We start from the raw sequence: 102,037 nt of genomic DNA, 5'->3' as shown, positions 1-102,037 counted from the left end.
ATACAGTTTTGTGATACAACATGTCAGAAAAGAAGTGTAGTTGTGCTCCCTTTTGGTGACTTTATTTCCCCTCTCCTTTTCTTATTCGTAGTGAAATCTGTAAATGCCCTTTGAATGTAGGACACAGGAAACAGTCTGATGAACAATCTCATTTAAAGGCTAACATAAGCTGTTTCATGTGAGTGCTTCTCTTTCTGAGCTCTATATTTGAGATTGTGAATTAATACCCTTACCATTAAATGATTAATATCATTTAAAGGCTAACATAAGCTGTTTCCTGTGAGTGCTTCTCTTTCTGAGCTCTATATTTGAGATTGTGAATTAATACCATTACCTGAATTAGCATTTGTCATCCCCTATTTTTAGGAATCCCAAGACAAAATGAGGGGTAAATTAGTATTGACTGTATTTGCAAATTAAATGCAATCTGGCTTTAAAAAAGAAAAATCACAGCAGTTGCATACTGTGTTTATTTATACAGTCAGAGTGCCTAATAACAAACAAAGCTTGGATTCTGCTTTGAGATAGTCCACTGTAAGTGTTAATTCTGCCTCTAAAGTCTGGGAAGCAACTTCAGATTCCTACCAGTGCAGAGAAGAGCAGTGTAGAAGAGTCTGGCTTTTGGTGAATGGTAGATTTCATTACAACAGTGTTTATTTCACTGTCTGAATACTCCAAAATGAAAATTTATTGCCAATATGATTTTATTAGTACGTCTGGGCTGTTGATTAAAAGATAAAATTGTTTGAAGATGTTTTTATTTAGCAAAACAGTCTTGGGACTGTAAGAAACACAGGACATCCATTTTCAGATTGTTGCATGCTGGATCTGAATCCCAAGATCATTATAGATTGTATTTCAGCATTAATTCACATCCAAGTGCTGCTTGCCTCAGGACAAATTGAACCTAGGAAAAGATAAGCACTTGGATGTATTTGGTGAAACTTAGGTACAAATAGATTCAAAATTATCCTGAAAACTACCACTCAACATGCTGCTTACTTCCTCATGCATAATTCCATATGTGCCGTATTTTTTGTATTAGTTGTGTATTAGTGTTACGGAAGTCCCTGGATGTTGAGTTGACCTCATGGACTTTTATTGTTAAATTTAAAAGTTGAACTTGGAGCAAAAGCTGGTTCTCAAGTTCCCAGTCTATATTAAGTGCCCATTCTGGAGTCTACACATATGCTTGCTGTTGTACACATATTCTTTCACCCTATGAATCTGAATTTTTATATATATTGGCACATTCAGCAGGAGGGATGGAGAGTCTCTCATCTCCCATGACAGCACAGGATGGTAAAAGAAAGAGCTTCCTGGGAGGTGGAAATGGAGTCTGAAAATGCAACTGCACTCCTGCGGTGCATTTAAATAATCAGACTACATTACATAAAAGAGCAGTACCTTCTGCTCACAAAAGAGTTATCCCTGTTTGGTACTGTGGAAGAAATAACAGTACTTATTTTCAGGGTCATAGCTGTGGCTCTCCAGATAAGGCAAGTACTTTACTGAAGCTTGAGTAAGCTGACCAAATGCTGGGATTTTAGAAACACTTTTCTATTTACCATCTGCTAAGGGCACACACTCAACACTGTGACTTCAGACAAATCCCTGTTCAGCTTATTGAATAACTTGAACCATCTTCAGGGACTTTCAGCTGTCTCCAAGCACTGTAAAGGGGGCATTAGGTTTTCTCTCTTCTGCAGTTATCAGACTGCACAGCCACTTTGTCAGAGCTACTGTTGATTTTTCAGATTATTTAATAACTTCTGTAAGCTCACCTCTGCTCCACAGCCACCGTCTGTCTCACAGCTCTCTATCATCCTCACCCTTTGGGGTTTACCAATAGTAAAGCTGTCCCCAGCCTTAGTCAGAGTAGTCCAAATCCACAAGGGTTAGGAACCTCAGAACTATCCAAGCCAAGGACTGCACAGCCAGGTCATTTTCTCTACCTCTGCTGGCAGCTACAACAGCTGTAAAATGTTGCTCAGACATTGGGCTGTATACCTGCTTGGCACCTGCTGTCACAAGTGATATGGTAAAAACTGAGAGTTTCTGTTTGAGGAAGCAGTTATTGAAGAGCACTTTATTCCACTGGCATGCCTACTGCTGGGACAACTTGGTTTTCCCTTGCTCCAAATAAAACACATTCATGTTTGAGATAATTTCTCACATTGCTTGCAGCCTCTTGGTACTAGATGAGCTGGTCCAGTGAAAATAACCACTTTGCTTTCTTCTCTTGTATACAGACAGGATAGGGCAGCACTATAGACATGAAAATAGGCACATCAGCATTATGAAGAAGAAATTACTTCTGTAGTCACCCTGCAATTATGCAGGAAATTCTCATCAAGTTATATGAAGAGCTCTAATACCCCTCTATATCAGAAGAGAAAGTCTCTTGTTTATGTCATAATGTTTCCCCTGTAAGCTCCAACAGCATCCTGAAGGCTTCTGAGCAATTCTGAATTCCTATATTATGGAATTCATATATTATGTTTTAAGTTAACAGCATGTATTCAGTGTATATGGCTGGTTAGCATGGATTAAAGCACACATTATAAGAGATGCTGTCATGCTAAGTGTCTGCATTTTACTGGTTATAACCATTGTGTACTTAGACAAGAATATTTTTGCATAAAAGTCAATCCAGGAAGTTCAAATTTTACATCTAAAATGAGATTTAATGAACCAATAATATTTCTTTAGGTTTGTTTTGATTGCATAATACAGACAACTGTGTCCCTCTCAAAAAATAACTCCTCTGAATCTTACTTTGCTTAGAACAGTAGTAAAAGGAAAAATCATTACAAAGGACATAGCAGCAGAGGGATTTTCCAATTAAAGGTCAGTATGTGAAATTTGCATGGTTACAACATGAATTCTTAGTGGTTTTGATGACTCAGCTGCAATATGGATTCACCTAAGGCAAAGAGTCATATTCCATCATCAGCATCACTCTTGATCAAACGAACCAAACAAAATACCCTACAGTATTTGAGTATACCTTTGCTGAAGTATCATGTAATAGCTGTGATTTTAAAGTGTATTCCAATATATTATTTTCCTTTTCATGTGGGCAAGTTTTTAGCCTTCAGAGACATTTATGTATTGAAAACATCTTTTATGTGGGAACTGTGGCAACTAGTGAAGGAGATTGCTCTCTGCTTTGCTCTAAATTCAGCCGATCCTTAGAGCAAAGTTGACATCAAGTAAGTGGGAATTGGCAATGGTCTGATTACAATTTTAAAAACCCCTGTGAGCTGTTCCTAGCCGTTTCCTTTCTAGTAATGATTTTGAAATGCAAATACACCAAAGAACACTAGGATTTTCCTAGAACAAAATTGCTCCTTGGTGCAGAGCTCTAACCTTGGCCATTTCCTTCCCATACTGCCTCCCAAGTATGATTGAGGCACTGATCTTTGGTGAGCATTGTAACCTCATTTAGCAGCCTCAAGAGGATGGTGCTAAAAGACAGTTTAGCTTAGGGAATGCTCACACCACCCTGGAGACCAAGCCATTCCCAAGTGCCAAGAAATCAGCAAAAGACAGCAAAGTAATAGTTACTTATATAGCCTTTAAATCCAACACTGAGAAAAGCTTGGCTAGCCCCAGGAGTCAAGGCTTTACCTTCAGAAGACTGTGGCAAGTTGGGGACTAAGTAATCATTCCTGAAGGACAGAAACTTCCTGGATGCACTTTTCATCTGCCTGATAGTGTGTAATTCCCACACACACCTGCTACTGACAAAGCTTCATTAGCAACACCCTGTGAAAAACAAACTGGTGCTGCTAGAGATAAGCACGGAAAAGCTCCCGTGCTAGGTCATTCCCTAGTATATCAATCAATAATATTTCTGTGGAAGCTAGAAGGAAGTGAGGGCTGTGACAAAAGACCAGAGCCATAACAATTTCCTCTATCGGTAGCATACATTCATATCCGGGCTGGGCTGCTTTCTCACAGCTGAAGGTGGCTCCACAAGGAGTGATCATCCCTCCTCCCAGCAGTGCTGCAAGTGACTGGAAGAGCAGCATTTACCTGAACTCTGGAAGCAGTCAAACCTCTTGGCATTCTTATTATGGGCAGGTCATCGAGTGCTGGTAATGGCACTGGAGCATGAATCACCTCTGTTTTGCAGAGTCTAGTGCTAACAAACTGCATTCAGCATGTGTGTCTCTTCCCTTTGGCAAAAATGGTTGATTGGCTGGGCTGGGGATTTGTTCACATCTGTGGGGAGGAAAAGGGAGATCAGGATGCTTCCCCTACAGCTTTGGTAGCAAAAAGAGGGAATAATGAAGGGAGAGAGGCCACTGAGGAGGAAAGGGGCATCAAAAGGAAACGAAACTGGTAAGAGGCAAAGGACAGAGAGATGACAATTACTGAAGTAGTGACAGTTCTGGAAAGGGAGCCCTGTGTTAGAATTTGGATTTGCAACTTTGATTAAACTTTCTTAGAGCTTGGAGGTGCTTTTAATGTCAAGCTTTTCCTGATATGGATGAAACAAAAAACTTTTAAAAGTAGAACACCAGAATAAAGCCTGCACCGCTTTGTCTCCAGGGGGTCTCCAAAGAAGCCCCTCTCCTTCCTTACACGGTGTGCCTGTGCCAGGATGTAAAGAAACAGGCAAATGGCTCAGTGAAATATGCACCAGGGTCACTGCTGGCCTCACAAAAAATGAAGTGAGTCCAGAGTGAGGTGTGAGCCCCTTCCAACCCTGCTTTCTCCTTTCCATTTCATTCCTTATATTTCCTGAGTAAAAGATACCTAGGACATTTCAAAAGTAGCAGCTAGAAATGACCCATAATTACCAAGCTAATAAAACTGGTGGGTCTATCAAGCTGCATAAGGAGCAGCCTACAGTTTGCTATGTCTGTACACTGGAAAAATCAGACTGAAGTGACAGTTGATATTCCTCTCGTCACTGTGTTTCTTATAACTACTGTTTCCATGGCAAATGTACAGATTTGGCTTTCTACAATCACACTCTTTTACCACTTTTCCTGTAAATATATATTTAATTGGAAAATAGATTTCTTTCCCCACCCTGAGCAGCTGAGTCTGGAGTGAGAGTCACAGCTCCTTTGAAGGACAGTGAGAAGCCATTTGCTTTTTTTTAAGCAGAAGGGACGTTGTGCAAAATACGCAAAGACCAAGTCTTAATGGATACAATCCAGATAAAAATCCGCTATAAAAAGTCTGCATGTGATTTCCTAAGATCACAGTTCTGCTCATGATATTTTGTTTTTCTGCACGTTGCTCATCTGAGGCATCAATGGGTTGACTTAATTTTCATAATTTTATATACAGAATTGCTGTTTCTGTTTTCCAGCACTGAGGCCCCAGTGTTGCAACTGGTAGCTCACAGACAGCTATGACGTCCTTCTGTTACACATCAGCTATGGCCTGGTGTCAAACTCTGCCTGGGGCATTTGAACAGGCTTGGTGGGATAGAAACCTAAAAGGGAAGGTAACAATACAGCTGTAGACATTTCAGTATACATAAATTTACATCTAAGTTTATCCATAACACTGTCTCCTAATTATTGCTGTTGTGGTTGAAATTTGTCCAGGTTTAGTTGGATACATGACTAGAGATTGTTGCTGTTTATAGCATTAATGTATGAATTGCACAGGAATAAATGTGTCAGTCTCTAGTTTTTGTAGTGAGCTTTGGTTTGATAGTGATGTCCTAGTTCAGTAGGGAAAGAAACTTCTCTTTGTCTAGTGTTTCCCAGCTGGCATCTCTGTGGCTGGAAGTGTATTGGGTCAGAATATGGTAGTGTCTTAATTTAATTCAAATGTGACTCAGGGGTAGTTTGAGTTCCAGAACTGAACCAGTTAGCTGCACATTGCAGGAGGATCTGTAAAAGCGGCACTTTCTAAAGTAGAGCAGTCCTGTGGCAGAGAGATGTTTTGTCTAGCTGTCTAGCTCTGTAAGCAGAGTTTTGTATGAATTGCCTTGGTAGAAGAGCTGAAGATGCTGAATACCTATACAAGAGATTAATCTGATTTGCAATGACTGGCTGCAGCCAATTTCCAACTCTACTTTTGATTTAACCTGCTCAGTTTCTTTTATAGAATTTGCTTTATCATGTTGTTCTCCCTTCTATTTATAAAGATACTTGGGGATCTATATTCCTTAAGATTTGGCTTTTGAAGGTAGGGTAAATTTTCTCCAGATGTGTCCAGTGACATCATGTTTTAATTTTCCAGTTAGAAAATGGTGTACAACCATGGGGAAAGTAATGTATTTGTCAGAAAAGATATTCCAAACTGGCTGAAATTTACTCTTCATTGTAGCCTTTGACACAAGACTTTCAGAAATATCCTTTCCACCCAGACTTGAAACCTCACATTCTGCTACTGTGTGGATTGCTACTATATGGGGCCATGCTTTGTTTTCCTGGAAACCTTGATAATATGTGAAATGTATCCATATTGAAGGCTTCTCCAAATCCTCTGATCTTGCAACAGAAGGATGCTGTTCCAAGCTCTAGGAGCGAGCCTACTGCTATTTACAGCTTTCCCCATCATATGGAAAATAGATTTGAGAGACTTTTTGCTGGCCCATGTAATTAATTCTATTCCTAGAAAATTAGTTAGCAGTCTTGACATGCCTTGGGAGAAAAACAAAAGGAGGGCAACAAAAACCTCTCTGTGTAATCTCCAATTTGAACAAGTGTAGATTTTTTGTAGTGACTAATTTTTCCCTTGGAACCAAAACGCAAAGGAGGGTTGACTAATGTGCTATGCAATGGTTGCTGCAGCTGGGAGTTTAGAGTTGGACTGGAGCCTGAAGGAGCCTAATTTAGAAAATAATGAGCTTTGGGAGTGAGTACTAAATCTAAATATATGTGTGTTTGCTCATGTATAGTAGCCATGACACAGTAAGTGCTTGGATTTGACACGAGTGCTTAGATTTGAAAGGTCTCTCTTTCTTAGCTGTATCAGTATGAGGAAAACTGGAGGTTAAGAGAGGGTCAAAGGAGGTAACAGCAAGCAGTAATGGCCACCAGCAACTGATTTCAAATGGAAGAGCTGGAAAACCTTGTGCCTAGTGTATAAGCATGATTTCTTATTTCTCACACTGGGTTCTTTGTTTTGTTCACATTTTGGATTAAATCCCCAGGAGCATGCCAGTAAATCTACAGAAGAGGTTTATTTCTAAAAAAAAAAAATCTTATTTCATCAAAATGTTTGGGGGTTTGCTGCAGTTAGAAAATCCCCAAATTAATAAAGTGTGTTTTTCATCACCATGCCAGTCACCAGTGGTGAAAAGATGAAAGGGAAGTAAAAGCAAGAGAAACAAATTGAATAACTGAGAAAAAGCTTTCAAAATAAAAATCCCACACAAAACAAAACTAAGAAATAATGAATGTAAAATTGCTCCACTTTGTAAGATAAGGATTTTAAATTTAAAGCTTTCTGTGAAACCCTTTTCATCTCTTCTGTCAGCTCTGCTACAGAGCTAGAATGGTGATGCATTGAACCTGATATGTTTTATCATGTGTAGCTGAAAGGTAGGACCTGCTACCAGCTCTTTTAGCAACTGAAGAATGGGAGACCACAGTATGACACCTAGCACATCGTTCCTGCAGGAGATACAGCAGTATGGGTCTGTCTGATCTATTTTCTGGAGTGCTTTTAAATGCATATGAAAAAAATCAGGCAATCTCCCTGAGCCTTGCCAGGAAGGCACTGAGATTTGCTCAAGCTCTCTACATAATATCCAGACACTGAAAAAGAACAGGGAAATACATTTTCCAAGCACCAAACAACTGCACCGTTCAAACTTGGTACAGGAGAAGCAAGGGGGCTTTTTGAACATAACCTCTTGGAGTGTCCAACATGACCCCATTTCGGACCGGAGCACTGAAAGGATTCAGAGTGAGCCAGGCCTGATGTTTCCTTCAAGATTAAACCTTGATCCACCATTTCCTTTTCTAGAGAGAACAGGAAACATCTATTATGGAAAGCCCTGGGGTTTCATTGGAAGTCACATTGGGCCATAAGCACCAGTATCTTTCAGAGACCTAGAAACAACAGAGCAGCCACTAATTCAACCAGCTGCTTCTTGGCCTGGGATGGGGGTGACCTAGACTTCATATATCGTCTTGCAGTGAATATCCCAGGTGAGAACAGCCCTGTAACTTTCCTACATTATTATAAGATCTTCCAATCTATTTTTAATAAAGAGAGAAATCCTGTCCTGCTCTTTAAACATCTGCAGAATTTCTTTCTCCAGCCAATCCTACTGCATGTGCAAGTGTCTTGCCAATCCTGGAGAATGCTGGAGCCCTGAGCCCTTTCGGAGACTGACTATTTCTATCACCTCTACCTCTTTTTTTCCATTCAGAGGTAGTGGGGAGAGGTAGTTGCTTTCTCAAATTGTACCAAAAAGCATTTGTGGAAGGTCTGGATTTGTTTTGGTTTCCTTGAAGCTTTGTTTTAACTTGTTTCATTGTAACAGTAATTAGCTAATAACCAGGTAACCATTACTGAAGGTTTTTTAGTGTTTGCTTAGCTTTGTACAATTGTGTGACATAACACTTATTTTTATCTGTACTTAACACATAGCAATAGCAAGCAGTTATTATGAGTAGAATGAATTATCTGTGAATAGATAGCAGGAGCTTTAAGGCTCAGGCAAAGGATCCATGATTGGATCAGCACTGGTCAATTGTTATAAATAGGTTATAAAGAGGTTATCAAAGGAAAACAACCTTGGCAGCTGGGTTAAACCAGTTCTACTGGTAAGGAAAGAGAAAAAAGAATTAATGTATAACGTATGTTGAACACACAAATGTGGCTGTAAAGTAGTGTCACAGACCAAGGAAGAGAGAGCAGAGTCTAGGTGCTGTTACCAAACATAAAAATGACCCCCAGCTACATGTCGTGGGTTGAGAAGGAATAATCAACATCCCATTCCTCCCAGAGAGGAGATGATGACTGTGCTGTAACTCTGTGCCCACAGCCAGAAGCCATCACCCTTCATACCCAGAGGGGCAGTGTAAGGGTGAGCACAATACCAGACACAGGGGCAGGCTCTGGATAGTTTGTATATATGTAATTTTTAATTGTATTTCATCTGAACTGTGTAAGTATCTTTGCAACTGCAATAAAAATAGTTATTTCATTAAATGGCCTAGAGTTTAATTAAACTAAAAATAATTTTTTGGTTTTGCATATAAGGTGTGTTCCCCTTTTTGCTCATGTACTTTGAGTATAATGATGGAGAATTCAGGCAGTCTAGTCTTTAATATGGATGCAACAAGCCGGTGACACAGTGCAGAGCAGAGTCTGTACTGTTAGTAGCAGACTGGAGGTAGCAGGGAAAAAAGCACTGGTGTGTGTTGCAGTCTAGCACAAGTCTTGCCAGTAACTGGGACTGTTAACCAGGGGTGTTTCCAACTACTGGAGGGGGTAGTTTCATGGTTTAATTTATTGTAGGAGTACTCACTGTCACTGACATGCATTGCTGGTGGAAACGTAGCAGAACAGGGCAGGCCAGGCTGTGCCCAGCTTCCTGGGAAGCTACATGGTTCTATAAAATGGGTTGTGTTGTGGTCTGCTGGGAAATCCAGGCTTGACAAATTTGAGGCGCAGTAAAATGTGATGATGGCTTACTCCTGGCTTTGCAAACTGCTTGAACTGAGCAGTGCATTTTACTGTCTTGTGGCAGGTCAGGGCCTAAGATGCTTACTTATGATTCTGTGCGAGCTATGCTCACCCTCTCCAATAATAAAATTTTCCCTGTGAGCCCTGTTTCAATTTCTACATGTTCTCTGTTGGTTTGCCACTGTCAGCTACATTTGATGAGCTTCAGTCCATCCTAATTGATAAATCTCTGAGACAGAGGGGCAGAAAAGATAGCTGAACTTTGGGATGGTAGCTGTTGCTGTGCAACAATATATGCATATCTAAAGCAGCAGGCTACAGCCTTCCTAAAGCCACCCAGGTAGTCATTGTAGGCTATATAAAAGAATATGGGAACACCTGACTGAAGGTGCATCATGATGTTGAGTAACCCAGAGTGGCAGGCATGTAATAAATGTAGTTAATACACAGAATCTGTGTATACTCCCTTTAGTGTGCCCCAGAATTCAGCCTCACTATTGTCCAGATCAGGTGCAGGGTGGCAGTGCACCACAGCTAACCTAGCTTGAGTAATGGGTCTCCTTCTTAGGGCCACTAGCAAACTGGTGGAGAGGCTGGGAGGTGGCTAGGGACTCATAATTTGACCAGGTTATCCTTCATTTTTTTTTTTTTTCCCCCCAATTTGTATAGTGAACTTTATTGGGTAAAAGAGGAATGAACCATCTCTTCACTCAAGGAAAATAAGTAGGGGAAGCCTCAGAAGTACAAGCTGCTTCATTGTAGTAGTATGTGTCCAAGGGATTTTTGAACTCTTACCCTTTATAACATATAGAAAGCCATTAAAAATTGAAGTGTGGTTGTTCTTGCAGGACTGGATGAAGAACAGGTATATTGTAGATGTGGATGTGAGTGAAGTAGTCATTAAACAAATTTCTATATAAAATAAATTACAGTGATTGGTGGCAGGCTTGTGTTAACATTACTTACATTACTCATTTAATTTCATCAGGTAGAATTGTTCTGTTCAAAATTGCTTGTTTCTAAAGCATCCAGGTCATAGCAGCTCCCTCTCCTTTAATCCTCATCTGTTTAACCTGGGCTGCGGTCAGTCTCCTATGTGCACAATAAATGGGACATTTGGCTTAGAGCACTGATAATGTTAGTGCAATAATATGCCTTCAGATTGCTCTGGCTCAAATTGTATATTCAGTGTAAAGAAAACCTTACTTCCTCTCAATGCATAATTTCTCCTTCAGTTTTCAGTTTCTTACAGAGGGAACACTATTTCAATACTGTTTCAGAGAGATTTTAACTTTTTCTCCCCTTAAAATTATCATTGTATCATTATATTTTGATTTCCTAACTTTAAAGTCCATACCTCCCCTTTTGAATTTCAGCTGATATCGGTGGCATCAAGACGAGCTGTGAGATAGCATATTGTTTTAAACACATTTCAAAAAGAGATGATAAAATCAAACTTTACTAACATATTTCTTATGGTTCTTAAGTTGTTTATCTGCTCTTATGCCCTTTTCTCTATATTGCAATCACTAGGCTCTGTTGTGGTTTGAGCCCAGAGGACAACTGAGCACCACGCAGCTGCTCACTCACCCCTTCTTCCTCAGGAATGGGAAGGAGAAAATAAAACAAAAGGCTTAGGAATTGAGATAAAGACAGAGAGGGATGACTCATCCATTATGGTCACGGGCAAAGGACAGACTCATTAGGGGAAGAAAAAGAACATCAATTTAATTCAAACACCACCACCACCACCACTTAACAAACAGAGTAGGGCAGTAGAAGTATAATCACATCTTAAAAGCACCTTGACCCCACCCCTCCCTTCTTCCTGGGCTCATCTTTGCTCCTGATTTTCTCTACCTCCTCCTTACCAGCAGTGCAGGGTGAGGGTAGGGGATGGGGTTGTGGTCAGTCTCTCACACATTATCGTTACCACTCTTTCTTCCCCAGGTGGAGGACTCCTCACATGCTTTCCCTGTTCCAGTGTGGGGTCACTCTCATGGGATATAGTCCTCCACAAACCTTCTCTTATATGAGTCCTTCCCACAGTCTGTAACTCCTCCTGAACTGCTCCGGTGTGGGTTCCTCCCATGTGTCACAGTCCTCCCAGTGCCAAACTACAACAGTGGGGGCTTCCAACAGTCCCAGCCTTTTTTGGGAGCAGCCACTTGCTTGGGGCCCTCCACAGTCTACAGGTCAGCATCTGCTCCACTGGTGACCTCCATGGGCTGTAAGGGGACAGTCTGCCCTCTCACCACAGACTGTGGGGACATCTCTGCTCTGGCAGACCTCCCCCCCTTCCTCCTCTTCGTTTCTTCCATTGACCTCATGTTCACACAGGTGTCTCCCTCACAACTCCCACTCCTTTTTCCCAGGTTGCTCTTCTTAAATACATTATCCCAGAGGCGCAGCCACCATTGCTAATTGGCTCGGCCAGTGGGGAAGCCATCATCTCTGATGGGACAATACTCATCATGAAAGTGAGAATACATCCTGCATACAACTTTTAGACAGTAAAAGTAGTTAAATGGAGAAACCATTTGCAGAGAAAATAAGGAATATGCAGCTGAGCCTCTGTATTTCTCAGAGTCCCTAGGGCACAAAATGGCCTTATCTGCCCTGAGCAGCTTCACCTTGGCCCACTGAGCACTTGTGCCCAGCCCTAAGCCCAGTCCCCTGAGGGGGTGACCCAGGCCACCCTTGTCCCTTTGCGCTGTTCTGGTTGTCCCTGGGCTGGCAGGAGCCCATTGCTGCCACCAGCCCTATCCTGTCTGTCAGCAAGGTCCCTGTCCATGATGGAGCCACCCTGCACCCTGCCCCATCCCTGTTGTGTGGGGCTGCCCCCATCTCTCCAACTCCCTCATGATGAGCTCAGGCAAGGTTTTGGGTCCTGGGACCAAGCTTAAATAGGACTCCTAGGCCCTTGCCCAGAGGGCATGGCATGGGGACCGCAAATTAAGTTACTCAGCGCAGTTCAGGCTAATGGTGCCCTTAGGGCCATGATGCTATTCTCATTAGCTATGCAAATGTTCATACAGCTTCTTTATGATACCCTGAGATTCAAAATGTTTGTTCATTTAAATATCATACCCTGCTCAGAAAGAGCTTTGTTGCAGAGAAGCAGCTGTGCCATGTACACCCTTGTAAATCTGGAGATAATACAAAGCTCAGATATTGTACTGAAATCCTGCAGTGAAGATGGTGACAGTCTGAGCATGCACAAAGAAAATGACATATTTTAGCATGGAGCTTTGACCCAAGTGCCAATGGCACAGGCTGTCTAAACTGTAATGCAGGTTTTGAGACTTTTTTCATCAGCTATTGTGATTAGAGATTTCAGGACAGCCTATATATGACAGAGGAAGGAAACTTTGGGAGCCAGAGATGCTTGAGAGAACAGAGTTTCCTGAGAGAGAAACGCATTTAGCATTCATGGTAGAAACATCAGAATAACATTAAGCAATAGAACAGCAGGATCCTGTTGCTGTATTCCTTTGTAATAAAATCCCATCTGTATAAGTCCACAAAGAGAGACTTATTCTTTCTAGCTGAGAATCTGGTGAAGATCAAATGTGATTTTCTCAACAACATGTCTGCACAGGCACGTGTGGAAAGACCTGAGTCTGCTGGAGAGCATGAGATGAGTCTGGTAGACTGTATAGCAAAACTCAACTCTGCTAAAAGGCTCAGTGTGACATACAGCTTTCAGATCTAAGCATGCAATGGAAACATAAGGGCCCTCTCTAGCCAAGCATATTCTATGTTTGCAGGCTCATCTAGGGTAAAAGTTAGCTTGTCTATGTTGCTGAGGCTTGTATGAAACTGTTAGTGATTCTCATTTACAGGGTAGATTAAGATTTCAGCTTGCTTGCCTCTTGCCTGTTAGTCTTGCTAAGCTTTGTCTTAGTGTCATGGTTTAACCTCGATGAGCAGCTCGTCACCACACAACTACTCACTCAAGGAAAGCAAACCAAGGAATTAATTCACTAGTTCCCATCCGTAAGCGGGTGTTCAGCCATCTCCAGGAAAGCTGTGCTCCATCACACATAATGGGTACCTGGGAAGACAAATGCTGTAACTGCAAACGTCCCCCCTTCTTCCTTCTTTCCCCCAGCTTTTATTGCTGAGCACGACATCATATGGTCAGGGATATCTCTCGTCAGGTGCAGTCAGCTGTCCTGTCTGTGTGCTCCCCCAACTTCTTGTGCACCCCCAGCCTACTCACTGATGGAGCAGTCTGAAGAGCAGAAAAGGCCTTGACACTGTTCAAGCACCTCTCATCAATAACTAAAATAGTCCTGTGTTAACAACACTGCTTTGGTCACAAATCCAAAACACAGCACTATACAAGCTACTGTGAAGAAATTTAACTCTATCCCAGACAAACCAGTACACTTAAGTTATGGTTGAATTATCTTTCATTCTTGTTTGCAATCTTCTAGACTTCCTTCCAAACACGTGAACTGCTGTTAACATTAGAAGCTCTGTTCTACGTCTGTTTATCAGTCTCTAAGGTCTGAGATGCTCTGCTGTGTCACTACCTCTTCTATCCTCTATTAAACTTTGTGGGTTTCGACATTGTCTCTCTCTTTTTAATGTACAAGACACATAGGGGGGACATGATGTCATTATGTTGTGGTTGAAGAAGTGGTTCAATAACTTCAGCAGACTCATCAACTGTTTTCTCCAAAAGATTAACATGTTCCTGTGTTTGACCTTCTGCTATGTTCTTTCCAGTTTTTAGGTATTGAAGCCTCTAGTCAGCCAAAATGCATCGAGTTCAATGAGGATTAGGCTTAGGTGAAAATTTCTGCTGGTTCCTTCTTCTGTTACCTTAACAACCAGTATGTATACCTCACAAGTAACATTTTCTTCTGAAGTGCCTCCCTCTTCACATACATTTCCATTCTGAATATTCACTGAAAAATGATACTGAAAATCAAATATTACACAAAATCTGTATGTGCCTGTGTTCCCACGAGAATTCAAAATGTCAGAGATCGAGCATCAAGCAGCTCTCCTGCCAGGTTGTTTTTTTGAATTTATCCCCATCAAAAAGGGAAATCTATTCAACACCAAAAACAAGATTACAAAATGGATGAGATCAATGTGAGGTTCTCCATTTCCTCCAACAATCTTTGGATAAGGGTAGACAAATGTGTTTAAAAAATAATTCCCCTGAGAAGCAGCCAGTAACCAAAACAGAATTAATAACTGATCCTCAATTTCTTCCTGAGAAAAAAGTTCTTCCATGTTCTACATTAACAGCTCTGGGAATGGTAGTTTTCAGTGGAGGACTGCAGATTTTTTAGATTTAGAAAAAAAAAAAAAAAAAAAAAGCTTCACAATTCAGTTAAAGCTATAAGATTCTCAGTGATTCTACATGTAAAAGTGCCACCACATATATATTAGCATGTAGTCCACAATATACTTCAGTATGGTAAAGCTTAAAAACTGTTACATTCTAAGAAGTTTTGTCTGGTAATCTGCCTGTATGAAACAATTTCTCTATATGGGAACACTGGTAGTTCAGATTTCTCAATTCAGGAGTGCACATCAGCATGTTTTTTAAATTGAAAGCATGCACAGGAGCAAGCCAGACATCATGTACGATTAATGCTCAGTTTGTTAACAAGAGACCTGATGCTACTGGCAATATTCTATACATTTTCTGTGGAAGGCTGTCTCTATGACTTTTAAACTGTTGTAATGTTACATCTTCATAAAATGACCAAAGCAGGGTTATGAAAGAATGACAGGAATTGATAAAGGAACTGGTAAAGCTAACAGAGAAGCCCTGAAGAAGCAACACTGTAATTAAAACAAGGAAATAGTGAGGTGAGCGCAAGGGATGACACCATAAAACCATCAAGCAGGGAAATACCAAGATAAGCTCCCAGGAACAAAACCTGCTAATTGAACTAAGAAGACAACTACTTGAACTATGAGTGAGCTTTCCTCAGTAACATAGTAAAAACACACCCTCGAGTAGGAAAAAGCCCCGTGTCAATAAAAGCCCCTCCCTCACTGAAGGTGCGCAGTTAAAAAAGCGGGTACTGTGGCTTTAAATGGAGCCGAGGCCTGTTGTTAACTAGAGGAGCAAAGTGATAAAAACTAACAGATGGTCATTATATTAAAGGTGCATTTGTGTAGTTTGAAGTGTATAAAAACATTAGTTGCCTGTGTAGCTAGCTTTATGGAATTAGCACCCAGCACCGGCCTCTGTGTAGATATGGATTAAACAAGTATCTCTGTGGTTTTTGGCTCATTGCACACTGGGTAAAACAACCCAGATTTTGGGACAACAGTAATACCAAGTTTAAACCCTATCATGAATGCACTTTGAGGACGTAACTAACTCATATTACACTTGTGAGTTTTTCATCCTTCAGTATGGTGTGCAAATTTTCTGTGTTAGTAATCCTTTTCTGACAAATCAACCCCCCTAAGTCATCACATTAAAATGTCTTGCAATGACATTATACTTTTAAGAGTTATGTTTCAAACTGGTTAAGGCCTCAATCAAACACAGGACTTAACCTTTCCTGAAGTACATGTTTAAACATCAAGTCATAAAACAATGAATTCATCTATTTGAAATGTGTCAGCAAGGTTTAAAGTGGGGGAAAAACCCAAACCAAAACAAAACCCAAAACATTTCCTATTTTATTTTATATGGTTACTATTTAATTTTATTTTGTCAGCAGGATAAATCACTCTCCTTAAAATTCCAAGGAAATTTTACCTGGCAAGTGCTTGATGACAGCCAGCTGCTTCTGGCAAACCCTTGGCTAAATTTTCAGTGCTTACTATAAAATAGGTGACTGCACTTGCAGTTCTTGCCCTGATTATCTGTTCTGATGAAAACAGGTGGGTAGATTAGACAGACAATCGGGTTTCTTGCTTTCTGCTCTCTCCACTTGCCTCAATCTTGTTAAGTCTCTGATTTGCTCATGGGTTGGAGTTTCTAGTTTCATGTCCAGAGCTGATCACACTCACCTCAGTCACTACCCCAAGTGAGAAAAAACGGAGAATCAGAGCAATTTATATAATCGGTTATAAGCTCTGCTTCCAGCTCATATCTATCCCAACTTCTTTTGCTCTTCCTCCTCTGTTCTTAGAATTTTCTTCAGGTCTACACCTGCAAGAGAGTACATTCAGATTTTTGTCTTCGACATCATTTCCATAAATTCGTATTGGGATGTCATCTGTGCCAGGATATCTGCTTAAAGATTGTATAGTTCAGGTATGCACCTGTACCCCTTGCTGCTTGTTGAGTAGAACTCTTAAATGTTTCTGAGCATCTTGCAATAAGAAAACAGATTAACAAAAGAAAGATTCTCAACCTCCTCCCATTTTGCTGAATACAACAACTGATACAACACTAAGAGTACCAGAATTCCTGTATCATCACTGTGAATCTCAGTTTACTGGTTTTAAGATTAATTGGAATGTGTTATTACACAATATTTGAAGCTAGCAATACCAATCATCTTTAAAACCAACCCCTATTTACTCTCTTAAGAGTGGTAAAATTGACTTAGACATAGAAGAAGTGGTAGTATTGTTGCAGAATTATAATACAATAGTTGTGGGGTTTTAAATATTGGAAATTCCCCATTAAAGGTGTACTGATTTTATCATACAATGTAAGAACAATATCTTTTACCATCCAAATCCCACATTTTCAACATCAAAAGAGACATTCTCTAACTGATATAAAATGAACCTTTGTTCATTCTGTAGTTGTGCACATTTGTACAACTCAGAAGAAAATAAAAGTGAGTTGTACCAAATGCATTGATGGATCCATTGTTTCATTGCTGGACAATGATGTTCAAAATTGGTTTTGGCAATATGACAATAAATTTTTCCTTTTATTCATGATTGTATTAGGGGGAGATTCATCTCAGTGCAGTTACATTACTGTTCTAGATCAGACCAGGAGAAGTCTTTTGAAGCAGACCTTCCATTCTGTCTGACTTACTGGTTTGCATCAGAGTTCAGTCTCAGAGTATTCAAACTTTTCCTTTTGCATGAAAATAAATTGAAAGCTGTGCTCATTCCACTCGTGGGTAGTCTGTCCATGGGGCCAAATGAGAACATCTAGAACACTTTGTTCCAAACATGTTCTAGATATTCTAGATGTTCCAATATAGAACATCTTTACTCCAAATACGTATATTGTGGACACCATGTGCTAGCAGCATTTATTTGTACAGATCTTTCCTTACAATAGATCTTCTAGAAGGCAGAAAGAAATTGCAACCTCTTTTGGGGAGCTACTGAGTGTTAAGGAGTGAAGGTCCTGTGGCAGGGCCATACAGCACCACCTGCAGCCAGAAGCCCACGGCTCACACAGCCTGTGGAGTTGCACTGGAGAGCAGAGAGCAGCCCACTGGCCTCAGACGGGGCTGAAGAACTTCCCAAGGACCTATGGGGAACATGTAGGACTTGCTCACTGCAACTCTGAAAGGCAACAAGTGAATCTGAAGGCAAGGTTGGAAGCAAGAGTTGCTGCCAGGACATGTCAATCAGGGAGCAAGTTGGGTATAAACTATTTCTATTTTCAGTTGGGCTAATTGGTTGGGCTAATCTAATTGGGCTTCATTAGTAAATTAGGTTTATTTGCCTAGATTTTACTGAGATCATACCTGCCTTTTTGGACATTTTGATCTTCTTTATGGAGATTCTTTTGGGAAAGGCACAAGGCAGATCCACCTCAAAGCTTTGGCTGACACAGCATCTCATACGAGGCCATGTGTAAAGTTAGTTCTGTGGTTGCTGCAAAGAACCAGTCTTCCACAGAGCTGGACTAGAGGATAGCCCCAATCAGACAGGTAAAGTCAAGTAAAGATCACTGAAGTCAAAAGCAGGTGGGGATGGTTTTCAGTAACTATACACTAGATGTGTCAAAACTGCAAAATTAGAACATTGTGTTGAGAAGGTGCTGGATGGGAGAAATATAGCTTACTTGTGGAAAATGTTAAAGACACTGGAAATACTGTTCTCAGACTGAGGTTGCTTAATTGAGGAGAATCACGGACTCCGGCAACTCTATAAGAATCAGAAATCAAAATCCCTTTATTGCCAATACAAGTGTGTTTATAAATCTTCCTAGCAACTGATCACACATAAACAGAAGGCTTGATTGGTTACACACATTCTTCACACACTGTTCACACGCCTAAGACTAACATTTGATTGGTTATTACCCCCTGTCCATAATACACCCGACAATTCATTGGCTACAAGTTAGTTACTGCTATCCCAAAGCCTGTTGGTTAATTAAATCTTACAAGCCCAAACACAACGTTCTATACACTTTTAGCTCAAGGTAGAAAACTTTCCACTGTTTAAGAAATGACCAGATGTTTCCCATCAACCATAGCCTGGCATATTTTCTTCAGGCAGATCTCAGCATCCATATCTTGGTTTTCTACATTCCCGCTTGCTACTTCCAAGGCTTCTGGCCGACGAAGGTCAAGATGTTCTCATCACTCACCAGCTGTACAGCTCTCTCAGTTCTTCCTCCTCTTTTCGCATCCCTTCTGTGATGCAGCCAAAGTCTTGCTCTTGTCTGACGTGGCCATTGTCCTCCAAAAACGATCCCACACTTAATGAAGTGTCAAGGTCTCATTTTCTCATTGATGCTGTGAGTACTTCACTGCACAGATGACCCTCACAGAGAAAATGCTGTATTATTCACAATAGACAAAAGTAGCAGTAACAGTCTTCTAAAATCACTTAATGGAAATATAATACCATTTCTTCAAGGTGTTCATCGCACTTATTTTAAGTGAAGAACATTAAAGTTCATTTAGGAAGCTGACCATTCAGTTTAAAAGTATGTCATCAGACGCATTTCAAATTGAAGCACGAGTTTGCTGATGATGGGGAATGCCTTCCCTCAGCAGAGCATTCAAGCTAGTCATAGAATAGTGAAAGCTCCATTTGGGCCATGAATAACAAGTGGAAATTCTTTACAGTTCTGATTTAGGCCTATTTCAAGTAGTTCTGAAAGAGTTTAATATTTGGAGGGAGCTTCATAAATACCTAGTAAGATGGTTATGAGGATGCTGGCAGTAGATAGTACTGATGAGTATCTGCCACAGGTACAAAGAATTTACTGCTTGCTTATACATTAGCAGTAAATAATTATTAATGATTGATTGAAACATTAAAGCCACATTAACCCTTTATAAGCCATTTATATACAAAAGCTTAACATAGACTTTAGCCAAAACATCTAAACTGTTACCTGTGAGAATGCCCTGATTAGGGATAATAGCAGTTAGCTTCTGCTGCTCCCAACCAGTACAGCATTGTGCACAAAAGGATGCACCAAGTTCAATGCATCTAGATATAGATATTTTTGAGCAATGGCATAACCAGGAATCTTTTGATTGTGCAGCAAATCAGATCAGTCTCTTTCAGAGAAGCTTGAAAGTGCAGCAACAAAGACAGCATCTTGTGGTGTGTTAGCCACAGGTTGAACACCTGTGGACCTTGGCTGCAAAGAGCAGAAAAGATTACAGCGAAAGCTGAGGAGGAGCAATCCACTACATATTCTAAGTTCACTGCTAAAAATGCTACAGGAGGGATGCTAAACTCTCATCTCAAAGGGCAGTTGGTACCTAGGCAGGCAGTGATCTGTGATTATCGGTTACAGTGAATGGTTCACTTGTTTCATTCTCACTACTCATTCTCACATCCTTCGTCTGTGCCTTATTTCCCTGTTTGTATCCTGTCATAAAACCAAGATAATAAGCTCTTTTGAGCAAAGAATATTGTCTGACCATGGCTGTAAAACTTCAAGCACAATGGAGCATTCATCAGCAGTTATGAGTGCTAGTAAGAAGTGAATGAAAAATATATCGATAGGGAAAACAAATTTAACTTCAAAAAGATTTTTAATATGTCCTGTAGATTAGGACCATGAAGCGTGGATAAATTCCTGAGACACTGATTCTGCACAAGTTCTGCATCTGTGTTTCAAACCACAAGAGGAAATCTGTATTTTGGCCTAGGGAAAAAATGTAGATGCCCAGTATGAAAAAAGACCAGTCTTTTAGAATGTTTTTCCTGAAGATATAGGGAACTGACTACTTGTTTTAGCAGGAGATTCAGATGTTTCAGGCTGATTCATTTGGATTTCCTACACAGAGCAAATAGGAAGGGAGTGATTACTGAGTGATTTGAGCCACAACACTGGGTATTGAATCTGCCTTCAGGACAGTACGAAGCCTTAACTATGTAAATGAAAAAACCTATTTAGATAAACTAAAACAGTAGCTCTGGTTTAGGAGACAACTGATTTGGGGCCATTACAAGTAACCACGCTGCAAATCTGCCTCTTCTTTAGCTGCTTTGGGTGACTGACTTCACACACCCAAGCATTAAAATCTGAATATCTCTCAGTCTGACAGTGAGTCGTGTTAGAGACACTGATGGTACAAACATCCTGGAAAGGAAGCTCTCCTACAGCTGGAACTTATGAACTTTCATCCTAGTAGAGGTAGGATGTGATTGCTCTAACTCTGACCTTGCTGGTTTGGGGCGTTTAAAACGATTTGATCATCTGGCAGCTTGTAGGCTTTGACAAATACAATCTTTTTTTCAGTATTCCCTCAATAAACTGCTGGAAAGATAATTTTCCTAGCACGTTGCTTCCACCATATCACTTCTCTTTTCGCATGTCCTCACTGTCCCTTCTTTTCCCTAGGTAGCACATCTCAAGGCCCCCTGTGGCCTGTCCTTACCTAACTGATCCTTACCTGTCTGCTGCCAGCATGCCAGTTCTTGCCTTCCTTCTGCCAGGTGCCTGTGCCATCTGACCATTAATGATTGATTGAAAACGTTTCATGCCCTTTCCCCCCATCAATCTTCATGCATGAAAAGTCATTGTCCAGGAAGCTCTACTTATCCCCGTGACAACTTGCAATTCCTTTCTGGACAAACCCCTCATTGAGATACCTACCCAAATTTGACTTGAGTTTGACTATGGCCTTTCATTGTGACTACTGCCACCACATTTGCTGTTTTGTCCTCCCTTTGTTCATTATCTAACTTGCCCCATACTTAAGTGATCTTTTGAGACTTTTTCTCCTGCCTCCTGGGCATCACTGCAAAAGTGATTGCTTCAAACTGCTTGTGAATTGAAACAAATTGGAGAGCCTAACAGAAATTAAATCTTTATAAGGGTTTGTTTTTTTTTTTTTTCAAGATCTGAGCTTGAGGCTGTAACTGGAATTGTGATTTAAATTAAATTAAATTTAAAGGTACATTTATTTTGTGCATGAATATGAGGAAAAATAAGCTTTTCTTTTTCTACTGATTGTCTACATTGCCCAAGTCTGAGTATACTACCACTTCTGAAACAGCTCCCTGCAGTCACTCTGTGCCCTGCTTAGTGCTGCATATAAATAAATCTTAATAGCCCGGGTGTTGTCTTAAAATTAAGTATTTTAAATCAAGACAAGTACATAAATGTTTTGTGGTAATAAAAACATAGACAAGAAGGTACAGGCCTGTGGGTTGAAGATTGCACTAAGACAGGATTCCAATAAGTGATTCCATGTAATAAATAATAGAGCCAAAGAAACCAGAACAGGTAATAACTTGCCTATACAAAGATATTTCCTTTGTTCTTCTTGGTTCCCCCAAATCAATCTCCGGTTTAATGTCAGCATGAATGGGAGTTGAGTGGGACCTGTAGTTGGTGTTACTAAAAAAGCACTGGCAAGTGATGACTGTGTCATGAGTTTCGGGTGATTGGGATGGCATCAGCAAACGGTACCTAAGGGACCTATTTGGCTGAGAAGCTTGCATGTGGGTACCAGAGAAATGAGAAGAGAATGATGTGTTACCTTTTCCAGAGAAGAATTCAGGTTTCCCCTATAGGTTAATATGGCAAAACATAATAGAGCAAACTATATAGTCTTTATGTACTTGTTCTGTATATCATTGCTTATATGTATATATTTTGCACATGCTGAATGTTCATAAAGAGAGTCTCCTTTTTGTGTGGCAAATGTTGGTGAACATTAGTTACATAGAACTTTTGTTTATTAAATGTATCAGATAACAGACTTCTAGCAATAAAGCAAACTTGTTCACAAGCAATATGAAACCCAAAAATTTCTGTGTGAAGATGCTGTCATGTGTTTGGATTGCTCACATGCTTATCACCTCTGGATTATTAATACCTCTGATGACAAAAGTGTGATCTGAGTGAAAACTGACAATTTTCTTCTGTGTGGTGTCTACTTTCCCTTAGAAATTGTAGAAAGAAGACAGTTTGATAGAGTGAAGTATGCTCCTGTCTGGTTTTTGGATTTGTTTAAACAGTTTGCTGGTGACTAACTTTAGTATCTAATTAAAGCTGCAGCCTTCCTGGTGTATCTCTTGAGAAATGCTGCCATCCAGGTAATTAATGTGCTGTGCCTGCACTGGCTGAGATACCTGTATTTGCAGCAGGCTTCTTTAGAGCATGCAGTCTTATCATTGACCTTGGAGACATCTGGTGCTGGCCTCTCACTCAGACAGGATCTGGGACCAGGCAGGTGTCAGATCTGGCCCTGCGTGACGACTCCCACTTTTCCAGCAGTAGCATTTTCAGTTATATGAGATACTGCTAACATGTTGGATCACATGTGAGGAAGATGATTCTTTCTTTCAGTTACAATCAACCCATCGGTGCTGTGTAACAGGTAACATCTTAAAGAACAATCAACACTGATTTGCCAGGCACCCTTAGGTGAGCCTCATCTGATCTGTTGGGTGTCTCTGAGTAGAAACATGCTGCCAGATGGCCTCCTTGGCTCTTAAGCTGCTGCTTCCCAGAGTGCACCTTTGTTTAAGGTCCCAGGTGCAACAGAGTTGCTTTGCCCTTCAGCACCAAACTTCCAGTCCAGATAAATTTATTAATTTATGAAATGTTATCATTGCCTATGAAAGATGTGATGTCTCTGTAACTTCAGCCTTGATTGCAAGTGCAGGAGGTGAAGGTCTGGCAGGTTTTGCCTGCCACAGAGGTGGCACAAACCTGTGAGACCCTTCTTTTTCTTGTTTAGAGTCACGTCAAGATTAGCGTAGCTGGGTTGATAGGTACCAGGTCAGGGACATACATCAACCTTCTTTAAATATATGTATAAATACACACATGTGTGTATATACCTCCAACATGGTATTTGGCACATATGTCTGTCTCAAAACATTTTTAATATATATATCTTTTAAATATTCTCATATACATACACAAAATCACCCAAAATAGCTGAGCTATGCCTGAGTAGCTTTTGGGGAGAAATCTAATGTTTCACCTGTGCTAAAATGTTCTTGTGAACTTTTCTTTTGAGAATGTTTATATTGTTCATGTTTGGAAGGAGAAATTTGAGGTTTAGCAACCTCAGTTGAGATATACAAGTGTTGGTGTTTGTTGGGGTTCTTTTTGTTTTTTGTTTTTGTTTTTTTTTGTTGTTGTTGGGTTTGTTTTTGTTTTTGTTTTTTTCTTTTTTATATGCTTTCAGTTCCAGCCGAATTTGTTCAAATGTTAAGACTTAGGGAAGAAACCTCTCCTTCTTTCATAGTCTCCACCTGTGCACCTTTTCTTGGTTTAGGTCTTTGATGCATCCACCTGCACTGGGCATGTTCTGGCCTGAAGCTGAACATGGCTTGGCCTGTAGATTGCAGATACACGATGGTACATGCTGTGCTGTGTGCACCTGAGCTGAGAGCAGGGAGGACTAGACCGCTTTTCTGATCTGACTATCTCAAACACAAGGGCTGGAAATACAGAGAAATTAGATTTCTGAAAAAGAACCTGATGCTAGAGAGGAGCAGATAGATCAGAGGAGAAGCAACAAGAATAAAGGCTCGAGCTAAGTCTGGTCATGGAGGCCTATCTCAGTGAAATGTTCTGTCCATGATCTGCTTTTGATCTGAGATGAAGGACTCTTTATGCACAAGACATTGAGAATGTCGCTCTGAATTTCAAACAAGCCGACCTGCTTCAGCAGTATTTGTGTCCCTTGCCAATGGTTGCATGGCATGACAGGGGACATCAAGTGACCCAGTCCATAGTCAGCACCCACGTATATCTGCAGTGGAATAATCAATGTTACCTGTGAATAGCCTGCCCTAAGACAACTTCCCTTCATAATGCAGCTTTTCAGCTTTTCAAAGGTACGTTTCTTCCGAGTAACATCACCTATAAATTCTGTGGTGACACAGAGAGCCTGTGTGAGTCACTCTTTGAATAAACAGGGGAAAGCTTTCAATTTAGTATGTAATGTTCGAGGGAAACACCTTTCCAGTGTTTCCACTGAAGAGTTTTACATTTGTATTTTTTAACCTAAAGACAGTAAATTCTGACCAGTTTTACTCTGCAACATTGTTCAGTTGTCAATAATTGTGCTTTTCATAGTGATAAAGTAGATTTACTTTATCACTAGCAACTAAACCAGTAAGTTAGCCAGCAACACAAGACAGATTGAAGGAGTTTTTATTACTACTTATTTGATTTTTGCTCTACATGCTCACGCAAAGTAAACAGTGTCATTAAATAAAGATTTGTTTTAAATGAAATCTGTGGGCAATGTGCTTGCTACTATCCTTTCTTCAGACAGGAAAGTCTTCAGGGAGGAACTTACTGTGATACTAATAGTACAGAGGAGACAATCTAAAAAAAAAAAAAACACTCCACTGTTACAGACAATGTGGTTTAAATAGGAATTACCTTGGAGCTGCACTGCTAATTCCCTAACATATTTAATTCTTTTTCCTACTTAAGTCCCATCCATTTTTAGAATGAAGACTTTCTTGTGTCAGCGTTCATACTCTATTTTTTTTTTTCCTTCTGTGACTCTTACCTTCTGATTTAGAATTTAACAGCTGCCTATTTTGAATATTACAGCTGAAATTTTAAGCTTTATGTCTGCTGTGGTAACTGATCCCTCTTGCCTTTACCTCTCTCTTTCTAGCTGCATGATTTTATTAACTGACAAGCTGTTACTTTGTTTAAGAGCAGAACATGATGCCTCCCTCAGATAAACACAAGGCAAAAAAGAACCCTTGGAAAAGCTAGGAGTTGCAAACATCTGAGCTCTTCTTTGTAAAGGATTCAGAAATAGAGCCATAAATACACAAGGATATTTATTATACTAGATTCTTTGTTATTGCTAACATAATTAAATAAAAATAAGTCTATCCAGATTTATATCAACATAATAAAAAGCAACATTTCATGCTCATAGTCATTTGCATGCTAGAGAAAAAAAGAAAAAAGGCTTCTTTAAATCTGGAAAATAATACTTACATAAGGAGTGCAATATTTGCTTTAATTCCAATTTGGGGTCTAAGTTTACTGGCCTTGGTAGTAGAGAATGACTGAAGAAGTGGCTTTCAATGAGCCACTTAGTGCATAAATAATACCTGAATATATACATTTCTAGGCCAGTTAACAACATGTGGAAAGAATATGATTTTGATTCACTTTGATTTACTGTCTGAATCTATACCTATTTGCCTCTCCCCCAAACTGGGAGGAAATAGAAATACTACATCTAGTTCTTGCACTACTAAGTATGAATGTGCTGCACAGGAAGAATGAGATGAGGCACCTAATGTAATTTAATTTCTGGGCTCCTTTTTTTAAGGTTTTTCTTGAGGGCAGAATTATAAGGGAATGATGTGTATTCTCAGTCTACACTTTCTTACACAAAGAAATAAAATATATTGCCAAATTCTTGGTAGATTAAAACTAGTAGTGGAATTGTCCTGGGTTTGAGTGAGTGGTGGGGTTTTTTGGTGGCAGGGGAGGGGGCTATCGGGGTGGCCCCCTGTGAGAAACTTCTCGAAGCTCCCCCAGCACCACGTCAGCTCCAGCTCTGCTCGAAAACTGAGCCCATCAGCTGCGCCTCTGCGATAACGTATTTAAGAAGGGACGTGGTGACGGGCAGTGGGACTTGTGAGGAGGAGTCGCTGCAGCTGCGTGAACACCAAGGTCAGTGGGGGAACGGAGGAAGAAAGGAGGGGGGAGGTGTGCCGGAGCAGAGACCCCCCTGTATCCTGTGGGGAGACGGCAGGGCGGCCCCCCCCTGCCACCCATGAAGATCTATGGTGGAGCAGACACTGATTTATGGCCTGTGTTTTTCACCTGGTTGATCAAGGTGCTGTGCTCAAAGAAGGCTGGGGTCTTGTGGGAAAAGGCAGCCCCGCTGCTGTAATTCAGTGCTGGGAGGATTGCAGCATGCGGGGGAGTCCCACGCCGGAGCAGCTCGGGAAGGGCTGCAGCCGTGGGAGGGAATCCAGTCGGAGGAAGTTAGTGGAGGACTGTGTCCTGTGAGAGGGGGACTATGATGGAGCAGGGGAAGAAGTTCCAGAAGCTCCCCCCACCGAAGATGGAAGCAGCGGCAGCACTGACTGCACCCCCCATTCCCTGCCCCTGCGCCACTGGGGGAGGAGGTAGAGATATCGGGAGCAGAGCTGAGCCCGGGAAGAAGGGAGGGGTGGGGGGAAGGTGTTCTCAAGATGTGGCAATGCTTCTCACTGTCCTACTCTGTTACGTGTTGTTGTGTCTGTAATAAATGTATGATCTTTTTTTTTCTTCCCCTAACAAGTCTGCCTTTTGCTCGTGACCATAAAGGGTGATTTTTTTCCCCATCCCAGCCCTATCTTGAACCCCAAGCCTGGCTCTCGGTCCCTTCTCATTGCCAGAAGAGAAGGGGGAGAGAGCGGCTGCATGTTGTTTGGCTGCTGACCAGGCTCAAACCATGACAGGAGTGAACCAGAAGAAAGTTTACCAAACAGTATAGAAATATGAAGGCTTATGAAGAAACATGAGAAAAGGAAAACGCTGCACTATGTATTCAGAATTAAAACAAAACCAGGGATGCATTAGCTGTCTGCACGGGATGATAATTGAAAGATTTTCATTGCAGCTCACAAACTTGTATCTCATCTATACCATGTTCTGTTTCTCCTTTTGGAGTGCAATAAAAACCAAACCACTTCTGTAGGTCTTGCAGCATTTCATGCAACACATGAACTGATGTAGTGAAGCTGAAAGTCCATCTGTTCTAACGCCTTGTCTCCTACTGGTCTTGGCTTTTCATGCCTAGATTCTGCTACCAAAATAGACAAGTTTGATAGCTTTTGCTTCCTGGGGAAAAAGTGACTTCTAGGTATCAGATTAAGACTTGAGTAGCAGTGGCCATGGAGTTCATGGTGGGGAATGCATAGAGGTGTAGGGGTCAGACAAATCTGGCAGGAGTGAGGAGGGTCTTCTCATAGCGTCCCTGATTTGGGATGAAATTTTTTTTTTGCGTGTGCAAGAGGGTTAAGACTCAAATTACAGCTGCAAGAGCATCACCTCCCACACCTAAAAAGGAGCTGGGATCATGGATCTTGTGAGATCAGTCATGCTGAACTCCGGTTGCTCAGGGCTAAAGATTTGGAAGTAGAAGAAAAAGTAATTAGATGCTTGTGGAGGTTTTCTAAGGCTTTGGTGAAGTGAAAGGTGAAGTGAAGCACAGGTGTACTGCAGTCACCATCAACAGCTTCCTTACACTTCTTCTAAGACGGGGTGCTCCAGCCTTCTGTGCGAGTCGGGGCGGGGGGAGTCACAGGGGGACCCAGGCGCTTGGTCTCGCTTTCACTCTTGCTCCTCTCTCGTTCCGCGGCGCTGGAACGAACGCTCCCGCTTCCTCACACCTCCCGCCGCGCTCCCACGGAGGACGCGAGAGGGTGGGCGCAGGATGCCGGGGGGGGGGTGGGCGCAGCCCCTCCGCGCTCAGCCCCCGCAGAGGGTGGGCCGGGGGAAGGCGGGGGAGCGCAGTGAGAGCCTCCCCGCCCCTCTCCGCTCCTCCCTCCCCTCTCCCCGTCGCGGCGCATCCTCTCTCCACCCCTCGCCCTTGCCTCTCCCTCACACTCGCCGCCTGCGGGGCTGCCGTCGGGGGTGGTGCCAGCAGACCCCCCCCCCCCCCCCCACCTCGGGGATGTGCTGAGCAGGGGGCAGCCTCCCCTCCGGTTCCACCTCCCCGTTCCCCCCACGCACCACCCCACGCCTGCTCGGAACGGGTCGGTCGCCGGTGGCGGAGGAGCCCGGCGGTAAGTGGCGGGGCAGGGCGGGGCAGGAGCCGTGTCCGGTAACCGCTGCGCTGCGGGCGGCGGCCCCCGGGGCGCTCCGGGCCCGGGGAGGGAGCGGCGCGGCGTGGCGCGGCGTGGCGCGGCGTGGCGTGGCGCGGCTGAGCGGCTCCGCGGCGGTGCTGCCGCGGGCTGGGCTCTCGGTGGCTGCGTAGCCGTAGGGGTGCAGGCGTGCGTATGTATCTATACATGCACGTAGAATTATCGACGTATATCAAATGTCTAAAATATTATCTATCCGTGTTTTCTGTTGAACGTCCTCTTGTGGGCACGGGGGAGGGCGGGACAAGCCGGGCGCCGTGTCAGCTGGAGCCCGTGGGTGCCCATACGGTCGGGTCGCCCTGCCCTCCTCGGTAGATGCCTCTCTCTATACACGTATGTGCGTGTGTGTGTGTGTATATATATATATATATATACACACACACATAGGGTCGCGTCGCCCTGCCCTCTCTCTCCCTCCCTCTGCAGGTGCCTGTGTATTATCTGATCTATGTCCGCGCCACCCGCCCGCGGTCCCCAGGTGCCACCGCACCTGGTCGCGCCGCTGCCCCCCCGCCCAGGGGCGGGTGGGGACGGGCCTGGGGACCCCCCGCGGCGGAGGACCCGGCTCTGTGTGTATCAGGGCCCCCCAGCCCCAGGGTGACAGGTACCGTAGGCAGTTTGGCTGGAGCACAGATACTGCCTCTCTTCGCACGCTTGTCACGAGTTAGTAGAAAGCTGCGGCAGCCCAGATGCCTTCCTAGACATCCGTTCCTCCTACTCAGCCTCCGGCAGAGAAAAGAAAATAACGAGCAGTGCTTCTTTCTGTGTGGGTTCAGGAAGAGAAAGGACTATCGATAACGTATTTGTTGAAAGGATACTGGCTTCTTGGTTTTAATTGCTATTATAGTAGTTTTAGTGTAGTGCTGGGTTGTATAGCTGCCACAAAACTCACTTGGTAGCTTTAGTGCAGTGCTTTTAAAATCCTGCATTCTTGCGTTTGCCTTTTAGTAAAATCTTTTCTCAGTCCTGATACGTGCAATGAACCCATTTGGGAAAACTCAATTTCCAGAGGAGTGACGTGAACTGCACAGAAAATGCTGGACTACTGGAAAAGCAGCATTTTCTATTTGTTCCAGTCCTCCTGGGTTGTAATGGCAGTTTCTTATAACAAGTGAATGTTTGTCATTTAGGACGGTTTGGGGTTTTTGTTGTTTGGTTTGGTTTGTTTGGTTGTTTTGGTTTTTTTTTTTTTTTTTGTTGTTTAAGTTGATAGTGTTTCTTTAGGTTGGATTTTTCCTTTGGATGAGAGGTAGAGTATCATCAAATCACAAGGGCTAAATCTTGGAATCAGCACATGGAGGAAACAGTGCCTTGGTAGGTAAGGAAGGGACTTGTCATATCAATGAATCCATCTTCCAACCAGAACTGCGTTACCGGCAACCTCCCTGCAGGATTCTGTGGAAACAGGATCCCCAAGCTTTGCTTGGATCGAGGGAACTGCTCTGGCAGTGCTGTTTGATTTATGATGTACAGCAGCATGTGAGAAAATGTAAAGGTGATTCACGTAATCATACTCCTGTTCTTTCTATATGAAATACTGAGAGCAGCCTCATGTAGAGAAGGGTGTTTGTGTATTGCTAATAGAGATGAGGATGAAAGCTACATATTATGGAGGTATAAATACTATAATTTTTAAGTAACTGTGATCACGTTTGGTTTGAATAAAAATTTCTTCCCTTTCTGGGATAAAAAGCTGAAAAAAATCTTACTGAAAGTGTACTTTCTTTTTTCCTCTAGAGCTGTGTGAAGGAATTCTTCAACCATGGATGTGTTCATGAAAGGACTTTCCAAGGCAAAGGAGGGAGTCGTAGCAGCAGCAGAAAAAACCAAGCAGGGTGTGGCGGAGGCAGCAGGAAAGACGAAAGAGGGTGTCCTCTATGTGGGTAGGTGGGCAACAGATACACTGCTGGTCAGTGTACCCTGACATTCACAGCTAGATCCTCATCAGACCTATTCTTCTGCAAAAAAAATATGTAATCGCTTGTAGGAGACCACTACAAGACAAGAGGAGAGTTGTGCCTTCCTGAGCTCCAGTCCTTTGAAGCCGAATGTTGGTTCGGTTCCTATGTCACTGCGTTGTGCTGGCTGTGTGTTCCTGCCCTGTGGAGCCACATCTGTAATGCCAGACTGAACGAGGTCGTGTCGTAGGAGGTGCCTTACTGTACAGGTCACTAGCTGGCGTTCTATCAAAGATGTTTGCTAAGTTAAGGCTGAAGGGGTAGCTGGTACAGTAAAAATAATTTAAGAAAAAAATATGTAAAATCTGAAGTGGAAAGTAGCTGCATAGCATCCCATAGAACACGTGTTTTAAGAGAAGAAACTTGAGAGGTTGATTCAGGAACTGAGCATAAGCCATGCTGACTGCTTGGCATGACAGCAGTAATGTTTTATATGGCAGAGTGTCACCTCCTCATCTCTTGCAATTAACTTCATGTTCTGTACTTCCTATTGCATATCCATAGCAGATATTTTCAATGACTTCTCAAGGAAGAGCCACTACAGTTAATGAGGTAGTGCAGGTAGACCCCAAGGTAGCAAAGCAGTTAAGTGACTTATCTAGGCCACACAAGTCTTGCACAGAGACAGGCATAAAATTATTTTCAAATCCCAGATGAGTACTTTGATTGCATGATTATTCTCTTCACTCAGCAAGTATCGGTCTTTAGAGGACTATCTTGCAAATGCTGCCATGAGAAATTCACAGGAAAATAATATTCCAAGACCATATGAATAAGTGGCCATTAAAAAAAAAATTATGTATCTATTTCTCCTATTTGTCAAATAAAGTTTGTATATAAAAGAATGGAGGGAAAAGATACTCTTTTCTGTAGGTCCTTCCGTTTTTGATGATTTTTGTAGCAGGTCAGTTCTGTAATGGATGCTGCACGTGCTTAGGGTGATGTGCACAGATATCAAAGAGAACTTAAACAGAGCTGAAAACCAGAGGCATTTCTTTTAAATGGGAGCACTGAGGTCTCTGTAATTCCAGTGTCTTTTCAGGATTCCCTTTGCCCTTGCAGGCTAGTGCCAGTCTGTAACGAATTATTTCTGCTCCAGATAGTTTGGACTACTCATTTGGAATACACTTCTCTCCTGCTGAGCCATAGCAAAGCTCGGTGCTCTTGCCAACAGAGATGGCAGTCATTTTGAAAACTAATTGTAAGATGAGTCTATTTTAAAATGAGCATCTGCTCATTTTCTATATCAAAATAGATGTTCTTTCACTGTACATTGTGCTTGATTGGAGTTATTTTTCAGGGGTAGAGCTTTTTTTTTTTTTTTTTTAATATTGTTTTGTCGTAGTTCCTGACCATGCTTTTGGGGCCATTGATTTCTTTGTATTGGAAACCTGCATTGTGTGCTGAATTAATATTTGTGTTTGACCTGTTCTCTGGACCATAATAATATTTGAACCTAGTTCTGCTCCCAAAGACAACAGATTTCCTATTGTCTTTGGAGATGCTTTTGCTGAGGTTGAACTTTCGAGCTCAGGCTTGCCATTTATTTCAAGAATAAAATACTGAGGACAGCAGAGCCCTGAGCCATGATAGGGACCCATGCATATGACTGTAGTAATGGTGAAGAATCCTTCCCACAGCAGATGCCTGATTTTCAGGAGGAGAGAGCTATACGTAGAGTTTCAGTCATGCAAGTAAAAAAGCTTGTGGTTGGAAGCTGTCTCCAGGAGCTCTGGCAGCTCATGTGCCTGCCCATACCCACTTCCAGCAAGCCACAGCTTCCCCAGCTGAACTTTTACCAGGATCAAGTAGGGTAAGGGGGGAAACGAGGAGCTGGGTATGTCTCTGCCTACTTCCCAAGCCCACAGCAGGGGTGGCTTTTCTCTCCAGCAGCGTTAGCAGAGGCTGGTGTGACAATTTCATGGTTCTGTAGGCTGATAGCGGTTGCAATGCAAAAGGTGGTGAAACCTTTTTAATGAGCAGAGGAGAGGAGCAGCACACTGCATTAGAGTTCCTGAAGGTTTCTGCCTCCCTGTCTCTATAGTTGGGTTTTCAGATACGAGGTTTCACAGCCAGATTATTCTGTGAAAGCTGCCTGACATCTTGCAAAAAAGAACCTAACGACATTGGGCTGAGAGGAACCTGTTAATCGTTTTCGGTTTCAGCAGTCAGCTCCATAACATTCAGCCTTTCATCGCTGCTGGAAAATTTACAAGATGCAAAGTCTTTGGTCCGCATCCCCTAGGTGACACGATCTCTCACTGAAATCAGTGGAATTTAAGTAAATATGGAAAAGATCTGGACCTTTCTGTCGAGGCTGCTGTTAGCTGTTATCTGAAAGACTGTAACATAATTCTAACTGGTAAGAGTTCTAATAACAAAACCTGCTGCTTGGGATGAAATATGGTTGTTGTAACCTTTTTTTTTTTTTTTTTTTTTTCTCACAAGAAAAATTCCCTTTGGCACGGGTGAAAAATTTAGAGCACTGAGGGATAGTGGCATATTGGAGGATTAACGGAAGGGTTTTTTCCCTCTCCATACTGAAGTCTGTTCTTTTTTCTTCAGTCCACTGTCTTTGTCCTGTTTTTTAATACCCAAGATACTGTTCAATACAGTCTATAGTGTGTTTCTATGCTTTCAGGTGTTTTTTTTCCCTAAATTCATCTACTGATGTACTTCATCATTGTCCAGCTAAAATCAGTGGCTCTGTCCTGACTCATAAAAGCACAGCATCAGGACCTTTCTTGATGTCAAACAATGGCCTGATCATTGATTAGAAAGGAGGACTGAGGCTCAGCAGTCCTGTGCTGCATCGTGTATGATGTAAATTTAAAACTGGGTCTTTGTATCCTTCAAGAGTTGTTGGTCTGAAGCAGTGAGGAAATGAGTGGCAGTATATACCCCCACTCTCTTTAAAACCAGGAACCGAGGGTAAGAAGGATGCTCTGGCATGCTCTTAGTGATCTACTGCTCAAAAGCTCATCTGAGCTCTCTGTGTGCTACCAGGGAGCTGAAGTTTTTGCTCAGTTGACTCTTGAGTGTTCAGTGCTCAGGAATGGAAGTTTCCAGTCTGATCATTTTTGATGTGTTATATCCTAGCAGGACAAAGGAGTAGTTTATCAGGAGTAGGGTGGCTAGTGGATTAGTTGTTTACTATTCCCTGTGCTTAGCTGGCACATGGCCTTAGAGTAGAACAGTGCAGTCATGACCCATTTGGCAAGGCTATCCAAATTCCTCTGTTGCACTCTCTTTTTATAAGGTTTCTTGTTTTTCTTTGGTAGTAGAAAAGCCAGGGGAGTAGTCATGGGAGTCAAAGTCCATTTGGTGAAATAGTGGGCTTCAGCACTTGGGAGCAAATGTTTTCCATAGATGATGATTTCTGCTTCCACTAATTAGGGCTTATGTTTTCTTGTTTTTAACCAGTTCTGGTTGCATCACCTAGGTAGTGTCCTTGATCTTTGTATTATCCCTACTCTGATTCCTCTGTTGCCCGTGTTATGCAGGGTACAATGGGCGAGATTATTGATGTTTTGGGTATTCCAGAATGAAGGACAGCTAGTTGCTCTCAGAAACAATGTGGATGACCAGCTTTCCTTCATTGAGAGCCAGAAGTCATCCTACTGAATTCAACTGTTGTTGTTTGTAGGCCTGTTCTGGCAGATTCTAATGTACTTCTGGATCCTGTTGTAGCTGTGATTGCAGAAACAGCTACTTCCATGCAAGTGTGCAGTAATGGGGCAAATAATATTGAGCTCTAACATATGCTATAGGGTCTGGGCCAGTGCTTTGCTGGTTGTTTGCCAGTGAATGGATTTGGCTATACATATCTCTGTTCTGTATGGGTCTACGAGCCAAGCTTTCATTAAAGAAAAGTCTGTCTTCCACTAACAGGAAGAAACTAGCGTTTCTGTATTAGTTGTGGTTATTCACCTTTCCACAGTCGATATACATTAATTCAGTTGCTCTTTATTGATGGTTTTGCCCTTTTCCTTATATTGAATTTCTCTTTAATTAATTATAATAATCTTAGAAAATATTGTATGCAACTATATGTAATCTATATATTCATCTCTCTTTATCATCCATCTAGTCTTGACAAGTACTTAAGAATATGTATTTTCAATCTAATATTGTTCTTTGTTTAGGTTCCAGGACCAAGGAAGGAGTTGTTCATGGTGTCACAACAGGTAAGACAATTATCTCTCAATTTCAACTGTTTCCCTACATTTGATTGACCAACCATTTAGTTGTTAAAAATTCTATGTTTTTTTTTGAGTGCACTCCAATTTATGAATGATAGAAAAATACAAAAAATTGAGAGGCAGAAAGCAACATTCATTTTGCCAGAATGTATACACTGTTTTACAATCAAATATGTAAATGCAATATAGTTGTTTCTATGTGAGGACAGTGTTTTGGGGGTTGTTCTGAATCAAAGTCAAGGTGTGCTGGTATGATCCATGAGACTAATGAAACCAGTTTCCTAAATATAAGGAAATAGCTTGCTTTTGTAGAAATGAAGGGTCCCTGTGTTGTTTGTTTATTGCCAAAGGTGAAATACTCTGTGCTGGAAAGTTATAAACTAGTTGGCATAATAAAGTGAAGTGTCATTTTTTTTTTTTTTTTGTAGTTTGACCTATAGAAACAGAAAGCCTGACTTGGGTGCCCAGGTTTGTCTCCTTGTGATCTGAGAAGGCAGAACAGTGGGAACTGGAGGAGAGTTGTGGAAGGCAAAGTAGGGAGGGACTTGGACATATGTCAGGAGGACTTTAATCTACTGATTTAGGAGCTCATAGTAGGACAAGACTGATACTAGTGGAAGAGACAGGAATTACTTCAACAAACGAAGGAGGGGAAATAACGTAGAGGGAGCCTCCTTCATTTGGTAGGGATGGTGAGAGCTAGTTAGAAAGGAAAAACCACATGCAGTGTTTGCAGTTAAGGCCAATGAGGTCAGCAACATGTTGTGCTTAAGTCTTTTAGTCTATCCACAGTGAAGCTGGCATGCAGAATGGAGTTTCACCTCCACAGTCGCTAACTCAGCGCTGCCGTACAGTCGCTCCTGTTGCCTGCAGCCCGTGTGATTACACCCAAGCCACCGTTAGGTGTAACTACTGCGTGAGGACTGCAGTGTGAGGAGTGGTGATGGGGGTTACGCGTGGGCCCACGCAGGCAGGGAAGGACCGCAGCTCGACTGGGCACGTTCCCCACGCGGCTTCCCCCCACCTGGGCTTCAGGCTGTGTGCGGGGATGCTCCCCGAGATGCAGGGCAGCTGTGGGGGGTGCGGCCTGGTGTCCGAGCTGCAGGAGAAGGTGGGCAGGCTGAGTTCTGTCTGAGGAGGAGATTGACCCACGGAGCTGGGCTCTGCCATCTCTGGTGCATGCAAGCCAGCTCAGTGTGGCTGCTACGGAGGCAGGTCCAGGATCTGTTTTGTGCGAGGAGGAAGGCAGTGTTGTGGGAAATAAGGAGGGGTGGAGTCAGGTTCCTGCACAGAGCTGGAAGAGGAACCCTCTCAGCTACCTTTATAGAATAGGTGCAAGGCTCCGGGTATGGTAGACAATAACACACAATAAGATAGAGGAGGAACCTGTGTAAACACCCTCACCAAGGGCACCTCAACCAACCTGTCACAGCAAGACCTGCATTAAGACCAGCGCCAGGAAGAAACAACGGTGAGTTATGGTCATTGGTGACTCCCTCCTGAGCAGAACAGAGGCACCCATTGGCAGACCAGACCCTTTTTTCAGGGAAGTTTGCTGCCTCTCTGGGGACCCAATTGTGGATGTCACCAGGTGACTGATGAGCTTAATACAACCTTCAGACTGTTAACCTCTCCTGATTTTTCATGTGGGTACTAATGATGTTGCAACCAGAAGTGCAACGTTGATCATAAGAGATTTCAGAGCCCTGGGAAGACTGCTAAATGATTGAGGAGCACAGGCAGTGTTTTCCTCAGTCCTCCCAGTAACAGGGAGAGATTTTGGAAGAAACAGGCATGCCCAAGACATCAATACCTGACTCCAGGACTGGTGCCTCTGCCTGAACTTTGGCTTTTGTAATCATGGAAGAGTCTTTGAAACACAAGGTATGATAGGGCCTGATGGGATCCACCTGTGTCTTTGCTAGTAAGGTGGCAGGACTGATTGAGAGGGCTTTAAACTGGTGCATCTGGGGCTTCAGAGAATTCCATGTGAGCTTAATACCTGAGTATCACCTGTGCTCTTACTGGTTCTTCATCCCAGCCTGAGGTCTGTTTCCCACAACACACAGAGAGTGCAGTTTCAGATGATGTGTTCTTGCTGCAACCACAGTCGCACTGCCACTGCACTGTGGACATGCTCTATCACTCCCTCTGTTCCTAAAAGATTCTTGTGACTCATCAGTGTGTCCCACTGGAGCTGGTTGGGTAGGAAGATAGGAGGGAAATGGTTTATGGGAAAGAAACAAATTTCAGAGTTTTGTTAAACTGATTTGAATTTGTCACAGTTAAGAGGGTTTCAGAATGATTTTTAGAACTGCCTAATCTCTCAGTAGCAACAGCACTTTCAAACTTTGAAGTTAATGCTGGGCATGTGTATTCACAGCATTTCTACACTGAAAAAAAGAGTAAATTTGCATTTTCAATTGATTTGCAGGGATCATTTTAGGTGTGAACTGAAACCAGTAACCAATAATTTGTAGCAAATGGCAAAATGAATGGAAGTCTTTGATCTCTACAGAGTGCAGAAAAAAGCCTCAGCTGACCATGGTGCATTGAATAGAATGTGTAATTTTCTGATGTAGAATATGGGACTTCTGGAGATGTGAAGAAAATGCATAGTCAAGAAATTTAAGGTGTTTTTCCCCTAGGAAATTAGAAATCAAGTAAGTAAGGGAGTAGGAAAAGACTTCTTAATTCTTGTTCTGTGTACAGCCACTGTATCTTTCACCTGTGCTCACATAAGCCGGTGCAAAGGATAAACAACTGCAGGTAAACTTAACTTGGCAATACTTAGTATCACAACCCAAATAAATGATTGAGAAGTCAGTCAAGGCTATTGTTAGTAACAAAACTGAACAGAACACCTGTGATATTCCATCAGAGTTTAGCCTCAGGCTAAATGTGCATGTTCTTGTTACGAGGTTTGAAATCTCTGCATGGTAGACTTCAATTAAGAGAAATTTTCAGAGGGATCATTACTATAACCAGTAGAGGATTGCAGTAAAATGAGATTTGAGGCACGTCTATCTAGTATCATCATGCATGCGGTAACAGAAACTGGCAGCACTAGCAAGCAAGTTAATAGAGGTGATGTTCACCAAGCTGGGCTGTGGTATAATAAAAGTCAAGGGTGTTTGCACATGCGTGAAACTTGTTGAAGCACTGGGACTGTGTAGTAGGCTAGCTTGGTGGGGAGCTTCTTTCCCTCCTCCTAACAGAAACAGTTGATCTCGAATGCTGCGAGTATCCATCTTTATCTGATTGCAGTATGTGTAGTGAGACAGGAAATTTTAAGTAGATGAATATAATTTTTGACAGATTTGAAAATATACATTAACTTTTGTTCTGGAAGATACGAAATGAACTACAAAGCCAAACATAAGGAGAGCACAGCTGTTACGTGCTGCACCTACGAATAGAAACTTCAAAAAAGTTACTTCAAATTTTACACAAAACAGCAGTCGTTCCTCATCCACTGTAGGAAATGGGTGACACGGTATGAAACACCCAAAGCTTGGAAATAGTGGGTTCTGTGCCGCAGTTAGCTTCCTTCTGGCCTATTAAACTATTTGAAAGGAGTTTGGCCATTGAATGAAAATGGAAAATACATTGAGGACATGCAGGTTGGAATGTGGCAAAATCCAAAGAGCACAATTACTAAAATTAAATGGTATGGGCTTGGTAGTGTAAGAACAGAGGAACTGTTTGGGCTTATATTTTTAAAATAAAAAAATAAAAAGTGTTACAAGTCTAGGAAAAATTGTTCTGACAAGCAGAGAAGGTAGGTAAAACCAGATTTGTAGAGATGCTATGAGATATAATATGAAGACACTGAGAAATTATAGTGAAGTTGCCTTAGAGATCAAATCAATTTAATTCAGTACTATTAAAGTTGATGTGACAAAACTGCCTTTCAGAGTACTTGCAGAGACCTACTTGTCTCATTTCATAGGGCTCAGAGTTTGCCAGTTCTGGTGGTCTTATGATGCACCAGGGTGTTAATATCATGTGAAACCTGAGGTGAAATAGGACATTTTGTTACGTGAATAAAAATGATTTAAGAGGTTGGAGACAGTCAAATGCAAACTAGAAACACAGATCAAAATGGGGGTGTGTTCACAGTTGTGCAGTCAGTCCTTTCTTACTCCTCGAGTTTCAAGGTCTTGCTAGTTTTGATAATTTTGCACAGTTTGTGGTTTAAAACCCTGTGCTGGTAAAGGGACTGGGAGCAGACACCTCAAAGTGCAGAACAACTAAAAATGCTTTTCAGTTGCTTTCCAAACTCAGAAATACTAGACTGAGATGTTTCTTGCTTGAAACAAAGTATGACCTGCTTGCACCAGGTTTAGTGGCATCAAGACACTGCAAAATGAGGATACCAAGCTATAATTCACAGGAATACGGTGAGCGTGTTATTTGTCATCACCTTTTCTCAGAACTTCTGAAGATGAAGAATCTTTGCTTGTTGGTTTTATGGAGTGTTAGCTCATGTGTCTGACTTGCCTGCCTAATTAACATGTCTACTGGCCTTTGACTGTAAATGCATAATTCATCCATCTTGCTTCTCTCCCAGGGATACGTGTCCAGAAATGTATGGTATCAAAGATGAAATATTTACATTCCATCTCCTGACAGCCACAGCAAAGCACTGGTTTGTACAAAAGATCAGGGCCAAAAAGCCCTTGATACTTTACCCACGTCTCCGTTTCCTGAAATGGAGTCAGGACACAATATCAACAGTTTTGAACTGTAGTCAAGTGTTTTGCTTAAATCTTTTATCACATCATTCTTGTTTGTCTTAACTTTCTCAGCCATTGATATTCCTGTTTTAACTCCATCAGGTATCTTACAGTAAATTGTGTGAATTAAAGATCCCCCAATGTATTTATGGCTTCTTTGTAAATGAATTCTTCGAGTACCTAGGGCAACCTTATTCAAAAGTATATTGGTGCAGTAAGAGTAATTTCAGTAATTCAGAGAAATCTTGTGGTTTTCATCTACTTTTATTGTTCAAAATTGAAAGCAGCTAGTTCTCGTTTTGAATTGCTCTGAAGGTTTCACATTGGTATCATGTGTTACCCAGTTGTCTATAACAAGTAGGGAAAAGAAAGCTTCAGTGCTAAGAATTTTTGCACAGTGCTATAGTTAGTATTAGATCTTCAATTTCAAAGTTAGCCTTGGCTTGTTCATTGTACGCAACCCCAGGATCATTTACTGGAATGGACAGTGTCTGCATAGGTGGACAGAAGTAATCAGACCATAGCATGGCAGAGCTCTGCAGAAGCTTACTTTTTCTCAGCACTGTGGTGCAAAGCAGACATCAGCTTTACAAAGACTTAGTAGTTTAAGATCATTAAACAAACTGGTATTCAGATTAATTTAATTAGTTGGTATCAACCCTCTGCATTCTGAACTGATTTATTTGTGCACACTTAATGCTTTTCCCTTGTTACTATTTAGTGTAAGCAATTAACTATATGAGAGTGGAAACCTATTTTCTTTTTATTTCTCTTGTTGCTAGGGTTCCAGAGCTGAAGGGTCACCAAGCTGGGGCATATTTACAGAGTTACTCTGGTAATAGGGACTTTGATGGTGTTTAGACATTCCTTAAACAGGAAGGAAGACTCTTTCGCCTGCCAGTATGAGTACTTTTGCAAATCTGTGCTATGTGTATAGTTTGCTGGATTTATCGTCATGGCTCTGATTTCTGAAGCAGTGTATGAGAGATCTTTCATGCTACCTCCTGCGTCAGCTTTCTTAAGCTATGTCTGAAATAGAAGCAATCTTAAATATGCTACTTTTGTTACTACTTTTATCAGGTATCTTGTGCCAGTAACAGCGTTAGCAGCCTGATTCTTTGCTTTTTTGTTTTGTTTGCATGTACCAAGCCTTTCCTTGGGTAGTGTGTTTCTGAGAGGAGAAAATAAAGCTTCAGACAGAGCTTTCTCTTCTCAGAACACTCTAATACTGGGCACAGCGACTGCTGGATAGTTGCTCTTGGCAGATGGTCATACGTGCCATGACAACATAGTCTGAGAAATGTGGTTTTAATAGTGGCATCAGGAATTGTGTGTTCTATATTGCAGCATCCACAGTGCACCCAATTTCACTGTCTTTCTTCATATTTTGCTTTTGAGGTCCAGTTTTTTTAAGGTCTTGAGATAATGAAACTAATTATGACTTGACAATGAACAGAGTAAAATAAAAAGGAATACTGAAACTTACTGAAGACACCACTTACTTTAAGGTGTTTTTTTGCAAGATGCTACTTTTTTTTTACATAGCTCTGAGATTTCTTCTTCTCATTCTAAGTAATATGAAAATGTTAACAAGTTTCGGTCTCATACTGTTATTCAGTTTGTTTCTGAAAGACTCTGTGCACAATCAGATCTTAATATTTTTTGGAAGATACAGTGTGTTACTAGGACACAAACCTTAAGAAACCTGTTTGCAAGAACTACTGAAAAACTTTCTATGTAGACTTCCATATGTAGAATTCAGAGCTTTTGTAGTCTATAGCTGATAATAATCAAATAGAGGATCTTAAGAGATGTTTTTCCTGCACTTGCTAATATTATGTCAAACCTGCCCTGAGGTCAACATTTCCTTTTCAGCAAAACTCAGGTTTTTGGTTGTGTTGTTGTTTTGGTTTTTTTTTTTTTTTTTTTATTTTTATTTTTTTTTTTTTCTGCAAAAAGCATGACAATAAAGTACTGGATGAGTACAATGACATTTCTTGTGAATTTGTATCTTATTAGCATGTATAGGTTGAAAGATCTTTGGAACAGACTGCTTTTCTGTTTCTACTTTCAGACAATGTATAGTCCACTATTGTCCTACTTTATAATGAAAGCTTCTGGTTTTGGTCATAGTAGAGATAATAATCAATCGGTTACTAATTTTTCACTTTAAGTTAGTTAGCATGAGTGCTAAATGATTTTTGATCAGCAGATATTTATTATTTGGGTCTTTAACAACAATTAGGAAGAAGCTGGAATGGTAACCAATGTGCCTGATGTGTAATTTTTATTAATGTCAGTCATGGCAATCTATGCTGTGTGTCCTGTGATATGGGCAGCTGATATGCTATGTAAGGGATTAAACAGATCTAATTAACCATAGAAAGTCTTCTCTTCATATGTTCTTCCCTAAAACATCTCTAAAAGGATGGCCAATCTGCCAGGCAGAATCCATCCCATGCTCATAAAGGGTGCAAAAAGAGCTATGAATATGCTTTATGGATGAGATGGCATTTGGGCTGAAGGAACCTATATGATTAGTTAGAACTACTACTGGATGTTTTTGAAGAACAGTCCCTTGTTTAGATGAGTAAATGTGTTTTTTTCAGAAAATCTGGCCACATAACTTTAAGGCATGAAGTCATCCCATCTCTTAGAGTGGTTTCACTGTAGTGGAAGCTGCTGTCAGAAGGAGCCCGTGGGGATGAATGAGCAGAAAGAATCCAGTAATATTCTGAAAGGTAGAATGGCAACCGCTGATGTATATGTAGGCTAAATGAGTTGTTGTTTCCTTGGGGCTTGGAAGTTAGCTATTAATCCAGTTTGCTTTGGCATCTTTGACATTCAGTCTTTTTGTAGATTAGTATGTTATGGATGGATGCATCAGCAGTAGCGCAAAAAATCTCAGAGAACCAGATAAAAGGCTGTATTAGAAATTCTGAGCAACAGTAGCTCTGGTATATTTAAAAAAATAAAAGAACAATTAATGGCTTTCGAATTTAATGCAAACAATATTGTCTTCCTTGCCCTGTAACATGCAGGAAGTGTTTGGTGGACTAATTGGAATGCAATTCCAAACTGGGATATATTGAATGCAATTATTATACATTACACAGTGAGCTGGGCATAATAAGGGCCCGTAAGTAATAACTTTTCTTCCCTAAAGTACAACTAGATATGAATGAAAATGTCAAATGTCTTTCACATGAAAGAAATTATGGTGCAAATAAGGCTTATTTTTACCTCTGCTGCTCCAGTGTTACCAGATGGATAGTCTCATTTCTTAAGATCCACTTGGGGTACACAAAGTGTAATGGCCTTATGGCTGTACATGATGTTGGGCTGTCAGTGATAGATTCTCTGAAGAACTTACAGCTCCCAGAGCCATAATGTGGTTTTCCGTCTTCTGCTTTTCAGTGGCTGAGAAAACCAAAGAGCAAGTGTCTAATGTTGGGGGAGCTGTGGTGACAGGAGTGACGGCGGTGGCCCAGAAGACAGTGGAAGGAGCAGGAAACATTGCTGCAGCCACTGGCTTGGTGAAGAAGGATCAGTTGGCCAAACAGGTTTGTTTATTTACAGTCTTTTCCAGATGAAGAAGTGAATGATGAGTGGCTTCTCTGAACCGAAGAGCAAAGGGAGTGTTTTCTTTTGTGTCTGTCAGTGGTAGGAGTGCAGGATGATTTGTGTTGCGCTAAACAAATGATCAGCAAAGAAAATATCTGCTGTTTACAGCTTGTATTTTGAGTGACCTGCAGGAGTTTGGAACTAGCGTAGGATTGGGCATCTAGCTCACTCTCCTGAAAAGTCTTAACAAATTTGCATCACTGTTTAAAGTGTGATCTAGTGGTGATTCTGAACTCAGCAGCCTCTAGTGGGGCCAGGAGCTGTAGGATTGCTGTACAGTTGAAGGAGAAGATAACTCTTTTTCCAAATAACTCAGGATTGAAAGGCAACCCGCTAGAGCTGAACAGTCAAACAGGAAATCTCAGGTTTAACAGCACAGTTTGTAACTGCAGATGAAGAGCAGAAGGGATCAGGTACCAGTCCACTGACTGGTTAGCTACATTGCATCTACAGTCAAGATCTAGCTGGAGACTCACCATCTTCCATGAATACAGTGGCATGAACTCAAAAACACCTCCAAATTGTTCTGCCTTCATCAGATTAAATTTGCTTTACCTCATCCTATGATACACCCTGTAGATATTTTTATTCTGGCACCAAGGTGAACATTAAGTATTTGTGCAATACCAAGAGTTACTGTACTTTTGTTGCTGGTACACTGCAGTCAGTCTTCCGCTTACACTAGGTGAAAAGTGACCCCCAATAGCTAGTGGGAATGATGTTTTCCAAAATGTGTATAGTGCTGTTCAGACACAAAAACAACCTGGAAGAAACAAATACCTCCTCTTGTACTGTTTTCTGTATGAACATTTAAGTGTTAGGAAAAAATGGGATTATGAACAATATTGGTATTTGCACAAAAATATGGGTGTTGTATGGATTTAGCATGAAGAAGTTCTATGGTGTATCTGATTTCTAGTTAGTGTCCAGAAGAGCTGTTAAAATTGAATCCTTAAAACCTTTTGTTTATCCTTATCTGTTATTGAAGTATATTCCTGTCTATCTGACAAATCCTATTGGTGCTTTAGTTTCGGGGGAAAAAAGGGGGATTACATTGTGGTAGGCATTCACTCCACAGTAGTAGATTGGTCTTGAAAACATCTCACAAGTGGTTTTGTTCTCTTTCAAAGCAGTTTTCCTGGGGGGCTTTTTAGTCCTTTTTTGTTCAGCTATAAGTAAAATGTTGCTTTTGATGTGGCCATGGTCCATTGTAAAAGCCATATTGAAGATTCACAAAATCGAGTATCTGATAAACTGCCAGGGGATACACAAATATGGCATGGCCACAGTAGCCCCTAGTTTCTGCTAGAGCTCTTTCGTAGTATTACAGAGAGTATTCTTTTCTGTTTGTAGCGCTTCAAGCTCAGTGTCATAAGGATCATCTTTGTTGTAGTATGCAATTACCTACTTTAGTATTGACCATACCTACTATTTTTTTTTTATCTTAATATTAATAGATACATATAGATCCTTATAAAGTGTGAAGCAAATCTCTGCTGACTTCCATTTAATTCTGTTCTGTATATTGTAAAGCTTTAATAAGAATCGTGATGGCTGTAACAGCATAAAATCACATCTGTGACATTAAAGAACATCCATAATGTACATGCATACTATTCCATAGCCCTATAAATAGCATCATTATTCTGAACTGGTGCTTTGTTCTTTAGATATGCAAAACCATTCATTTGATTCTTGAAACTGTTATTTTTAGACTGAGATTCTCAGTCATCCATGCAGTATGGCCACCTAGCTGATTAGTATCTGTGGCTCCTAGAAGACTGCTCTGTCTCGACTGTCTCTTACTGGTTTTGCATAGGATGAGTAGCCATTTCAAAAATGTTAGCATCAGAATTGAATCATGTAAAGGTAGTCTAAAACCTAATACATTTGCATTCCTGTGCAGTTCAGAGGCATATGAGGTAGATTTTTTTTTTTTTTTTTTCCTTGGATTTTCTGGGTAAACTGACAGTTGGATGGGGACCAGGGGACGCAGGTCACTTGTGGGAAACGGGGTGAGTCTTTCTGAAATACGAAAAGGTGCCAACCGGGTACAATCAAAATATCAATGCAACTTTGTTTTATCTCTGTATGGTTCTGTCTCTTAAGGCCATGATATCTCTAGTGTTATCTAAACTGGGAATAGGAGTCCATGACTTGCAAATTCATTCCCTGAGCTTCAGCATGGGTAGCCAGTGGCTTTGGCAGGCTATTCTTTCTATGGACATCTATATGGACAGTTGTTCTAAAGCAAAGGGCTATGTATCCCATGTGCAAGATGAAGACTTACCTTGCTTACACAGTGTAAGCAAGTCATGGGATTTGACAGGGAATTGCAAATGAAGCATATTCATTGAAAGTGGATATAAGGATGATTGCAGGCTGTTTTTCCACAGAAGTCTAAAAAGCATTAGCCACTAATCTGTTATTTTAGTTGGCTTCTAAACTTGTGACAAATTATTTCTTGCAGTTCACATGGACCCACATAATCGAGTCCAAATCTTCCAACTGAACATAGCAAACAGTGATCTCCTGAGGCCCCTTCCAACCTGCACTATCCTGTGAACTGCTATAAGCTCAACCTCCATGCAGCTGGAGGAGTTTGCTTATTTGCCATCAACTGCAGGATCTGGGACCATGAAATAAATATAGAATCGTAGAATATCTCAAGTTGGAAGAGACCCATAAGGGTCATTGAGTCCAACTCCCTTCTCCTTGCTGGGATCAGCTGCTTCCAGGCATGTGTCTGGAAGCCCATCTAAACTAATAGTCATTGCTAGGATCTGCTACTAGTGATGTGCTCTCCTGTGTGACAGCCTGCAATCTGGCGCGGTGACTGGCATTATTCTTGTGCCCCGATGGAAGTCTGGTTTTGACTTTCAGCTAAGTGAAAGCAGTCATAGTGTTTCTTTACCTACAGTATTTATACAAAGGAAATACTAAGCAGATAATCGGTAAAATGCTTTCTTGATGTCTGCTCAAGGTTACCTAGTGCAGCCTTTAAGACTGGCGTGCTTTGGACCATGAAGCACAGGTTTAACTATCCAACTGAAGCCAGGCTGGAGGGCTGCTGTCACACCATGCTGTCACCTACCCACCTGGCAGCCCATGTAAGCAGGCAGTGCAGAGTGACAGCTGAGACTAGTGAGTGTCAGGGCAGACTTGACAGCACCCATCTGAGGGCTGCCTGGGGGATTTATGCTTTGGCAGAAACTCACTGCTCAGCACAGCAAGGGACGTGCCTGTTAGTAGGCTAGAATCAATTATAAAAGGGTTAATTATAAAATGCAAGTAGCATTTTAATAAATGACAAAACAATTCTTAAGATTATATAGATTCCAAAAGTTCTTTCATGCATTGCCAGCATGCGTCTACTCAGAAATGATTTCTAATGCGCATTAGCATTTAGCATACAGCATATTAAAAATGGATTAACTCTTTAAAAACTATTTGTAATTTTACTAGTTTGTAATTAGAGCCTAATTTTAAAACCTGCTCATAATAATACTGTTATTTATAATCACTGGGACTCTTCCTGGAAGCAGAAAAGAAGTTGCTTCTCTTTTTCATGCTTTTTTTGTCTCTGTTAAGAGAAAATGATAAGCTGGCTGTGACATCAGAAAAATCATAAGTACTGGGTTATTGTTGTGGTTTAAACCTGGCCGGCAGCCAAACACCACGCAGCTGCTCGCTTACCCTCCTCCATCTGGGAGATGGGGAAGGAAATCAGAGAGGTAAAGGGAGACTCATAGGTTAAGATAAAAACAGTTTAATAATTGTAATAAAATAAAACAAGAACAATAATAGAAAGTACAAATGGGTAACGCACAACGCGACTGCTCACCACCCACCGACTGATGCCCAGCCCGTTCCCGTCTGGCCATCCCGGAATACCAAGATCCCGCAATTGCAATCCCAGAAGCGAGGGAGACCCCCCTCCTTCCCGGCTGCCCCTCCCTTATACACTGAGCACGACGCTACCTGATGTGGAATATTTCACCGGCCAGGCTGGGGCAGGTGCTCTGGCCGTGCTCCCTCCCAGCTCCTTGTGCACCTGCGCACGGGCAGGACAGGGGGAGGTGGGGAGTCCTTGATCTCTTAGCAACAACTGAAAACATCAGTGTATTATCAGCACTCTTCTCATACCAAATCCCATCCTGAGTCCAAAACACCGCACTATTCTAGCTACTGAGAAGAAAAATGAGCTCTGTCCCAGCCAAAACCAGGACAGTTATACAGATAAAACATTTGTTTTAAGTTTATTTTGTGTCTGTGCATGTTTTATTTCTGTGTACAGTGTGAGTGTGCTTCTAAATTAAACAATTTTTTTTTTTTTAAAATAAGATTAATGATAATTGTGTTTACTGTATAAATGAACATGCTTTTTCCTAAGTTAAGCTGTGAAATCTTTTGAATATTCTATTTTCAGCTCAGCATGAACGTATAGAGCCAGATAGTATGGAAGGGTACAAGCTAGTGAATATCCAGTGTATAATACTGCCTGAGAACAAAATATGGATAACAAAGTTTATTATTTTCAGACAGGTAAATAACTAATTGAAGTTTTAAACCTCACTAAATCCATGTCATTTGGTTCTCTAGCATCTCAAGTGTAAATCGCTATGTAAATTCTATGATTTCTATTGTGAATAGTTTTACTTATATTGTTCTAGTACCAAAATCCCCAGTCAAGATGAAATATCAAGGTACTTTGAATCCCATGCAATGTTACAGTTAGGCCAATTGTGTGCTGTAGATCTTGCTAATGTAAACAGAGTAACAGACCTTGTCCTTACCATGTTTGGGTTCTATACGGATTGTGTTTGGTGTCTACATGTGCTAAATCCTTTTTCTTTCTAGAGTGTCTCTTAATTTAACATGTTTACAGCAAATGGCACTGTAAACACAAGTAATTACAGTAGCAGATAACATGGATAGATAACATACTTACAGAGCAGGTAATGTAACTCATTGGTTTCATCATCAAGCTTTCAGAGAAAAAGATTTTTAAGTGGGAAGACTGTCAATTCAGGCATTAGGCATTTTTTTCCCATAGAAAATATTATTTAACTAAAAGCCCTTGCTAATTGCATTTAATATGAAAATTAATATCAAGGAATGAAAGTGATGGCAAATTTGCTGTATCTGCTTCCCCTTCTCCCAGCCTGTATTTCCTGGGACTCCTTAGAATTTGAACACTATCCTAGCATAAACATTCAATGCAGCATACCACACAAGTGTAGAGTATTTCTTGTCTTATCATTTTCTTGGCCAGAATAACTAGTCTTACGAACAACCTAATTCTTCCATGGACCATTATACATTGCTTAGAGCCAATGTGAATCTGCTTTGGGGAATCACCGTAATCAAATACACTTATATGTAGGAGCCTTTTTCATCCTTTTTACAGGGAAGCTCCATGAGACATTGTGTGCTGCTGAGAATAAAGACATGGTGAAACACCTTTTAATTTTGATGAGAGCAACTCAGTTTTGATTAAGACACCAACCATCACAGTGTACTCCAGCCAGCTATTATTTGTTCATTTGGGCAATCTTACCAGGAGAAGGGGTGCAAACCCTGTAAGTGCCTCTGAAAATTTGTCTCTCAGTGGCAGAATGGAGGTTTCTTTTCTGCTTTATTAAACAACCATTTTTGAAAGATGAGGTATTGGTTGCATTTCAAAAATTTCTGTTTTGTCCTGTTGCAAACTAAGATTCCTGAGTGTTCCCAAAGAAGTTTTAATTACCACCTGTAGGGTTTTTTGTGGTTTGTTTTTTTTTTGTGTTTTTTTTTTTTTTTAAAAAAAAAGCTTAATACGAAATCTTTAGGTTCTGCACTTTACATTTTGAATTTTAGAAATGCAGAGATTGGTTTAGAAATCCTTCTATATGAATTTTATACAGAAAGAACCAGAAACTTAGGATTGACATTTGACTTTTACTGAAGTTATCTTGGATAGCAGACCCCAAAGTTTAAATGTCCAACATTAAAGTCTCCATCACTGTTTTAGTAGTCCCCTTGCTACCTGCATACAATATAAATGCTTTGCTTAGTTCTTGAAAAAGCTGAAACAGGCTTTTTCTCATTTTGTCTCTTTTTGAGATGTATTTTGCATAATTTATTTCCTACTGTGCCGTAATACTGACATGCCACATGGAAAATTCTTGAAACTTTTCATGTACTTTTTTGTAAAGAAGGTTCCAGAAATAGGTCTAATCATGGCAAAATCTGGGTTTGGGTGGAACCATGCATTTTGATAGAATATGAGTATCTCTTAGTTTTCTTTATGCTCAGTATACTCTAAAGGATGCTTGGCTCATTAAAGGATCATCATTCCCCGTCTTCTTTCCAGTCTGTGAGTCAGTTAATCTTGAAAAGCTTAGCTCAGAAACACAAAGGAAAAGCTACGGAACAGAGATATCCATTTTCCTTCTTCAGAAAGGGAGGTAGGGAGGTTTTCCACCTTTCCATTAAATTTTATACTATTACCCAGCTCATGTCCCAGAAGGCTAACAGACCCCATCAAAAAACAGGACAATAAGCACAAGTTATATGAGACTTAAACTGCTGTTGTTTTGTTGTGATAAGCAGATTTATTAATCTCCCATAGAGATGGGAGGAAAAAGTCAAGCCTTGAATTAAGCAAAGAAATTTCAATAAGATTTTGGTGTGACAAATGCAGAAATAGCCTCTACCCGATTAACTTCTGGAGTTGATACTTTCCTGTAGACACTATAGAGCAAGCAGGCTGCAGGTGTGCAGCAACATTTAATTGCCCTCCTCAACTACTTCTTGCCATTTATGGCTCTAATATAAGGTCACAGTAGAGAATGGATAATTTTATGATTAAAGATATGTAATCTAGATCCCTAGCAAGCCTGCCAAGCAGCTGGAGGTCTAACCCTCTACACCTGAGCCAGACAGTGCCAGTTCTGTCGCGTGGTGCGATGCAGAGGGGTGGGATTTTGATTGTTCAGGGTGAGCCTGACCATGGTTCTGATGTGACACTCTTGGTCTGTAGGAGCAATTACAGCAGTGGTTTGGAAAGTTTGCATACTGTGGTTTCTGGTAGGATAAGTAGCAGACAGTAAAGCTTCCTCAAGGAAGCCAAAGTGTTTTAGATGATGTATAAGAGAATGTCTGCTCAGGTAGTCATGTCTAAACATCAGTCAGACAATTCTTGCTTTCAAATTTCTATTTAAATCATAACACATGAAGAGCACATAGTTTGAGATAGGTTTTACTTTTTCCCTTACTGTTTTATTTCTTGATCTATGAATAATCTGTGAGTGACTGTTGCAAAACTGAGAGAAAATTTAGCAGCAATTAACAGTATTTCCTTCTTTAATGTATGTAGATGGATTGAGAGTGAAAGAATGAGGAGGGAGATTCCCCATTAGAGGTTGCACATTGCTCAGGAGCTGAATCACAGAAGACCTCTCTTAAGAGAAAGTATTTGTTACCTGTTTCTTTGAATTCATGAAGGGAGCTGGGCTGTCAGTGAACTGACATATCTCTTTGATTGTAGCGTAGTTGAACTGATTTATTTTGATAGGGCCTTTCTTGATGGTCTTAGAACTAACAATGGTTTATTGTATTAAAACATCTGTAACAAATCAATTCTGTAAAGCTAATCCATGTTCTTGAGACAGGAAACTCTGATTTATTATAAAAAGGTGCCCATAGGTAGGCAATATTAAGGTTTTGAATCTGCTTTACGTACACAATCAAATCTTGCCCTCATGACAGTGCACCTATTTTTTGGATGGGAAAGCTCAGGAGTCATCTAGGTTGTACAGAGATATGAATGTCATTAGACTAGTGAAATTGCATTACGAGCCTGTATGAATGCTCTGTATTGGAATGCAAGTGGCTTTGATTCAGGGATTTGTAATTTGTTTCCAAAATAAATTCACCAATTAGAGTTGAGGCCACTTAATGTAGTTTTATTAATACAGTTCTGTTTTCGTTTGCTGTTTCCATATGGGCAAGGCCCACATATGTAACTTAGTAGATGTTGGTACTGCATAATGGCACTGTAAAGAACAGTACAGAGTTATTGAAGCAGATTCTAATATTTACAAACAATTTTATTTGGTGAAATATGCTAACGATGCCCACAGAAAACAGTTTGATAAATAGGAGGGCTCCAGAAGTCACAAAGCCAGAAAGGTAATCTCATGTTCTTCTACCTTTCTTTTGCTTTATGATAAGATCTTACCTGTCGCTTTCTTCTCAGCAGATACGTTCTGGTAGCACTTCTGGACATGAGTAGCTTGATTTTATTTCACTCTGAACATCACTGTTTGAAATATTTAAAATTAGGCTGGGCAAGATAGAGATGAATATGCTCAGAAAATAATAATACTCAAGAAAAAAAACAGATGGTGAAAGATGCATGACTCCTGATAGGAGTGCATGAGTTTCTCTGTTTGTTGAAGAGAATGTTGAAGTGCTGAGAGGATTTTGAATTGAAACCTGTGCTTGGCATCCCTGGTTAGCAGAGAAAATGCCTTTCCTGCTGCGGAGCATGTTGTCACTACTTTTCCTCAGAGAGCAAAATAGCAGTATTTAAAGGAAGACCATGTTCTCTGTGTCAAAGCATTTCTGTGCATTGGCATCTGTGACTGAAGCAGAACTTCAGTTGAGTCACAAGGGAAGAAAACTTGTGCAGTATTACCTAAATATGCTGGAGGTTATTGCTCTTCATTAATTCAGGAACAAATATGAGTTTAATGTAAAGGTCTTGTGAGTTTTTCTGGCTTCCTAATGGCTTTCATGCTGTGAGATAACATTTTAGTGCAGACTGATGTTCCAGGTCTACCTGCTGGTAGACTTCACTACTTCTGATCATAATGTATTCCTAATTACCTGTGGAGGGATTAAGTTGAGGAGCTTTTGGGTGGCATCACATTGCTCTTTGTTTCTATCAATTGCTTAACCACAGATTTAGCTTTGCCCCTGGGGAAATAAAGTACCCCCATCCTTAACTGAACGTGCCTCTTTCCCTTGATCTCCAAGAGCAATTGTTCACTAGCTGATAGAAGGGTGAACACATTCTCCATTAGAAATTGTTCCTATGTTGTGATAATGAGGTAATATTTGTAATATCTACAAATAGCAGAACACAATTTTTCATTTCTCTCTTTAACTTGTGATGCTCCTCATCCTTTTACCAGGAGAGTGACTTTTGCATTTACTATAAGGATTTGCTTGTCTGCAGTCTATGCTCTTTTTCCTCCCTCCTTGTGTTCTTTACTTCAGCCTCCCTTCCACCTCCTGTACCCTCCATCTCAGATTTTCTTTCAAACTAACCTAATGTGCCCCTGTAGCATGTTCCAAGCTGCTGTGTCTGTCTCTCCTGTGTATGTATGGCCATTGCATTATTCAAGTCTCTCAGGCTAACGTTGGACCACTTCTTTTTCACAGTGTCCCAGTCTTTCCTATGCATCCATCTGTGGGGTTTCATGCAGAAATGTTTTTTTTTTTTCCCTACTCTAAATAGTTGCCAGTCCCATGTTAAATATTCAGGAAGGTGCTGCTTGCTGAGAGGAATATGTTTAAGTTCGTTTGGGGATGATTCATATTCATGCCAACTATTCCTGTTCTTGCCCGCTGTTGCGTGAAAGATTCGGCTGTTTCAGATGGGAAATGGTTTTATGTAACCCGTGATAGTTGGGCAAATGTAATAGTGGCATTTTTGTACAACTTAAGGTACAGGTTTTATAAGCTTGCAAACACTATTGGGTAATAATGGACTCCTTAGCATCTTCTGCCATGTTTCAGTATTCCTTTCCTCTGCTGGCCAAGATGAAGTGTGTAAGCCTTGGAAGGTAAGGAGCTTAAATGCTATTCATTCAGTGCCTATCTGGAAGTCATTACCTTCAGAGGGTTTGTGATAACTGGTGCCATTTGCTGATACTGTAAAAGCCAACTACTGCAGCTGGCGGGGTTTTTTAGCTAGCAATGAAAGTTTATGGTGCTGAAGTGACATTTTGGCAAAGCACTGCAATGTGTGTTTATGTCTGCCAGTGTCTATTCAGCAAAGAACTGCAGTGGGATGCTTAATAGGTGTGAGTGGCAAACTGAGGTCCTGGATTGATGTGGTGATGAGGGTTGTATAAACTTCAAAACTATTCAGGACTGAAGTATGGAGGAAATAGATTAATCTGTATTTTCAGATTATCAATCCAATATCACCTCCTAAAAACCAGAAACAAATAAACCACACCTGTAGGTTAAGAGGAAAGGGAGGAAGAAAGAGGGCAGAATGCTTTTATTAGGATTACCTAATTACTGGCAGTGCTGTTATTGCTATTAGTAGAAAGACAGATTTTATGAGGATTAGTGGTAACCAGCAAATACTAGTGGCATATGATATATGTCATTTTGGTGGCTATTTTTGACCACTGATGGAACTTCCTAAAGAATCTATGGGTTAATAGATAAAACCTTGTACTTAGCCTGTGGATGTCTGAGACTTCTTCAATGCTGCTAGCGCATAACGAAAGAGATGACCCATCTTTTCTACAGTAAACTGTCATTAAACTGTCAGGCTCTCACCTGCTTTCAGCTGTGTTAGATCTGTCCCTTAGAGAAAGTTAAGTGGCCTGTGTAAGGATTATTGGTAATAATTTTTCAGTTTTTAAGTAATTGTCTCTAAGGAAGTGTTTCAGAAGTTTCTGTGATATATATGGAGACTGGAATTCATTACTGGAGAAAGCTACATTGAATGTCTCAGAAATACATCTGAAAATTTAGATTGCAAACACTTCTTGCCAGTGTCTTGTCTAATGCAAAGTATTCCCTGTGAGGAAACTGGAGGTGTAAGCTGCTAAAGCTGCCCTCTAAAAAACGTGCTTTTTGCAAGAGTGAAGCAGGCAGAGAAGCCGACTCTGAAATGTATTGGACATATTGATTGCCCTCCAATCTTTTGGTGTTAGCTTTCAGAACTGTTTACTTGTGCTTTGTTAGCACATGCCCAGGAAGTTTGCCAGGCTTGGGTCAGAAAAGTCAAAATGAAGCTCAAGATGGGGAGGCAGAGCAAATAAAGAACTCTTTTGCCCTGCTTAGTAGGCTCGCTGCAAACAGAAAGAGGAGCAGTCAGTAATTTTGCTTCCTTCAGAAGCACATGAAAAAGGATTTGTGCCTTTGAAGCTGCTTAATCCCTCTGTCCCACCTCCCACCCTATCCTGTGTGGAAGGGGCATCACCTAGAGCTGTTGATAGCCTGCCAGTATTATGTCAGCCACACACATTTCTTCTCTGGGGCTGTGGGACAAAGCAAACAGTCTGGGCTTCTTTTGGCCAGCCTTTGCTATACCTTTTTGTTGTGAAATGCAATCCTTTCTTCATGTGCTATTATATGTAATGAAAATATGTGGATTTTTTTCCTTACTAATTCCTTGTGATGGTTTTAGGGCCCAAAGGGTGCACTGTGGTCTAAATTGGCATGCGTTGCCCTGGAGTGGTATGAAAAATTCAATTAGGGTGTCAGGGTGAGTGTCACTCATGAGAAATGGGTCCTTACCCATAGAGACAGTATTTCCAACAGGGAGTGTCCATTCAAGCTGAAGAAGGGAAGATGCCACTGGTTGAAACAAGCTATCACATCTAAGGAAAATTACTTTTACAGCTAGAAATGTAAAATATGGTTGCAGAAGGAAATTACAAGGGCAACTGAGCTAGGGTAGAGAACACTTTTAAGACTTGGTGCTTCTCTTAATTTTGTGTGAGCCTTTAGGAAGGAGGCTGGAAGCTGTAAAACCTGGTTAGCAGTTCTAGTATTGAGAACTAAGAGCTTCTGATTGCTTCTAATGTGAAGTATTTATAATTAATTAAGTTAATAATTTATAATCAGTTAATATTTAAAAGGTGTTGAAATGTGTAGTTTAATTCTAAGTATGTATGCAGTCACTGGCCAGTTTGGTAGAGTTGATATCCGTGATGCAGTTTACAAATTGTAATGTGCACATGAAACACTTAGGCTTTGCTTAATGAATATACTTATGGCAATTAAAAATAATAACATTACACTATGGCATCAAACGCTTCAGTTCATTACTTAACCTGCAGCATATTTTAGCCATGTAAGAATTGCACTCTAAGATGCTTGTTTAACCCCTGTCTGACTTAGCTAATGCTTTGTGTAGTTGATCTGAACAAATGCTTCTTTTCAGCATCGGTTTTAATGGGTGGGTTGCTTTTAATTTTGTGTATGCGATATTTCATCTTACAAATCCCTCAAGATATAACTGACAGAGTTCAGATAGACATACTGTATGCAAATGATTTTGTAGAGAAAGATCAGAGATCAAACAGAGCTGGAGCCTGAATTAATTCCCCTCTCTGGAGAAAATTATTCTAACAGGTCAAGAGAAAAGTCGCTGGAAAGGTAATGTAAATATGAATGTGTTTCACACAGATCCTCAGATGGAAGACAGATTTCCTTCCTCCTCCTCATCCCTACTGTGGTTTTAGAAATTTGTCTGAAGTGCATTTGCAGTGTTTGATGGTGCTGGACCAATGCATTTAGCAGCTAAACACTCTTCTTTGTCCACAGCATGGAGACAGGCTGTGTACTGCCCCATTATGAGCATATATTTGCTTAGCAGAAATTGAAAGGACGAGGGCAGGTGGGATTAGTGATATCTGTTGTGATAGCGTGGCACAGGGTTGTCAGGCCAACAGGTGGAAGACGGAAACTTCTGCTAGGAGCTTTGTTTATGTAAGTTGTTTCCTCTTGTTAGCATGAAATTTATAAAGCAGCTTCTTGAAATGTGGATGAATTTTTTCAAACATCATTATTTCCAATACATGTCATGTATTTACCTTTTAAAAAAATATGTAACAGCTATTCTAGTAGCTTTGAAGGAGGAGCTGACCTGCTGTCTAAACCAGAGTAGTGAACTTGCTTTTCACGGTCATCAGCATAATGTTTCCTTCATAGCCTATTTTTGGAAGGGGTGGTGTGCTCATCATTCACAGGAAAGGTAACAGATTTAGCAGTGCTTCTTTCCACCTCCTACACACCATCTATGCATCTATGAGATGGGGCTTTTAAGTCTTCATTCTCTCTGCGGATTTTTCCCTGAGCTTCATTTCAGATGTATGCTTTGTAACGCGACTGGTTGGGCTGCTGTAAATGCCTGCTGTTGTCCAAACTGAGAAATAGGGGAGGCTGGGAGAAGTAATGAAACCAGTTTAAAAAGCAAAGTTTAGGCCTTGCTTTGGAATCTATTTGGAGTGATATGAATGCCTTGATGACATTTAAGATGAGGGTAGCAGATTTGTTCATTCATCTTTTCCTGTCTTCTTTGACCCTTAGCTCAGTTTTATGTCTCTAGATTTTGTGTGGTACCTAATGGGAAGGAATGCAACTAAACAAACTTGTGCTGGCCTCCTGAAGGAGAACCATGCTCTTCGAAATAAAATGGATGAGAGTAGCTGGCCACGGTGTCATCTCCAAGTTAGTGTGTTTTACAGACTGTTAAGGGCATTCAGTTACTTCAAGTTTTGTCTGTGCATCTTGGATTCAAAGTTGACCTGAGAAAAAGGTAGCTGTTCTGAGCAGGACAGATGGTACTAAACCCAACCTGGCAGTGTTCATTGACAAAATGCTGTTGAAGGCTGCTGACACACCTTGTTTCTGCTGGTAAATCTTGTTAGCCTGGTAGTGTATTCTTTGTGCTAATTGTTATAAAAGCCAAGTACGTAACTGTGTTACTTCAGATGGATTGGAGGGTTAGTTGACAGGTACGGTTTTCTCTTCAATGCTGTCACTGCTTCTCTCTGTAGCTCTGAAATTTGTGCTGCCACTATATCATTTCCATGATGTTTTTTATCATTTGCAGGAAGAAATCAGAAGGAAAACTGCCCTTATGTCAGGTGTTTTGTGTCAAGTTTGCAGGCTGTAATGTTCATTCCATGTCAGGTTCTGTTTCTGTTTTAGAAATCCTGCAAAAATTTGCCAAAGACTGATCATAGCTGTGGAAGCTCTGCCAAAGGCTCTCTTCGATTTCAGGAGGAAGATTAGGACAGAGGATTAGGACCTGGTTTGAGTTGTCTGTGGAATGATAATGTTCTATGTCTTTAGGTTTTTAAACACTTGAATTGGTTTTTTAACACTTTTTTTTTTTTTTTTTTCTTGAGAGAAAGAAAGCAAACTCTTCCTTTGTTTTGAAAGTACCTAAATCATTTAGGTGAATGTGAGCAAGTCTGCTCAACAGCATTCGTAGTCATACACTTCCTAGTAACTCTGCCACTCCTTAGCCATTTTAGCCTGTGGTAAGGGAAGAGTTACTACCAGTCTATCATTTGGGGGAAGACGAGGCAGAAGGCAAGTAGTTTTAAATCTAGAAGCATGCATTGCTGTTCTAGGACATGCAGGAACAGGTTTCTCTCACCTAGTATTGATACCTCCTCTGAAGTCCGCTGAGGCTTTTCCTCTGCATCCTCTAGTTAGCAAAAGTGTATTTTGTGGAGATGGAGCAAATGGTGGGGATGAGTTGGGTTTGGGAAAGATGAAAAGACTGGGTAGAGGAGATCTGATGGTCAGGGAAGATGGGGGTGAGAGGGAAGAGTGCCTGTGCATGAGAGAAGGTAGCTTTTTTTACTCCCCTAACATTCAAGCATCGTGAAGCAACCTCCTAATCCTGTTTCCTTGGGCTATGGGATACTAGCATAGAAGTCTCTGCTTCTGGGCTGCTGGGAGCAGGGAAGAAAAATGGCTCAGACTGTGATACGGGTTGTGCAGAGGATTCCTCTTTTCTCTTACACCCAGTTGCTCATTTTCTGCTAGCAAAATAGTGACTCTGAAGTCCAGCTGCCCCAGAACTTGAATATTCAGCTTGATGTTCACCAAAAAGGCAAAACATTGGTCATGAACATTAATCCTATGGGAGGAAGAGATTACATTTCAGATTCTTTTTTTATAATCACTCTGCATCAGTGCTAATGCTGATCCCATTGATGATTGCCAGGAGACTTATTTGGAGCAGAACTTGATCAGTGCTGACTGCTTCTGAGTATCACATCTGAACACTGAAAATGAGTTTTTGCATGTTCTGACTGTTGAAAAAAGCAGGGCTTTTGAGTGATTGTTTTTCAGGGACACAGATCCAGCTAAGATTTACATTTATCTGAAAGGACTTGTACAGTGTCCATCATGTCATGTCCTCTTCTACTGCTTTCCTGTCCCACCCTTCAATGCCTGAAGCATATTTTTAGCTGTGTGCAGAACATCACATCAGCCTGTGTTGCTAGATCCTGTACTGCTGACATGTCACTAGCTTACTTAATTAGTACGTCTTACCTCAAGGAGAAAGAAAGTGTTATCTTAGGTTCAACTGAGTTAGATTCTGAGGATCTGGTATTTGCATGGGTTTGTACGTATGAAGGAAGGAGAAAAGTAAATTTAAAAGATTAATGAGTTTAAGAAAAATTTACAGCTATATGCTTTGTAAGTGATTATTAATTATACAAGTTTTAAAAAATCTGAATATCTTTTAAAATTTTCAGTGAGTTAAAATCTGTTCATACTGAGCCTTAGGTCAGTCTCTCTTGCAAACACTCATGTGTCCTGTGGAGGAGAACTATGCTTTTGGTTTGCATAGTGTTTGACCAGCTATTTCATCAGTCTAGTGTAACTTCATATTGTGCCATTATGTTCCTTGCTCCATTGTCACGATCTCTGTAGCCATCCTGAGGAAGTAAAGATGACAACCTTGCATTGGCAGACACTGGGCTGCCTTTCACTGGGATGGCAAGGGGAATGACTGTCTGTCATTGGGCACAGTGCTGACACTCAAAGGAAACGCTAACAATTTCAACAAAGTGTAAAGAATTTCCTTCTAAATGTTATCTCTCTTCTTACCCGTTCAACTGTTCCAGCAGCGTTTGTTGTGTGTGTACCACAGTTGTAACCACTTCCTGCCCCTGACCTCCCACGTAGACTAGTAGATCAGAACTGGATTGATGTTTTCCTGCTTTTCTTGCAAATCATCAACGTACAACTCCAACTAGGCTTTTTATTACCCTAATGTTCAGTTTCAGTTATTTAAATGTATCAAAGGCTACCTTGCTTGCCCAGGTGTAAACAGGTACATGATTTTTATCCAGAGTGGCTATGCAGGAGAAACTGAAGATGTAGTTTGGCTAAAAACTTCTTTATTAAAATATAGTGATGGTCCAAGAGAAGTAAGATCTCAGATTGACTTCTGGGCTTTTCTTTACATTTAGCTGAGCATATCTGGCATTCAGGGAGAAAAATGCAACTGTCATAGCATTTACTAAAGATTCTTTAGAAGGAGAGAAACCTGAAATAATTTTTAATTTTTGTTTTGACATGAGCTGTCCACTGCTTGCAAAAATCACTTCAACGCAGCTGTTAAAATCATGACTGTGTTTCAAGCTACTGTATGTAGTATATTAATGAAGAGCTTCTGTGTTACAGTATCTCATCTGTTATGTCCCTTATTGTAAGACTGTCACATAATTTCAGATTGTGATATTTGAGATGCATTGGATTTTTTGGGGTTTAAGTCTTTTCTGACAGGGAGAAAGGAATTTGCCTGGCTCTTCCCCAGATACTGTGGCCTGTCTTTCGAAACACACAACTGTCTGTTGATCACTGGCTGTCTTTGTTAGAAGGACACACTGCACTTTGAGAAAGTGTCATTCTGCATGTGGCACCGTTTGGGAGTGATTTGAGACGTGGAGGCAAAGATGTGCAGAAATGCTGTTTACTGTTGCATCAGAGAAGCTATCTTCCTCACAGTGAGGCATTGCATGAAGTTTCCTCCCTTGTTTCAGAGCAAGTAACTAACAGAAGTTCAGAAGGTCTGCTAGTAGGATCCAAGCTATGCAAGGTTAGGAGTGAGGTATCCTGACCAAGAAGGTCCTCTTCTGGCTGATGAATTGAACTGTGTCTCTCAAGAAGCGTGGCCTGCTTCAGTCCCAGAATCAAAGGACAGGACACCAGAGGCCAACACTTTCTTGTTCTGTGGACTAGAATTGGGAAGACACACACTTGTAAGTGTTTTTTTTTTTTTTGTGAGAAAGAATTGTTCACTGAAAAAAACATGCTCATGCTTCAGTGCATGCTTCTCATGATCGTCTTTGTCTAGGAGTGCCCAAGAGGTTTAATTGCTTTAATACATTTAATGTTAAAACTAGAAGTGCATCGAGGGTAAGACTTCTCTATTCTTCAGCCACTCAGTAGTGCTTTGGTGAGCAGGTAAACTGAACTGTGGTCACTGGGGCTGCTCAAGAAGTAAGGAAGAGTTTCAGCGTTTGACAGGTGTTTGCAGGAAAAACAAGCAGAAGTGAATGGGCATATTGATAATATAAAATAATCTAAACTACATACACAGGTATGTATATAACTGATGAAGTGGAACTAGAGTATTTAGCAATGATAGTACATTGTTTTGTAGTTGTGCTGATTAAAAGTATGCTTTCTCAGTCATGTCTCTAAGTAGACTGGCTACAGAGAGCGCACAGTTCCATTAAGCAAAGTCAGTCCTTGGGATATTTCCATAAGGAGTTTTTACCAGTTTTTTTGAACTCTCTGTTCAGAACAGTTGTGACTCATTTCTGCTTAGCTTTTACTGTTGGAACAATGCATGCTGCAGTGTTCAAATTTTTGTTAATAATCTCAACCATCATCTGGTAAAGTTGGATATGAGAAATTATAGTAATTTTCCTTGACAAACAAAAAAATCTGAGGGTTTTGCCACCAGACATTATTGAATAATGATCAGAAAAAAAGTCTCTGGAGGGTAGAAATAAATGGGATGTGTAATTTTTCTGGCTTTAAAATGTGATGTGAAAATATTTTGTTCTTTGTTCTTTCTATTGTTCTCACATAGCATCTTGAGTGTCGTCCTCCCTACTTTACTGTGGGAGTCGGCATTAGTCATCTGGGCAAGTGTTCCATTCCAGAGGCATCAAGCAATAGGTTGATGTCTATGGAATGAGTTGAATCCACATAGTACAGAGCAGCAAGTAACATTATATTCTTACCATGCAAGAACAGTGTTGGAGCCTGTTAAATTCATCCCTTGATCCTATTTGATATGTGTCTTTGGCTGCATGAAGGGCTATTTTGAGCCTGTCAACTGTCAGTTCTATCTGGTACCATTGTTTCTTTGATCGACCTCCTATGCCTTGTAAATTGGCAAGATTTTAAAGAAACTAGAATTTATTAGGAACAAGAGGATAAGGCTGGTACAGTGTCAGCTGAACAAAGGTGGCAATTGAGTTTTCTTACTTCTTTTGATAGTAAATTTTTACCTCAGTTTTCACAGCCACCTCAGCATGGACTTGACACTCTTTGAGGGTGAGTTCAGCAAGGAAGGATGGGGCAAGACAGGAAGGGAAGATATTGTCAGTCAAACCTACTCAACAGAAAAACTTGTGTTCCATTTACTTGGTGTTTGCTTTCTATTCTGCTTTCTAGTCAGGATTGTTCTGGTCTTTGAGTACTTAATTATGCCAGATAAACAGTTTTGTTTTTTGAGACTGTGGAGTCTGAACATCTGAGAATCTGAGATAATTTGGTGCATGGCCAGATTTCTTACAGAATACTCTATTCCACTTCTTGATCATCAGTACTAATATAATTGTGATATTAGTAAAAAGATTAAGAAGTACAAAATCCAGGGAGCAGGATGTTCTTGTCAGAGTGAAACTGTTTGGTTCTTCATCTGTGAATATACAAAATAATGTTCGATCAAACATTGCACAGAAGTGCTTCACAATAAAAGAGTAGCACAGATATGAGTTGCCCTGTTGGACAGATCGTCCAAACTGCTATGTGTGTGTTTTCTGAAGTACTATTGTATCAATATGCATTTAGTCTATTGTATGTACCCTGGCCAGTGGTGACATATACTGCCTTTTAACTTATTTGCCCTTACAAAAGACCTATTTCCTAGTTGGTTTGCAGACTTTTAAACTCAGTATTAAATAATAATAATAATTTAGAACTATCCTGTATTTTTTTTTTCTTTTCCCCTGCTTTCCCATCCTCCTTCCTCCTTTCCCAGCCCAAGCAGTTTGAGTCTTCACTTCCATACTGTCTGGAATACAGTAAGCTATTAGAGTCGTCTTCATGCTGCCAGAGAAGCAGGCAATTACTGCAAGGTGATGGGAGTTTTTAATCTGATACCAGATAGCGTGATCACAAGTTTGGTGAGCTTTGGGTTCTCCAGCAGTTATTTTATGAGGACAGAATGGTAGAACACCCTATATTCTAGTCTTTGTCCTTCCTGTCCATCACTGGAAGGAAAGGGTTTTAGGCAGAGATTGAATAAAGAGAAGTTTTTTGCTCCTGTGGAGTCTGGATTCTTTGAAAATTCTTCAGTTTTATTACTGGTGGAGATCAAGGATGGAGACACGTTTACAACATGAAGACACTCCAGAAGAATAGACCTGCAGCTGTTAAAATGTCAGCGAAATGTGTGTGAAATTTTGCACCAAAGTAATTACACTTTTAATTTCAGAGGAAGAATTTTGCCTTGCTTATTTTTGCTGTACTTTCTAGTTCATACTAATTCTTTCATCCCTGTGATTTAAGTGTTATCTTAGTACTTGGGCTGTATTTGAAGTGTTTCTTGCCAGAACACATATGCAGTAGTATGAGATACGATAGCAGTACTATTCTATGCAAGTTTTTCTCGACAACATCTTTCTTCTGTGTCACATTATTTAGACAGGATTGGCTCAAGTACCACCTATAAATGTCTATTTGTTTGAGAAAAGAGATGGGAAACTGAATTAAGTGTTCAGTGCCAGTTAGTGTTTAAAGATGTAGTTAAAAAGTATGTATTCAGACAGCCTGAACTGGCAACACTGAGCTCACATGTGACTTGTTTTACTCAGTCCAGACATGATAGATATAGATGCTGCAGAAACAACTGGATTTGCATGGTCTTACCCCATTTTAGAAGATTGTGAGCACTGTGAGTCCTAGTCAGTCTCTCAGCATTGACTGCATAAGCTTTGAGACCAATCCTTCTGGAGAGTGAATCCTTCTGAGGAGGAGGATGCCTTGTGCCTTAATGGGTCACACCGAGGGGACAATGCACACAGGCCAGTGGTGGCCTGAAGCTAATGTGTTGATATTTCTCTTTCTGTACCTCTAATTGTGGACCAGACCCACCAAAACCACATTGCCCAGCCACAAGGGATTCTCTTCAAAGCACCCACAGTGCTTCCCTCAAACCCAGTATGAACTTGAGTAAAAGCTTGTAAGTAGAACATGACACAGTTTTTAGTAATCTTTGGGTGAAAAGTCCTGTGCTGTTGTCTGAAGTCACACTGTATCCTGAAGAGTGTAATTTGAATGGATTGAGGAATACAGTTCTCCAGTCTTTGTAGTTGTACTGCTTTTTTGCTTTGTGAGTTATTTTGTATTTTAGCCAAGAAAAAAATGCAACAGAAATGTAGCTCACTAGAATAAGATCCTCAAACATTTAAACTGACAAAAATCATTAGTCCTTACACTTTGAAAAGCATGTGGATTATTTCAAAGAACTTAAAAGCCAAATGTCACTTTTCATCTTCAGAACAGATGCTTCTAGTCTGTTGGAAATGCAAGGCAGGAAGCTTGGATTTCTCTTGCTGTTTGGGAGGCAGAAGAACACAAGTGACGTTAATTAGTCCAGTTAGTAATGTTGATATCGGAACCTGAAGTGGCCAGTTGTCTGACAAATGTAGACATGTATGTAAGCATAGATTCACTGCTTCAGTATCCATTTAGGCACCTACAGGTGGCGTTGAGATGGCTTACTAGAACATCCCCTGGGGCTTTACAAGCAACTATTTACACTGGCTAAAATTTGCCAGCACTCCTAAAGCATTTTAGAAACAGTGCTGTTCAACAGTTTTGAACACTGAAAAAAATCTTGATGCCATCTGTCTAGTCAGGCACAGCCCAATACTGATGAATTGCTGTCCTCTTAAACTAATTAAAATATTGCTCAGGTGATGACTGTTTGTCTTCAGCTTTTTAACAATTGAGTTTCTTGCAGTAACAGGAAAACAAAGTTTGGTAGCAGTAACTTTGAACAACATTTCAGTTTAAAAGCTTCTAATACAAAAGCAAGAGGGGAGTCTTTCAGACCACTGTGAAGTTCAAACGTGAGGTTGAGTTGTTCAGACTCAGAGCTGCATCTTTTGGCATTGCTCCTTCAGAGTGTTCAGCATTGGGCCAGATTTGCAATGTAGATATAAATTGTTCATTGTGCTTCTTGAAATAATAACCAACACTGAAATGTTTGAGTTTTCTTATGGTGTTAATATTTTTGTGAATTTTGGAAGGAAAAAAAATGGGGTTTGGCCTTCTACACTGTCTGCTGAATTAAAAGGAAATGTTTAGTAAGTTCTGTTTGAGTCAGACCAGACTCAAATAGCTGTGGAACGTAACATATGTTTCCAAAACCTTATTTGTTTCTCGGGTCCAAAATGTCTAAAAATGAATGTATAAGAATATTAGCTGTAGTTTGTCTGTCTGGAAACTATTCTACGTAGCTGCTGTTGGGGGCTTGTTGGTTGGTTGGTTGGTTGGTTGGTTGGTTTTGTTGTTTTGTTGTTGTTGTTGTTTTAGTTTGTTTGTTTGTTTGTTTGTTTTTCTGGAAAGAACCAGTTCTGAGTGAAGGTATATATAATTTGGGATGTGATAGCAGGCTGAGAAATCCCTCTGTCTAGAATGATGTTTTATAACATGAGATGTGTTTCATACTCAGCAGTCAACACCGTCCTGTTGCTATAGAAGAGCAAATGATTTAACTCCTGATTATAAACACACAAATATTTCCTGGGAATGAGAGCAGTAAGCATTCAGTATTAAGGACAGAAATAATTTTCCTCATCAGAGGGAAAAGGGGAGAATTTTGAAACAAAAACAGAAAAAAAAAAAAAGAGGGATGGGTGTCCTGTAAGTTCTCAACCACCCAGCAAGGGTATTTTTCTTACTTGGTGGTGGCACTGTTTGTGATTTCAGTTGCCATTAGCTTGAGTAAACATTGATCTTACAGTAAAAAACTTAGAAAAGTGCTTAAGGACATTTATCTACAGGGTTACTCACTCTCAAGTGAATGAATAGTATGAATATTTACAGAGATATTCACCCTCAAGGAGATATGCTAAGTATCAGGAAAAATAACAGCCAAAGCAGTCCCTACCTTCTTGAGAACTTGCCTCCAACATATTGGAATCAATCATATAGTGGAGATAACTGTAAATGCCATAAGGCTGTTAGTCATCATATCTCTTTTTTCGTATCCACAGTGGACAGAAATGGCCTTTGATAGATTCTGAGTTCTTGTACTTTTCCTTCCACGCATGTAAGCGATTTTGAACATACTGCTTTATATAAGGGTCTTTTATATAAGTCCCTGGCCACTTCCTTTTTTCCCTTCCTGGTGCCTACTGACTGAGAGAAAACTTTTCCATCTCTAAGGAGTCACATTGATTTCCTAGGGGCATGAGTAGTGGCTAAAACAACTATCCATCCTCCCTCACCTTGGAAATTAGCATTAGGTGTTTTAGTCCCTTTGCTTATAAATGCATCAGATATAAGAACGTAAGAAGAGCTATAAATGGTATGGCATGGGACTCACACCTTGAAGATGGAGGACACGTGTGGCATGGTCTCACTCCACAATATTCTCCCCTTGCCAGCAGGATTTTGCAGTGAGGGACTTCCTAACTCGGAGGTGCCAACAGGCTGTATGAATGATGCTGTGTTTCTCCGTGATACCTCTCAACTTGTCCAACAGTTATTTGAATACGTGTAATCCTCTGCAGCCACAATGTCCTACAGAAAGGTTTTGATCTTGTCACTGGTGATTGTATTTGATGTCCTTTAGTTTTCATCTGAGGAGACTGCTGACCTGTCATTCCTTATCATCTCTGTGCTGTTTAGCAGGTAAAGGTCAAGTTGATAATAAAAAAAATAGCAAATCTGAGCTCTTTCAGTTGCTCTTCATCCTGATATTTTTTGATGTTAAGTGGGTTTCTGGTTTTGTTTGCACTTCCTGAAAAGTATTTACATTGTAATAAAATGGGAGAGAGGGGGAAATCCTATCTTTTTATGTAACTTATTCAGTAGGGCTGTGTTTTTGTTGTCATAGACAGGTTGATTCTAAGAAACTGGGAGGAGGGGGAAGACAATCTATCCATCTTGGTCCTAGTAACTATCTTTTTTGTACAGTACATTCTCTCATGCTTATTTCAAAACTTTGTTATGTAGAAATCTCAGCTGTTCTGTCCACAAATGATGTGTGAAGAGATTTCAATTTCCATGAATTCTCCCATTATTCAAAATTATTTGGCCGTTCCAACCTATTGATTGCTCTGTCTGTTATTTGCGATTTGTTACTTGTACTCTGCATTTGGTCACTGATTGTGCATAATGTTCCTGCTCTTGGACAGAAAGTCTTCCAAGTTCACAAAGCCTTTCTGAAGAGACTGTGCAAATACCCTGGCAAATACATTACTGCGTGCATATTTGCAGTGTCTTTTCATATGTATGATAATAAAATGTACATAAAAGGAATGGTGAATGCAATTGAAATGGTTATAAGAGTTGTGTTTGTATTTTGGGATGGGTTAGTATTAGTGCAGCTTCTCCAGGATACTTTTTAAAATAGGCGTAAAGACACTGTCTTCAAATTTCTCTTTCCTATGCGTCATTGAGATAGAAATTTGTAATGGCTATTTCTGCATGATAAACCTTAAATTGTTTTATACTTTATTTAAAAAAAAAAAAAAAAAAAAAATCTGTAAGTGAAAATACCACTTAGTCCAAGACAAATTGCATGCAACTGCTACTGTCTCAGGAATGCTCCGGTGCAGTAATTTGGACATCTGCTTATTTTAAAAAAATGTTAAGACTAAGCAGTGTGTCTCTGTGGAGACCATCATCACAGCTGATGTAGGAAATTTTGGTGGGAAGGGGAATCTTCCATTATGGGTATGTATGGACATGAGCTGGATGCTTCTTTTGCAGCAAGACTTACTGAGATAGATAATTGTGCTCACCTTTAAAATGTTGTCATTAGGCTTCAGACTTAACAGCCAAAAGCGAAGGGGAGAAGTGGCATCTCTGAGCTGTCATTTGGGTCTTTGCTGTTGTGGGCACACTTGTGTGTAGCAGTTACACTTGGCTCATTTTTACAAGTTTTCCTGCTAGAAATAGTTTTGGTTTGTTTTTTTGTTTTGTTTTTTTGAAGTGAAACTTTAAGCTCGTGAACAAATACATATATGGCTTCTGGGATAAAATCTGGAGACTTTGTGCTTGAGATTCAGTTTCTAGTTTTTTGTGTTACTGTTCTGCTGCCAGTATTCAGAATTCCTTCCACTTCATTACCACTTCTAAATCTGTGACTAGTACAGTGTCTTTTCTGTCACAGATCTTTAAGGAAGATGTTTTAAAAAAAATTCCTTTAGTAATTGATGAGGTACCTTCCTTCAAACTGAAACACTGTCATTTAATGATGTTCTTTCTTTTCAGCCTTTCAGTTTTAATTCACAAGGCCTTTTTAAAATTAAAATAAATATGAATTAATTTTTAATTAAGATTTTGAGGTACAACACCAGCTGCTTCATTAAAATCTAACTATATTAATTCTACTGTGCCCCCTTAATCCACTAATTTTGCAATTCTGTACAAAAGAAGCGATTTTGTCAGACAAGATTTGCTCTTGTGTTCTGTTGCTTGTGATTCTATTTCCCTCCAAGCCCAGGATTTTCAGCTGTGTGTAATGTTGGCCTACATCTCTGACCAGTGCAGTCAGTGGGATACTTACTGATCTCTTCTGTGAGAGCAGCTTTAGGACCTGTGTGGTGTGGTTCTCAAATCCCTACCCTAGATGTTTAATTTTTTGTCCATGAAGTGCCAGAGTACGATGCGACTGTTTGTGATTGTCATTTGACTTTCACTGATACTTATTTTAGAGTACCTAAGGATCTGGTCATGTATTTGCTAGAAAATTTGGAAGGAAGGTAACTAGACATTCAAAAAACCCATGGTATTTCACTTCTGGGTGGGTTTTTTTATTATTTTTTTGTTTGGTTTTTTTTTGGTTTGTTTTTTTATTTTCTTTGTTTGTTTTGTTTGTTTTTTTTGTTTTGTTTTTTTGTTGTTGTTGTTTTTTGGTTTTTGTGTTTTTTTTTTTTTTAGTTTGTTTATGTAGGTTTGTTCTGGTTATTTTACTCCCTCCTCTGAAGCACCTGGAGGGAAGATTGCCTTCAAAAATGTCTCTAAGGCTATGGAAGAGGAGAAGCAGTGTTTGTGTGAGAAAGTGGAAAAACATACCTATTTTACCTTTTTAATAATGCATTTCTCTTCCATCAGCCTCTACTCTTTGTGTAATGGGAGCTTATCCTTGGCAGTGGAGGAAGCAGTTCAGTGAAGCTTTATTTGCAGATAACGCTACAATTTTGACTATTTCCAAGTAAAGGAAACTTAAATTGCTTTTTAAAGAACACCAACTAATTACTTTGTTTTCTTCTGAGCATCAACAAAATAAGTGATGTCATTTTAGCATTAAAAATTAGGACGCTATGCAAGGTAATTGTTGTGTGACCATACTTAGGATTCTAACTTTGTAGCCTATACGGATGTTGCTCATCAAGTACAAGGACATACAGGATGTACCAGTTAGGTCAGTCTGTTCTTTAAACCATCAGCAATGATTTAGTAAAAACTTCTAGTGAGGAACCATGGTCCTTTGAAGAGGAAGAGCGTTCTGAAATATGGAAACTCATTAAGATTGTTTACCTTAAATTTTAGAGTAGTCAGCTTATTTAGTGATTAGAGTGTCCTTTGGAGGAACTATCCTCATTGTGATAGTAAAAATCATGTCCACTGCTCTAAAGACCCCTGCCTGATTAAAGACCCTCACCCCTTGAGCTTGCGCAGAAAAAGTAAAACACACTGTAACTTTTGATTGAGATGAGGCCTGTTGTTAACCAATGAGGGATAAAGTGGTAAGAAACTAACCAGTGGTCATTTGAATAAATGTGTATTTGTGCAGTCTGAAGTATATAAATACCCCGAAGTTCTTTTGTGTGGTGTGGTAGCTTTGTGGAATTACCACCTAGCACCCATCTTTGTGCAAATATGAAATAAACTGATATCTTGGCTCTGTGTGTAAGATTGGCTTCTTGCACACCAGGTGACAAGGGACAGCAATGGCAGGGTGTCTAATTAGAGATTAATCAGAAGTGCCCTAAAATAGGTATTTCTAAAGAGCCTCCAGTTGGGCTTCTCAGTATTACTAATTCTGAACCACTCTTAAATGAACACAGACTTGGCCAAAAAGTCCAACAACAAAAATTCCTCAAGCCAGTGATTAAAACCCCCCGCACTCCACCCAAATGCGTGCCATAAATAAGTGACATACTCCTACCATGACAAAATTAGTTGAGGAGAAAAAAGGCTTATGGTAAAACTCTTAAATGTCATCTTTGTTAGCATGGTGCATGTAGGAGCATTTTCTAAAAAGGAGGATTCAGTACTATATGAATAGATGAGTACAGTATGTTAAGACTTGTGAATAACATAGTAAATCTCAGAGTCTTGCATTATGCAGTATGTTGTTGGGAATGCTATTTCTTGCTGTTTAATTTGCAAGACATACTGTTCCACCAACTACAATGCAGCAGTGAAGTTATTGCTCCTTTGGTGAAGAGGAAATGAAAAAAGGTCATTGGTTTAATTTGTTTGAGCCTCTGAGAAAGACACAATTCTGCTGTGTTCAAAAAAAATGTGGTACAGAGTTGCCAGAGAATCTGGGTACTTCAAGTGCGTAACCATGCAAGTACACTTTAGGACAGGTCAGACAGAAGCTTTTTTTCCCTATGGTCGCAGTGAGAGAACATTGCGACAGCATCTCCCCCTCTGCACCCCTGTGCTCTGCCAGGTGGTTGCAGACACCCAGCCTATAGACTGCTTTAGGGAAGAAGGAAGAGGTGGGGAAAAACAATCCCCTCTGTGTTAACAAAGCCAGGTACCCGTCCTCGGGAGGGATGGACTCCTCAAGCATCTTGCCAGCCACCACAGTTCTCAGAAGGCCTCAAACAGTAAATCATGTGACAATGGGGGGAGATGGCTTTTGGTGGAGACCACAGAAGTGGCGTGCCTGGTATTACCCTAGCTCAGAAGTGGGGAGTTGGAAACTACCATGGGCTGTTAGCTTTTAGTCAAAAAGAATGTTCCTTTAGGTAGGATAATCTTTGTAGCCAGACCCCTCCAATCTTAAATACTGATAATTTTACCACCACAGAGTGACTGAGAGAAAGCACAGAGAATTTAAAAATATGAGATGTTTCCAAAGGCTGTATCTGTAGTCACTGAAACAAAAGGAATGGTCTCTATTTGAGAAGTTCGGGAGATGTGTTGTTCACTGTGTTGGCTTCATAATTTCTCTGTACCTTTGCTGAGAGTTCAGCATCTTTCATGTGTCAATTAACTTGTTTCCCCTTAAAATACATTTTGATACATAATTCTGCAAGGAAGTAGTTTTACTATGGCTTTCAATGATTTCTTTGAACATGAGGAAGGCTAAAGATTCTGACTAAAAAAGAAATAAAAGACAAACTGAGAGTTAGAACGTGGATAGCAGAAAATGAAAAGTGTCTACGATGTGTGTCAGACTTTTCTGTGAACAGCCTAGTGACTTATGCTTTCTGCTGGAAATTGATGGAGAAATCACTGCACCGCTAAAATCTGGGATTACATGTTCTGCAAGTATAACCCTGCTGTGAACAACCTGAACTTGGCATCAGCTACCTGGTGAAGCCTTGTCCTAGATCTTTGCTTTGGTGGCCTGCCTCCCAAATTTCCCAAGGAGGAGCTTGCAAATGGCAGGTGATATGCTTAGCTACACTTTGAGGACTCAACCTCAGATTTTCCTACAGCAAGAAAAAATAAACCCACTTAGCCCTTTGAGCAGAAGAGAAGCCGGTACTGTTGCATGCTCTCCACTTTTTTTTTTTTTTTTTTCAAGTGCAATGAACAGAGGTGCCAGGGATTACAGAAAAAAATGACAGTTAGTGTACTTCCTTCAGTGAGAACCTGAAGATAAGTAATTGGTGGGCTATATTTCTGTGTTTGAAAGATCAGCATGGGGGCTGAAAGAATATCGGAGTTTTTAACCTACATTAAATAATGAGGCAATGCAGACAAAACTTCTATACATAAACTGTGGCTAAGGTAATGATGGGAGCAGTGTATGCTGGGGAAGCAATATGCATTATTCTAAAGAAGGACAGCATGTGAAAATAAATAAAAAACATTAGTTTAACAGGTAAAAAGATAAAAACAGAGGCAGCATATAAAGTGATCAGCAAAGATCCAGCAAGGTGTCCAATGTGGAGAATGTGGCTGAAGAACAGTTTAAGGCTTCCTTTTTCCCAGCAACAACTGATGTTTTGGGGAGGGAAGGAAAAAAAAAGAAAAGAGGAATAATCATCCTGAACAGCATTATTTGGGTGATACACAAACTTTCATATGGCTCCCACTGAAAACCTGTCTAAATGAGGAAAAATTTTTTTTTTTCTCTACATAAGATTTGTGTCCCTTTTCCCTGGCGAGGTCTGGGAGTGTGCTGTGTATGTGAAGCACACGCAGGTAGGCTTTCTTCATAGAAGACAAAGGAGTTCAAAGGACAGTTATTCATAGAATGGAACTGGGGAAGATGGAAGATGTGAAGGCTTTGTCAAGGCATCTTTAGCTGAAATGTAGTTATGAAGCTGGGGATTCTGGGGATGTAATCATTAACAATTAGATGTTTTGCCCTTGGAAACAAGCAGTCAGAGAAAGTTCCCACAAGGCATGGTAACCTTCCTGGTGGCGGACAAGCATGTAGTCAAGAGAAGCTCCACAAAAATATGGGAAGTGACATTTGCAGTTGGTGACCCCACAGTGAAGTCTGTACATCCTCCCAGGATGTCAAGAGAAAATCAGAGATTAATATATTATATTGTACTGAAAAAATAAACAATTTCCATGAATTGTTATTCTGGTGGAAATAGGGACAGTGACATCAAGTTAGGGATTAGTGTAGGAAGCAGGGAAGAAAATTCAAGGTTGGATGGATCAAGTGAAGCTTTTTCCAGGTTCTTCTGGTACCAGTTTTAAATGAAATGGCTGATACTGTACACAAGCTGCTTCTATAATGAAGAGGATGGCTGAAAAAACTTGCATGAAAGTAAGATCCCTTAAGGGCACATTTCTAGGTAAAATTAATTTTTAACTCTTGAGCTTAAAATGCCTGAGGTGCAATTTGAGCTGCTTTGAAATTTGGATCTGTGGACAGAGGCTGTTGGAGAAGTAGGAGGAATGTTTCTGCTCTGTCATGAACCTCCTGTCACTTCGCATTGAATGACTGAAGATCTTATAAACCTACCCTACCGTAGAGACTGTAGTATGTATCTGTCTTGTCTATGTAAGATATAAGACCTTGGCATGCTGTTGTGGTAAGCAAGTTGAAGACTTTCGCAGAGGTGAACATCAGCACGGTGTTTAGTAAAGCATTCAGAACACTGAAATTCATGTATGTGGTTGTCAGATTATATAGGTTGTGTTTGATCTCACTTTAACTCCATGACAGACCTTGAGCACCACTCTTCCCAAAAGTCATTCCTGTGCAAGACAGGTTAAAACTGTATATTTTGTGTTGAATGGTCTATTTGCCAGAAGGTGATTAGCTGAAGATGGAGTCCCCCAGTAACAGGGACTCATGGTAACATCGTTATTAGCATAATGGTAACGCTAGGAAAAAAAAAAAAATAAAAATTGAAGCATTACATGGAAGTGATGGGAAGAGAGCTTGAATGTAAGAAGGTGCCTGAAGCTGTCTTATTAGCTTTGGAGTTATTTTCTCTATTTCCTTCTTGGTTTTGAGTAGTTGAGGGATCCGTTTCCTCACTTAGCTCCCATTTCCCATCAGAAAATCTAGAGGAACAGAACAATCCAAAACAAGGACTTAATAGTTTCACCAAAGCTACCGTGCAACATTTCCTTTCCTAACACCATGGATGTTGGATTAGTACTGATAGCTTTTGCTGGTTCATTCCTTTCTCATACTGATTTTACACAGTAAGATCTTGAGAGTGTATCCCTTGCTATCTACACATTTTGTTTACATGTGTTCTGTTCTTTGTTTTTATATCAAATTCTTAGATGCCAAATAATACAAATAGGATTGTTTTCCATATTTAAATATATAATTGTCTTAAAAAAGGAAAAGAAAAATAAATCTACACTACTAATTTGAATAACACTGTAGATGTGTGAATGCCGGGATAAATGTCTTCCAAAAAAAAGTACTTTTTTTGAGGTTGATAGCTTAGGAGAAAAGAAGGATACTCTTCCTCTTCATACATGTGTTGCTGGGAAATGGCTGTATAGGATCCCTGATTATTCCCACTTTCCAGGCAAGAACAGGGCACCTGGGTTGACCTCTGGTCTCAGAAGAAGTCACTACAAAGAGACAGGACCATAGTTTTTTGCCTGTGGCAGTGACTCATTCTCTTTTTTTTTTTTTTTCCTTCAGTTCTTCTGTAGATACTTGCTAGTGGTTTGTGAACTCTGCTTACATGGTTACTCTTAAAAATCACTTCCTCTGCTCCTCCTCACTGTCCACCTACCTATCCTCTTCCTCCTAGAACCAGGGATGAGATTTCCCCATGGTTCACCACAGGGTGCTTGAAGGCTCGGGTATGGGGAGAAGGGTGCTGCCACTGGATCTGTCTATGTTTGCCGCAGGACGGCTTCCTGAAGAGATGATGGCTTCCAGTATCACTGCTGTTTCCTAACTACTTTTATCTGCGCTTTTTGTGGCCATTTTGGGTAATGGTAGAGGAGTCCACGCGATGCAGATAAGATGTGATAAGGCTGACAGCCACATATTTTTATTATAATTTCTAATCATCCAAGAGTGTAAGCCTAAGAGACAACTGACAGCTCTAGTCCTGAAAAACTTGCAACCACAAAGCTCCATCCAAAACTGAGTGGGCTTTTGGAAACAATACCATTGACTTTGGATCTGGGCCTTTTGCTTAATGCCAAGCACATTAGCCTTATGTGGGTTTGATCAGGTAAAATGTAAACTTGAAAAAGTGCCAATATAATAGATGCTCATTTTCTTCTTAGAAAGCTATTGCAGTGTGGGAGCTCATTAAATTAGCTCGAAGACACCTTCTGAACATTTGTTGGTAAGTGCTGTTAGTGGCAGCTGTTGAATGCTGTCCAGGTGGTCATTTGATCTGATTTCTAGTAACTTAAAAAGATAGATTCCTGCATGTGTCAGACGTGTCAGCTCTCCTCCTAACAGCTGTACTGGCCGTGCAGCCACATATCAAACAATCAGATCATCTCATGGTCTCTCCTCTTTCTTCTCATTCTTAAAATTAATGGTTAAAAAGTAAACAGAATTTAAATGATTGACTTAGTTGATCTGTACTGACAGGCATATAAATAAAAATCTGGCCTGATTTTCAGAAAGGACTGACTAAAAAGGATATTCTTTGAGAAACAGGTTTCTAAAATCTGTCTTGTTTTGAATATCCAAGTACCCTCTGATAATTTATCCAAAAGAATTCCTTACAGGCAGTTACAAATTCTTGTCTTCTCTAGCAGAGTTACCTGTAGTGGATAAATTATAATGATATAATTGTCTAACGTTTAGGCAATTCTGCTTTACTGTACACTTAAATTATATTGCAAAACATAATGTACCTCATAACATTTCAGATTTTCCATTTCCCATATATTTCACACATTTTGCCTATGTTTTCTTAATCTAGTGTAATATAATTAGGATCTTCTGGGTTTGGTGCTGTAAGTTTTGACATATCAAATAAATGTTTTAGTATTAATTTTAATACTGCTGTTCTATCAATTTCTTCGTTTCATACTGTGAAGAAACATGGCTCAGCCCACATGGCACCCAGGAAACCTCTGTGCACAAAACCGACTAATAAGAATGACAAAAAAAAAAAAAGTTGATACTTGGAATATAGGCTGAGGCTTGCAGCTGTACAGTAAGAGTGCACAAAATTCATTAAGTAGTTAATGAGCTCAGTAGTTTTAAATGCGAGGGTGGAATGGCTTTGTTTTATTGAAGTTGGAGTCTTGGCAGTGAAGGAGGGAGGGAGATGACTTCATAAGAAACACTTAAATGTTCTGAAATCCCGGTTTTCTCCTGGTTCAGATGAGGGAAAAAACCTGGAACAGTTGTAAGGAAATTACTAACTGAACTATTTAATATTGGAAAATACAGAAAGGAAAAGATATGCAACTCTGAAAATTGCTTCCCACAAATCACACTGCAAGGAACTGGTGTTCCTGTAAAGGACTGTGTGTGTACTTGGGTTCATTCTTCTGTGTGAGTACGTGAACTCAAGTGTGTGTATGCAAAAATCCTGAGCAGGATTAGGACATTGGACTACTGTTAAAATAAGTTGAGCTGGTGGGTATTGTTAGTTTAATCTTTCTTGTGGAAACCCTAGTGCTTGGGCTGAGCAAGGGTTGTGGGGAGGGTTGATGTTCCTTCAAGCCTGCTTGTACCAGCCATCCAGGATTGTGAATATTTCTTCCTTAACACATATGGCATCAAAGTAGCTTCTAACCTGAGGGCAAGTGCTCTGTTTTCTGGCTGTGATAGATGTTGGTGGTGATACAGGCCTTATACGAGTCAGATATTAGTCACGGAGAATTCTGCGAAGATGCAGGCTGTAACTTAGCGTGCAGAGAATGGAGTGGGTTTCCGTAGCACAGCCTCTACTTTCCAGCTCAAACAGGTGACCAGGGTGACGAAGTTAAAGACTTTGGATCCTGTTAAAGGCCAAGGCTGGGTCTGAGGTTTTGGTTGGCACCTATGCCAGGGATGCAGCGGGGAGAGGGCAGGGGGTACTGTGTGTGGTTCCCAGGTGGCCCCTACGCCTAAAGGGACTCAAATCACTGAGGTGTGCCAAGTCAGATGAACGTCAGCTGCCAGCTGAGGATGTGCTGGTACTTCTCTGGTACCTACGGTGCTTGTCGTGAGCTGCACCCTGATGTCAGCGGGCAGTGGCCGTGACATACTTTCTGTTTCAGAATAGCAGAAACCTTTCTCACTTTGCATAAAAATAAAAACTGTGCGAAGCAGCTGAGTAGCATGTAATCCTGGTAGTGTAAAGTTGGCAGGAGAGGCAGAGCTTTCACTCTTGGATGCCAGCGGAGGCTGTGCTTGGATGAGGAGGGAATGAGAGTTATGACTGATGTGCAGTGCAGTGTTTGAGCTATGCCAATGTAAAAATGGGGCTTGCAACAGGAGTTTTCAAATACTCCGCAGTCATAGTTAAAACCAGATTTTTGAGAAATTCATTATGCTACCCTCAGTCTTAAGTATGGTTATCCCTTTGGTATTCCTGTGGAAGCTGAGCTACTGTGAAAAATAGAAAATAGTCCCTGGAGTATACTTAACATCATAATAAATTTTACTAGTCTAAATCTGTCTAAATACTTTAAACTTGCTTTTCTGAGCTTCTGGATTACACTAGTTTTCTCAGGCATCAGGTGGATTGGATTTGTTTTTCATTTATTTTAAATAAAATGTGATTGTGTAATTTTGATTATGGGAGCTGAGAGCATAAGAAAAGCACCCAGTATCATGAGGAGAGTGACTAATGTTGGCAGCAGTGGTAATGCTGATAGACATTAGAAGATAAAGGAGAGCAGATGGCGTTTCATGATTTTTTGAGTATTTTGCTTATGTTGGTATCTCTAATGTGGTCATTTGAAGAACATTACCTGAATTTTAACCTTTTCCTTCTCTCACGTAAAAAAAAAAAAAAAATTAGAATAATCATAATTTTTTCAAAGCAGAGACTTGAGTTATGGTCACATCAGGTAATGTCACAACATGGTAGCTAATGTGTTTTTGCATGCATACAAAGATTTGTTTGTGCTTGGAAGGCACTGCTTTATATCAGCAGTAAGCATTTTATTTTCAACTTTTCCCTCCAAAACTTCTCAAATAAAACAGAAATTGTAAGCAAACATGGCATGCCCTTGACTTGAAAACGATGGCAAGCCTCTGGGATTATTTGGCTTTGTAGCAGTGCAAAGCTCATCACTCCATGCTAAAGGTGAACGTCAAGAACCAGTCTGGGGAAACAGATAAGTTCTCCAGGGGAGGGGGTGGGAACTGGTTCCTGCTGTGCAGTTTGTAAAGAGCAGGCATCAAAGGGTGTTTTTTGCTTGTGAACTTCACAGACTTTGAAATAGGCTCTTTCGCATCAGTCATGTGGCACTGGGAGAAAACAACTAACTACACAGTCTACTAATCGATGGGAAAGGAAGGAAATGTTGTCGGAGAAGTGCTGGTAGATCTGTCTGCAACCTGGCAAATGCAGAGTTAAATCTGTCACTGAATGCATGGAAAGCTTGAACAGATTCTGTGTGTACCAAGAGAGGTTATGATAGATGTCTGAGGAAAGATTATATTTAGAAGGCAGACAGATACTGGTATAGCTCTCTGATGAACTTCATCCCAAATGTCAACACAGCTTTTATAGTAAAAAAACAAAAAGCAAAAAGCAACAACAAAAAAAACAATAACAAACAAAAAATTTAGTTTAGAAGTTTTTCAGGGTACAATATATTGGTAGAACAACTGCATTGTGAGAGTTGGTGCTGGTATAGACATATCAATATGACAGATGGGTTTCATGCCAGTATGTACAACTAATCCAGCAAAACTTTCCAATTGAAACTCAGTCTGGGATTTCTGCAGTGTGAGCTCACTCAGCATTTTGGCAAGCTCAGCAGCTAGAGTTAATTACTTTGTTAAACTTACATGTAGAAAGACAATTTTGAATTTGCAATTGGTTAAATATTGGCTGTTGAGCAATGTCAGATTCCTGTGACTAAAGCAAAGAAATAAATGTATTGTGAAAGGGGATAAAAAATTGTTTTATTTGAACTAGAAAGCTCCTTTAATATTTTGATAAGTACTCTTACCATGATGGAACAGTTAAACACCTACTAGATACTTTACTGAGATTTCAAGTCTCAGGTTCAGTTAAAATGTAGAATTGAAATGGTGGATCAGCAGCATCAACGTTCCCCAAGCTAGAGTGCTGAGTGTTACTGCAGGTCTGGTTGGTACTGCATTTTGGTAGTCTTCAACTACCAGGCCAGCATGCTGGAGGAGGTGCACTGACAGCCATCCAGCAGCAGTCGTAGGGCTTGGAGCAGGGTAGGTGGTCCTTTGGGGGTGTGGAGGAGAGAAGCTTCATCACTTCCAAAGGTCTAGCCCCTCGGGCCAAGACGTCTTCCCATGTAATGGCAGGGGACCATTCATTGCAACAGGTCAGTGCTGACTGGCCTTGGAGGACTGCTCTTACCCAAGGTGAAAAGCCCGGTGAGATGGGGACGGTGAGGTCCTCGCTGAGGGGCCACCCGCCAGAGGAGCTGTGACTTTGGGGGGCAGGCAACAGATGGCTGCTGGGTTTGTGGTTTGTGATCCTAAAGTGTAAAAAAAAAAAAAAAAAAAAAAACAAAAACCAATGAACAACAAAAATCAAAAGCAGAAGGGAAAACAAAATCTATTTCAGGCAGAAAAGCAAAGCTGCCTGAGACGTGAGCTCCACTGGGCTGGGAGTTTTGTCAGCTGTGGGCTACCCCCTTGCTGCAATGAGCTCAGGTCTCAGGCTGTTGTCTGGCAGCAAAATGTATCACTCATATGTAGCATGTATAAAATCGGTTGTTTTCTGTGCTCTAGCCGCATCTGTGCCAGAAATGTATTTACTTAGGCAGGCAAGAGTAGGAATGAATTCTTCCTTTAGGCTAGCCATAGACACTTGTCGTGTGGAAGGAAATTAAGAGTGGTGTTTCCAAGACACAGCGGCTAGGGAATTACCCACTTAGCCTGGTACATCCAGTCTTAGAGGTGTTATGTTTTGTGGGTTCAGTCTGGCAGCAGCAGCCAGGGAAGAAGCTTTCCTCTTACTTTGTAGAGAGAGCTATACGTGATCATCTGTGCCTTTGGCTTGGCTGAAGCAGACCACTTGAGCTGAAGTTAACCAACTCTGGAAATCAGTGGCCCAAGACACAAACACGCTTTTGCAGTTGATGTCTGGGTTACTTTGTTGATTTTTAAATGATAATAATAATAACAACTATAATTATTATATATTGTTATAATAATTATTATTTTTATCTATTCAGAAGGTCATTTTTTTCCATTTTTCTTGCCTATCTCACCACAGGGAAATATTCCTGAAATTAAACATCATTGCTAGTTGCTCGTTGCAGAGTGACAACTGAGTTACCAAATCAGTTGGTGCTGTAAAGCTTTCAGATAAAGCTGCAAACATTCTGCCTTGACTGTCTGAAGGAAGCAACATGAGTGAGTATTAATGGAAGTCAGAAATATCTGAGAAAATCTTTGTGGTTCAAGAAAATCTTTCTGCAAGGTTTTGGACCAGATGCTCAATAACACCTATTTTTCCCTGGCCCACTGTTATCAAATCTGCATCCCTCCCAAACAGGTATATATTACTGTAGTATTTTCTTTTCCTCTGAGTTTATACTCTGAAACTTCTCAGACAAGCATTAGCACTTTAGAAGCTCAGTTTTATAATCTGGAAGTAGAAATTGCTCACCAGGTTTAAAACAAAAGAAAATACAACCAGTTAAAACTGTCTTAATGAATAGCAATTATGATGGGTGTGACACGAGAAGATCAAAATAAGGAATTGTTACTAGGCCACACAAGCCCAAATCCTAATATCCAAATAGCTGTTTCAGCTGTGGTTGCTGAGAAGAGAGAGACTAGATTTCCACATGATGATTATTTTTCAGAGAGTAAAGCCCAGGAAGTGATGAACGGCTGCAGTATGAGCCCTCACAGATGGACAAAATGAGCACGTTTCCTCTCCTAGGATCACTCTCATCATTAAACTTCTATTACTTTAAGTTACTTTTCCTTCAGCATTGGAGAGGTCCATCAGCTTTATAATATTAAGAAAATATTTATCATTTTTTTCATGGACCTCTGCATATTCATTAATGTGAACTTTGTTTTTTATGTTAATTGTATTCCTGGGGGTTTGTCTAATTTTCCATTGATAAGTTCACTGTATAAACTAGCTAATAAATTTAATTTTGCTTTGTGTACAACCAAACCTCCATCAGTTGCTCCGGAGCAGCTTCTGTCTTTCAGAAGAACAAGTGAGATCATTCAGAAGAACCCAGTCCCTACCAAAATTATCTGCCTTCACAAAGTTACGCCTATTCAGGGCTGTCTCAGCTTTTTAACATTTAGGTACTGGGAGAATTCAGGTGACACTGTGACTGTATGATTGACCAGTCTTTCTCTGAAATTGTATAAGCGGTTTATGTTCCAGTTAATTAAATCTTACATCTGAGTGTTTGGTTAGAACTTCATAAAAGCCTCTCCAAAAAGATTTGTAGCCTTAATGAGTTTTGCTTTTAGAGTTGCAATGATTTGGGGTAAATTACAGTCTTGGTAGATAAGCGATCTATCATGGTAGATAAGTGATTGGAGTCTAAAGTCAGCGCAACAGCTCTGATAGACACCTCCTGAATATGTGATTCTAGATACCTGACAAATACGTATTTTAAGGAGGTGATATGTCAGGGAGTGATACAGCCTTGATACATCACACATCTATCAAGTTTCTTGTGCTACTGTGTGTGAGCTCTAATCTCTATATGAAACGGTACACTTACCAGTGTAAGAAGTTACAAAGGAGAGTTATTTTGTTAGTCTCCGTGATAAAGCCTCTTGAGTTGTCTGCATGATTGACAGCAGTTTTGAAGTTGTATCAGAGAACAAATTGATGGGCTAACCGATGGGTGGACATAAATTTACATCAGTCATATGTTGTTAGTTTTTGCAGTGCACTTTGCCGTGGTGTTTATTTGTGTGAAACCTGTTTTAATCTAGAGTATGAGGCTAAGTTACTTTGCAGTTATCATTAATAAAAAAAGTTCATTTGTCAAATGGAATAAAATCAAGTTGTTACAGAAATAATTAAGACACAGTTAATTGAAACTGAAAGGGATGTAAAGAAGGAGCTGTGAATCTAATGTATTGGTGGCTGAGATGCGGGAGAAAGTGGCAATAGCCCATCAAAAGTCAACGCTCCTCCCCAGAACCTGCAGCTCTTTTCAGTGGCTTTCTCATTCTCATAAAATATACAGTGCCTTTGCAGAATATTTTGAGGGAGATTTCTTTTCTTCCCCTGAAGAAGAAATCAATTTGCAGTACAATGCATTCATTATTTACTGTAGGTTTTTCATACTGTTGAACAAGCTAGTCAGTGCTTTTCTTTCAGGAAAGTTAAGCCGAGCTGTGGTACAGGACTAATTCTCTGTACAAGCATATCACTAAGACTGCACCAACGATGAGTGTCTGGTCACCCATGCAATTTAACAATCACCTTTTGAAGGCGATATTTTGGCTGGTAACAAATATCCAAGAGTTATTCAATGCTGGGCTGAAAGAAGTTTAAAAAAAAAAAATTATTCTGACGATAAAGTATTTTTTGAGAAGTTACAAAGGCATTGCTGAAGTGCAAGGCCTGACCCACAAACCCCTGTCCTGTGTTTATAATGCTGGAGCTGGCATGCCTAAGGTGATCAATGAGAAATCTGAACTAGTGCTTTACGATGTAGATGAGTCATTAATATACCAGACATGCTAACAAGCATGGGAGACAGTTTCTGTGGAAGAGCCATCTCTCCTTAGGCGAGCCTGGGCAACAAGGTGGGTTACATCTCAGTGCTCCCAGGTATTTAATTTCAGCTCATTGGTTAGAGACACATATCCTCATAGTGTGTGATCGATATTACAATGAAAAACAATCATCTGCACTTCAATGAGATTAATATGTTCAAGTGCTTTAGGCTACTGGTGCCTGCAGGACTGGCATCCTACACCTTTGAAGACAGTAGTGTTAATTCTCCATTCAATGAGTTGAGCATGTCTCCAGCCACTATTCACAAGGCACTTAGCTTGGAAGGGGGACACAGTAATTAAAATTTATGTCATGGACGCCCCCAAGATCTACATAGGTTCTGTGCATACAGATTGTGTAGTTTGTGGGGTTCACAATCCCATCTTCTGTCTGTTTATATTAATTCTGTCATCTTATTTCATTAAAGTTTAAGAGATAGATCAGTTCTTAACTTGAGGAATTTTTTTTGCTGGGCAAATGGTGATACATTGTATTCACATGAAGGAATTAGTATTCGATTTGAAGCCAGTTAATCATGGAAGATAAAAAAAAATCCTTTTTTCCTGACTGCTAAATACTTAACAGGCTGCTGAATGATCAAAGGTCCCTTTTAGGATTTTAAAATGACAAGATAAAAATGAGTTTAAATTCTCTAACATTTGCATTTGTGACAGCAAGAATATGAGAAGCAATGTCAAATGCTTGAAGTCTTCCCACTTGCGCACTGATCACTGAGTCATTGTACTGATACAAGCCAATTTAGAATACTTCACCCCTGCTATAAACGTTGGTCCTCACTCAGTTGGGAAATGGGAGCATCACCCACACAACACAAAGCACTGGAGAGGTTTTCTTTTGCATAGGGTAATCAGCAGCAGTATAAAAAAAAATAACTTCAGTGCCAAAGGGGTTCTGTTTCTGCAGTAAGTAGTCGTTGGGGCAGTATTGTCTCCCATTCGCTTTGACTTAGATAAATCTTGGTTTCCACAGGGCTATTGGAACACGTATTAGGAACACACTTTGCTTGAATACTGTCCCTTTATATGTGAATCTTAATGATTCTATTTGCATTGAGGGTACAGTAGAAGAGCTGTCTTGTCACTGATTTAATTTGGGAAATTACAGATGGATAAATGCTGAGTCTGTCTATCTTGCTGGATAAAAATGGTTTGCATCAGATTTCAAAGGCATCATACCTTCTCACATTAAGTAGTTTGTTCTTTGGCACTTGAAACACTTTGGATTTCTGAAATTAGTTCCTGATTCACTACAGTGTTATTTTAGTATTAAACCTATGTAAAAGCCTGGACTTCCATGGAACTAACTACTTGCTTAAGCGTATGCTTGAAAATCTTTTGCTGAATCAGGGCTTATATGAATTTAAATGTGTAAAAATAATTCAAGTTCAAGTGGCTCATCTTTTAAGCTTTCATTAGTAATGTTATTTTAAGGTCCTCTTATCAAATTGCATACATATGGTATACATTTGTTGCCGTTGACGCAAAGAATGTGTTGAGTTACTTTACTGCAAGAATCCATTCAGAAAAAATGCTTCTGAGTATTTGCAGTACTAGCTATTATTCTGTAAATAGTTTTTTGAGGATGCTAGGTGGTCCAAGGCATATCCTGGCCAAAGTGTCTCATGTTTAGGTAAATATAGCCCACAAAGCATCCACACTATTACATAGATATGTTTGGAATGTTGCAAGTATAGGAAAGAGATTAACAATGTTAGAGCAGTTACTGTTGCAATTTCCAATGCCACTGCCTTTCTTGGATAATTCTCGGCAGATGGGCAACTAAACCAGAGAATAAGAACCAGTTGGTTTGTTGCCCGCTCTTACTGAAATTATACACATGTGTAATGGAAATCACTGCTATTTCAGTAGTATGGTTTCTCATTGAATCTGCTTGTTGAACAATGCTTATTATGAAATAGGAAACAGGTCAACTGGCTTTATGATAAACCACTACAAAAACTATCCTATTTTAATGACAGTTACTGAAGTACCCCTATGATGAATATGCCTAAATACTTATAATCAGGTAACTGAAACAAAATGATTTGAACATCATTATTAAAAGATGATGATACAGCATACTGCTGAATTTCCTTTAGTTTGTCATGGCAAATTACATTTACTTTTAGACTCATGTTCCACAGAAGAATTTTTTAGTATGGCTCATTTCTAAAATGGCATTTGAATATAAATTCACCAGCTGGGTGTCTAACTGATATTGCTTGAGCATTTGCAAACACTTGGGCATCCGACTGTGGCAGTCATGCAAGTGAGTTGTTTGTGCTCAGATCTGCATGGGGGATTCTCGAGATCTGGCTCTTATTCTTATCTAAATGTTCACCAAGCACAACGTGTAGAGAAACATCTTTATGGCTGGTAGCAGTTAGGTTTTTGTGTTGTTTTCAAACTACAGGGAGTCATACCATAAATGCATATCTTTTTCTGAAACATGCACTCATCCTGCCAGTCTTTTTCCATCATCCTCAGTACTGAAAATACGAAAGAGCTCCATTACAGTGAGAACCTAAATGCTGAAGGTGTTGTATTGCTCTGGGCAGCATATCAATGTTCATTGCAGGAACTGAGAATGTGTCTTGTAGGAGAAAGAACTGTAGCAACTGTAATTGCTTTGCCACGTGTTTTTTCTATTCCTCCTCTGGTTTAATGGAGCACCCTCATCTCTGTAGACAAAGCTTTGATAATTACTCACATGGGCATGACATGCATGAAATTATTCTTCCACAACTTCATCTGTATTTCTGTAAATCACATGTAGCTGACTGTTATGCCATGAATTTGAAGAAAAGTGGCTTGGCTTTGCTTTTTCTATATATCCCCAAAGTAAAGGGTGCAATGAGTGCAATTGCTAAGCAGTATTTCACTCAAAACTTCCCAACAGAAATGTGGTTTTACCTGCAGTTCTGGGTGTAGTTAACAGAATGAATGCTTTACCTCAAATACTTTTTTTGTGTGCTACCTCTTTGGTGCGTGTGCATCATTTTTTCCTCTTGTATGCTTGAATATTAATGGGGTAGTGGTTGGAGTATGATTAGAGTCCCCTCTCTCAAGTCATAAAAGCAGATGTCGAGAAGAGGATATTTCCCTTTCATTATGCTTGTGGTGGCTGTGGGACCAAATGCTTCATGTGAGATCTAGCAGTTTGTGGTGATTGCTTTGCTGTGACTCCAGTGCCTTCCTTGGGCGCAGAGGGTAGACCTCTGCATAGCAGGTGAAGTTTGGGGAGCTGCTGTGATTATTAATATGAAAGGATCAGAGAGGAAAGTGCCATTCTAACAATTCTGGCAACTAACATTCTATGCTTCTTTGATCCTTTGAAAGCAGCTCCACATCTTAATTTCAAATCGTTTGACAGAGTTTATTAATAGCAGGTTCTTTCTGGTAAAAACGGTGCAGTAACAATTCCCCTCTGAAGCTCCATCTATGGCTGATATCATCAGCCTGCTCTGGTTCAGGTAGTTTTATGACATTAAACTCTCCTGGGCCTTGTCCTCCTTTTCCTCCATCAGCCTGATGAGCAGTGTCTCTGCTCTGCTTGACTCAGCTCCAAACACCAAGAAGCAACATCCCAACTCTAGCAAGCCTTACCTTATGTGCTGTTCTCATAAATGAGCACCAGAGATCCAGGGTAGTGAATGCTCAACAGGTTTTTCCTAACTGTATTGTGTGGATTAGTCCAGAGAAGACTGAAATGAGTCAGGATAACATTTTTTCCAGTATCAAACCTGTTGCGGCCCGAAAGGAATCGTTTAGGACAGTCTTCCTCCCCTTGGGACCTACGACCAAGTTCGAGATACCCTTAGACTGAATTAAGGTGAAACAACACCAGCCAACCAGTTTAACAATTTAATCCAATATGCAAGGCAAGTGGTTAGATACATTAACTCAATGGCAACTATTTAACTGGATAACTTAACTGGATAAGCAAGTCTCATGCTACATGTTTTTACTTGCATCTAGTTATGATTCGTTAAAGAGAAAGAAAGGAGAGAGACAGAGGCAGAGCAGAGACAGATATCACCTCCCATGGATCCAGCAGCGTCCTCTTGATCCTCTTGATTCTTGGCGTCCTGGTGGTGGGGGTCGCCCCCAGCTTCTGATGGTACCATTTTTATACAGTCCGAGTCCCAAAATCTCCACCCGGCTCCAAGAAACTGCATGCATATGCATGGTGGGCATGGTGTCGTGTGATGGTAGGTGTGGTTTGGTTCAGTGCAGGCTCACTGTGTCCCAAGTGGTTGCAGGGGGGACTGTTTTGGGCGTTGCATCATACAAGATCCTCCTCAAGGTCAGTGACCCAGCACCTTACACCTGCGTAGTTAGTTGTTGACAGGCATTAAAACCACAGGTTCTTGCCTAGTTCAAAACCACAGGACATACTGTTCAGTTCTACCCCCGCAGGGCTGGCGTTCTTGCTTGTGTACCAAAAACTGCTTAAGACAAATTTCTGTGCATCTGTCCACCACAAAACCCTTGCTACAGAAAGAAAGGGGTCTATGTCCACTGAGGATAGGACTAGAAATACTGGAGCTAAATGATAGTGAGGGAGATTGATGTTAGACACCAGGAAAGACTGTAATGGTTAACAGTAATTAATTGCAGGGATAGATTGCCAGGGGGACGCTGTGGAATTTTTCTCACTGGAGGATTTTAAGGTGTTTTTTTCCCAGACATCTGTTGGGAATGATTTAGGGAAAGCTGTTCCTGCCTAAAGCAGAGGTGCAATTTAGGTGACTCCTCAAGGCCATCCAAACACGCACTCTCGTGATGTTCTATATATGAAGAAATAGTGAAGATTTTTACAGTATGTATCCCTTTTGGAACAGCAGCAGATGTCTGAAAAGAGGATCATAAAGACAGGCTGCTCAGCAGTACAGGTATGAGTACAAAAATGGCTTAGTGAGGTGAAGAGTTACACCAGGATTATGTTGACATACATAAAAGCAGAATTTGGTCTGGGAAAGGTTGTTTTGCTTTGAACTCCAGTCTCATGCAGTGTAGAGGATAGTAGACTTCAGTTTGTTGTTTTCCTTAATCTAAGCCAGAAATGAAAAGTGAAGATAACAATAACAGTGCTGGGGGGAGGAGGGAAAGAAAACACAGATACCCAAGTATTGTATATTTAGATACTAGTATTTTAAGAGTCTCCTTGCCTTCTACACCTTGCTAAGTAAACTTTATTGAATAATTCTTTCCACTTAGTTAAAAATAATTATTTCTTCTTCTACAGGAGAAGAATAAGTTGAAGAGATGTTTGTGATGTTTGTGTTTCATGGCACTGGGCTGTGAAGTAGTCTTTCCCAATGCAAGTGAAAGCTCTGAATAGTTGTATATTTGCTTCTAGATGAAGAGGGATACTTAAGGAATATAAATTTTAAAATTGCAGGCTGACTCTCTAGCCTTTTGTAGTGTCAGATCTGCTACTGAATTGATCGCAATTGCAGGAAATAGTCCTGAAACCTTTCTAATTCAAATAATTGCTGCGGGTTTTTTTCAGAGAAATTGCTGGTTTCGTCCTTAGAAGAAACATATTTTTAAATTTTGAAGCTAGGTAAAGGGCTATAATAGGTTGGAATTGAAGGAATGCTTTAGAGAGATGCTCACTGATAATAACTGAAGGGTAACCAGTTCACTAACAGCACATCCTGTCAATCAGTTACAGCCTTTGAAGGTGACCGTGCTGCCGCTAGCTCTCCTGCCAGCCCACAGCTCAATGTGCTGGAGAGTAAAAGCAAATGAGTCAATGCTTATTGTGTTAGCTTATCCACTTATACTCTAGAGAAAAGCAAAAGGGAGAAATCCCTACCCTCTTTCCACTACCTGTAGAGATCTCTTTCTCTTTCTTTAAAAACTTCCTTGGAAATGCGTGAAGTTGCTTCATTGCTTTGTGAATGCACTCACACAAGATGGGGTACAGAGCTGACACGTGTGCTGTCTCTGGGGCTATGTGTAACGGAGTGGGAACTCATGCTGTTCATGATGCTAGAGAGTGGCTGGTCCTGCAGTTCTGTATAGGCGACTTTTTCTAAGACTAGGAGAAATAACTGTGGTTTGAAGATTGCTCTTCTAGATAATACAGTATTGAATGAACTCTTTGTGTGGGTGGAGAGTTCTTTTGGAGGGAGCTTATTTTCCTCCTTTAATTTTGTTTCTTAGGAAAGGGGATATATACTTACGGAGTCTATACAATAACTTCTTCCGGAGTTTATCTGTGCTAAAAATTTATGTACTGTTAGAATGTGATTATGATATCCAAGCAGTTTTAAATAAAGTAAGGTAAAATAACTTTGCAGCTTTGACTGGGACCATGCTGTTTAAAATCATCTTTACTGACTTACTGGAGCCAGATCCAAACAAGGTTGCTCATTTCTATGCTGACTGCAAAGCTGATGTGTACCATTGCTTTAATGTGATCAGTCAAGATCACGTATCATTATGTTCTAGTTTTATTTAATGAAAACGAAGCTCAGGTATCATCCTTGGAGGTCATTCTTGGTGATGGATTCATGCAAATTGGAGAATCTTCCATTGCTGTGGGGGGACAGATGGGTTTAGCTAATCCCCTGGAGCTCCCAACAGACATATGACCAAGCTATTCTTAAAGACTTCTCATTCTATTTTCTTTTTCAAATTGGCAACCTGTCACAAGTGGGGTACCCCAAGGATCGATATTGGGCCCAACACTGTTTAGTATCTTCAGCAGTGATCTGGATGGTGGGATGAAGTGTGCCCTGATGAAGCTTGCTGACGATACCAAACTAAGCGGGGAAGCGGACACTTTGGAAGGGAGAGCCACCCTGCAGGAAGACCTGGATAACCTGGAAGAGTGAGCTAACAAGAACTTACGTAAAGTTCAGTAAGGACAAACGTAAGGTCTTGCATGTTGGAAAACATAATCCAGGAGTGCAGCACAGACTGGGATCTACATGGATGGGGAGCAGCTCTGTGGAAAGGGACCTGGGGGTCCGGGTGGGCAACAAGCTCCATATGGAACAGCACACTGTTCAGTGTGTGCTGCAGCAGCAAAGCAAGCCAATGGGATGCTGGGTTGCATTAACAAGGGCATCACCAACAGAGATAAAGAAGTCATCATCCCATTCTACTCAGCACTTGTCAGGCCACCTCTGGAATAGTGTGTTCAGTTTTCGTCCCTGCTGTACAAAAGCTGTGGACAGGCTGGAGAGGGCCCAGAGGAGGGCCACAAAGGTGATCAAGGGACGGGGAAGCCCAACATGCAAGGAAAGGCTGAGAGAACTGGGTTTGTTCAGCCTTGAGAAGAGAAGGCTTAGGGGAGACCTTATCACCATGTCCCAGTATTTAAAAGGTGGCTGCAAAGAAGATGGAGACTCCCTTTTTACAAGGAGTCCCATGGAAAAGATGAGGGAGAATGGGTACAAGTTACTCCTGGGGAGATTCTGACTGGGCACGAGAGGAAAACTTTTCACAATGAGAACAACCAGGCCCTGGAATAATCTCCCCAGGGAAGTGGTGGATTCCCCCACACTGAACACTTCTAAGATTCGGCTGGACAGGGTGCTGGGCCATCTTGTCTAGACCATGATTTTGCCAAGGTTGGACCAGATGATCCTTGAGGTCACTTCCAACCTGATATTCTATGATTCTAATTAAGGTGATTCCTTTGGGATTATATGAACCTAATTCACTTACATTTTCCTGACAGGTTCCTTCATCTTTCCTCTCTGTTCTAGGATGTGATCATTCCTGGTGTTTTCCTTTGGGATCTCCCAACATCCCCAGAAAAGTGCATTGTTTAGACTGAATTCTAGACTGAAAGAGAGAAGGCACCCTTGGTCTGGATTAAACAGAGTAGATTACCTCACAGGCCTTGTTAATACATGAGAGAATGGCTTGCCTTTTTTGCATTAACATGGCATTTCTGGCTTATGCTATTCTTTGACTTTGTAATGCTTTTCTGTGCACCATTTGCCCCTTTTCTTTGATTTGCTGAGTGCCTAAGTGCAGCGTATTAACACCTTTTCCTATTGAGCTGCATCTTATTTATTTCAGTTCAGTTTTGTCAAGGTATCTTTGAATTATGTAGTAAAAATAACAAAAATAAACTCAGGCTATTTATTGTTCCTTCTTAATGCATAAGACTGAGCATACAGTTAAGTGCAGTCCTTGGTCCTTCTTCCAAATCCTTATTGAAAATAGTGGTATTACTGTACTCAAAATGTATATGAAACTGCACTCTGAAACTTCAGTTTTGAGAATGCAAATCATGATGTTGATAGTGAATATTGTTCAAGCAGATCAGTTACCCTAAAGTATTTTTGACTTGTGTTTCTCTACCTTGTTCAGGAGAATGTCAGCTGTGACCACATCCCCCTGATGTGACACTTAGTTAGCTTGTATCATTCCCACTATTTTTCAATTAGAAATTACATCAGTCTTTCTAAATTGTAAGGTCTAGCTGTTTTCTTCCTGTGGAGTTTTCAATATCACCATAGATTTGGAAAGCTGAAAAGAATGAAGCTGAAAGGACTGTGTGTGTTCTGGATGCATTTTCATCCTTTACTGATGGCATATTGACTCAGCCCCTAGGCAACCTGTTATTTTAAGTCACCTGTAATTAATGCACATGTCCATCACTTTAGAACTCGTAAGACCTGCTGGTCTGACCTGGGCAATAGGCAGGTTCTCCATGTAATCCACATCCATTTATCATCAAACAACAACATACCAGCAGTTCTAATTAGATACTTTACCAGCCTGGTTAATGCAAAACATGAATGTGAGTTTGAGGAAAGTTGATTGCTCACAGAAGTGGTCCTGTTGTACTCTGAACTGAGTCGAGTCTCATCTTTACAGGTAATACTAAATGGGGAATTTTAAAGGAAGAAAGCAAAAATATACACAATCTGTGTTGTACTGAAATTTGTTTTTCTAGGAATTTACAACAGTTCATCAGTTGTTGTAAACAGCAAATATTTCCAGCTATTTATAGACACAGGATGGGCCTGTAACCACAGACACTTAGACGGCCTTCATGTTTGTTCCTCTCTCTGCAGACCACAGTCTTTATCCTTTTCACTTTTGTCATTGCCAACTGAAGGGCATAAAAACATGAATCAAAATGCAGCCTGTAGCCCTTCCAGGCACTATGTTAGCCTTTCAATGGAATTGTGCTGTTGTGCTGACATGTATTTGTTTAATTAAATGTCTCCACTCCCGCTCTCCATTTAAGGAGGAGGGCAGTAGTCCTGTTTCATTATTGGTACTCTAAATGAGTTGTGCATTGGAACAGATAGTTTCCTTCACACATAATGCTTTCTCATCATTTCCTTCACTTAGGTGTTTAGCTTAGGGATAATTAAAACAGTTTACTTCTGTCTAGCTAGTGCACAGATATGTCTCTCTATCTCCAGAGTAAAATCACTAGACTGCTGCTAATGCTTTGTCATTCACAGCTGAGGCTTGGAGGCACTGATTATTGCAATGAGTGAGCAGGAACTTTAGACCATTCTAAGCTGACCTGGCAACTCAGTTATAACCAGTCAGCTCCACATATTTAATAGCTTAGGACTAAGAAAGTAAATAAATTGAGGCCATTTTAGCATATCTTTGTTTTGCATGTTGTTGGGAATTTGCTGTTTTGTTCAAGGGTCTTTCTCCCATCAGGTAAGTTGGGTTTTATGGTCAAAATATCAGTAAAAAAATAAGGATGTACAAAAGGAATCCCAAATTTTTTCTTCAAGCTCCACCATGTAATGATTGACATTTCATGAAGAAAGTTCTTACAGGGTGCATAATACCAAAATGAAGTGGGTTCAGTCAGGCTGGAGGAATATTCAGTTACCAGTTGTAAGGGCTTGAAGCAGCCGGGCTGAATTATAGGTTTGAGATGTGATAACAGGCATGAAAGCAACAACTTTAGGGATAAAGAATTTACCTCTAAATAATGGTGTGGTAATAATGACAGATTAGTAGTACAATTATCCAGACTGTAACAACAGCACATTCAGTAATTCACTAGTATCGAGCTAGACTTATTACCTGGGCTTGCAAAGATGTACATGACCATGGTTGGCAGCAGGAAGCAGGCATGGCTTCTCCAGGCTAGCTACTCAGACCGACCAGTTGATGAGCCTGGGGAATGTAAAATTCCCTGATGGGACTGTCCTTTATATTGTTGAGTTGGGAAAGCACTGTTTGGGCTTGTTTACCAAGCATCACATCCTACCTCTCTGCCAGTTCTGTCCCTGGTGTGCACAAGTCTTGGAAGTACAGTATAAGGCAATACTACCCTTACTCTAATCTACCAGAACATGGTAATTTTGCAAGATAATAATGCTATTGGATGTGATTTCTAAAATTTAATTTATTACATTTTTATTTTTATTTCAAGTTCCCCCACGTACCAGCTGGTGTGTACATACAACAAACTGGCCTATGTTAAAAATGCTTTTCATGGAACATTTCGTTGGGGGTCTTGAAAGATTTTTCCAAAGGGGATTTAAAGGTCTTTACAAAAGAAATGTACCAAAATTATGTTCTAAGCCAGCTTTTTCCCTATTCTAGTTCACTTCTTTTTTCATAGTGCCTCTTATCTTGGTTCACAGCTACACAATAATTATTACTACTCAATTATAACAATAATTAATAATACTACTCAATAATAATAATGATTAATACTACTCAGTAAAAGACTGGAAAGTGATGTGGTGTGACCAGTGCTCACTAAGTTTATAATAGTCTATTTTGTTGAAATTAACTATGACTTCTCATGTTACATTACTTTGTTAGGTGTCTGGGGCAAGCCTCACCTTACTTTTATGTATATCATCGAATAGTTTGGGTTGGAAGGGACCTTAAAGATCATCTAGTTCCAACCCTGCCATGGGCAGGGCCCCCTTCCCCCAGCCCAGGGTGCTCCCAGCCCCGTCCAACCTGGCCTTGAACCCTTCCAGGGAGGGGGCAGCCACAGCTGCTCTGGGCACCCTGGGCCAGCGCCTCACCACCCTCACAGGGAAGAATTTCTTCCTTATAGCTCATCTAAATCTACATTCTTTCAATTTAAAACCGTTACCCCTTGTCCTATCCCTACACTCCCTGACAGAGTCCCTCCCCATCTTTCCTGTAGCCCCCTTTAAGTACTGGAAGGCCACTCTAAGGTCTCCCCGGAGCCTTCTCTTCTCCAGGCTGAACACCCCCAACTCTCTCAGCCTGGCCTCCCAGGGGAGCTGCTCCAGCCCCCTGAGCATCTTTGTGTCCCTCCTCTGGACCTGCTCGAGCAGGTCCGTGTCCTTCTGATGTTGGGGGCCCCAGAGCTGGACCCAGCACTGCAGGGGGGGTCTCATGAGGGTGGAGTAGAGGGGGGAGAATCCGCTCCGTTGGCCTGCTGCCCACGCTGCTCTTGATGCAGCCCAGGACACGGGTGGTTTCTGGGCTGTGAGTGCACATTGCTGGCTCACAGTCAGTTTTCCATCCACCAATACCCCCAGGTGCTTCTCCACAGGGCTGCTCTCCATCCGCTTGTCGCCCAGCCTGTACTTGTGCTTGGGATTGCCCCGACCCACGGACAGGACCTTGCACTTGGCCTTGTTGAACTTCATGAGGTTTGCACAGGCCCATCTCTCCAGCCTGTCACTGTTCTCCACTTGGACATTGAGCTGTTGACCACAACTCTTTGAGTGCAACCATCCAGCCAATTCCTTATCCACTGAGTGATCGATCCATTAAACCCATGTCTCTCCAATTTAGAGACAAGGATATCATGTGGGGCAGTGTCAGAAAGCTGTCCTGCAAATAATTGACTGTGGACAGTAGAGCTTTCTACTAAGGAAAAAATTCTCCCACAATATCTACATGGGAAATTTCCTAGAGATCTCAAGAACAGGCAGAAAATCAGCAAGTGTGAAACAACATGAATGTGAAAGTTTATGGGGGGAGCTTATTGATGTGTATAAATACCTGATGGGGGTGGTGGTAAAGGAGATTGAACCAGAGTCTTCAGCTGTGCCCAGTGAAATGGCAGGAGGCAGTGGGCACTAACTGAAATGCAGAAAACTCCATTTAAGTGTAAGAAAAAACTTTTGCACTGTGCAAGTAGTCAAACACTGGACCAAGTTATCCAGCGAGACTGTGGAGTCTCCATCTGTGGGGATGGTCAAAACCCAGGCAAGCACAGCCCTGAGCAACTTGCTGTAGGTGACGCAGCTCTAAGCTGGGAGGTTGGACTAGACAATCTCCAGAGGTGCCTTCTGACTTCTGTGATTAGTAGAAGTGACTTCCAGAGTGATCTCTTCTTGCCAGTATAAATGTTTTAAGAGCTGACACTTTGGTAGACTGGTTTATTGATCTCAGAATATGGAATCACTCCAGAAGGAATTAATCTCCAGTAATCATGAGAATATACATGACTGTAATACTCCTTCAGCATTCATAATGGAAAGAAAAATCGTGTTACTAGCCAGAGAGATAGTAAAATATAATGCTTACATCAGCTGCTAAATTACAATCACAATGCTTCCTTTTGAAGTTGCTTTTGTCCACGACTCGAGATGAAATCATTTATTTCCAATGGCAGTAGCTTGGCATTCAGAGATGCATCCCTGAGAGGACTGAATGCACGCTCCTAAGGTGGCCGTTTTGCCATGTGGTGCTGACACAGGTGTGGTACCATGAGCAGACCACTGACTCTGTTTTCCATGTGTAGGGGATCATAAACAGTCTCTCCCCTTCCACCGTGAGTGTTATGAGGTGGGAAAGATTGGGATTTTCACCACAAACACCGAATTAAGAGAAACCCATTTGGTGATGTTTTTCTGGTAAAAGGAATAGGCCCAAAGTTTTGGCAAATACTCTGTAATTTAAAGAGGGCCAGGTCTTCAGGAGGACTTTTTTATTTAGCTTGATTACTGTTTTATTGTAAAAGTGGGTCATTTCACAGCCACACACACAGCTTAGCAGGATTCATTCCCAAAGTAGAGGAGAAGGAGTAAAAATTTTGAAGCCATTGCAGCAAATAAGTTCTACTTCACATTTTATTTTTGCCACTCTTGTATGCCAGCTATTTTGTACTTGTTCCTTGAGTCAGAACAAGTACAGAGACCTGGTGTCTAGGGTCATGCAAATGTCCTACTTTACAGTGATGGGATACTGTCTCCTCTTTGTTTATAAAATGACCTAAGTTGCTTGACAAAATGAGAGCTCAGCATGCTTTGGGAGGGAGGGTGTACACTGTAGCCGTTCATTCCGGAGGAAGGTGTGGATGGGCTTGCGAGGTAGCCTGACAGCACGTAGGTATTAGGCTGTGCAAGTCTGATAGTCACAAAGCTTTGTCAAGGCAGGCAGGAGCACTGATAACACAAACTGACACCACGCTTGGTACCTGAGAAGGGCAGTGTGGTGTCCTCTGCTCTGGCTAGCCGCAAAAGCTTGCTTTTCATAGCATGGGGTCTGAGGGCACAAGACTCTCTGGAGATGTAGAAATACAAGTTTTACCCAGAATGACTGTGCTTCAAACCAAGACATAAGTGGGCATTTGCTTTTTCTTAAGGAAATCCTCAGGGGACAAGCAGACATCCTCGCCTTGCCATTCTTTTAACACCTTGTTTATCGCATGAGTTATAATTTTCCCTTTTTAAAGTGTTTTCCCTGCGAACGAGCTCATGCTCCCCAGTTAAAAACTGACTTCATCTCTGAGAAGTTTTTGTTTAGCTTTTCAGATGTTCTAATAAAATGCTTTCCCTCTGGAAATGCCCTTCTATATGGGTTAAGAGTAGAGGTGGCAGCTTCAAGAGGAAAATGTGTCTTTCATACTAAGACAAGAATTGGTCTGTTGGGTGTTTTTCCTCTTCCATAACTGAATTAGGATATGGAACTGTTGATCATGAGATCATAAAATTGCATTTCTTTGTTTTAAAGGAGATAAATAATTATATAAAGTGTACCTTAGATGGCTTTGTGTTACTGGGGCTGGTTGTTTACTTTTGTGATACCCAAACTTCAGAGGGATAGTATATCAGAAGCAGAGGAACCTCCATCATGAACTCACTGAAAGAACATGGGAAGATGTTAAATTCAGCCTTTTTTAGACATGTTGTCTCTGTAATACTGAAGGACAGTCCAGACTCATGGCAGAGGTTCCTAAGAAACAAACAGCATCCGAGCTTTGACGTTCTTTGAAATTCATCTGGCAGATCTTTTTCTTTGTCGTCACTAATGGTCCTGGCAGTTTCACTTGCCATCTGTTTTCTTGATATAGATAACATTAAGCTACATGATTTCTTCCTCATGCAACCTCAAGACTGATTCTGGGTGCAGTTTTACTTGATGTACTGTTAGCTGAAGCTGTTCCTTAATGATAGGGGTAAGCAGAAATTGATTTATATTTTGGATTAAAGAGAAGAGCAGTAGACTGAAGCTGTGGGTCCTTAGAGCTGATATGTTAGATCAAGTGCACAGTAACAGCTTTAAAATTTGCATTGCACACACTACTTAGCTATTTCAGTCAAAGCTGATAGGAATTGATGCTACTTTTCATAAAAGTAAATAGGCAGAAATACTCCTAAAAATTTGTTTAAAAGCCAGGGTAATTAAATATTGCACATCAAATAATCTTAGGAGCTCGAATGTTTTGGTAAGATGAGGCAGAACTGTAATTTGACCCAGTTTTCCTGATAATTTAGTGCTTGAAAAGTTACCTGTGATGTTGAACACCCAAAATTATTAGTTCTTCTGGAGGACACGGGCTTAAACAAAGATATTAGCAACCTTATTCATCAGTGTCCCTTGAGTTTTGGAATTTGTCCATGTTATCTATGCCATAGAGCAGTGCAGGGTGTTAACTGATAACAGGCACGCGGATGGAGGGAACTTGGTAGAATAGTAGGCTATACACAAACTATACTGTTCACCTCTAAAGAAAAAAATATATATGGCCCCACTGAGAAGCAATGGGAACAGATATCTTCATACTGGACCTTTTGAAGTCTGAAGTAAGATCTAGAGAGAAGAATCCACATTACGGAAATAAATTCTGCACATCACGGACCCTGATGAGGGTGAAAAACATGTGTACATGCACATGCATCAGTGCCAGAAAAGGTGACCAAAGCAAGAAATAACAGGATTTGTATTTGGCAGATAAAGTCACAATTTGTGCATGGAGAGATGTAGCAAGGAACAGAGTATTATGAATAAGGTCATCTGGTTAAACCACAGAGGGAGCTGATGCATGGCAAATGATCAACAGCAGAAGCATGATAAATATTGTGTGAAGGTAAAGAAGGTTTAGTGCCACCTGATTTGCCTATGTTATCTATTTTGTGTTAAACTCACAGAGGTGAGTTTCAGGTTTAGCTTCTCTTATCCTCATTTTATCTATATCATAAATTAAATTTAGCATCACTATACTATAAATTGCAGAATTTGAAGAATTAACTCATTAGTCTAGTTTGTAACTTACTTAATTTTGTATTTCTGTTTACACACCAGCCCGCAGGGGGTTTTTTAAGTGAATTTATTCCAGAGTGTCTGTAATTGTTTTTTAGTGCATTTCTGTCTAGATTGGCAACTGATGTAAATCAGCATGGTCACAATAGTTCCACTGAGCAACTCTACCTGTTTTCATAGCAATTTTCTTACAGTTCAGGACGAACTCCAGCAGTCCTTGTTCTGGCAAAACTCATGTTTCTTCTCGGTTGTCATGGTTTGAGCCCAGAGGGCAACTGAGCACCACAACTGAGCACCACGAAGCCCTTGCTCTTTCCCCCTCAGGAATGGGAAGGAGAAAATAAAACAAAAGGCTTGGGAATTGAGATAAGGACAGGGGAGGATGACTCAGCCATTATGGTCACAGGCAAAAGACACACTTATTAGGGGAAGAAAAAGAACATCAATTTAATTTAAGCAGCAACACCACCACCACTTAATTTAACAATCAAACAGAGTAGGACAGTGAGAAATACAATCACACCTTAAAAGCACCTTCCCCCCACCCCTCCCTTTCCCCCCACTCCCCCCTCTTGCTCAGCTTTCCCAGCTTTGCTCCCAGTTTCTCAACCTCCTCCCCTCTCAGCAGTGCAGGGGGCAGGGGATGGGGGTTGCAGTCCGTTCACCACCCGTTGTTTCTGCCACTCCATTCTCCTCAGGGGGAGGACTCCTCACAGCCTTCCCCTGCTCCAGTGTGGAGTCCCTCTCATGGGAGACGGTCCTCCATGAACTTTCGCCAACGTGAGTCCTTCCCATGGGCTGCAGCTCCTCCCAAACCGCTCCCATGTGGGTCCCCCACACACACTGCAGTCCTCCTGGTGATGAACTGCTACAGCACAGGCTTCACATAAAGTCCCAGCCTTTTTCAGGCACAGCCACCTACTCCAGTATGGGGTCCTCCACGGGCCACAGGTGGGCATCTGCTCCACTGTGGACATCCATGGGTGGAAGGAGGGGTGGCTCTGCCATCTCACCACGGGCTGCAGAGGAGACTCTGCACCGGTGCACCTCCCCGCTTCCATCTCCTCCTTTCTTCCACTGACCGTGGTGTTTGCACAGATGTCTCCCTTGCAACTCCTCCTCCCAGGTTGCTGTTTTTAAATGCATTCTCACAGAGGTGCAGCCACCATCACTCATTGGCTCAGCCTTGACCAGAGATGGGTCCATCTTGGAGCTGGGGGAGCTTCAAGAAGATTCTCACAGGGGCCACCTCTGTAGACCCCTCCCCTGCTACCAAAGCCCCCCACCACACACAAACCCAACACATCTGTGAACTTCTATAGTGACAACTACAGAAACTGGCCCAACTGGAATGGTTTTTTTCCTTTATAATTTGTGTTTGTTTCAGATGGCAAATAGTATCTACAGTTCTAGGACAAAACTTAAGTAATCTTACTCAGCAAGTTATTCCTTACATCGTTACAATCCCATTAATTCCAAGAGACTCTTATGAAAATTGCTATACAAAATAGAAGCACTTCTATAATGGTCAATAACAGTTGCCCAGAAAAAGTGTAAGAAGCTGGGTATGAGGTGGTGCCATGTATCATATACTGCATAGAGTAACGTGCTGGTTGACATAAGAAAGCATGCAGAGGTATGACCCATTAAAGGAAAAAAGCTTTTCCCAATACAATTAGGTTTTAAAGCTGGAGGAAAAAAAGCAGCATGCAGAAGTCTGAGTTACAATAATTCTCCCATTTGGCCACTTTAAAATGTACTGTGAAAAGGCTAAAACTGTAAAATAAACAACTATTTATGAGAGGATTGTGCCTATAGGTGCCTATAACATTAAAAACCAACATTGAATCACTAACATTAAAAAATGCATAACTGAATTACTATTTCATTTGTGTGTCTTGATACTACACAGTTCTTTTGGCCTGCTTTTACAGCTGCTTTTGCATACCTGTGACTGTATTTCCCCAAGTAGTTAAACAGAAATTAACGTGATAACCTACTTAAACAATCTATGTGGGACTCTGTTTCTCAGATCAGTTTCTTAAGGAGAAAAAAACTTGTTTTGGTTTGCTTCATGACTTGACTAAAGCATTTTCTGTGGAATTAAAATATTTTTCAAAGATACTCAGTAAGTTGGTGATGGTACTGTTCTTTTGTTCAGATTGACTTCTTGGCCTGTCCATGGCAAGAGAGAAATCGGATATCAGCACTTCAGCTGTTCAGAAAAATGATAGTAGTCATTCCCATGGATACCCCTGTGGAACATGGAGAAGATCTCTCTGGAGCTGATGTACTCCAGCTCTTCACAACCGCAGACAACTTGCCACAACCAAAGGACAGGCCAAGAAGTCAACCACTGATGGGGAGAAAAGACACACTTTGGTAGAAATGACAAGGCAAGTACCTACAGTCTGTCACTTTTCTCTCCCTGTTTTAAATGTAGACTGAAGAAGGTTTTCTGCAGGAGGGAATGGTGAATAATACAGATGTTCCTGTGGATCCTGAGAATGAGGCTTACGAAATGCCTCCAGAGGTAAATCTGTTGTGATATTTGCTGTGAATGCACGCAGGGGAAGGGCACAGGAGGGGGCTGCATGCTTGACTTACATTAGCCTGGTACAGGCTGATGCTGTGAGCTGCAAGGGCACAGCAGAAATGCCATTTATTTGGCCAATATCTCCCCAAGGTATAGTGCTGGGAATCAGAAAATCCATTGCTTTCTTGATAGTAAGGAAGTTTAATGGGAAAATACTGTGTTTTGAAATACTTGGGCCTGGGTTTCTGAGTAACCCACAGTAAACTTGTACCTTTTTCTTATGTTTGACAGGGAAGATGGGAAAAACTGTATCTTCATAGATTGTTTTTCATAGCTTAGCCAGTTATTAAAGCATCATACTCTGTAAAACATGATGATTTGGTTTTATATTCTTAATGCAATTACGGAAGTTAATTATTTTGTTGTTTTTCATGAGCCTGCTGTCTAAAATATTACTACAATTTCTGGCACAATGCGTTGGTAGTTGGAGTGGCAGTTTTACAGTAGCACAGATAATTAGGCTGAAAATGAGAGGTATAAAACAGGTAAGCCACAAGCCAGTAAAAGACTTAAAGGCACACTTGATCGCTAGCATCTTGAATATCACTGAAATTATGGGGGCTGCTCACATAACCATAATTAAACACAGATTTAACTAATTTACTGACTCATGTCAGTATCTGCAGCACCTGGTGTGCTGTTCAGCCCAGAGGTAGTCCTTCTGGCTCTTCAAGTGAATTGCCATGGGTGGCCTCTTGAGTTCCTGGCAACATCAGCTGAATTATGTTAACCACTGTAAAAGCCTAATTCTCCTGCAAATGCCACAGATTTTAAAGTACAGTATCTGCAAGATGTGACAAAATAATAATAAATGTCAAGATCATGGTCACATGAAAATCTATAATATTTTGTCATTGGATCCACTGGAACAAGAACAAGCAGTGAAGGTAGGATGTATTTATCTAAATTACTAGTAGTGCTGATTTCTGCTCTCCTCATTAGGAAGAGTATCAAGACTATGAACCTGAAGCATGAGAGTCCTTTCCTTCCTTTTTATCTCCTGAAATCTACTAACTACTAAAGACGTCCCATCCTGTACAAGTGCTGAGTTCCAATGTGCCCAGTCGTAAAATTTTTTTACAGTTTTTACGGTGTATTTTGAAGTCTTCCATCAGCAATGATTGGAGTATCTGTGACTGCATCCACCTTGTTTCAGCATTTCTCTCCTGCTGAAATGGAAGCTGGTTGGCAGGGTCATTGTTGTGCTGTGGATATTGTGGCTTCAAGTTTAAAAATTAAAAAAGAAAATATTAAATAAAAACACCTAAGTGTCTACTGCTTATTTCTAACTCTGTATATGTTTTGTTGATAGGCTGTCAGTAATTTGATATTGTTTATGATACAGTTTTTATTTGTTTCCTATGACTATTCTTTCTGTGCAGAGATGACTTATTGTGAGAGCTTTATATATATGTGTATGTATTATACATATTAAAAAAAAAAGTAATTGAGCATGAACTATGCACCTATAAATATTAACTGTTGAAATTTTATTGTTTTGTGATGTGTTTTATTAACTTGTGTCTGTAAATAATGGTGTTCAACTGAAGCGAATAAAATGTAACACATTAAAAATGAACTTCTAAATCAGTGATGATTTATAACACCTTTTTTCCTCTCCAAAAGCCCCTGTTAAAGCATTCAGGCTGTGTCACTTCCTGTGAAGGAACTGGAGGATCAAAACCAGCAAACTGAAGCCCAGTCTATACAAAAAACAGGGTGAAGAATGAGAGTATCAGGGCTGGTACCTCAGCTGGAGTAAATTGTTGACAAAATAGATTCATTTCTAGTGCTAATAAACTTCCTGTTGTAAAGAGAACCTGAGAGTGAATGAAGCCATTAATAATGGGCTGCAGCAGATTACCAGGAAATTGTGAGACCCT

General features: G+C 40.6%; 1 protein-coding gene across 1 annotated transcript; it reads left to right on the top strand.

Moving 5' to 3' along the window:
• Nucleotides 1-28,484: 28,484 nt before the first annotated feature.
• On the top strand, nt 28,485-101,730 carry SNCA (synuclein alpha). The gene is made up of 6 exons (XM_042808409.1): nt 28,485-28,731; nt 30,547-30,692; nt 34,913-34,954; nt 43,126-43,271; nt 100,002-100,091; nt 101,097-101,730. Exons 2-6 carry the CDS (start codon nt 30,572-30,574, stop codon nt 101,127-101,129), a joined length of 432 nt encoding a protein of 143 aa, XP_042664343.1. The 5' UTR covers nt 28,485-28,731; nt 30,547-30,571; the 3' UTR covers nt 101,130-101,730.
• Nucleotides 101,731-102,037: the final 307 nt, after the last annotated feature.

Source organism: Tyto alba, unplaced genomic scaffold (genome assembly GCF_018691265.1).
Source record: "Tyto alba isolate M040663 unplaced genomic scaffold, T.alba_DEE_v4.0 Super-Scaffold_6, whole genome shotgun sequence".
NCBI lineage: Eukaryota > Metazoa > Chordata > Aves > Strigiformes > Tytonidae > Tyto > Tyto alba.
Note: the sequence above shows the minus strand (reverse complement) of the source record. Positions and strands in the feature narration are given on the sequence as shown.

What these genes read in the sequence shown, in the direction of transcription:
- SNCA (XM_042808409.1), top strand. Translation starts at nt 30,572, where the DNA reads ATGGATGTGTTCATGAAAGGACTTTCCAAGGCAAAGGAGGGAGTCGTA. An exon ending in AGGATCAGTTGGCCAAACAG is followed by an intron (nt 43,272 to 100,001) that starts GTTTGTTTATTT and finishes TTTTAAATGTAG; the next exon opens with ACTGAAGAAGGTTTTCTGCA. An exon ending in CTTACGAAATGCCTCCAGAG is followed by an intron (nt 100,092 to 101,096) that starts GTAAATCTGTTG and finishes TCTCCTCATTAG; the next exon opens with GAAGAGTATCAAGACTATGA.